This window comes from Epinephelus lanceolatus, chromosome 22, assembly GCF_041903045.1.
Source record: "Epinephelus lanceolatus isolate andai-2023 chromosome 22, ASM4190304v1, whole genome shotgun sequence".
NCBI classification, from domain to species: domain Eukaryota; kingdom Metazoa; phylum Chordata; class Actinopteri; order Perciformes; family Serranidae; genus Epinephelus; species Epinephelus lanceolatus.
The window spans coordinates 15,651,912-15,778,307 of record NC_135755.1 but is presented as its reverse complement, the minus strand read 5'-3'; the positions used below and the strand labels follow the sequence as shown (position 1 = coordinate 15,778,307).

General features: G+C 41.8%; 5 protein-coding genes across 12 annotated transcripts in view; 2 read left to right on the top strand and 3 right to left on the bottom strand.

Annotated features, from left to right (window-relative positions):
• Positions 1 to 8,894: 8,894 nt before the first annotated feature.
• klc2 (kinesin light chain 2) lies at positions 8,895 to 27,192 on the top strand. Of its 2 annotated transcripts, none has more exons than XM_033651951.2 (14): positions 8,895 to 9,067; positions 12,525 to 12,770; positions 12,908 to 13,241; positions 15,234 to 15,450; positions 15,538 to 15,727; positions 15,844 to 16,017; positions 16,200 to 16,299; positions 17,758 to 17,807; positions 18,038 to 18,105; positions 19,852 to 19,960; positions 20,278 to 20,430; positions 20,734 to 20,858; positions 23,484 to 23,541; positions 23,715 to 27,192. In XM_033651951.2, the coding sequence occupies exons 2-14, from the start codon at positions 12,543 to 12,545 to the stop codon at positions 23,796 to 23,798; spliced, it is 1,890 nt and encodes a 629-aa protein (XP_033507842.1). In that variant the 5' UTR covers positions 8,895 to 9,067; positions 12,525 to 12,542; the 3' UTR covers positions 23,799 to 27,192. The 2 variants fall into 2 exon arrangements, with proteins under 2 accessions (XP_033507842.1, XP_033507841.1); XM_033651950.2 differs by lacking the exon at positions 8,895 to 9,067 and adding an exon at positions 9,483 to 9,621.
• Positions 27,193 to 27,278: 86 nt separating this feature from the next.
• prkd4 (protein kinase D4) lies at positions 27,279 to 47,903 on the top strand. Its single transcript, XM_033651947.2, has 19 exons — positions 27,279 to 27,521; positions 28,152 to 28,318; positions 32,084 to 32,222; positions 33,301 to 33,432; positions 33,569 to 33,723; positions 33,900 to 34,095; positions 36,589 to 36,672; positions 38,421 to 38,580; positions 38,904 to 39,027; positions 41,541 to 41,618; positions 42,239 to 42,452; positions 42,798 to 42,823; positions 42,935 to 43,007; positions 43,109 to 43,215; positions 43,312 to 43,473; positions 43,939 to 44,037; positions 44,113 to 44,380; positions 44,905 to 44,990; positions 46,324 to 47,903. Exons 2-19 carry the CDS (start codon positions 28,163 to 28,165, stop codon positions 46,486 to 46,488), a joined length of 2,424 nt encoding a protein of 807 aa, XP_033507838.1. The 5' UTR covers positions 27,279 to 27,521; positions 28,152 to 28,162; the 3' UTR covers positions 46,489 to 47,903.
• On the bottom strand, positions 47,504 to 100,244 carry actn3b (actinin alpha 3b). The gene is made up of 21 exons (XM_033609323.2): positions 99,872 to 100,244; positions 71,586 to 71,700; positions 69,357 to 69,476; positions 68,301 to 68,387; positions 65,526 to 65,613; positions 65,190 to 65,268; positions 64,280 to 64,361; positions 63,654 to 63,739; positions 63,316 to 63,408; positions 60,509 to 60,739; positions 59,837 to 59,984; positions 58,100 to 58,250; positions 55,628 to 55,736; positions 55,289 to 55,429; positions 53,027 to 53,209; positions 52,112 to 52,246; positions 51,755 to 51,934; positions 51,505 to 51,651; positions 51,151 to 51,216; positions 50,850 to 51,008; positions 47,504 to 48,858 (listed from the first exon to the last, which is right to left on the bottom strand). The coding sequence occupies exons 1-21, from the start codon at positions 100,004 to 100,006 to the stop codon at positions 48,700 to 48,702; spliced, it is 2,694 nt and encodes an 897-aa protein (XP_033465214.1). The 5' UTR covers positions 100,007 to 100,244; the 3' UTR covers positions 47,504 to 48,699.
• Positions 100,245 to 102,121: 1,877 nt separating this feature from the next.
• Positions 102,122 to 116,977, bottom strand: rbm14b (RNA binding motif protein 14b). Of its 7 annotated transcripts, XR_013488627.1 has the most exons (6): positions 116,726 to 116,971; positions 112,923 to 113,275; positions 111,499 to 112,561; positions 107,060 to 111,335; positions 106,502 to 106,627; positions 102,122 to 105,793 (listed from the first exon to the last, which is right to left on the bottom strand). XR_013488627.1 is itself a non-coding variant. In XM_033610402.2 (4 exons), the coding sequence occupies exons 2-4, from the start codon at positions 113,269 to 113,271 to the stop codon at positions 111,014 to 111,016; spliced, it is 1,713 nt and encodes a 570-aa protein (XP_033466293.1). In that variant the 5' UTR covers positions 113,272 to 113,275; positions 116,726 to 116,977; the 3' UTR covers positions 102,122 to 111,013. The 7 variants fall into 7 exon arrangements, 4 of the variants coding, with proteins under 4 accessions (XP_033466293.1, XP_033466291.1, XP_033466292.1 ...); XR_013488626.1 differs by having other exon boundaries at positions 106,502 to 111,335; XR_004500722.2 differs by having other exon boundaries at positions 102,122 to 106,627.
• A 4,878-nt stretch (positions 116,978 to 121,855) lies between these two features.
• The window catches only part of ccs (copper chaperone for superoxide dismutase), a 14,340-nt gene continuing 9,799 nt past the window's right edge, over positions 121,856 to 126,396 (bottom strand). Inside the window, exons 5-8 of the mRNA XM_033651763.2 lie at positions 126,131 to 126,191; positions 125,683 to 125,760; positions 125,434 to 125,537; positions 121,856 to 123,274 (exon numbers count right to left, since the gene is read on the bottom strand). Of these exons, the coding sequence (XP_033507654.1) occupies positions 123,115 to 123,274; positions 125,434 to 125,537; positions 125,683 to 125,760; positions 126,131 to 126,191 (403 nt within the window). The 3' untranslated portion in view covers positions 121,856 to 123,114. The remainder of the gene's footprint in view (positions 123,275 to 125,433; positions 125,538 to 125,682; positions 125,761 to 126,130; positions 126,192 to 126,396) is intronic.

Genomic DNA, 126,396 nt, shown 5'->3' with positions numbered 1-126,396 from the left:
ACTTCAGAAGACACATCTGGGTGTTTGCAGAGTACAGCTGGTAAAAAAAAATCGATTAACCCAAGCAAACATGCAACAACAAACAAATGCATATTTAAACGGTCCTAAACTCGGCAGCGTTGATGGGAATATAATGAATAAAAACTGCTTTTCAATACACCACAGAAATGGGAGTTAAAGTCCTGCAATAAAGCACAATGTTGTTTGCCAGTTGTCCCCTAGATAATTTTTTTCTTTATTGGCAACAGATTGGCAGCTTTCTCTTCAGTGAAAACAGCAGACCTGTTGAAAAAACAATTTTTTTTAAGCATTTTCCTTTTCTTATCAGACTCCTTAAAGGGACAGCTCACCCTAAAATCATAAAGACATATTTTTCTTCTTACCTGTAGTGATATTTATCAGTCTAGATTGTTTTGGTGTGAGCTGCAGAGTGTTGGAGATATCAGCCGTAGAGATGTCTGCCTTCTCTCCAGTATAATGGAACTAGATGGCACTCAGCTTGTGGTGCTCAAAGCGCCAAAAAATACATGTAAAAAACTCAACAGCAATGTCTCTTTCCAGAAATCATGACCTGGTTACTCAAGATAATCCACAGACCTTGTCGTGAGCAGTTTCATGTAGGAACTATTTTCTTTCTACCAAACTACACCTGTTAACCGCATTACAATGCAGGAATGAAGCATGTACTACTGACTCACCTAGCATTATTGAGCTCAGCCCAGGAGGACGACACTGATGTCTGTCACAAGCACGAGCCTCTCATCCATGAGTAGATGCACACTTCCTTCTGCGCTGTGATACATAAGTAAGCAGTAAGTAAAAGTGTGAGGAGGGGAAGGTGAGAGCAAGAATGTGCGGCTGGCAAGAAATGAGTCCTGAAATATGTTAAATTGATGTTTTTGACAACACTACATTGCTCTTAAGATTGTATTTTTGGCACTTTGAGCACCGCAAGCTGAGTGCCATCTAGTTCCATTACATTCAAGAGAGGGCAGAAATCTCTACGGCTGATATCTCCAACACTTAGCAACTCACACCAAAACAATCTGGACTGATGAATTGCACTGCAGGTAACAGGAAAAATATGTATTTATGATTTTGGGGCGAACTGTCCCTTTAATAACCACCATTTTATCAGGAAATAACAGATGTATTTGGGTTGATGTTGAGTTATTTTGGCACAGGTCTGCTTAAAGCTTTCTCTAGGCTGTCGTGAGGTGATTAGTGAGTGTACAGTAACTGGTAACAAGTGTGCGTGTATGTGGTGAATTTAATGTAACGTGGTCAGAAACTTTGAGAAAAAAAAATCACTAAATTAGGAGGAATACTTTTTCTACCGTGTGACAGAGGGCATGCAGTTGGTGTGTGTGTGTGTGTGTGTGTGTGTGTGTGTTGGCACTATGTGTTGATGGTGTGGTCATTATCGATATCATTGGGTAACAGATTAGGGCTGCAAAAGCTGCCGTGGTCGGCCTGGTTACTTTGTGGCCTGGCACAAGGCGAATGCGGATTTTTCCACCAATATCAAAACACTTTGAAGAAAAAACCAAAACAGAATCACTTAATTGAATTCAATTTTCTTGACATAATTTGATTGAAATTCAAATCAAATCGTGATTCCTCTGAAAGCAGTTTTTTAAAGCCTTGTGTCACCTACATTGTAACACTCTCCATCTCCAGTAAAGTATTAGGTTTTTTAAAAAGTGTTAATGCCAATGTCTTGATTTAAATGCTGTTTCTGGTTGAAATCACATTTTCCCGTTTTGATGTTACAGTGTTACAGTCATGATATCAGCAGCACGTCTCAAACTCGGCTCATTTTTCTGTCCGACAGCACCTGTTACATGAAGGTTTCACTCTGAAGGGTTTGCTTGTTTGTTCACTCACTGTTTGGCTAACAGCTCGTCAGTCACCACCCAACAGACGCTCAGTTTGTTTGGTGTTGATTGATAATTCGTATTGCCAAATATTTGAATGTATTGAATTTAGTTTACATGTGCAGTTTTAAGGCACACGCAGATGTTGCTGTAGTATAATCACTTCAGTGTTATTTGGCTTTAACTAGACTGAAGAAATGGTCCAGTGAGGTCATTTCTAAGCCAGTCTGGATACTTCCCTTCAACTTTTTTGTGCAAACAACCTATAAAAAGCAAACAGCCAGTGGGCTCGTGAAAGCACCCCTCTTGAAACCTGTACTTTTTCTTCACTCGTGTTGCTGACAACCAGTAAGGGCTTTACAGACAGACTGACTGACTGATAGCCTCCACACGGGGGCTGAGTTTAATTATTCCCGATTATCAGTGAATGATTATCAGGTAGTTTGACATCATTTCATTCCAAAATTAATAACATTTGAATCCTGGCACTTGCTCTTAAAAAGTCTTTTTGGCGCATAAGCAAACATAATTTGCTCTTAGAAAAACAACACTCATCTTGGTACCACTTTAAAATAACCTTTATGTAGAGAGGATTTATATGTTGGCACTAATGACTTCATTAAAGTTAATGAATAATTAAAGAATGCATGAAAGTTCAGGATTGAGCTGCTATGCACTAATTGTGTTGCCAATTTTAGTGAAGTATCCCTTTGGTTAGTTTGCAATGTATCAATATAAAACAATATGGCTTTTAAAGGTACACTTATGACTATTTTATAGTAACAATGGGATAAATTACTACATGTAATGTGAAGGGTGCAGTTCATACTGACAAACCCCCGAAAATTAGCATCCACCTCAATTTCCTATCCAGTCTATGGAGCGTTTAAGTGTCTTTTAGCTCATTGTTTTGATGTAATGGTGCGTTAATTGAACACAAGGTGAATTTTCTTGTTTCTAAGTCGCAGGAATACAGCTGCTGGACTGTTTTTTGGGAGTATTTTGCAACTGGCACCCTTAACAATTGTACTAATGGTTGTTCTAACTAACTGTGAAAGGTAGCTAACGACTAACTTAGTTTGCAATTTTTCGGAATACAGCTGCTGGACCTTTTTTTGTGTTTGTTTTTTTGAGTATTTCGTAACTGGCAAATATTCACCCTCAACAGCTGTGCTAATGGTTGTGCTAGCTTACTGGGAAGGGCAGCTAATGACTAACTTAGTCAGCAATTTTCACGTCTCTAACTCGTGGGAATACAGCTGCTGGACTGTTTTGTTTTTAGTTTTTTTGGAGTATTTCGCAACTGCCGCCCTTAACAACTATGCTAACAGTTTTGCTAGCTAACTGGGAAAGGCAGCTAACAGGTAACTTAGTTTGCGTAAAATACAACTGATAGTTGGAATCAAGTAATGTGAACATGGTGAACATATAAGCTCCGTTCTTCAAACCAGCGTGAACCAACACAGCAAAACTCTATTTTTCATACTGTCACCGCTTCACTTCCGCTGTTTACATTCCACAATGAAAGACCAACTTTAACGACGCAGCTTTTTGCAAAGAAGTGACTCTACAAAATACCTCACACAAGTCACAAATTTACAGAACTTATTGTGTAGTCCTGTGACTCTCCTTTTTTGCTCTGTCTCTGTACTGTACTGATGTTGGTTGTAGAGCTCTGGGTGCCCACCGTAGATTTATAACACTAACTACATACCAGGCCAAGATGGTGCCTATTGATTTCAATGTAATGGCTCGCCTGGTGCATATGCCAAAAAAGAAATTCTAATTTCGGGTTTACTTCCCTGGTATGTGGCCTACTGAATATGTTTCTCCCACTTGCCCCGCCTACAAGTCCCAGCTCTGCTCGTAGACTTTGTGACGACGTCACAGATTTTTAAATTGTTTTTCTCAGCTAGAAGACAGTTTAACAAATATAAAACCACCACGGTTTAAAAATTAGAGTCATAATTGAACGTGTTTGCAGCGTCAACAGTTTTACAGACATCTCTTTATAATGGTGGCCTTTGGGGACAAAGCTTTTTGGGCTGCAGGGGATTTTATCACTGTAATACCGCGAGTGGCCACTGGGAAAAATTGGGAGCAAGGCTGAGCAGCTCTCCTGGGGGCTTGGTGCCCACAGACAGCATTATTTGACCTCTATTTCTGATTCTCGGTGAGGTCAGGAGCATCTCAACCAGATCTCAACGCTAATAGGCTTCAAATTCAGATATTTCAACTTGTGCTATTACACAAATAGCACGGATTTTGCATCTTTGCGTCATTCACGTCACCCAGCGAAAAATTGCATCTCTTCAAGTTCAAGTCTTTGCATTGACTTTGTATGTTATGGCGCCATGTGAAATGCTCACTTCACGTTTGGATGAACACACGATAAATGCCAACAATTTTTACTGTTATGGTTCACTCTCTCGGGTCTCACCAGCCTCTTTTCTAGCCAGATTATATGTCAGGAAAAGTCTCCAAAACCCGACTATACACCACCTGTCCAGCAACAAACAGCAGACAGATGCAATTAGCAGCTAGCAACACAGTGGAGCATTTAGCAGCTTAAGGGCCTGATATTTCCCTCAGGAGTCGGTGGAGACTCAAACTGAGCCAACATGAGGGTTCATATTGGGCTTACAGTCATCAGGTGGTCAGAAACATGACTCCAAATGATTGATAATGTCTTTCTGGGTCTGCTGGATGTGTAAATATGCAACGGTTTGCTCACTAACAATGATATCAATGTTGTGTTCAAATCTTGTTTCTTCTGCCCCCAAGTGGACAAATAAATTCAAATAAATTTGCTTTATGTTTAAATGTTTGCAGGTAATTATAGAAGGTTTTTTAAGATCTGTCATACAGAATATACTGTAGATAAACCAAAGGGAAGCTTCACTAAAATACTGAAATCCAAAATTCAATTCACTTTACGCATTGTAATAACTTCCTTCTGATCTGTTTTAACCTTTAATAAAGTCATTAGTGACAACTTAAGACGTTTTTTTAATTGTTCTTTACCATGAAAGGGTGCCACCTTTTTAAATTTGAAACTCGGATTTCAAAAAGGAAAATTTTTCCAAAATTTATATAATTTTTTTTTTCTACTTAAACTGTAAACACGGAGCGTCAGTAAACTTGTATCTGCTGTTAGAGATGACCTTGCCTAACTCAGAATGCTCTCTGCCTTGTAGTGTTGTTGCCTAAATATTATTGCAACAATGTGAATCTAAACTTTCCTATATTGTATGTAGTCCTAGTTTATTGATGCCTCTTTCACTCGCAGCCTCCACAGGGAAGATCAAGGTCAGGTCAGCTGACTCTCCGGCTCCCTGGTCACCGATTGAACCGAACTTGGAAATATTACACTGAAAGCTAGGCATTAAAAACTAAATCACTGCCAAAACTAAAATGTGAAGAAATAGTGATTATATTCAAATAGTTTGGTGGGTTTTTTGGGTTGCCGATTACTGAGAACACATTAACAACAATCTTTATTCTGAAGTCATCATTTCAATGTTTGGAAGAACTTCTTTTAATCATAGCCACATTCTGCAGCTTCATGTTTCATCAGCCATCTTTCATCATCCTTCTTTCATCAGCCATCTTTCCCATCGTCCTTACAGTTTACACGTTTTCCTAAAGTCTGTTTAAAAACGCTGGTTGTTCTGTACCTAAGTCTTGAACTTGTTCCTGTGTGTTTTTACCCGTACCTCTGTACCTGTGTTGACCTGTGTGTTTTTGTGACGGTGTTAACAATGGTTCCTCTGTCCTTGACTAGTCGTGGTTAGAGATTAGGAGCTGTTTGGTCCATCAATAATCTCTGTCAGTGATCAGCAGTGTCTTCTCTCTCCACCGTCCTCAGATATACCTCTGATGATGAGAGAGTCTTCTTTACCAGGCTTCCACAAGCTTAGCTTTCTAAATGATATTGTCCCCCATTCCCCAACAGCTTGTAAATTTTGCCGTCTGTCCTCATGGGAACGGGATTTGCCTATGAAGCAGTAGATTTCTGCCTGATGAGGATGTGCTCAGAGCAGAGCGTCCTAAGCTTGTGGACTTGTGGAGAGTATTTTTGCACATGCCATTGTTTCTTCAGCAGCAGTCTTCAGCTTTTTTGCCTTTTGCCTATAACAATAATAAACTATAATGCTTGTACATATCAGATAGTACTTGTTATATTGTATTCTAGTTCTGTTTTTTTTTTCTTTTCTTAATTTGACATGTTTTGTAGTACTGCTTTTTCATGATTACGTTTGTCAATCAAACAGATGTGGGATGAAAAGTGGAAGTGTTCATTGTTTCATTTGTTTTTTAAAATAAAAATATTCCTGATTTGTAACTCAGTCTTTTGTTGTTGTTTTTTAAATACAGTATACTGTACTAGGATTGGGTGGTATCAAAGTATTAAGGTAAACTTTAAATAAAAAAAAAAAAAAAAAAAAAAGGTATTCCAGAAATACAGATGGTCTTCTTAATAATAAACTGACACAGAGATGCTGTGTTGAGGTGATGTAGTGCACAGCATTCACCAGCAGAGGTCAGTCTCTGCTCATGAGACAGGCAACTCAGCTGAGATAGATGGCAACTGCAAGTGGTGGGGATAACGTTACAGGACTAGTAAAGAAGAATAATGGCTCTGCTCCTGTTTGTGAGTATTGCCATGAATAACTTCATCTTGAGATGACTTCTTTTAACTAAAGCGGTTGTTTTGTTTCATGACATCATCTCTCTTCTATAGGCCATAAGTATTTATACCAGGCAAGACTTGTCTAAGTAGGCTAATTGCACAATAGAAATGCAGCATTCTAGGCCAGACAATGATATACATGCTACAGTGACATCTATCACCAGCAGCCTAGCTTTTTAAAATTTGTTTATTTATATATTTATTTCGACAAATACCGTCATATACTGTTATCATAATAACAATAATAATAATAATAATAATAATAAATTTTATTTATAGGTGCCTTTCAGGACACTCAAGGTCACCGTACAAAAGACAATAATAAAACAATCAATAAAACATGATGGTCAAAAAATGCAATACATAACACAATACATAAGACAGCAGTAAAGTGCAATAGTGAGGTCATTCCAGTCCAGATTAAAGGGAGTATGTCTGAAAAGGTGAGTTTTGAGGCGGGATTTGAAGGAGGTGACAGAGTCCGAGTGTTTTATGTCCTGCGGTAGAGAGTTCCAGAGGCAGGGGGCCGACCGGCTGAAGGCTCTCAACCCCATGGTGGATAAGCGAGCAGGTGGGAGGGTGAGTTGAATGGAGGAGGAGGACCTGAGAGTACGGCTGGTTATGTTAATGTGAAGGTGGACAGGTAGAGCTGGGTGTCATCTGCGTAGCAATGAAATTGAATGTTATATTTGTGGAAAATACTGCCAAGAGGGAGGAGGTAGGTGATAAACAGGAGAGGTCCGAGCACAGAGCCTTGGGGTACACCGGAGGAGAGGGGGACTGGTTGGGATGTAAATGTTTTCAGTTATGATATGATATGATTGTGTTATGTTATGATATGTTATTAAGGTCTTAAAAAGTAAATACCACCCAAGCCTATACTGTATATTTTGTATGTGCATGTGTTTGTATTGTTAAATAACTTTTTTATGCTTACTAAAAATGGTGGTAAGATTGCGATATATAACATGAATTTTAACAGCTGGTGTTTCCAAATTCAGAATAAAACAGTCTCAGTCATGGAATAAATGGGGCTGCATTGAGAACAAGGGTGTTTTCGAGGAGGGCCCTTGAAAAGTTTGGTTCTGTTTTCACATTCCAGTTTTTGTGTAATCAGTGCCGTAACTAAATTAAAATTGGCTCAGTAAAGTGGTTGAAAGATTGAGCTTTGTATAGAAAAAAAAAAAATGAAAAAAAATGCAGTGATCTAGCTAAAACTGTGTTAATCATATAGTTTTTTTAAAAAAAAGATATTTTTGGGGGCATTTTTAGCCTTTATTTGATAGGACAGACAAGTGTGAACGGGGGAGAGAGAGAGGGAGTGACATGCAGCAAAAGGCCACAGGCTGGAGTCAAACCCAGGCCGCTGCGGCAACAGCCTTGTACATGGGGCACCTGCTCTACCACTAAGCTACCGACGCCCCAATCATATAGTATATTTTGAAAGCCCAGCCGAGGTCTGAGGGCCACAATTGGCCCCCGAGCTGGACTTTGGACATGACTGGCTTATGCTGCCGGAGCACCAACGTACACTGTCATGTCTTTCCCTAAGAAAGGGAAATTGGGGCTCGAAAAGCAGAAATAAAAGGAAAGATAGCAAAAAATAAATAAATGAATAAAATCAAAAGGTGCTTCAGAGGGACATGGATCAGTGAGGGCAGGGGCCCAAAGACGGCTCATGCACATGGCCCAGAATTTTGGTGCTACGCCCCTGAATGTAAATTACAAATGACAGAGCAAATATAAACCGGCAAACCTGCAATTAAACTTCACAGACAACCAATATTACACTATATAGTGACACATAGGGATCCTTATTGAGAATTTGATTAACAAAAGTGCTTTTTGTTTCAAATAAATTACTAAAATAAAAACACTGTATTTCAGGAGGTGAGGTAGGGAGTGACGGTGTAAATAAATAGTGCACATGATGCTTGTGAAGCAGGTCAGTGGTACACAGCGGGCCTCTCATTACCCTGATGCCCTCTTTGGTCTCTTTGGATGGGGCCTCTGCTGACATCAGAACGCAAAGAGTGTTGGTAAGGCAAGATCATTCACTTCCAACTACATCCTGTTATGTTAAAAGAAACTGTTTAATATCACATTTTCTTGTCTACCTTTTCACTCGGAGTCAGTCAGTGATGACATCCAACTTCAAAGCCAAACTAACCTGCTGTCATTTTTAATAGCATGTATGAGAAAATCTGGAGGACGTTTGTGAATCAGAGGCTGACTGGTAGCGACACTTCTGCTGTACGCATGCGCAGGATCATTTCCCGCCCCGCTTGGAAAGTGGCCAAAGTGAATCATCTTGACATTTTACTTCATCTTTGGTTGTTGGATTCTGGGAGAACAGCCATTTTTCGCGTCCCAGCTGTTACATCTTCGAGAACATCACCTTTTTTTTGCTAAATAAAACTTTTTAAGGGGATGAACAGTCAGTAGCGGCACGTTTAAGAGCTTTCTTGCCGTCCTCCATCGTCAAGTGACAATCTGGGTAAGTTAAGGTGAAACAGGAGGTAACGTTAACCGTTAACCGTTAACCGTTGGGAGCTTCGCCGGGGCGGCTGTTAGCTAACTTACCGACTGTGTTTGTAATCGTATTAAACTACAGTGAGATGTGTGTGAGCTATTTCGGTGTGCCTTGTGCTGCCAGGTTAACGTGAGAAGCTTGAAATTAACAAAACAGGTGTGTGTAGCTAGTTCATAGCGCCTGGCTTCCTTCAAAGTAAGCTAGCGTAAACTTAACGGTTAGCGTTAGCGCTAATTACAAACAAACGTTAGCATCCGTTGCTGTACTAAATGACGCATTTAAAATAAAAGTACAGCGCTTTCATTCAGTAGTGTAATTCCCTCATTCATTATAAGCTGCATTATCGTGTTTGAGAGCCCAAATTGCGTAGCTAAAATGAGGTTTTTATTTTGAAAAACACGTCCGGAAGTAGTTTGATTTACATTACTAGGCTTGACAGTGGACCGTCTGGAGCATCACAACATTGTCCTGCTGCTTTGTTCGAGGGACAGAAAGCATCGCACTTGTCTTCGATGAAGGTAAATATACGGATACATGATATTTTAATGAGCATGAAGTCACAGTTATGTAGTTTAAATAGATGTATTATGAATAGGCTGTCAAATAAAACGCTACATCCTCGGAGGTCCGTGAATGTGTCATCTGCAGGCACCACTCGCCGGTGCTTTACCTATGAAACAGCACTTTTTAATTTCTTCTATTTAACATTCTTATCTGTGTATATGACAAGTTGTGTAAATATTGTATGGTCCTTTACAACAATATGCATCAGTGTGTGTTGTGTAACATCTTGGTGCTCGGGCCTGCACTGTTTACAAACAGCTTTCATGTCGTAACCAGACATTTTAACGCATTTTCAGTGAAGAGCAATTGTTTTACCTAACATCTGTAACAGCTTTGTCTTATTTGAACACTGCTCTCCATTGTCGGTCACCTTGGTTGATATGCAGCCAAGCCAAACACTGCCGCCCCTCCCGGCCACAGGCCTCGACCATCCACCGGCTTAGTTATTTATCTGTGGCTTAAAATAGCCATATTAAAGATGCGAGGATAAATGGTGATATTAATTACCAAGATGCTACTTTTACATGTTTCGCAGCTTCCCTCTCTGCATTGGCACACGGTGTATTTGAAAGGAAATGTGAATATTGGTGCATTGCAGTCAGTGTGTGAGGCGGATGGGAGGGGGGGGAGGAGGATGGAGTTGGGTGAGGGAGAGAGCGAGACAGGCGGAGAGAGGAAGAGGAGGGAGGGAGGGAGGGAGCAGGAGAGGAGAACAGGTGCACCTCCATCAAAGCAGGAGAGGAGAGAAAGTCACGATGTTGCACAATTGGCTCCTCTGTCCTTTATGCTGCTGCTGCAACGGTTTCATTTACAGCTGGTCAATATGTAGACCCGCAGGCCGCATGCTCAGGATAGGAGATTTACTGTGCCAGATCTCTCTGCCTGGATCTGTCCACAACTAGGAGATGTGTTTTTATTTTGGTTTTCCATGTATAAAGATACAGCTTGAATGTAGTCTTCTCCCAAAGGCTACATGAGGAGTACATTCTGAATTTATCTGCATGTCATAGCTTAGGAAAGGAACAATGAATGCCTCTGTTTCTGTTCATGACTCATGATGACCAATAACATGACTAATAATTTCTTTTTAGGGACCATGTCACCCACTGCTTAGAAGAAATAGCCTAGGATTAATCATCATTTTTGAATAACTGATTAAGTAATGTAAGCAGAAATTACAAACATTTGCTCGATCCACCTTCACAGATGCGAGGATTGACTCCTTTTCTCAGTTTTTTGTAATAGTAAATTAAAAATCTTTGGGTTTTGGACAATAAAAGGTACGATTAATTGATATAGAATATAATCATTAGTTGCGGCACTGATCACACGATCATTATTAAAGAGAAAGTGTGTAAGATTTAGGTGGACTTAGTGGCATCTAGCAGTGAGGATTGCAGATTGCAAGCAGCTGAACTTCTCTTGGTTAGAGTTTCTTCAGTGTTCATTATTCAGGAGGTTTTTAGTGTGAGCCAAATTATTCGCAGAGGTCTCTTCGTCTCCAAAAACCAAACAGACCAGGTGAAAACACAGAATAGAGCAGTTTCACATTATAAATCAGTGTTTCTCTATCACTTTTTGGCATGTCGGTCACAGTCTTTTAATCTAGCACCTCCTAATGTGTGCTCATTCTCTGATAACTTAAGATTTGGGCGTTCGGGAGGTTTTTACCGGGAGCTGAATTATCCATAGAGGTCTCCTCCTGTCCAAAACAGACAGACCCAGTGATTGAATCAGCTAAAAATACTGAAGAAAGCAGTTTCATGTTAAGCATTGGTGTTTTTCCGACGCTCTTGCGGAGGGGCTTCTAACTAGGCTCGTTCTAAGGTATCAAAAACAAAACATACATATTGTGTTATATTCACTCTCTGCCAGCATATCCCACTAAATCCTACACACTGGACCTTTTAAGATAGCGAGTGGACGATAGGAGTATACAGGAGTATTTATTCAGCTTTGTCTAGGGATGTAGGCCAGTGTTGTATTAATGTCATGAGCCTGAACACTGGAGCAGCATTTATTGTTCAGCATAAACATGAAACATCAACATTTTTCACAAGCATCCTTTGTATTTGGTTATTAAAGTAAGATGTGTTGAGTAGGACATTAATCAGGTAAACAAACTACATAATGGTGTCAGTTTTTCTATATTATATCAATATTGGTTTATATGTCAGCTGATAAGGAACTTGAAGTTTCAGTACAGACAGGCCAAAGATATGTTTAAACTGTCTGAGATAACATTGTCCATGCAGATCTAACAGTCAGGGTCTGGTTCATATCCTGCTACGTTGTTAGATTTTGTCATTATCACCTCACCCTGAATCAGTCTCTTTAGTGGAACAGCAGCTCTGTGGAGTGACGTCTCATTTTAATTTGCTTTACTGGTCAGTGGCAGCTGCTGAGTCACTTTCAAGCTCAGAGGAATCCTCTTGTAGTAATCTGTGGGTTTTAACTATACATACACTACTCACACACACATTATCGCTTTCCACCCAAGGGGCACATTATGCAACTATGAAATGGGAAACTATTATTTCGCTGATGACCTCTTTGAAATTGAGTACGACAGTGAAAGGGGCATCTGGGGGAAAGTATTAGCAGCATTAACTTTCTTTGTACCTTATCTGGTCTGTTCTGTCTTTTTGTCTCATCCACCTCCACATGACCTCAGTGACCAACACATAAAGGATGTGGTTGTGTTGAGCACCTTGTGGGTAAATTGTGAGTGTGTCAGGCACAACAGCACATGAAAAAGACAAAGCACACTCAGCAAAAACACGCCCTATCCCCCTGATAAATAAAACAGTTCCACTCTTGTCATGCTTGTGGTCTATTTCTGTCCCTTTCCCCACAGTGTGTATGAAACCAGGCAATGTCCACCATGGTGTATCCACGTGAAGAAGCCCTGGAGAGACTGAGCCAGGATGAGATTGTGCTCAACACTAAGGCTGTCATGCAGGGCCTGGAGACACTGCGCGGCGAACACGCCCAGCTCCTCAACTCGCTGCTGGATTGCGCCCAGCCGCCTGCTGCCCAGGAGAAATCTGGGCTGCTCCGCAAGAGTCTGGAGGCCATCGAGCTGGGCCTGGGAGAGGCACAGGTAAGATAATGAATCCTCTTTTTTGATTTACGGGGTGCATTTAAGGTAGCAAAGACGCCAGCGGCAATGTAGTTTGAAGAAATTGCCATGTCTTCACAATTTCAGCTGCTAAAAGTTTTATTTTCCCTTTCCCCCAGGTGATCATCGCCCTGTCGAGCCACCTGAGCGCTGTGGAGTCGGAGAAGCAGAAGCTGCGCGCCCAGGTGCGCCGGCTCTGCCAGGAGAACCAGTGGCTGCGGGACGAGCTGGCGGGAACGCAGCACAAGCTGCAGCGCAGCGAGCAGAGCGTCGCCCAGCTGGAGGAGGAGAAGAAGCACCTGGAGTTCATGAATCAGATCAAGAAGTTCGACGATGACGCCTCGCCCTCGGAGGAGAAGAGCCAGAGCGCTGCTGGTGGCGGTGGGGGTGGAGGAGACACTTCAAAGGACAGTCTGGATGACTTGTTCCCCAATGATGATGACCAGGGACCAGGTATGACATCAGCAATGGTTATTAGACTTCAGCTGTTCTTTGGTAGATGAAAGGAAGATGCTAACTTATTTTATAGCAGGGCTGCAAGTAACAGTTATTGTCATTATCAGCTAATCAGCAGAGCCCGAAATGACCTTTTCCATGCAAGGATTTACATCCCAGTCTAAAGGACCAGGTGCCTGATACTGGAGGAGAGTTACTGGTTGTGGTAGACCACAGGAAGAAGAGACTATTGGTTGCATTCTGGGTAGTCAGAGCCATTTTGCATGGCTGATATTTTCCCCACTAGTAACAACCAACGTTGAGTCAAGTCAGACGTGTCGTAGCACACAGTGGTTTGTAAAAGTATAAGACATTAATGCACATTAAGATGAAAGATGAGAGGGCATGTATTTATTCTGTGTGGGTCCTTGGATATTTGGTAGATATTATAGTGCATACAACACAAGTACAGTTCTTTTGTACATATTCCGGTATTTTTGTCTTGCTGCGATTGAAGGGTGTAAGAAGTTGTTTCCTTGGGCTTTAAATAGATATCCATAGAAGACTAGTTTCCCTGAAGAAGGTAGATATCACTTTTACATGAATCTTTAGGTGCTTTGGATATTTAAAAAAGTCACACACTAGGTTAAAGTGAGATCATCATGCTGTTTTGTATTGTAGAAGGGTGTTAATATTAAGCCGAATCATTCACTCCTGCTTCCACACAGTTATCTGCAGGGTAAGTGGGGCTGCAGAGGCCTGAATGCACAGCTAGAGAATCAATGCAGTTTGTGTTTAATGTGAGGAGTGTCAATAGGAAAACACCCAGAGCTTAATACAGTCATGCCTTTCAGTATCGGAAATGTTCAGACCTCAGCTGCCCCTGAAGCCTGAATTTAAAGAGTAATTTAAACTGAGGCACGAGTTGTTCTCAAGCAACTCCTTGTATAAATGGCAAACACAGTTTAACCCTTCAGCAGTGATGTTGTTTAAATGGGATATCAAACCGATCTGAAGCAGGAGCTGTGGTTTAGTTAATGCCATAGAAATAGAAATTTATTCATTCATTCTCTATGCTTCATTCACTGTCTAAACAAAGCTCAAGTCTTAGGCTGGATACATTTATAGATTCATGACAACAAAGTGAAAAACTGCAGATGGAGAAGATCAGTTATGTTGTGCATTAAAATGTATAGCTTACTCAGCGTTCCTCCCCATTAGGCAGACAGTAAGTGCTCCAGTCTCTTGGTCTCTTCAATTATTGATAACTGAATACTGATAAATGCTTCTGAAGTTTTGTTTCTCAGCTGGTTTGCTGTTAAAATGTACTGCACATTGAGCCGTAACATGTTGAAGCATCTGTTCTGATGATCGTTTTAGGTTTAGTTTAGATTCAGCCTCAACCATTTTCTGCTAGTTTTGCTTCATTTGATCATTTTTGTATGGAGCAGCTATTTACTTTTATTATGATGAGATTATGTTATCTTTTTGATGTAAAAGTTGTAGCAGAGGAAAAAGGAAAAAGAGCAGAATAGTCCTTTAAAACCCTGCAGAGAGAGGAAACTGAGGAGGTCAATCAGAGACACCTGTGAGCAGCGGAGGAGGGGAAAAACTAACAAAGGAAGCATGGAGGCAAACAGAAAATAGCAGCAAGAGTAGTACCAAAAAATAGACTTCATCCATGTTGTTGACTTTAACACTTTGAAATTAAAGTAGTAAAATACAGAAGAAGAAATAGAGTGGCACCTGGATTTCCCTGGGCAACCATGTGCTGCTGGATAAGTGGTGATCCCTAGAGCAGGTTTGACTCAATGTTTTTAATCCTCCACTTGTCCTGCTTGGATCTGGCACTCAGCTTTATTGAGTCCTCATTTTCAACAGCTCTCCGAGCTTCTTGTATAAATGTAATAAAACAAATACTGCACTCTCATGACAGACATTGTGGGATAGTTTTGGAACACAGCGGTAAAAGCTAGAAGACATTTTGATATCCTCCCCTCTGTTCTACAGCCCAGCCCAGTGGAGAGGTAGCGGCCCAGCAGGGAGGCTACGAGATCCCAGCTCGTCTCAGGACGCTCCACAACCTGGTCATCCAGTACGCCTCGCAGGGGAGGTACGAGGTAGCCGTGCCGCTGTGCAAACAAGCCCTGGAGGACCTGGAGAAGACGTCTGGACACGACCACCCTGATGTAGCCACCATGCTCAACATCCTGGCTCTAGTGTACAGGTGAGGAATGGAAATGAGGTTGTTCAGTAAAGATTTATATACAGTTTTTCAGACTTTAAACTGCTGTCATTCTGTTTTGTCCTCCAGGGATCAGAACAAGTACAAAGAGGCAGCCCACCTCCTGAATGACGCCCTGGCCATCAGAGAGAAGACGCTGGGGAAGGATCATCCAGCTGTGGCCGCAACCCTCAACAACCTGGCTGTTCTGTACGGCAAGAGAGGAAAGTACAAGGAGGCTGAACCTCTCTGCAAGAGAGCGCTGGAGATCAGAGAGAAGGTAAAAACCCACAAATGTTTTCTGTACACATTTAAACAGTTTTGTTTATGTTTGTTTTTAACCACCAAGTCTCCTATTAATAATAAAAGACTGTGTGCTCATAACTTTGTCTTCAGGTGTTGGGGAAATACCACCCAGATGTAGCCAAGCAGCTGAACAACTTGGCCCTGCTGTGTCAGAACCAGGGCAAGTACGATGAGGTGGAGTACTACTACAGACGAGCCCTGGAGATCTACGAGTCCAAACTGGGAGCTGATGACCCCAATGTGGCCAAGACCAAAAATAACCTGGTAAGGACACCATTAAGATAGTACACATAGTCAAACATTTATCAAACAGTACTGAAAATGCTCTGTGTCTTCTGCTCTTCTGTATTTTAATCTTATCCCGTGATGACATATTATTCCTAATTTTACAAGCATTACTAATCTAGAAACATTAATAAAAGATTGTTGGTATTGCTTGTCTTCAGGCTACGTGCTACCTGAAGCAGGGGAAGTTCAAAGATGCTGAGGCTCTGTACAAAGAGATCCTGACCAGGGCACACGAGAAGGAGTTTGGATCTGTCAACAGTGAGTAGAGTCAACTTTTAAACTGCAGAGTCACACTGATGTCGACATTATGACAGTCATTTTACAGGGTAGCTCCTTCATGTTTATTTATTTATGTTTAGGATTTTATATCATCAAAGTGTGTATGTTTTAGTGTCAACAGCTGATGTAGGTTTCTGCATAGCGACATAACCACATTTTGGCATATCTAGACTGATAAAATAAGATCCAAAACACATTTGGTGGTTGATTCAAATGCAATTCCAATTGGATTTCAACAGATGGGTCTCAGTCTGGACACTCTGGACACTCAGATCAGATTTTAACATGGCTTTGAACACAATAGAGTGCTTAAGAGGACATGAGGAACAACAGTCTGTGGACAGATGCTGAAATATATTCGATGGCAAAGTGATGGACCACCATTTCTAATGCTGCCACATTGAAAAGTGGTGTCACCAGCATTGCGACGTAGTAACTGACGCCTACGTCGTTACCACAGCAACCCATGCAGATAGGCTGATGATGTCTGGGCACACAAATCTGATCTGATTGTGCACAGTCTGTCTCTAAGATCTGATTTTAGAAACAAATCTAAGAAGTCTGCAGTGGAGCCTTTGTGACTGAGCCGAACAGTCAGTTAAGGCAGCGATAGACCAACAACTTCCGTGTTCAGCGAGGTAAAATTACTGTTCTTGTCAGTGAGGTCTGACTTTAAAGAAAGCAATGTAACAGCTCCAGCTCCCTGGAGAAAAACGCAGATGGAGCCGACCTCCAAGTATCTGGCACTGGTTGACGTGGACAAGGCTTGGACAAGAAAGCGCACTTTCATGTTAGAATTCTGTTGCAGACTTGTGTATATTTAGTGCAGGAAGTGAAGGAAAGAACATTTAAGTCATCAAAACTATTATTATTTCCAGCTCTGTCAGAATATTTGTGCTTAACTGTCCATCTGAGAATCCTTAATCTTTCCTTTCCGGTGAAATTTGGCGTGAACAGTGACTGTTTTTACATAATATCCAGCACTCGACCCATTTTTCTGTTCTTCTGACTGCTGCTTTTTTGGGATTCAGGATTCGGTCACACCCTGATCCCTCCTGTCGCTCCCAGTACTCTCAGCAGGTCAGAGGATTATTTCGTGCCATCGAAGCATGCGGTGCGGAGCGGCTTAATGTCGATGTTTCCCTCCCGCTGCGGCTAAGCCTATCAAACCCTTATGTGCTCACATGCCCAGCACGAGAGAGGGCCTCAGCAGGAATTTGGCGTTGCACGGGTTTGATGAAAGGCTGTGTGTTTTTATTTTCAGACAGAGAGGCTTTACTCTAGGGTCAGTCCAGGGATCCTTTTATTTTCTTAGAGATTCATTTGTTTATTCTTTTCTTGGTTTGTTTGGTTTCTGCCACTTATTTATAGTGCTGTTGTCCACTCATGGTATTGTTTGTGTATGTCAAATATGATTTCTTTGTCCTCATTTTGCAGATGACAACAAGCCAATCTGGATGCACGCAGAGGAGAGAGAGGAGAGCAAGGTCAGTGATTTAGGTTGGCCTTTTTTCCATTGATGTTACTGGCTGGCAGGCAGCTTATTATGGAAATGGACTGGGCAGTAAGATGAGAATGATGGAGGATAGTGGACTATACAAATGACAACAGGGACATTTTAATAGCCTCTTTAATAGGGCAATGTTTCATACTTGGCTCTTCCTGCTCCCCCTCTGTCTCCTCTCTCTGCATCTCTCTCTATCGCTGTTTTCCTTAGGGTAAGCGCAAGGACTCTGGCCCGTATGTAGAGTATGGAAGCTGGTATAAAGCCTGCAAGGTGGACAGGTGAGTCAGACATGTGAATTCACCGACACATGCAGGAATCATTGCCTGATATCGGACAGAAGTGACTGTTAACATGCAGAAAATATCCTGTTTTTTGCCCATATTTCAAAAGAGAATATTCCCACTGAGCTGTTTACATCGCTAATGAAAATGAATATTCCACCAACTTTCCCATTTACATGCAGCTGTGCATGCTCAGATTAATGTCCCCTAACAAGTCATTTATCACGTCATAATGAGTGAACAGCTGGAGTTGCTTGTGCCAGGATTTTTTCAAAGTTTCCCACAAGTGGCGGACTTGTTTGACTGTGTGAGCACACCCTCCCTCTTTAATTCCTTTATTCCTTATGAGAAGACGTTGCTTTAGAACAGCCTCGAACAGTGTCTATGTTGTCTGTGGTGCTTGCCATTGTTGTTATTACACCCCACTGCTTCGATTTGACAACAGCTTGACAACGGTCATAGTCCCACCTGTTGCGCTGAATAGATCCACCCTGGATCGTTTTTTATTTAAATCAAGAAACTGTTGTTTCATGTCACGATTCCAGACAAATCAGTCAACTCGTGGAGTGGGCTGATTTGAAGGTGTGGTCCCAGGCAATAGAAATCTGGAAGCAAATGACATATTTCATAATAAAACAGAAAATTGCCACAGTTTTTGCAAATAAAATCACAATATTTTGACCATTTATGTGCTGCAAAATAATCTCAAAATTTGTGGACTCTACTCAGCAGGTAAAGGGTCAGTTTACACTTTAAACACTCGGCAGTAGGGCTCTGATCAGAAACGTTGCTGATGTCTTTTATTATATATTTTTAAATTCTGAATCAGTTTAAGGATGCCAGTATAAGACAGATCTCCCATTTCTCAGTTTGTCCCAGGACACAAATTAAACCATGTGACAGTAAAAGTCACTGTAACAGATTTAAGTGGGTCATTAGGGAGAGAGTTCATCGTTTGTTCTCACCTCCGTTCAGTTTGTCTTTGAAAAATGCACACTGGCCAATATCTAATTCTAATAAAGGGAACAGGCTCTGATGCTCAGGCAAACAGATGTATTAGTTTAACCTTGGCTAAACTATATATTGCAGTCATGGTGTATTACCGCTGCAGTTTCCGACCGTGTTACGGCTCAATTCATCTTTGTTTCATTGAAGGTGAAGGGAACAAAATTTACTTAGTTAAAAAATACTTAAAGGTCCCACGTTTCAGTCAGATGTATGTTTTTTTTTCTTCATTACAAAGCAGGTATAGATGCTTTATATATACTGTGAAAGTATCAGAGCTCCTAATCCACAGAAAAATGCACAAAGTCCATATTCAGAAACTGTGCCTTTTGAACGAGACGTCACGACTTGTGTGAAGTTGTGATGTCACAGCATTAAACATGGACTTACGCTGTTGCCTAGCAGTGCAGATCCAGCGAAACGGTCTATAAAGATAGAAGGTGCCGCTGCAGTCATTCCCCTGGCTGTAGTGACAGTGCAGAGACGATGACCCGGAAACTCTGACCAATCAGAGCAGAGTGGGCTTTTTTGGGAGGACGGCTTAAAGAGACAGGCGCTAAAATGGAGCAATTCAGACAGAGGGTTAATACAAGAATATTCAGACGGACAGCAAGACGAAAAATGTGTTTTTTTTGAATATTAAAGCACGTAAACATGTTCCAGTAGAAACCCAAAATACAAGTATGAACCTGAAAATTAGTGAGCATGAGACCTGTGGTTTTTTTTTTTTTTTTGCAGCCCCACAGTGAACACAACCCTGAAAAGCCTGGGAGCTTTGTACCGTCGCCAGGGCAAACTGGAGGCAGCAGAAACACTGGAGGAGTGCGCCAGCAAGTCACGTAAACAGGTGCTGCACAAACTCACAGAGCGGTTGAAATACCGCCGTTAGATTAGACGCCTGGGCCCTTTTTTTCAACGGCTTGTTCAGTTAAGAGGCCTGATTAGTTCAACAGGCATTCCAGCTGTGATTTATTAGCCCATAAACTATGATTTAAAGATCAGTCATGAAGCTATTGTGTGTTAAGTGTAGTAAAGAGTGTAGACGTGCTGTGTGAGCTATTGGGAAGAAGCTGTGATTTTCTTTTTAATCCCTGTGGTCGCTTCTGTCTGATCTTTGTTTTTGTCTGTGTGTTTGTGTGTCCTCTGTCTCTCTCTCTCTCTCAGGGTATTGATGCCATTAACCAGAGTAAGGTGGTGGAGCTGCTGAAGGACGGGGGAGCTGGAGGTGGCGACAGACGACACAGCAGGGAAGGAATCAACGGGCCAGGGGGACAGCGAGGGGAGAGCGAGGGCGACGACTCCGCTGAGTGGAACGGGGTCAGTCTGTGCATGCCAATTCATTTCACTTGTTCCTCAACACTAATGGAAGTATTAATAAGTTCATTGTGTACAGTACACGGTGCAAGGTCATCACAGCTTTGCACACAAGGCAGTTAAAATCATATCAGTGATTTAATTATATGAAGAATTTAAAAAGTAAAGTTCAGGTGTCCTTTAGTGAGGTGAGGCACCTGAGCCCAGAGCTGTGATTAAACATGAGAAGGAGCCTTTGTAGTCTCTCCTTAATATTTAATATCTCCAGTTAATGCTGACTTGGCTTTGTGTTTGATCTTCTCTCAGGATGGTAATGGGTCTCTGCGTCGCAGTGGCTCCTTCGGGAAACTTCGTGACGCACTGAGAAGGAGCAGTGAGATGCTGGTGAAGAAGCTGCAGGGGAGCGGACCACAGGAGCCACGCAACCCAGGGTAAGAGTACTGTGTGTGTGTTACTGAGTGTGTGTGTGTGAATGTGTTTCGTCAATCTGGAGGTGAGTGTAGGGCTGAAATTTATGATTTTTTTTTTTTTTAATTAAACAACCAACAGTTCACATCACAAATACATTTAATTAACAATGAGCTTAAAGGGTCATTCATGACCACGAGAGCAGAATTTGGTGGAATATTTTTATCACAAAGGTTGACCATTTTGGACCCTCTCCATCTGCTAATGAAGCGTAGTGGACGTGTCTGAAAGATCTGGAAAACCGACCTTGTTGCTCTTTTAATAACGTTTTTGTTTCACTAAATTTACTGTCAATTTACAACAGAATGCAACAAATCCTCACGTTTGAGAGGCTGTAGCCTGTAAATCTTTGGCATTTGTGGCTGATAAATGACTATTATTAAAATTGTTGCCGATACATTTTTTGTTGTTTAGTTTGTTTATCAATTTACTACGTTTTTCGGCAGTAGTTGTGTCTTTTGTTGGAGATCAAAGATGTAGACTTTGGCCATTTTAGGCTTCCCCACTCTGCCCTTTACATCCTTAAAGTCCCAGTAGGTTTTCAATTTGCGCATAAAAAACCTGAGTGAAAACCTAAAAGATGTGGAAAACTCTTGGTGTAATAATAAAAGATATATGAGACTAAGTGCAGTGGAAACAGATTCAGGTAATCCATGACGACGTACTGTCACTTCATAGGCCACTGCAACATGCTTTTCTGTGCACACAGGGCTGTTACCAGAACTCTTCCAAGACAGCATTACTGTAGTATTAGATGTTCAAAAGTCTATTTCCATTGTCCAGCATGCTCTGTTTGAGGTTTGACTCGCTCTCTTAACGTCATTTTGTAGCACCCTCTTCCACAGTGACACCTGAAGAATTAGCACCAGCCGCTGCTTATCTCGATGAACCAACTCTCACTATTTGCATAACAGTAGTGAATGAGAGAGTGCAAAAATTTGTACTGCATTTGGACAGAAGCCCAACTAGGAAAATGTAAATAAAACTTTCTGTAATGTGACATAACTGAATATTAGATTGTGGTATGATTACTGGGGCTGCAACTAACAATTATTTTCATTGTCGACTAATCTGTCGATTATTTCTCCGATTAGTGGACTAATCATTTTATCGAAAAGTGTTAAAATGTTGAAAACTGTCGGTCTGTCTTTCCCAAATCCCACAATGATGTCATCTAATTAGGGATGCACCGAATATTCGGTAACCGAATATATTCGGCCGAATATTGCAAAAAAACACACATTCGGTATTCGGTGGAATAAGTTAAAAGCAAGGCCGAATAATAGCGGCGTTTTGATAACGCAATCAAACGGCGTGCCGTGACGGGTGGAATAAAATGTCGGTAGTGTGGCGATCCGTCCGTCACGGCACTCGCATTTGCGACTAAAATAGTTTTGAGCGAGCAAAATAGGCTTAAATCATACAGCACGCTGTGCAAGCAGCCTACAGATTTCAACCAGCAGCAGAAACGAAAGGCGAATCCCACCAATTGTAGGTTGAAAGGGGGTCACAGACACAGACAGTAACGTTAATGTATTCCTGTCAAATACGGCGGCCATCGGCTTACCAGGCGACGGAGAAGTCGGCTCCAATAATATCCTCTTCTTGGCGTCATGACTGCCCAGAAGTACCTGAACAGCTGAGCCAGCCGAACACAGGTATGTGACGTGTCAGAGGAGAAACGAGCCTTTCACATTTCTCTCTTTCTGGCAGTAACGGCCCACAGACCTCACCGCACTTTAGGGACTGTTCATTACTTATGAAGGGACTGTCAGGGGAGGAGGGTGGCTTATTTTATTTATTTATTTTATTTTGATCCCCCCTATGTTAACCAGTTATTGATGCTGTTTTTGAAGTATGAATAAGTCAGTAAGTAATTTATTCCATTGAAATATCATTGATGTAGCCTATAATAGAAAAGTGATTTATCTTTTCATAAATGACAAAAGGCACATCTGCCTCATTTTCGCTGTGGTATCATGATACTACTCAGAACCATGGTATTTTCATTGGTATCGCACAGTGGGTCCCAATTTTGGTACCGTGACAACACTAATCTGGAGGGGGCTCATCTGCAAAAACTAATGAAAAACTAAACAATGATATTCGGTATTCAGCCAAGCGTTTAATATTATTCGGCTTCGACTTCGGCCACAAATTTTCATTTTGGTGCATCCCTACATCTAATGTCTTCTTTCGTACTCACGCCAAAGTGTTTTAGCTCACCGTCATGGGAGAGTGTGTAAAGCTGCCAATATTTGAGCATAAGAAGCTGCAATAAGAGTATTTTGGGCACTTTTATAGTACTTTTCTACGAAAAATGACTCAAACCCATTAGTCGACTACTAAAATAGTCACTGATTATTTTAATAGTCGATTAGTCATCGATTAGTCGACTAATCGTTGCAGCCCTAATGGTTACAACAGGAAATTTTAAATCACATCGTTAAGATATGATTGGACCAATCTTCAAAAACACTGGTTGTTTTTACCTGAAAACAAAGACAAATCATGGAAATATAATAATTATGTTGTTGATGAGTTTTTAATGGTTAAGGCTCACTGTTTGACTGTACTGTTTTGCTCAGAATGAAGAGAGCAAGCTCCCTCAACTTCCTGAACAAGAGCGCTGAGGAGACCACACAGGTACGACCAAAAAATGTTGTAGAAACTTTTGCAGATGAAATAACTACATGGGAATATCTGTTTTGGGATAATGCAGTGAATTATTATTGCTGACCCAGTAAAAACACATAGACGTTCTTCGACCACAATATATTGTCCATTAGGAGTTTTAATACTGACTGGTCTGTTTTCAGGACGCCAACTCTGGACTCTCAGACTGCAGGGGACTAAGCGCCAGCAACGTGGACCTATCCAGACGCAGCTCCCTGATTGGCTAGACAGAGCCATGGGGTGGGACTCAGGAGTCACAGAGCGGCCCGGCGAGGAGAGGCTGTTTGCAGCTTGGTTTGATCAAACAAACACACTAAAAGCTCAAAGCGAGATCAAACACTTGCACCTGCAGCATATTTTTTAAAGAACACTGAAAAAGAAAAAAAGCATTATCACACTAAACGTCAGGTCGCTGCTGCTGCTTCGCTGTACAAACCGCCGCCATCGATCACTAAAGAGAATATTTAGATACACATTAATCAGCATGCTGCTTACTAGAACGTGGAATGTCTGCACCTGAACGCCTCGTGTTTGTGACTCATAGCACCGTAGCAAAGCATCGTATCCGAGACCTTGTCTTCGATCTCCATGTGCAGACACTCAACCTTAGGTAGGCTAAATGTACTCCGGTTTCAGTTCAGAGACAAGCATTGCACTCTGTATATTTCACCAGTAGCATGAACTATTTGCTGATGCTAACCGCCCATCGAATGCATATCACAGATGGTAAAAAATGGTACGATCCACTTAGATTTTAACAGGGAACACTGACGAGAATACAAGCAATCTTTGGGGATTTTCAAAAAACACATTAGCACTAACCATTTAAACCTCACTTTTGCCTTCTTGTTTTTTTTATGTATATACAGTTTTAAATTATTTCATTCTTTGTATATAGTGCACTTTGGTTTCTGTTATTTTTCTTTGTTGTTTACACTATTGGGTTACAGAGGGTCTCAGCTGAGAAAATAGTTATCGGAGGGGGAAAGACTGGAAAAGAAAGAGGGAGTGAAAGAAGGAAGGAAGAGAGAAATGGGCGCTTGGCTCATGATGTCAATGAAGGTCAAAAATGCTGATAAATTTAGTACCTCAGTCTCTGAAATCTGCTGACGTTTCAGTCTAAACTGTTGGAATGCACTTTGAGCGTGACAGTCCTGTACATGGTAGCTTCCACTGAGGCTTCTACTGGTCAGGCTTAAAATTATTTTTTCCGGTGCCACAACAATCAGTCTTGTGAGCAACCGAAATGAAAAGTTATCAGAAAGTTTATTCGAAAGTAAATTTAAAAATGAACCTCAATCAATTCCTCAAAAGTCCCAGTGAAACGTCAACTTAAGCTTCTGTACTGTGACAACAGAATATTAAAGCGGCACACAGTTACAAGAAAGATTTAAATCAAATTCTTTGCACCTGATTGGACCGCTAATCAATCTCCCTTGACTTGTTTGTGTTTTTATGAACCATGTGGTCATGGTGACGTAAACGCCACTCTTGCGACTGAAATTTCAGCGTATCTGCCGGCTCTCATAGCTGTCAAACGGTGGTCAGACTCCGCCTACTTGGCATACCACAGGTGCACACAGGCATGGTAATTGTGCAGACCACTGTTTTCGCAACACGCCTCCTCCCCCACCATTAGATCATGAGGCGGATGAGGTAGGGATGAATAAATTTGACCTCCAAAATATAGTTTTGGAAATTAAAACAAAAGTTTTGCCCACCGTTTTGTTCTGTCAGCTACTATAAACTCGTGTGATTGGATGAATTTTTGTGACGTGAACACCCCTGAGTACAGGATGAGTCATCAAATGTTCGGTTTTAACTGGTTTTACAAAAACAGAAAAGACAGGGATTTCATTTAAAATACTTGTTTTTTTGACATGTGTTTATCATATAACAACACAGGGACACAGGATTTAAAAATGTAATTTTCATTTCACTGGGTCTTTAAACCCTCCTAAATACTACCTACTGTATGTGGCACGACAGGAAGTTTAATTAAACACTATAATCTTTGCTTTCAGGTACTTTTACCTCAGTCTGCCACGAAAAACTTTGGATTTCCAGACTTACAGCCATAAGTCTGAGTGATAATGAAATAAAACGCTGTGAAAGAGATATTTAAATATAATTTGTTTACAATCATTAAAGCAGGATATTCAAGGCATAAACAACCCTCATTTAAGTATCTGCGTTTAAAGCTGGTGAAGTACATCAACTGAAATGTTTACTTTGGGATTCCTCTTGTGAATTATTTTGTGTTTCCCTCTTTCTGTTGCTGAATAATATGTATCATTTTGTACGAAACAATCCTCAGTGACGGGACGGACTTCATCAGTCGTAATCAAACACTCTCAGAAATCTGACTGTTGGCCATCAGTCCTCAGTGAACTTTGTTGCGTTTTCCTGTTTTGGACCTGAGCTTTTATGTTGGAGGTACTGAAAAGTGATTATTTGAATGTTCGATTTTTACGTTGATTGTGGGGTCTGGTGGCATTTACACTGGATTTTTGTGTTGTGCTGTTTTCCACTAAAACAAGACCAATACCAAGAGAACTGTCCTCAGAATGTACACGTCGATATCAGTCTCGGCAAGTTGTGCTCCTCATCAGATTGTCAAGGAGTTGCTTTTTTTGGCTTTATCTGCAAGTTTTTCTCCACCTTGCTCTTAAATTTTCTAGCACAAAAAGCCAAAAAAGGTCAAATCTTGACAATTTGAGTTTGATTTCAAAAACAGGAAGATGCAGGTTTGTTGCGAAGGCATTTTGTCCACGGCGGTGCATGCACACCGTCGCCATATGCCTCAATAACCTGACGTCGCCCTTCTTGAAATCCCCTTCGATGAAGTCACACTGCCGAGTCTAAAAAAAAACGTGCTAACTATTCTATCAGCTTCTGATTGTGCTGAATGTGTGAGGTGGTGCAAGTTTAAGATGAAGAAATACACGCACGAAGGCAAAGAAGGACTGAAGTAAGTGTAAACGCAGGATGGAGTCAGTGTTGGGAAGATGTCACAGGTGGAAAAGTGCTTTAAGTGTCGTTCGCAGCAAATAATGTACAGAATAATCCTTTATATGTATGTTTACTGTATGTTCACATAAACGATGGGTATTCCTTTAATCGCACACACTCTCAACACCATGTAGCTGTGTACAGACGTTAATGCAACACTGATTTGTAGTTTAAGGTGTCCTGACTGTGAGTTCGTCTACACATCATACTGTAATATCAATACAAGCAATCCTTTACTGTATTAATCACTTAGTCACCTCTGGGTTGGTCCAGTGTCTTCTGACTCTGTATTAATCCTAACCTCCGTAAACATGAACATGAATGTTGCTTAATAAAACAGCTGAGAGAAATAAAACCTGTAAATGTTTGTTCTGAATCTCTGTTGCAGGAAGATTTTGATTCACAGCGTCAAAGATGAATCAGATGTCCAAATATTTATGGAGCCACGGGTGGTGAATGTTGTGGGAACGAGGGTCATATATATATGTGTGTGGGAACTCTTAACTCCAGCTCCTGTACTGCTGATGATTTGATGGATCTTATTGTGAAGGGGCCAACCTCATGTGTATTTTATCAAAGGTTCAATAAATACAAACTCCACTTTTCAAACTGATTCTGTGTCTCGTACATTTTCATCCCCGAAACTGCCAAGATGACTTGGACCATTTCAAAGCGTGTGTGTGTGTGTGTGTGTGTGTGTGTGTGAGTTTTCACAACGTTGGGGCTCCGTACGCCGCACCATCTCAGCTCTCGCAGAGGTTAGTCTCTCTCTGTAACTTCCTGTAACTTCGACAGCCGAGCCCCACAGGAGGAAACCAGACCCACCAGAGTGCGTGTTGAGAATGTGCAGCACAATGAAAGATCAGCTGTCGCATCATTGAGATAAAATCCTGCGACTGAGGTGAAAGATCGGAACTTGAATGAACCGGGACTAGAAAGTAAGGTTGCTCACATTCAGATTGGTGATCTTTCATTTTTAATACTGGTTTTTATTTGGTTTGCTGTTGTGTCTTGTGTGTTTTATTCAGATTGATCTGTTGTAGTGTCTTGAATGTTTAATTTTATTGCTTATTAATGGTGAGCACTGCGGCAGTCAGTGGGACTATTAATGTTTAATATTCAGGTTATTGTTAGAGTATAAAAAGGGGTATGTATGTAAGTATAAGTAAATATAATACTTTTGTTAATCAGTGTTTAACAATAGTTTTCAGAGACAAAAGGTATTAGCTATCTAAAATGTGTCACTGATGTTGATTCTGTTTATAAAAATAGATACAGCAGCTGGTAGACAGCTGTTTTAGACAATGAACGTGACACTAAAACAAAGTTTAATCTAGAATTTTGACTCCTGAAAGTTCATCTTTAAAGCAAATCTCTAATAAAATGTGTAGTAGCCTATAATGTGCTTAATTTTGAGACATCAGGAGTTGTTTCGGAAAAGAATATCAACTTAATATTCACTAAACCTCAGCTGCTTTTGTCTATTTTTATCCAAAACCCTCAAAATAAAATCTGTCACCTTCCTTTGTTCCTGTAATAATCCACAAACTAATCCCCTCCCTCCACAGGATCTTTCTCCATGTTCGCAGCAACTCCCTCCAGCCCCACCAGTCACACAGTGCCGGCTCTGGTCCAGTTCCAGCTCGGCCTGTTCAGGGAGGTGGTTCGAGTCCCCGCCAGCAACCTGAGCTATCACCATGCCAAGAGGCTGGCTGCTGAGATCATAGAGCGCAAGGTAATCCAAACCTCACCCTGGTGGCCTCATTTCATGCTGCTCACCTGAAGCATGAGGTTGAGGGTATTACCCAGCAGATCAGGACGGTTCATAAGCAGAGGGGCCTTAAAGGGGCATTTCACTGAATTTACTCATGACGTTTAGTCGTCTTAGGGAGCACTACTCAACCTGTGTGAACAGATGTGTAGTGGCCTAATCTAGGTGTGGGACTTTCTTTTTTTTAAAGATTATTTTTTTGGGGCTTTTTGCCTTTAATGGACAGGACAGATTGAAATGGGGTGAGAGAGAGAGAGTGGGGGTTGACATGCAGCAAAGGGTTGCAAGCCGGAGTTGAACCTGCGACCGCTGCAGCGAGGCATCGCCTCTGTACATGGGGCGCCGGCACTATCCACTACGCTACTGACGCCCCAGGTCTGGGACTTTCTGAGAATTTTTCACAGAAAGTTTACATAGTGTTGAAAAGTCGCTCATATTAAAATGACTATCAGAAATGATGATTAATTATTAATTATATTAAATAATATAATTTGAAATCACCTCATTGGGCACCACCTACCGAAAAAGGAAAATGGCAGCCAATCATGGAGAATTTGAGTTTTGTTTCAGAAAGGGAACCTTTTTTATGGCTGAATTTCTTTGCCAGCACCGAGATAGAGGGCAGAGTAGTTTCTGGACCGAGTAGTTAAATAACATGTACTTTTGATTGTTACTGCATCATCATTGTAATGGTGTCTTGTAAACCATGAAGGTTGGGTCAGCCAATCATGGGAATTGTAGGATCCTGCGTTTTTGGGGCCTGATTCACACTAGAGACTGAAAGTCAGGATATTTCAGCTTAGGCTTTCCATGTAGGCACATGGAAGGGCAGGGAGGTTTGCCTCTCTGCCTCAGGCTTTCCTCATTTGCACATGGAGGGGCAGACAATTGTTCTCTCTCTGCCTTAGGCTTTCCATGTTGGCGTGTGAAAGGGCAGACAGGTGTGCTCTCTCTGCCTTTTGGCTTTTCACGCAGGCGTGTGGAAGGGCAGACAGGTGTGCTCTCTCTGCCTTTTGGCTTTCCCGCAGGTGTGTGGAAGGGTAGACAGGTGTGCTCTCTCTGCCTTTTGGCTTTTCATCCAGGCGTGTGGAAGAGGCTCTCTGTGTAGGCCCAAGGAAAGGCAGAGAGGCCCCAGAACAGAGTCATACCCCCAAATATAATGCATATGGAAATAAATGCAAATAAAGTTTTGTTTGACTGAAGTGTTCCTGACTGAAATGAACAAAATTCTTAATGACTTGGAGTAAAGTGGGTCCATGTTTAACAGCAGCAAAACTATATAAAAACTCTCACACAACTTGTGCAGTATAATCCAAGTCTCGTTCTTCCAGTCGTACGCTTGTATGCTCAGTCCTCCCCAAATATGTCCATTTCAGAGTTCAAACCCACTTGCTTGCCCAGGTGCGCTACTCAGTTGTGCATGAGACTCTTTGTACTGAGGTATTTAAAAATTTTAAAGCAACACTGTACTGGTTAAAACTCAAATGCTGTTTTACTTAGGAACAGAATGTGGTTGGTTCAGATCCCACACCTGCAGGTCAAATCTTGCTTTGAGAAATGATTGAGTTGTTCTTGGACACTCAGTTTGTAGCAGGCGCTGAGCTGAATGCTTACATGCACGTCTGTTAGCAAAAGTCTGCTCTAACCCTTAACACAGTCCCACTTGGAAAATGTTCAGTTGATGTTTTGAGCCCTTCAGAACAGACAGGAAGTGGACTTTGAAAGGTCATCTTATGTATGAAGGAGGATTGTGTAGGTTACTATGTAAAGTGTGGTGTCTGGGTTGACTGATGCAGAGTCTGAAGGATGTTGTGTATGGTTTTAGCTTACGTGTATCCCGTTTACTTACACATCTGATTCAACCGACGTTTTATACTGTTGAAGCAGGTGAGCTTTTATAACCTCCTCTGGAACAGTTTAGTATTTTATTTTTAGTGTATGACACAACCAGGCTCAGGATTTGGTCGGTTATTAATGAAATGTGTGTATACAACATATTCAAACCCTCCATTTGACACCCTCCTATTTCTAAACCTCATGTTCTATTCGTAAAAACTTGCGGAAGCGAGTGAGGTGACAAAGAAGCAGATCGTACTGTGAGAGTAAAATTGAACTGATGCATTGTTGCACCGTCGTTGAGGTTAAATATAGACATTCATGAATTGCAGGTGTGTTGGCCTCGGTGTCAGCTGGTCTGGTCTTCACACTGCCTCAGCTACAGAGACTTTGTGGTCGACAAGAGCACAGCAAACTTTCCGACCACAGCCTCCCCTCCTCCTGCCTCACACACACAGTCTGCCTCGCTCACACTAGCGCTCCTTTCAACTTTGATCTTTTCTCGAGTTTCCAGGCAGCAGGTCAGCGGGGTCTGAAGAATGTGTGTGTGTTTTACTTGTGCATTTTGGTGTACACAAACCTGACGGCATGAGCGTGTCACATACCTGATATATGTCTCTCCACTGGGAGAAAACCCCTGTATCTCCAGTTCTGGCCTTTAGCTTTTTTTAAGGGTCTTTAGTTCATGTTAAAACATAAAAAACACCAAAAATGACCACGTCACAGGAGGAGTGGACAAATACCACTACATAGGAATTGTTCGATTAATGTACATTCTGAGCTGTAGCTTGCTTTGCTTTGCCAGATTGCATTTTATTTCTCTTCTTTTTCCTCGTTTTATTGTGTAGTATTAAAATTACAGTAAAAAAGTAGATAACACTTGTGACTGTAGTCATGCTGTAAGGATCTAGAAATTATGAAATCACAGACATCCATTCAGAAAAACACAGATCCAGCTAATTATGTTGCTGTTTGAGTTGAGTACTGATTCTCTTTCTCCTTCAGTCACTGCTAAACCTAACTCATGACAAAAATTGAAGCGGTACATACATTTCCAAGCCGTGCTGCATGTTGCGGCGCGGTTTTGTATCATCTTTGATCTCCTATCTACCGAGCACATACGGCTGATTTCTTTTTACAGCGCAACTAGGTCATGTATTGTGATGGTAAAAAGATTGTTTACAGAGTTGACCTTTGCAGAAGTCTCTTTCTGTTTTCGTCCCTGTAAATGTTGAACCCCTCTCGGGGCTGTGCTGAATCTATCGCTTTCTAACTGAGCACTTAAACACTCCATACTCAGCAAGTACAAATTGACACCTTTGTGTTTTAGTCCTCAGACATAGACATTTGAAGCACCAGGTTTCCAAAATTTTTGCAGCCAGGATTCAAAACGACAATCACATAATTTTTGTTTTGATTCCCAAGATTTGGCTGAGTATTTTTCTGACTGTTTATTTAACAAAGCTGGCCTGGAAATGTTAACTTTAGAAAACTGTTACTCAGTATTATGTAAGTGTTTTTATTTGTGTTTGAGATGTGAAATTTGGTTAAAAATGTGGATGAAAGAGCTATCAGGGTTGGAAGTTGGCAGCAGCAACTGGCCAAATGCTGCTAAAGTATGCAGATGACTGCTTGATTTACTTCACTCACCTGCCAAAAAAACAATGCTAATCTGTTGAGCGTCTCATAGATTTTGGAATCCACCAGCTACAGTGGCAGATGGACAACAAAGTTAATTTACAATCCTGATAGCTATTTTCTTTTTTCACATATTTGTGGATTAGTCTCACCCCAGTAAAAGCATTCTCGCAGCACTTAAAAAGGCAGTAAATATATCTAGTTTCTTGGACGAGGACTCAACCTGTGGCTCTGTGTGTGTATGTGTGTGTTCAGGCTCCAGACTGCACCGTGGTGGGTGCAGGGGAGAAGATTCTGCTGTTCAGACATCAGTTCGCCACAGAGCAGCTGCTGCACCGCCTGACAGACGACGACGAGCTGCGGGATGGAGACCTCATCGAGGTCATCATAGCAGGTCAGTCAACAGCTATGAGTGTGGGGGAATCTTTATCAGGCTAATTATCTCAACTCTAAAAGGCATCGTTTTGTACCAGCAGCTCTCAGCACTATTTAGGAGGAATACAAGTCTCATTTTGGAGGGAAACTCATCATGAACACTTGAAGAAGACCGTGTCATGTCTCTGATTACATAAATATTTGTTTTCAGTATTTTTTGAATTGCTTTGCTCCCTCGCTGCACCTTGTTGAGCATTTCACACTGCTCAGATACACACAGGCTGTCAGGTTATCTGCAAGGTACAGAGTCAGTATTTTATCTACGCCAGCAAGCATCACAAAACCACTAAATCCTTCCATGAAGCTTTTATCTGACAGGTTACCCTCCTTACGCAAGATTCTCACTGAGTTCTTGGCCATGGAATATAAATATACTGCACAACAGAATCCCATAAAGACCACAGGAAAAGCAACAAGCTTTATTTGAAATCAAGGCACTTTAACCTTATAGCTCAAGTACATTTCACATCTTGCACTGCCATTTTGTAAAAATGAAATAGCAGGGAATAGGTTGTTCACTGTAGATTAGTATCTGCGCATATTTTGACACGATGTGAATGTGTCACCTAAATACTGACATTAATATGTTTGATTTTTCTCAGATTTTTCAAGTGGAGAAAATGAAAGAAAATGAGGCAGGGCTGAGCAAATGCTGCCTCAGTTGGTTCATTTTTCGCCACCTACAAAAGAGCCCACTTAAAAACTTCAGTTCAGCGTTCAAGTGTACGCGATATTAGGAATAATTTCACATTCTTTACAGCAGGGAACTGAAGCTGTTATCTCAAAGCCGCCAGACTCCACTGACAAACAGTAATTTTACTTAGCAGAACAGAGAGTTGCTGGTCTGCTGCTGCCTTGATAAGTTGTTGTATAATGTTAAGTGGTGAAAACATTTGAAATACAGTGTTCACCTGTTGCACGCACTGGTATCAAATACTGTCAGAAATATTCAGGGAAGGATTTCGTCCTAGCTATAACACATGATATTTCTCAGTAGCACTGACTGTATACAATGTCTTTATTTGAATCTGACTCAGGATCAGCGTCGGTGACTGAGATGAGGATCCGTCCCCACACCCTGGTGGTGCAGTCATACCGGACTCCCACCTTCTGCCACCACTGCGGAGAAATGCTTTGGGGCCTCGTTCGACAGGGATTAAAGTGTGACGGTAAAGCCGCTCAGTAGTGTCATCATCCAGCTGTTAAATGTGTTTGAAGTGTGAGATAATGTTTTGTTTGCCAGCATCCTATGTGACATTTGCAGTGTCGTGGATGTGACTCTAGTTTGTCTCTTTCTATCTTCAGGGTGTGGATTAGACTTTCATAAACGTTGTGCTTTCCTGTTGCCCAATAACTGCAGTCGAGCGCGGCGTCAGGTCAGCACCAGCCTCTCGTTGTTTCCTCCTCGACGACCACGTACACACTCTCTGTCCAATCAGGCAGGAGGCAGTCTGGAAGAGGTAAGGACGTAACCGCAATATTTCAGTCAACTGCTCAATAAAAAGACCTCTAGGTTATATTCTCGTCTGCACTGAGTGACTGGAAACAGTTTTTTAAGGGCTTACCATCCAACAAATGAACCTCTGATCACATATTTACACATGACTGATGACTCTCACTGTCTTTCCCTCACCAGATCAGCATGTCCAAGCCCTCCTCCAGGCCTCCGTCCTGGACTGAGCCCCCGGTCTGGCTGGCAGTTGGGTACGGCGACACCAGCACGGCTCAGGTCCCTCACACCTTCCATATCCACAGCTACACCAAACCCACCGTCTGCCAGTACTGCCACCGGCTGCTCAAAGGGCTCTTCAGACAGGGGCTGCAGTGCTCAGGTGAGACAGCTGGAGGGTTTAATTCTGCTCTGGTTCGATGGTGTTTGAGTTTCAACAACTAAAACAGAAATGTATGCTCTAATGCTTCAGGCTTCACATTATTGTTACCATTTTTTTTACACTACGACTAAAAAGGCCTCTTAGATGAGCGGCAAAAGGTCTTTAAATCTAAGTTTCATTTCAGTGGGTCATTCATTTAGTCGTGCCCTGCATGAATGAGAACAAGTTTCATAGACATTCTTTGGAGTAGGATTAGACACTACATCAAGTAGGTTGTATGTCCAGAATTGATGAAGCCTGTTGTAGTTACACCACAGCATCGATGTTCCTGCTCAGCAAATGTGAACAGATTATTTAAAAGAATAGTTGAATACTATGGGGATTACACTGTGATACCTCTCTGTGTGTCTGTATGCTAATATGCAGCTAGCACCAGCAGCTGGTTAGCTTAGCTTATTATAAAGACTGGAAGGAGGGGAAAGTGTTAGCTTGGCTCTATCCAAAATCGAAACAATCCACCTACCAGCGAGTGTTTAACTTTAACACAATACCTTGAAAAATATCTATATTTGATACTACATGGAAAAAATGACATTCAGGGCATTACTTTTCCATTTTTTATTAAAAGATAAATGTAACATTGCTATAATATGACGACGCCAACTTCTCTCTTCTTGGTTAGGACTGAAGTAAACGTTAACAATAATTAACCTTTTTTACTTGAATGAAAACAATGTTCTTCTTGCGGCACATTTTTAAGCCTCTTGAGATTGTCACACATTCAAATTGCAATAAAGCCCAAGGCTGTGATGTGTGTGTCAACTCGCTGTCAAGGAGAAGAGAGAGTGACAAAGTAGAATCAATAGTATCAATACTGAGGAAAACGAGCAGGAACTGTTTCAAATATTCAGTCGTTTTCTATCATTCTATCACATCCCGACCTGACAAGACGGCCTGATTGTCACTCCTCCCGAACATGGGAAGTAGTGATCCATAGCAGGACAGGGACAGCAGCTCACATTCCCATTGACACAGTGGTGGGGTCTTCCACTGTGTTGGAATTGGCATAAAGAATAAGAATCTATGTATCAATCAACTGATATTTTTGGCAGCACCTAATGACACAATATGTCTCATGTTTTTGAAATCCCACTGTGAAAACAACAAGTTGTAGTTGGACTGTTTCTTGGCTCGTTGCAGGAACATCCTCTCATCTCATTCTTGCCCAAAAAAAAGCAAAAAAAAAAAAAGCAAATAAGCGCATTTCCCAAAATGACAGACTATTTATTTTTAACTCTCACATTTCGATATCGACCTCAAAATCTAATATTGGTCTGACATTTATTGCATTATTATATCACACTTTGATGAAAAATAGAGCTAAATTAGCAACAACCCACGAAGAAGCGGTTTCCTGGGTAAACAAATGAACTGCTGCATCAGCAACACAAAGAATATTTTTATTTATCGACAAAAATGAATAAATCTTAAGGTCCTCTTCTAGCTTTTTCTGGAGCTTTCAACCACATCACGGTCTTCTTCAGTGGATGGAGTTTGTTACAGAGATTACCTTTAATTTAAATCACAATCGAGCATTTAAAAAAAGCTAAGAAAGAGGATGGACCTTGTCATTAACTTTTTTCTGTCAAACTATTTTCACACCAAGAAATAACTTTCACCCAAAAATATTCTTCACCTCGAAACCTTCCTTAAAAGAAATAGATGAGTTATTAGATGTTTATTCTTAGTGGAGCCTCCCCTGGTTAAAGGTATACTATGCAAGATTGTCAGTTTCTGTTTTTAAACACGCTTGATTTACTCTTGTTTGGCGTTTCATCTCGCTATATTTGCGTTTTTCGGTGCTGTGTCTCTTATAAATGTCCTAATAGAAAATAAGAAAGCACAGGCAGAGGGCAGAGTCTTGGCAGCTAAATACAGCGACACGCCCTTCTTGTAGGTCACAAGTAATATTTGAGAGGGATTACTTTTACATGAGTCGTATTTTTTTTTTAAATTTTAAATCCTGCATGGAGTATCTTTAAGGTTAAATAAATTTAAAAATCTTCTTCAGCTTTTTAATTTCTTTCGTTTTTGTAGCCTTCTTTTCTTTTTTGCAGCGATGACTCACGTAATATATTAAAGCATGTTCCTCCGCTGTGGCCATTTTTAGATGCTCTGTTCCAGCAGCACCTCAGCTCTGATGAGCCGTTTGAGGATTAGAGGTTCAGAAATATAAACCGGGTCCAAAAAGACCAGTGTGTGTTTGTTGTGTAAGCAGGAGCTTGTGTATCCCACACACTTGTTTAAAAAGATTGAACTGTGTCTGTGCTAATTTCCTCTAAATGTCTGGGTTCGTCTCAGAGCTCAGTCTGACGTAAAAACTAAATTTGAATCACACTTTATTAACACTATTATTTTGTATTTTTCTCATGCACTTATCCTCCTTTCTCTCAGTTTTTAACCTGCCACCTCTCCTCTCTGATCATTTTTCAGACTGCAGGTTTAACTGCCACCGGCGCTGTGAGCTGCTGGTCCCCAGAGACTGTCCAGGAGAGAGGAAAGGCATCAACGGTGAAGGTGAGCACTCAGTCCCTGCAGGTCTGCTTTCTATTTCATACTCTGAGCTTTTAACTCCTCTTAGATGATGGCTCCTTTGAAAAGGCCCCTGCTCTGATGTTCTCATAACCCTGCGATGACTCAAAGCTGATTCACCCTCCATCTCAAGATGAATTTTGATAGATTCGGGACTCGTTTTAGATTCCCAGAAACATCATGTTGGTCCCAGCAGTGATGATGATTCAGGGTTGGATTTAACATGACAAACATTATACCTGCTAAACATCAGCATGATGCCATTGTGAGCATGTTAGTCACTCGTATGACTGTAAACTAACAAAACATGTTCACAAAATAAGATCACAAAACGCAATCTACAGCACCTCCCACCAGGAGACCACAGACATATGCATGCACTTCACACAGTAACCCAGTGTTTCCCATACATTGATTTATTTACTCTTATTTCATTGTAGAGTTGCATGCAGCTCTTTCACTCAGCCTCTCATTGTCCCGCTCTGTTCATCACAACACAAATGAGACAGAAATGAGCGAGCTAGCCACCCCACGGGCTCTCCGCCTCACTCCCCGCGTCTGTGGACTGCTTCACCGTGAGGAGAGCAGGCAGCAGCTCTATAGAGTGAGTTATGGTCTGTTGCTATGGTGGCTTGAATTCTGCCAGTGCAAACCCCACTGCCCACTCTCCTCCCGGTGAGGTGGTCTGTAGCAGAGGGGGATTAAGGCGGATGTCACACTGTTAATTAAGGCTCTCGCTAACGTTCGCTACATAAATATTAACTTTAAGCTGCAGCCGTGAGCCTTTGGCTTCAGTTAGCAGAAAGCTAACTATTAGCAACATTTTGTCTCCATCTCTGAAATGCTTTGCTGATATTGATATATGTTTTACATTGTTTATGGTCCGACTCTCTTTTAGACTTGCTGTTTGATACGTCCGTCTTCCTTTTTTGGGTTGCTCTGTAGTGTAGGCAGTTGTTGCCAACACTTGGATAGCAACTTTCTCTGCAGAATTATCCGCCATTAAATCAGGGTTTACCCGAAAGGACATGCACATGCATCTGCATTTGTAGAACAGCCAATAGGAATGTACTCTCTTTAAAATGACCTGTGATTGGCCAAAGTCTCCTGTTGTTATGACTTAGATTTTCTAAAGCCTGAAACCAGAGCCATGGGGAGGTGCAGAAGTCTAGTTTTCTTTCAGTCCACCTGAATTACAATATGCTCAAAGTCTGTTATGGAATTTTTTTGCCCAATGACGGCAAAATTAAACTGCCTACCCCAGTTTTAAGTGATGGTATTTGTTGTTGTCATTTAAATTATAATTCTTTTATCGTATTTTTTGGATTTTATCTACTTTGGTTTCTACTGGACAAAAAACCCCTAATCAATTATTAAATTAGATTCAAATTGAATGAATGAATAAATTAAATTTAATTTACCATTTATTTTATTTTGATTTTTAATTTATTTTGATTCAATTTAATTTAATTTAATTTAATAGATTAATCAGTAGTTTTTAAGTGATTTATTTTGGTTGTTTAAATTTCTTGTATGTGTAGATTTGCTCTCTCTTTTTTTTTTTTTTTTTTTTTGTTAATTCAGGTTTTGGATTGTTGGTCAAACACCTCACTTGGGCATTTTTCCCTCTTTTTTGTCCTTTAGAAAATTAAACAGCTCACTTAAACGTTACGTGGGGATATAATCATTACTCGCAGCCCTCATGTCTTTTGCCCATGATGTCACTTTCCCAGAATCCCCAGCAGTGGGTCACGGCAGCCCAGCAGACCCAGACCATAATGATTCAGACTGCACCAGCACAACAACACTAGAGATCTCAGATGATGAGATGTCCACTGATGGAGACCAGACGGCCGAGACAAAGGAAGAAGCGCCACAGAGAGAGCCGATGAGGTCAGAGGGCTGTTAATTATTCCGATGATGTCATCCCATCTCTAAGGTGACTCTGTTGGCACAAGACAATGTCCTGATGATGTCAGCCGTTTGAATTTTACTCCTACACACTAAACTAAAACACTCATCTGTTCTTTATCATCACTGAATTCATCTGCATCACAAACTTTGAGCTTTGCGCCGCACTGCCACCTAGAGGCATTTAGAAGACACTGCAGGACAAAACGGTTCTATCAGTTCAGAGAAAAGTGACTTTAGTTTGGTCCCTAAATCAGCCTGTTTCTCTTCTGTCTCATGTCTTCCATCCTCCATCTGTCCTTCAGTCCGTGTTTCAGCAGCTACATCCCTCTGATGAGGCTCGTCCAGTCGGTGCATCACTCCAAGAGGAGGGCAGGTGGAGTCCTGAGAGAGGGATGGCTGCTGCATCACACCAACACTGACACACTGGTGAGACACACAAACACAGACTACACTTACTTAACATTTGTGCTGTCGACTTTTTCTCTGGCTTTTAATTTGGTTATCATCCGTGTCGTGGGTAAGATATCAGAGGTGTAACACTTGCCCATGTCGTGCTGTGAGACCTTCTGTGTTTGTTATTTAATTTCATATGTCATGTGATAACCATATTCCTATGTAAAGCCTGCCTCTGCACCAGACCACATATACAGTACAGGCCAAAAGTTTGGACACACCTTCTCATTCAATGCGTTTTCTTTATTTTCATGACTATTTACATTGTAGATTCTCACTGAAGGCATCAAAACTATGAATGAACACATGTGGAGTTATGTACTTAACAAAAAAAGGTGAAATAACTGAAAACATGTTTTATATTCTAGTTTCTTCAAAATAGCCACCCTTTGCTCTGATTACTGCTTTGCACACTCTTGGCATTCTCTCGATGAGCTTCAAGAGGTAGTCACCTGAAATGGTTTCCACTTCACAGGTGTGCCTTATCAGGGTTAATTAGTGGAATTTCTTGCTTTATCAACGGGGTTGGGACCATCAGTTGTGTTGTGCAGAAGTCAGGTTAATACACAGCCGACAGCCCTATTGGACAACTGTTAAAATTCATATTATGGCAAGAACCAATCAGCTAACTAAAGAAAAACGAGTGGCCATCATTACTTTAAGAAATGAAGGTCAGTCAGTCCGGAAAATTGCAAAAACTTTAAATGTGTCCCCAAGTGGAGTCGCAAAAACCATCAAGCCCTACAACGAAACTGGCACACATGAGGACCGACCCAGGAAAGGAAGACCAAGAGTCACCTCTGCTTCTGAGGATAAGTTCATCCGAGTCACCAGCCTCAGAAATGGCAAGTTAACAGCAGCTCAGATCAGAGACCAGATGAATGCCACACAGAGTTCTAGCAGCAGACCCATCTCTAGAACAACTGTTAAGAGGAGACTGCGCCAATCAGGCCTTCATTGGTCTGATGAGCCCAAATTTGAGATCTTTGGTTCCAACCGCCGTGTCTTTGTGAGACGCAGAAAAGGTGAACGGATGGATTCCACATGCCTGGTTCCCACTGTGAAGCATGGAGGAGGAGGTGTGATGGTGTGGGGGTGTTTTGCTGGTGACACTGTTGGGAATTTATTCAAAATTGAAGGCACACTGAACCAGCATGGCTACCACAGCATCCTGCAGCGACATGCCATCCCATCCGGTTTGCGTTTAGTTGGACGATCATTTATTTTTCAACAGGACAATGACCCCAAACACACCTCCAGGCTGTGTAAGGGCTATTTGACCAAGAAGGAGAGTGATGGAGTGCTGCGGCAGATGACCTGGCCTCCACAGTCACCGGACCTGAACCCAATCCAGATGGTTTGGGGTGAGCTGGACCGCAGAGTGAAGGCAAAGGGGCCAACAAGTGCTAAACACCTCTGGGAACTCCTTCAAGACTGTTGGAAAACCATTTCAGGTGACTACCTCTTGAAGCTCATGGAGAGAATGCCAAGAGTGTGCAAAGCAGTAATCAGAGCAAAGGGGGGCTATTTTGAAGAAACTAGAATATAAAACATGTTTTCAGTTATTTCACCTTTTTTTGTTAAGTACATAACTCCACATGTGTTCATTCATAGTTTTGATGCCTTCAGTGAGAATCTACAATGTAAATAGTCATGAAAATAAAGAAAATGCATTGAATGAGAAGGTGTGTCCAAACTTTTGGCCTGTACTGTATATATATATATATATATATATATACTGCTTACCTTCATACCTACCTGCACTGTGTGAATAAGAAAACAATGATTTGTCTCAACCCTTTAAAACCTGGAGTGGCATCACTTTTCTTGTGCTGCTTTCAGACGCCTTTTGCAGGTAATTAAACCTTTGAACCCTGAGCTACTGGGTGCAATTTCTGTCAAAACATGGGAAAAAAAGCAATGAGCAACTTGCAAAAAATAATGAATTGAGAAAATTATCATTATTAAAAAATTATGAATAAAAATTACTTTTAAAAAATAGGGAAAAAGAAAAAAGCTAGGAAAAACTGTGTTGTTGTTGTTGTTGTTACACTTATAATTGTGTTACGGAATTATTACAATTTTGAGGCACTCTTTCCAGGTCATTTTTTGTTTTTCTTTGTTTTTAACTTTTTTCTTTTTTTTTTTTTAAATCTCTTTTTTAAAATTTTCCTTCTTTTTTAGTAAATTTTCTTGTTTTTCTTTTTACTAATTTCTTCACTCTTTTTTTTTTTAATAACTATTCTACGAATTTCATTGCCATCTTCCCACGTCTTTAAAAGAAATAAAGGCAGCTTTGCTCAGGTTTCAAAGGGTTAAATTTGGTAAAAATATATCTTGAAAAGGTCTTAAAATGCATTAAATATATGTGTCTGATACCTGTAGACATCTTATTAATGTGTCTTTGGGATGAACTTGTTCAGAGCCATTAGCACCCTACGTACATACCGCAGTTTATGAATTATTTGTGTCGTTTGTTTTCCCAGAGGAAGCGTCATTACTGGATCCTGGACTGGAGGAGCATCACTCTGTACCAGAATGAGAGCAGCACCAAGTACTACAAGGTAGAGTTTATGACCAAACACTAATTTTCAACTGCAGCCCTTTGGCAAGATAATTTGAAACCAATAAAAGGATCAAATTCACAGGGGACAAAGACAGCATAAAGACAGCTTAACTTCAGCAATTAGAAACTGTCCAGGTAGAACAGAAGCCATGCAAAGCAACAAACAGCATGTTAGCACCAGCGCACAGATTAGCATCACATTCAGACATGCAGAGCAGCAATAGAAAGTAAACATACATACATAAAACACAACAGTCATTATGTGTGGTCATGTACACTAACACACAGGTCATGTGACAGAGAGTTAACCATGCTGTTAATAACATAGATGTTTCATAAATACCTCTGCAGAGTTGGCTGCCTAGCAACAGGAAAGGACATAGAGCAAGTTAGCAGCAGGTTAGCCAGAAATAACAACAGCAGTCTTACTGTGAGCAGCATACTGGAGGAATTATGTTTCAGTAGATATTGAATCTGATATGATTTTAAAAAGGGCAAGAAAAAAAATATTATGTTTATTTTTTATTTGTTTATAAACTAACATGTTTACAGAGACCACATGTGAACATTAAGGATGACAGAAAAAAATGACATCACTATTTAACGTCCGTCCTGCAGGAGATCACTCTGTCTGAGGTGCTGCAGGTCCGAGGCCCCGCCCAGCTCACCGTGCCCTTGTTGCCAGGCAACAGCGCCCACACCTTGGAGGTAGTGACTGCCTCGCTGGTGTACTGCGTGGTGGCCGGAGAGGACGGGCCGGCCTGGGAGAGCGCCATCCATCAGGCTCTGATGCCGGTGCAGAGCAGCGCGGGACACGGCGATGAGAACCAGGGTGAGTCGGAAACAACAAACCCTCTGACGTTATTAGATATTAATGAGACAACAAAGCTTTTTAGGTTTTATGTAAGCGAGTGTGACGAGCTGTTTTTGTTCCATTAATAACTTGTTACACAAACTTAACGTGGGCGTCGCAACATGAAGAATCCTGATGAATTTAGATTTGTTTTTAATAACATAATGAGTGAGAATTATCAGCGTTATGAAACTAAAATGCTTATTAATATGAAGTCTGAGTCACACAACCTCCGAACATGAATCAGAGAATATTTCTGAACATTTTGTCGGACAATAAGTGTTCATTAAAACGATTGTTTGTGTGTGAACGTTGTGATTACAGAGGGAGATTCATGCAGAGACAGCGTGGTGAGCATCAACCTGTCTACCTCTGAATTTATATTTAATACTTCATACATCAGTGTGTTGTACAGTGTTAAAGTGTGTGTGTGTGTGTGTGTGTGTGTGTGTGTGTGTCAGGACATCAGCTCGGTGTATCAGATCTTCACAGACGAGGTGCTGGGCTCAGGACAGTTTGGAGTGGTGTACAGAGGTGAGCTGCTTTTAACCACGTTGTTAGATTATCTTGTGAGTTTAAATGAGTATAAAATGAAGACAAAGAGTTGATAGAAGTGACTTGTTGTCATTCCTCAGGTACTCACAGGAAGTCAGGTCGGCCAGTCGCCATCAAAGTCATCGACAAGACGCGCTTTCCCACCAAACAGGAGAGACAGCTGAGGAATGAGGTGGCCATCCTGCAGGTACTGATACAAGTTTCAGCTCTGTCTTCACTGTGAGAATATCTTCTGTAGCTGCTAATGTGTGTGTGTGTGTGTGTGTGTGTGTGTGCTGTCCAGAATCTGTCCCACCTCGGCGTGGTTCTGTTGGAGGGCATGTTCGAGACAGTGGAGCACGTGTTTGTCGTCATGGAGAAGCTCCATGGAGACATGCTGGAGATGATTCTGTCCAGCGAGAGAGGCCGACTCCCTGAACGCAACACCCGCTTCCTGGTCATGCAGGTCGGACCACTTTCACATCGTTAAACTGATGCTAGATTTATGTTCTCTTTCAGAACAGCAGTTCACAACCTCGAGGCCACAAAAGGTCATGAGGTGGTTACGATGAAAAGAGCATGAAAGAAATACGTCTAGTGATGTTTTTTCCTGACTTCTGTATTCAAATTAAACCACCTGAGAGGGGATATCACTCTTGAGTGGAGCTGATCTTCTGCTCAGTGACAGAAGAGCTTTGGAAATACAGTGTTATAATAAGCTCGAGCACAGTAACACCAAAAACAAATAAAAAGCCTACACTAGTAGACAACAAGTCGTTTTACTCCAGACCGTCGTCCGTCCCTCAGCGTAAAACTGGGAATGTGTTTGTGACCTCCTGCAGAGATAAAGCATAAACATTATGTATATTAAACGATGACTCACAGTCTCATGTTTTTTCCCTGTGTGTGTGTGTGTGTGTGTGTGCTGCAGATCCTGGAGGCTCTGCGCTATCTGCACTTCAAACACATCGCTCACTGTGACCTGAAACCTGAGAACGTCCTGCTGGCCTCTGCCGACCCCTTCCCTCAGGTGGGTGGGTGTTATATACGACGTGTTTCAGGACATGATGTCTTAACGTGACCTTAAACCCTCTCTGTGTCAAAGGTGAAGCTGTGCGACTTCGGCTTCGCCCGCATCATCGGCGAGAAGTCTTTCCGCCGCTCTGTCGTGGGCACGCCGGCCTACCTGGCGCCCGAGGTGATCAGCAGCAGTGGCTACAACCGCTCCTTGGACATGTGGTCCGTGGGCGTCATCATGTACGTGAGCCTGAGTGGCACGTTCCCCTTCAATGAGGACGAGGACATCAAGCAGCAGATCACCAACGCCGCCTTCATGTACCCCCGACAACCGTGGGCCTCCATCTCCCTGGAGGGTAGAGAAGAGTTATTTTTTCTTTTTATGAGAACGTTTCCTGTCGATGCTTTTGAGGACGCGGACATGAGAGTCAACTTACAACTTAGTTACTGCGAGAAATAAGTTAGGTTTGATTTTCTGACAGCAGAGCTCATGAACTCGAAGCTTATTTGTCAGAGTTCAGATGTCAGAGTGTCCTTGAATGCATCACCAAGACAGCTAAAGATGTGACCTGCTGGAAACTGTTACTGTGATACAGAAATACAAAATATAAATCAAATAAATGACTAAACGTTCACTGTTCGTACCTCATGTAAGCTCTCTCTGCTTTCCACATTTTAACATTTGACATTTTTTAACCCCTGAACATTTATTTTGATTTAATTTCCCCTCTAAGTGTCTTTAAAGTCACCAAAAAATCCTTTTATTCCAGCATTACTCAAACAGTGGACCTGTATTTTCTCCTGTTGTCCACTGGGTGGCACCAGTGGACAACTTTTAAGACCGTTTGAGTGAATCCTGTCTGTCTCTTTTCCTCTGCAGCCATGAGTCTCATCAATAACCTGCTGCAGGTGTCGGTCAGACGCAGGTTCAGCGTGGGCAAAACTCTGGGACACCCCTGGCTGCAGGTGAGACATGAATAAATATTACACTTGTTCATAGTCTGATGTGCACAGTTTTCCATCCCACAGATGTTCAGTTATAATTGGAATATTGTGTCTGTAAAGTACTGGAAGTCAGTACTTAAATAAAAGTACAATTACCATAAAACTAACCAGTAGTTAATTTTAGTGAGCTAACTTTCACCTACACTACGTGCACCTTACTTCAGTGTGTCTGCGGAGGCTGGGAGAGCAGTGTGTTTTTCAGGAGGCACAGTGAGCACCACATCCTGTAACTGTTAGATCTTTTAGGTTTTGGTGTATAAAGTGTAGCCAGGGATTGTTGCTTGAAGCTGCCTCTTGTCCTGGGTTTCACCATGGCAGCAGTATCAAAAGAAGCAGCTTGGCGTCTCCTCCTGCGCTCCTTCCCTCTACACTCTGTCCTCACATTTAGAGCAGACTAAATGTAACGACGGTATAAAAGGCAAATGTAGTGAAGTAATAAGTAGATTACTGGCTCAAAAATATACACGTGTACACGATACAGACAAAAGTCTAGACTATACTGTGTGAAGCTTCTTAGATTTTAGGTCATTTTCACTGAATGTAACATGTTTCCATACTATGGTTGCATATAAGGCTGAATCCAGATGTCCGCACAGATGTGACGGAGTGCTGAGGGCTCCAAATCCACAATTCATCTAGTCCACAAGGGGCCTCAAGCGGACTTCCTTCACCAATTTAATAACCCACAATTCATTGCAATAAGGACGTGATGTTGTGGGTTTTTCAACTGCCAAAAAACAAATAAACGTATGAATGTGTAAAATAGTTATTGATAGTTAGGTCTGTTAAAATGTGAATGAAATAATATTCAGCCACATCATGATACAGAGATATGTTTAAGTCCAGGCTGTAGATGAGTTTTCGGCACTGTTAATCAACTTATATGACATACATGTGAATATGACGGCAGCAATAGTTGAACGTTTCCACGGCAACGAATAAAACAGTATCGAGGGCTGTCCATACCTTATGTTGGGAGGACATTGCAATTATTCATCTGTTCACTCAACTGGACATCAGTCATCGCTGGTTATATTTTAACCACAGTTAATACTAATGCAGCTTTGTTGTCCTTGAAAATACTTCATCTGCTGTCACTTTTAAGGCAGTAAATGATTTGTTGTTAGAGTTTAACTTGCAGGTTTTGTTATAGAATCAATATTTTGACATGTTAGTTCAGATTCACCTTGATGAAAAAGAAAATGTGGGAACCAGCTGATTCGGTTTAATCAAACTGAAGCTACATTTCCATCATGTCCCCTCCCTGACCCTGTTCCTCCTCTTCCTCCTGCAGGACTTCCAGCTGTGGTGTGACCTCAGAGAGTTCGAGCAGAGGATGGGCTGCAGGTATCTGACGGACCAAGGGGACGAGGAGCGCTGGATACGCTATGCTCAGGAGAGGGGCCTGGACTTCCCGACCCACCTCTGCTGGGACCCTGACAACAACCCCCAAATGTGACCTCGCTGTGGAGGTTAAAGGTCAGTCAGTTTCATAATCCATACAAAAATCTTGAATCTGTTATAGTTTCTGTGAGGACTAAGGTGTTTTGTAGTGGGGAGAAAAACTAAAAGAATCAGCAGTAAACACAAATAACAAGCTCATTAATCCATAGCAATCATAGCGTAGCATCGGCCGGCTCAGACCAGGGTCCAACATCAACACAGTTGTGCTCCATTGACTGTAATGTAATCGTTTCAGATGTCCTTCATTTTCAGGCTGGTTTTGTGGATTTGGAGCTAAATGTTGTGCCTGGGGCACGTCGTGTATTAATGACACTCGTTACCTGGAGAGGTCGGAAGAAGATATACGTTTCTTCCCTGTTCCAAAAGCAAAATCAGACCCTGAAAAGTGTAGGGTTAGCTAGCTAGCTACTGAAGATATAGCCTACTGAATGTATACACATGCTGCTTTTGCTTTGTAATGATTATAACAGTGAAACAAAGACCGACCCTGCTGTACAGGAACCAGTGAAGGGAAGCAGGGAAACTTTGCTCATATTCAACCAGCTGTGTGTCATCGCTGGACGGACACCGTTCATCTGCACATACTGCGATGCCACACAGCTGGTTCAATATCAGCAAAGTTTCCCTTTATATTCATTGTCTTGTGTGTCGATCAGCAGTGATGTGGTGGTTCACTTTTACACTGTGATCTTTAGCTTCTAACTATCTTTGTCTTTTAACCTGTTGTTGCTGCTGAGTCAGTTTGACATCCTGGATATATCCTTCAAACACACACTGTAGACCCCTCTACTCTGATAGCTTGTCGGACCATCACAAAGGGGCGGGGCTTAGCAATTTGAGGTTTATCTACTGAAGTCCTCGTCTCTTAATAATCCCTGCCCACAGCTGTTGAAGCTTTGATTAACCAAATATTTCTCACTGAAGCTTCAATGTCCAAAATCTGGTATTTGGAACAGCCCTTAATGTTTGTCTCGTATCAGTGTAGCAAGAAAAGAACAACACAACTGCTGTTTAGTAATATAATTTTCCTTTTTTATTCCAAGTTGAGTTTTTTTTTTTTTTAAATTTAACTGTGAGAGTGAGTTTTGTGTCATCGATGATGATGGACAGAATGAGTTGAGGAGCAGAATGGAGCACAGGTGAAATCAAAATCATGCACACGTAGGCATTGACTCACACTGATAATCATGGCCGACCTGTCAGTGGGACCAAAACCCTATTTGCTTCGTCACTGCCATAGGCCTGCTGTGGTCCCACATACAGTATTGTTCTTGTTAGCTTGTCCTCTCCTGATGCCCTGACGTCACCCCTCTGTCATGTAAAGAAAAATCACCTTCATATCTTTAGATGTGATTTTAAATTTGGAGAGACGTGTGGGATCGGTCTTTCTGTCTTCATTCTTAAGTCCCCATCCAGCCATGGCGCTCCCTTTCTTTATCTGTATTTACCCACAGTGCTTTGCTCTCTGTCTGCATCTTAATATCCAGTGCTTTAAAGTGTAGGCGCTCCCGTTCACCCTCTGTCAGTTCCTGAGCTTAAGGCTTTAAGATGTTTGTGTTGCTAACATTCAGGCTTCACAGTGCTGTGGTTTTTATTGTCAGACTGGCTTTGTAACGTATCGTAGCACCTGACCTGCTTCTCTCCTCTGCTGACCGACATGTTTCTGTGGTTAAGGAGAGTCAGAGACTCAAAGACAGCATTTCTAAACTTCAACATAGCATGCATCTGCACAAATACACAACCAACCAAGCCAACTGACCAACCAGCTTTTTTTTTTTTTTTTATCACGTTCTTTAATTACCCTTCTACAAAAAAATATGTCATCTGAGAGAGTGGGAGAGCAGGAGGCTTTGCTCAATAACTTTCTAACCAACTCTCCCTCATTACCTCCCTGTGTTAAGTCTCCTTAAGGCAGGTATGTTATATGTATGCTGCTTACATAAGTTCAGTGCAATACCCAGCACGTTCCTGGTTTTTCAAAGCACTCTGATGAGGGACAAACACAGCCTCTAAGGTTTGAGCAAAGCCTTCTACTCTCCCCCTCTCTGGGCAGTGGGTTTGGGCATGAAGGGAGGGAGGGAGGGTTGGGGAGAAGGGGAAATGATCAGGGCAGTGGAAGGGGTTTAAATTGCTCTCTCCACATAGGAGAAATAGTAGGAGCTGGGAAGAAGGGATAGGAGGAGGTGAAGAGAAGACGCGACTGTGTTTATAAGTCGCTCTCTCCGTAGAGGGCGCTGGAGAAGGAGATGTAGTCCAGGGCGCCGGAGGGGCAGTCAGCTCCAATGTACCTGGTCATGCGGCTGATACAGTACTCGGCCTGCTCAGGCGGCAGCTCTCTGCGCAGCTCCTCCACTGTGATGTAGTTCTGGAGGAGAGAAGGAGGCGGGTGTGATTTATACAGGCAAAGATAAAGTGCTGAAGGTTTAACTGTTGACTGACAAATGTTTCATTCTCTGGCATTATTATCCAAGATTACTATTGGTGATACAGTGTTATAACAGGGTTATTACCAATGTTAAAGGGATAGTTACAATCTTTACAAGTGGGGTTGTTTTAGGTACTGAAGCACAGTCAGTGTATTGTCTACAGTAGATTGCGGTTGGTACGCCCCCAGTAGTGACCAACAGGGAAGCTACACAATGTACTGCTTTGGACGGGGGCAGCAACAAAACCTATTTCAACAAACTAAAAATTCTGTATTCTTCTCAATGTAGTCTGGCTTTGAAGAGAGTGCTGTAATGGCTTCCCTGATGGAAATCGCTGCCCGACGGCACAGTAAAGCAGTTAAAATATTCTCCATGTAGTGTACACTTAAACTAAGTGTGTCAGTGCTCCTTCTGCTTCTCCAAGCAGGAGGCGTGCCAGCCGCCTTCTACTGTAGGTGATACACTGACTATGGGTTAGTACCTTAAACAACCCCACTTCAAAATCTCTGAACTATCCCTTTAAGAGATGGTAGTTTCAGTAAATTTTGCTTTTGATAGCTCGACATTAACCGTAACTAATCTGGTGCTATGTTGACTCAGTGAGCTTTAGCGCCACATTTCAAAGTGCTGTATATTTATGTAAATGTCTTTACTTATTATATTTTCTGTTGATTTGCTGATGGACAGATGGCTAGCGTTAACGTGGACACATAATGCCCACTGCCCCTTCGCTCTCATCTGGTTAGCTAACGCTAGCCGTGGGAGCTAGCCTGCGGTGCCGCTTGTTCCCGATTACCATTGGTAACACTGTCCCAGTGGCAGGATGATATTACTGTGGAAACATGGTGGTGACCCTCTGGTTTCCCCCCAGGTTGCCCTGGTGAGTAAGCAGCTTCATTGTGAGCCACAAAACCCCTTTTTGCATTGTTATGTTAGCACCACAAGCCGTGGAAGCAGAGCTAACATTGTTAACCATGCTAAAGGGATGTTTCATTGGGGAGACCAGAGGGAGGGCACAATGTTTCCACAGCAACATTTTTGGTGTGGGATGGTGTTACTAGCGGTAATCGCCAACTAAGTGGCGCTGCTAGCTAGCTCCCACCTGACTAGTACGCAGTGCAGAGCTGGCTAACCAGTGAAGAACGCAGGGCGGGCACTAGGTTTCCAAATGTTCAAGTGGCTGGCCAGATGTCTGTCACCCACCAGACCTGGGTGGTGTGCAATGCAGCAAAATTAAGCGCAGACCGATAATGCTTAACCGGTCAAAAATATTCTCAACAATTAATCATTATTGTCTCTTCAAAACACCTCACTCTCTGGGTATTGCTAAGATCTGGGAACACTGACATTCAGGAAACCAGGCACCTGTACCACAAAGTGAGATCAATGAGTTAGCAAGCTATGTTTAACCTTAATTCAGGTTTTACAGAATTACAAAGCTGGCTCACTTTTAACTGGTGGAAATCACCATGGCAACCTAAGCTGCACAGCTAATTTGCTGTTCCAGGCTTTCCATTTACACACTGGTTTAAAAACATAACTTTTAATAAACTGGTGCAGTTTGCACAATTAGAATCCAGAATTTAGTGAGGTAAAGATTATTTTATTCACTGTTTGATGTCTTCTACACCTCAGAAGACTATTAGAAACTAAACAAATTATTTGTTTCCATTGCCAAGACATCAGGTGACTGCAGGACTTTGCTGTAGTGATGTCAGTGTTCCCAGATATTAGCAGTTGGGTGGGTACGATATTAACAGACAGTAATGATGACCAAAACTATATAAGTAAGAGTAGTTGTAATGAACCTTTGAGCATTATCAGATTTGACCTCTAAACTTGATCATGTTTACCTCTCGTACTGTCTCATTCAAAACTGTAACTACTGTGTTGGTGTAAAGCTAACAGGACGCTGTGTGTGTCTGCTTACCTTGTCTGAAGCCAGGATCTTGAAGGAGGCCATGACCTGTTCTGCAGTGTCAGTCTCGGCGGTCTCGCGGGTCATGAAGTCGATGAAGGCCTGGAAGGTCACCACGCCTGTGTTGTTGGGGTCCACCAGAGTCATGATGCGAGCAAACTCCACCTCACCCTGTCACAGAGACGAGGATCGTATCAGTTAGTAGCGAAACACCAGATAAAAATGAAACCTATGTACTGTCAGATTTCAATTTGTTTTAAACTTCCTGAACAAAATGAAACTAAGGAGAAGCCACGAGTCGTGTTGTACTAACCAGATCGTAACCCATGGAGATGAGGCAGGCACGGAAGTCGTCTGGATCCATCATGCCGTTTCTCTTCTGCAAAGGACAAACACATTTGTATTTTTTATCACTGGAACAGCTCGTAAAAATGCCCATTTTTAATTTCTTACTTAATATTGAGCATTAATGCTACATTTTAGGACAAAAAAAATTCACAATTATCTGTCAAACTGATTTTTAAGTTCAAAAATAAAGATATAAGCTCTACATTGTGGTTTGTGTTGTTTATTATGGATTTCTCTGTTTGTCATGACTGAATAATCCCAATATAATCCAACATCCACATTGTGGGAGATTCCTTTTCAAGGTCAGTGAACGCCTCACCCTGTCGAAGTGGTTGAAGGAGGCCCTGAACTCATTGAGCTGCTCCTGGCTGATGCCCTTGGCGTCGCGGGTCAGGATCTGGTTCTCCACCTCATTGATGGTTCTGGCGATGGTGGTGAGCAGCTGCTCCCAGCCCACGCGCACATGCTGCAGCCATGGAGGAACAGAGGCAGAGAAAATACGATTGGAGCAGAGAAACAAGAGGTGGAGGGTGGAGGGTCGGCTGAACGCCAAAGCTGCAGCAGAGTACCTCCATGGTGTAGTTGGTGTGCTTGTTGTCGAAGATGAGGGACTCCTGGCTGAGCTGGTGGTCTCCCTCCAGCTTGTCGATGTTGGATTTGTAGTTGATGATGTTCTGTTCGTACTGCTTCAGGCTGTTCATCTGTTCCTCCAGGGAGCCGGCGATGTCCACAGACACATGGCTGATCTCCTGCAGGCGCACAGAGGAGGAGAAACATCTGAAGGGCAAGTCCTTAAAGACAGTCTGTTTTTATATCTGTACAGTCAATCCCAGACAACTACAGAGAATCTTTTACACCTTACACAAGTTAAAGTGCAGTTTCCTTTTCTACCTCTGACACCCTGCTGTATCACAGTAACACCGTACCTCCATCTTGGTTTGAATCCAGGGTCCAATGATGTTGGCCTGGGCGGCAAACTGGCGCCTCAGCCTCTCGTTGGCCTGCTGTCTGGCCACCTCCTCCTGGAGCATTTGGTCTCTGAGGGGAACGAGGTGCTTCACCTGCAGGTGGATACATTAACACCAACCACTGTGAAACCAAGGTACCAAAATCCATTTACAACTTTAGGTAAAACCTGAAAGGTCAAAATAAATCAAATCCTATATGACTGGACCATGTGGGAATTTAATTTGAAAGGACAGACACAGGAAGTGGCCATGCTCAGTACCTGCGGTTATTCCACAGGCTAGTTAATAACATGTCGGGCAGGAAATCCAAAGTGTGGGATCATTTTGAGAAGGTGAAGGACGAACCCAAGGTGATATGTAAACTCACCTTCACTGGTCGACTACAAACATGACGTATCATCTGAAACATGGAAGTAGCTACATGCCCATTAGCCCACAGCGTCATTAACAGGCGGCTCGCTCAGTGTGTGACATGCACTTGTAGATAAAATATAGGCCTATATTAATGAAGCGTTAACAGTGCGGCTTGTTTATGAATCCCACAGGAACAGAATCTATTTTTTCAGCACAGATGGTTAGATGTGTGTCACTCTGCTCTGACAGATTGTGTTCTGCAGTATTCAGTGACACTCAAACTTAAATGTGCTGCACTATTTATGACCTGTCGCTGTGTATGCGCTGACTTATTATTAGCCAGATGACCAAATGCAGCTGTGTGAAGGTTTTCATTTCCTGTTTACATTATGTCAACTAACGCTAAACAGAAATTAAGCAGATTCAGGAGGTGATCCTGCTTAATTGTTTTGTTATTTCCCATGCTCCTTTGCTATGAGTCCCACGTGGTGATTGTTGGGTGTGTTTGATGTGACTCACAGTGTCCCACTTAGTGCTGATGTCCTGGGGGCTGAGGTTGGTGTAAGGGTTGATTCCAGACAGCTTGATGCCGTAGGTCTGGGCGATCTTTAGGATCTCGTTGTGGATGCCCATGGTGGCCATGCGCTCCTTGTCGGCCTCGGGCAGAGTGGCCTTGAACTGGTCGTGAGCGGTGATCAGACTCTAGAGACAGATTAGATCAGTGTTACACTTGACTGGTGAGTGAAGGTGCTGAGAATGTCTCTCATTTACAGACGTTATTCTGGGTGACCCAAAACTCGCTCAAAAGTTTTTTTGTATGTTTTTTGTTAGATTTGAACAAACAGTAAAGTCTGCCAAAACAGGTGCATTCATGTGCTGCTGACTGAACTGCCAAGTCAGAAGTTGGCTCATGAATGCTCTCAAATGTCACATGCCAGAACTTCCCACCTCCATCCTGAGGGGGTCCGACACAGCAGGAGAGATACTGACATGTATTCCTGCTCTTTTCTCTTTAATACTGACTCCTAGAGTCCCTGTCAGTGCAGACATTTGGGTTTTTACATCTATATTTTTTGCTTTTCTGGTCACAATTCAGGTTTATTTTGGTGAATTATCGTTAAGAGAAAAATGGCATACCTTTCAATGGATTTAATGATGCATATGAGTGGACTCTACAAATAGAAGGACTGCATGTGGAGCTCTTAAAGCAAAACAGTCGAGCATAACAAACGAGTGATTTTACAGCTTAACTATAAAAAGGTAAATGACTGCAAATAATCCTCTGTGTTTTGAAGTAGAGATACGTATATTGAGACAACACTGAAATTAGGGATGTCCTGATCCAATCTCAAAGATCAATATCGGAGCCACTGGCATTTTTAACTTATCAGTATCGGCTATATTCATCTATATAGGGCCAGGTGTGTTTACTCATGAAGTTTTCATGCACAGTGCGCAACAAGTGCAGCCGGTATTAACTCTGCAGCTTCCATCTCTTCTCCACTTTGCTGTGCTCCCATGTTAGCCTGAGTGTCAGACTGAAGCTGCCAGAACCTTCAGTCTGACATGGCTTCCATTGAAGGCGATTTACAAGGGGGAGGGAATTTGATTTTTCCCTAACCAATCAGTAGAGATCAACGACTCACCCAGAATCTGACGTCATTAGTATCCATGCCTCGGGGGTGCCGAAAACAAGCAAGCATTGCCTGTTTAAAATGTCTCCGTCGTCGTGCACGCCCAGCTGCATCGCCGTTAAATCCAGTTTAGCAGCTTCCTTAATTTGGTCCTCCATTAACGCAAGTATAGTGGCGAAATACCTCGATAGCATCGTTAATGTGGTCTGTAGGATCTGTAGACGTTGCTATCCTTATCAGTTACCCACTGGCGTACAGCTTGACATCAGCGTGGCGCTGATTGGCTAATCGCTAGACCCCCAGCTTTCATTGGTCCGTCCATCGTTTGGACGAGATAAATCGCAAATTCATTGAAGTATGCCAGACCAGAGATGCAAGCCTACTCAGTTGAGTGGGCGGGGTCTATGGTCTGGAACCAGGCTACTCCCATGTATGGGCGTTATGGAACCGAGCCTGACCAGCAGCAAAACACCACACGCCATAAAGGACAGCAAAATTAAATAAATTATGTAATTTACCAAAGTTTAAGCATCTTTTGTGCGTTTCACCGCAGGCGTAAGAGAGACAGACAGCGGTCTGTCACACTCACCATGTTACTGCAAGTACACCAAATGCCCCAAAAGCAAAGACTCAATAAGAGTAGGCTGATGTAGTAATGTAACCTATGCAAAAGATGCAAAGATGATGAAAATAAACACTCAACTGAATACAGACCATTCAGGTAACAGAGGCTGCACCGAAGCAACAAACACTGGAGAATACTCTCTTAAAAGAAGAGAGGAAATCCCTCCAGACAGCGACAAAGCCAGAAAGATTAAAGGGACGGTTTGTTATTTTATATGCTGTTGTTTTGTAAAAAGAAAAAGTAAGAAACATTAAGGAACAGCTTAGATGCATGTTTTTTTTGTCTTGATGCACTGCAGCTATTCAGTCGTACATATACACTGGATTGAGTATAATAACTTTAAAGTACTTGACGTGGGCACTGTGCAGCTGTTTCATTGAGGAAAATAGAGGTATTGCATCAGGACTCAGCAGATACTCAGTATGAACTGACTTGTATCGGGGGCGAAAACACTTGATCAGGACATCCCTGGCTGAAAATATATAGTGTCTTCGTGCATATATGATGCTGGCTGTGCTGTACCTGAATCTCCTCAATGCTGTGGACAATGAACATGTCCTGCAGGTCCTCCATGGCTCCATCCATCCAGTTGTTGAAGGGCGCTGCCCTCTTGGCAAACTCCAGGTACAGCTGGTCAATAGTCTCCCACAGTTTCTCCACACGCTGCAGACACACAGTCAAGACTTGTGTTACAAGAACCATAATGTGGACAGAGGCACTGCTTGTTATGAAAATTAAATGAGATGATTAACTTACTTAAAAACAAATTTTGGAATTTGTAGAACCCATTTACTACTGTCACCTTAATTACCTCGCTGCCATAATGTTGTGTTTGTATTGTGAGTGTTTCACAGGGTGTACCTCCAGTGCGTCCCTCCTCTTCTGGGTGAGGGTGCCCAGGTTGTCCCACTGGTCACAGATGCCCTGGCAGCGGGCGTTGACTGAGGCAGCATCATGGTAGTCCAGCTCACTGGAGGAGACGACACAAGAGTCAAACCACAGCTGCATTAAACCTCTGTACTCATAAAAATGTGTGTCATACAGACTGGCAAATGTATATTATGGCTTCATTGTGCAATTTATATTTATCTTTTATTACATGTATATTATGGCTTTTTAATGACATTTTTCTGATTGTTTAACCACATACTACGACTATGAGTTTTTTATTACATACTAAGCTGTGGCTTCATGTGGAGATGTATGTATGTATGTATATATAAAAGGTTGGCTTGACATCACTGGCAGCTAGAAGACATCTACACACCAGGATACCGAACATCCTCAGTTGTGTACCAAAATCATCGACATGGAACCAGATCACAGGAGAGACTGGTTTTAAAAGTCCGTCACACTAACACTGAGCTGGGGAAGACTGGTTTATGGTATTATGCACCTCATTACTGGAATCAACTGCAGAGCAGTTTGAACTTAGAAACACTCATTATTATTTTACTACAAACTATGACTGAACATTTTACAATATTTACATACTATACTCTGGTTTTTTATCAAATTTCACAATTCTTTACATACTATGACTTCCTTTTTTTTCTTTTTTAACAATTATTTACATACTAAACTATGGATTTTTATAATATTTTTAATTATTTACATACTATACTATGGATTTTTATATTTTTTCAAAAATATTTACATACTATACTATGGATTTTTATATTTTTTCAAAAATATTGACATACTATAATATGGATTTTTATAATTTTTCAAAAATATTTACATACTAAACTATGGATTTTTATAATATTTTTAATTATTTACATACTATACTATGGATTTTTATAATTTTTCAAAAATATTTACATACTATACTATGGATTTTTATCTTTTAAAAAAATATTTACATACTATACTATGGATTTTTATAATTTTTTAAATTATTTACATACCATACTATGGATTTTATCTTTTAAAAAATATTTACATACTGTACTATGGATTTTTTTTTAAATAATTTTCTAAAAAAGTATTTACATACTATACAATGGATTTTTATCTTTTTTTATTATTCACATAGTATACTATGGATTTTTATCCTTTTTTTGTAATTAAATTATTTACATACTATACTATGGATTCATTAATTTTTAATTACAATTACATTTTTTTTTAAATTCATATGATTTTTTTTATTACATACTTTTTGGCACATTTTTATGATTTGTCAATCAATCAATCAATTTTATTTATAAAGCCCAATATCACAAATCACAATTTGCCACACAGGGCTTTACAGCATACGACATCCCTCTGTCCTGTGTTGGGAGAGAATAATTATGAGCACATCACATAGGTGTAAGTCTTTCAAACGAGCATACATTAAGGAGACACCTGCTCACAAACTTTTGACCGTACAAAAATCCAAGTAGGATCAAAATGATGTCTTTACTAAACCTCTGTAGCATGGAGTAAGTGTGCAGGCGTTAATTCTCCTAAGAAAATATCACACCATCAATAAACGGTAAACTCAGCACATTTATTCTTTAAACTTTTATCTGCAGTGAGACTACTTTTAAATATGTAAAAATGGGGACAGGTAATTGAAAATATCAAAGCTCGGGAAACTGACCTTCTGTGTGGCATTTTGTAAAGATGCAAAACACCTGCCACCTTTTAAAGGCCCTCTGACAAACTATTACATTCCCCAAAGTTCAACTCACATGCTCCCCCAAATATTAGGAGTGCTTAATGCCATTTCATGAGTTATCCCATCCTGCTCTGAGGGGTCATCTGAGAACATTTTGCTTTTGAGTGTATATCTGCGTTAAAAGTAATGAATGAGAAGTTATGTGTGGCATGCATACATATTCAGCATTATGGTGTACATAGCATCAAAGAGGTGGTATCAGAACTATCTGTGGAAAAGGCCCAGAGGAGTGGTGAGGAATAACGAAACAGTGAGATCAGAGGTTTCTGCTCTTTCATGACTCATCCTTTCATCTTTTTATCCCTCTCATTAACATGCTCTCCACTCATTCCCACTTTTGTTCTTGGCTGTATTCACATCCTCGTCTCCTCTCAACATATCTCTCCGATCGCGACAATTAAGAGTCCCGGAACACTTCAGTCGCTCATTCTCTCCTCTCCTATCCCTGCTACAGTCTCCATATAAGCCCTCAATCTAATCATCTCAATTCTCATTCCTCACTCCCTCCTGTTTCTCCTCCTCCTCACAGTTTCTCCCCATTGTGTCCTTAAAAGCCCCCCAAGACACACACACACCTCTGTTAAACTGCTATGATACTAAATTAAAGCACCCAAAACATGAACAAGAATTGTATGTCTCTGTGTGTCTCTGTCCAAGCTTCTTACTTCAGCTCCTGGGCGATGGCAGCGATCTGCTCCACTCTGTCCTGATGAGCGGCAAGGTCGCTCTCGAATGCCTCGTGCTTCCTCATCAGGGCTCTGATCTCCATCAGAGATGCCGACTCGTAGTCCTTCTGGGACAGCAGGTCCTCCTTACCTGAAACACACAGATGTTTAACGTGTGTTTTATTACCTCAGCTTCACAGACCAAAACTACAAGCTCTTATATTTATACAGAGAAAAAATATGGTGATACGTTAACATGTGTAAATGATGCACCTGTCCTGCTGTTGCATATAAGTCTCATTAAAGTTCATTCTCTGATCTGTTTTCTTCACTCTACTGCACTCAGCCATTTCCTTTGACTCACTGTAGCATTTTGTTATTCACATGTATGCCTACAGATAGTTTTATCACACTTTTATCTCATGACAAACTATACTGACTTTTTATGCTGTTTTGAACGACATGCTATACTATGACATTTTGATGCAATTTTGAACGACATGCTATACTATGACTTTTTTATGCAATTTTGAACGACATACTATACTATGACATTTTATGGTATTTTGAACGACATGCTATACTATGACTTTTTTATGCTATTTTGAGCCACATACTACACTACAACCCTTGTATGCTATTTTGAATGTTATACTATATACTATGATGTTTTTAAGTTATTTTGTATGACCTGCTACATTACGTTTTTATGCTTTTTTGAACCACATACTTAATCATGGAGGTTTTTATGTTATTTTAAAAGGACTTGCTATACTATCAAGTTTTTATCCTATTTTGAACAACATTATATTCCCTGCTATTCTGAAGGACATGCTATGACTTTTTTTGTGCAATTTTGAACATATTTTACTATGACTTTTTTGTGAAATTTTGAACGTCTTTGACATACAATGATGACATATTTTAATAATTTTTTTTGGACATGCTACACTGATGTTTTTATCTGAAGTCTGGAGTCATATTTTGATGACAAAAATCATTTTTGTCATTATATATTTTACCATAATTTTGTTTTTTTGGACTTACTATGCTTTGGCTTTTTAACACATACTTTGTGTGACCAACAACTGTATGAGTTTAAAAAAAATTATGACACGCAAGGCAATGACTTTTACATTTTTCTTTTGGACAAACTATGTTATGGCTTTGTAATACAGTACATTTTTTATGACATATAGTACTGTGATTTTATAAAGATTTTTTTCTGTAATGTATTATTTTAATGATTTTTTTTTAATGATTTTTATAACATACTATACAATGACTTCCTTTTACAATTTTTTTGGGCATACTACATTATGACTTTTTTTAAACTTTTTTTATTTCATACTATACTAGGACATTTTTATATACTTTTTAATGACATACTACACTGTGACTTTTTAATGACTTTTTCTGACAAGTTTTTATGATACATAGACATTTTGAAGGCCATCATTTTTCACTACATACCTTGACTTTTGTGATTTTTATTACATACTATACTAGGACTTAACTGATTTTTTTCATGACATACAATACTATGACTTTTTTGCTTAGTATTTCTGCAGTTGGTTGTTTGAGGTTCACAATACAGAATGATATGAATATTGACAGTAGAGAGCTGTTTTTACATCATTCTGCTGAAGGCAGAAAGTTTCACCTTAAATCTAAGAACACATGTGCGTCCCGGTACCCTGAAAATCATGTTTTATCACACCTTTCTGTTGGCCCTACCTGCAGTCCACGACTCATGCATATTGCACTTCTGCTTGAACTTCTCAGCCAAGTGATCAAGTCTCTCCAGGCGGCGGATCTCAGTCAGCAGCCACTCCTCATAACCCTTCTCCACCCCTTCCAGACCCTTCCAGGCATTGGCAATATCCTGGAGGAGAGAGAGGCTTTATCATCTCTGAATGCTGAGAACAAGGACTTCTCAATGTTCTTTTGACACTTGTTTGAGTGAACTGAGTGTTCAGAATGTGAATAAAAACTGTGTGCCTTGAGAACACTTTAATATCTATGTAAATTTCTGAGAAATTAGAATTAGTGCTCCATTGTTTGCAGATGAACTGCAGCCGCTTTGCAATTCAGCCGACTTGAACATGAGCTATCCAACACAACTCAGCATGTTCTATGCTCTCTGCTTCCCTTTCTTTTTTGTGCATTCTTTCCACCTATTTCTATATTTCTTTATTTCAAATTGCTGTTGTTGGGTGAGGACTTTGTAGCTGAGAGAACAGTCTTATTTTCGTTGGATCACAAAGCGGGGGTCGAAGGATTCTACGAGCTTTAGGAGATGGAAAACAACAAAGGAAGAAGTAATCCTCTAACTGATCTCAAAGCCTGAGAATTTACGACACTGTGCAGCAACAATAATACACTAAGCTAAAAATCTGTCCAGCTCACCGACACCATCTTTCCCTCGGACGGCATGAAGGCGGGCCTGTTGCTAAGCCTCAGCTTGGTCTGCAGAGTGTTGAAGTTGATCTCCAGCTGGCATTTCTCCTGCACGCGGGGTGGCTTGTGGATGCGGCGGTAGTCACGGAAATCCTCCAGCTTCTGCTGCATGGCGCGCATGGTCTGCTCCGCCACGCGGTTCTCCAGCCAGGGGATGGTGCGGCGAATCCACTCCAGCAGCTACAGAGAGACGGGAAAAATCAATTATTCTTGTCTGTAGTATTTCGTTTTATGTCCTGTATATATATTTTTCCTACAATCTGCTGTCCTACCACTGTATCACTTTGTTGTATACTAGGAAGAGTACTTCAAGGCTCCGTCAAGGCTGTCGTTGGTACAAAATATTTGGATATATCGCATATGGATTTGGGTGACTTCATGTCTCAGGTGGTTTTTCCTTTGGATTTTAGATTTGTAAAATGTCAGCTATTCCCCACGTCTATCTGTTTCTTACTACTTCTCTACAAGCAAAATTACAGAGACACTGTTGTCAGTTTTTTTTCCTATCATGGAGCGCATTTACATGCACACTAATAAACCGATCATTATCTGATTTCTGGAGTTACCTGATTATTCAAGTGGTCATGTAAACAGCATAATCCCATAGGCTTTATCAGATAAAAGCCATTATCTGATTATGAGAAATCAGATAAACACACCTAGCTTTTTCCCCAATAGTCAGATTATTCGGTGCATGTATACCCTTTAATCTGGTTTCTTTCGGGTTTTGCTATTTTATACTCCCACTCCACTACATTTTAGAGGGAAATATTGTACTTTCTACTCCACTACGTTAATCTGACAGCTTTTGTTTCCTTTCAGATAAAGATTTTACATAAAATAATATATTTTTATATTCTCAGTGTTTAAATTGTCACTTTTATTTTATCTTACTTATATGTTATGCACTTTGTGTGACAAGTTTATATACAATACACTTGTGTATTGCTCTTTGCAGTACTTTTACTCCGAATCTACCCAAAGTATGTAAAATTGGCTCCACATTGATAAACTACACATTAGAATGCTCTCACATGTATTTGTTAATGATAAAAACAAACAGTACAGTAAGAATATAAGCTGTCAGCATGATGAGTGCTTTATTCTGCAAATATATGACTTGGTATTATTTTCAAGGATATGAGTACCTACTGTAACAGGAAGTTTGAGTTTTATGTCATGTACTTGAGGAGAAATCCAACTGAAGGACTGAATCATGTAAACCAGGTTTTTCTGATTTCCAGACTATTGAAGTGCATGTAAACATGTCAAATCGGATTATTACCATTACCTGATTATTCACAGTTATCTGATTATTGTGCGCATGTAACCATGCTCATGGTTGAAGTCTCTTCATCCCTTGTAACTTCACTGTTTTAGTTATTTGTAGATCAAAAAACAGCTTTAGAAATACAAACACTTTGAAGCTTAAAGATGTAAAACTGCTTTGATGCCCACTTGTCATTATTCTTTAAATGTTATTGACTGAAAAATTAAACTAATTAAAACGATTCTCATTAAAATAATCAATAATGACCGTAATTAGTAGCTGCCATACTTTTTTTAACAGCTGAACACCCTCCTGGATCTAATCAATAGCTTTGTATTCCTGACAGGATTTATGCAGGATTTCAGGATACAGCACTTTAAATTGCCTTGTTGTTGAAATGTTGTCACAAACTTTAAGGGTAACTTTGCTATTTTTCAGCCTGGCCCCCACTTTGCTATGATTTGTGTCTAAATTAACAGTGGGAACATCGGGGACAAAACAAACCACAATGTTACCACTCAGGGTATGTTCGCACAGTCACTTCAAGTCCACTTAAAGTGCTCGTTTTTGCAACTGTCAGGCGCAAATTGTTATTCTATGCACCTGACATCATGGAATGGATCCCTACAGAGACAGACCTTTTTGTTAAAGAGTAAGATCCTTCTTGTTTAATGAGAAACAGCCCTTAAATTGTCATCTTCAAACCCACCAAACTCCATTTAAATAAACAGTAATTTTAGCACATATAGAGTCAGTATATTTTCACATCTAATTGGTAGAATTAAGGGTTTATCTAACCAAACCAGAGATGGTGATTGCTGAAACTTGACTTTTAATGAAGTGTGTTTTACAATGATAAAATTACTGTTTATTTAAATGGAGTCTGGTGGGTTTGGCAGTAGCAATTTCGGGCTGTTTCTGGTTAAACAAAAAGGATCTTACTCTTTCACAAGAAAGTCTTACTCTGTAGGAATCCTTTTCATTATGTTGTTAGACACCTATATAACAATATGAGCCTGTCAGTGGCAAAAACAAACACTTCAACTAAATTGAAGCGAGCACAAGTGACGATAATTGCTGCACTGCAGACTGTTTTGTTCCCGTTTTCAACAACTGATGTTCCCATTAGTCACTTAGACACAACAACGTGGGAGAATAGGGTCCAGGTTAATAAAATACAGAAGCTACCCTTTAAGAATTAATGGCAAATCAAACTGATTATAACAGGTTATATATGCTGATAATATGTGCACACCTGAGTGCATTCATCTTTATTGTGATTTCTGGATACTGTTCTGTTATTGTTCATAAGTTTCTGTAACTGTAACATTTCAAACTATTGATTTGCCTGCGGTGATTCTGGAGTTGTGTCATGTTAAGGAGAAAAACACTGAGTTTACACTGCTGGAACATTAAAGTGTTGCTGCAGAGGAGGATGTGCAGGACAGACTGAGAGTGGGAGTATTTGGTTGCAGTGGTTTCTCACCTCACTGGCCAGCTTCTCGTACTCCTCCATCAGTTTCTCATTCTCCTGGTTGACGGCCAGCACCTTGCAGATACGGTTGGCAGCGGTCTCAGCCTGAGGGAGGGAGCGGGAGTAACAATTAATATACGTTTACAACAAATCATAACAACCAAGATTAGTAAATCTCTCACATTTATTCATTAGGAGAGCTGCTATATCAGGTTGATGGTGTTTCATACATCATTATATAAAAAGTGAGAACATTTCGGCTGTCATACACAAAGCGACAAGATCCAAACAGCCTTATATAAGATATTAAACTATAAACACAACAACGTAAAAATAAAATATAATCTGACCTGTTCAGCGCCAGCGAAGGCGTGGTAGAAGCAGGACACGTAGGTCATGATGGCCTTCTCGTCAGGTTTGGGTGTGTTCACAATATCTTAGGGTGGAGAAAACATGGCTATTAAAATATTACAAAAAGCTTCTGGACATTTATTTCTTGTGAAGAAGAAGCACACATGAAGTCAGACTATTATTTTGCCTGATACTGCGTCACCTAAATATTTTGTAAAGCAGCTTTAAAACTAAACATTTTTATAATATCTATGTTTTTTCAATTAAAAATGCAATGCTGCTCATTTGAATATAAAATGACACACACAATGATTTACATAAACTAAAGACCATTATGTTTTACTGTTGTGTGTATGAGTCATTTCAGCCATTCTGTCTACAAAAAAAAAAAACATTTCTGAGGTCAGAACCATCGGTGCTTCAATAGATGCTTTTAAAGTAATTTATGCATTATCTTTTTTAATGCTGATGTTTGAATTTCAAGTAAAAAGGACCTCTTGTCCTTGAACAATCTGCCATTATGTGCTGTACTTGTCTGCAGTGGAGGTTATCGGTGTGTGTCAGCACTAAAACACACAACGTCCTGCAGAGGTTAGTCATTCTGGTTGTTGTTTCACCGACTCACCTTCAGCGTCAAGCATCTTGGGGATGTCCAGGAACTTCTCAGCCACCTCGAAAGCAGTGTTCAGGTTACCAATGGGGTCGTCCTACACACAGATACAACTACTGTCAGACATGCACATTATTGGCCTGCACTGCACTACCAATTATAATAGAATCAAGAATCATAATAACAGCCGGTATCATGGTCCACATTGAGAAGACGGTAACAGAAACAGGATTCACACACTGTATTAAAGCCATTTTACAAAGCAATGTTTAATTCTCAGACAGGTTTTGGCAGGCAAGCCAGTGTGTTGTTTCCTTCTTGTGTTGTTTGAAGCACTTGTCCAAACATTTTTGGAGGGAGGATGTGTACACGTTGCTTTCTGACCACAGTGAGGAGGAACACGGCTCCAGAGGAAACATTAACTACTTTTTCTTCTATTTTCGTAGCCCGTTAAACTGAAATACTGACATTTTCAGGACAAAATATCAGACAGCTATAATCCAAGTGCACCAGTACTGACTTTTAAAATCTTTAACTGGTCCAACAATACACTGAATTATGACTTATTTGTGCTTCAAATATGAACTACTGGTTTACATATGAGGTTGGGAATCTGGACATGTAGGATACCAAATCTTTTGTGTCCAACTACAACACAATTGATATTGCAACACTCTGTTCACTATGTTCTAGACTACATATCTTGCAGACACACTGCATTTCAAATGACACTCTGTAAAAATGCTCTGTACTATGAGCAAAAAAACGGAGTACTGAAATAAAGCATAAAAGATCTATGAGCAGATTCAATTACATTGATTCTGAGGCCGAGTATCAAACAGCTTCACTTGTTACAAAAGGAGAAGATAAAGCAAACTAGATGAGGGAGAAAAGATAAAAAAGGAAGGAAGGAAGGACAGGGCACCTTTCTCAGTTTGGAGTAGTCAATGAGGTCAGGTCTGTGTCTGTGGATGAGGGCGCACAGAGCCAGGCCATCCTTCCAACTGAGCCACGAGAAGAGCAGGAGGGCCACATGAATGACAAGTGAGAAAGAGTAAAGGTGGATTTATGAGATAAAGGAGGATGGAAAGGGAAAGAGAGAGAGCAGGAGAAAGCAAAAAGGAAGGTAATAAAACAGGATGAGGAGGAAGGTGTTACATAGGAACAACAGATTTGGAAAAGAAAGGCAAAACATTAAAGGAAAAACAAAAGGATGTTTGCAGTTCCCTGTTAATGCCACAATTCGGTGTTAGAGACCCACCTGATGTGGAAGTTCTGCACATTGACGTTCCTGTAGGGGGCAGTCTTCCTCTGGCACCACAGCAGCAGACCCTCCTTAGCAGAGGTCTCTGGAAAACAAAGGGAGGGAGATGCACAGATGAAAAACACATGTATATGCAACTTATTCAGGTATTATTATACAAGAAAGGAGGGTGTGTTCAGAGAGATAGACTGAATGGTGAAAAGTGAAAAAAAAATTAAGACACCAGAATAAAGATGGATCAAGATCTGGTATCAGATTTTTGTCTGTAGCTGAAAGATTTGTAAACAAAGTTTACTTTTAAAGTCAGGCTAGCGCAGATATTGTTTCTTGCACTTGTGCAGAGAGGAGGCGTAATGAGAGTTTCGGAGGAGGTTGATGGCCAGAGAAGTCAAGCATATATGACAGCAGCAGCAGATATTGAGGAGCAGGAGCAATAAAAGAGGAGCTAAAGAAGATGACTTGAAGGTGAGGGTCAGGTGCGAGGAGGGACGGGGTGACCAAGGTCTGAGTCTTTATAAACAAGAATTTATTGTGCGCTGACCTGCCTGACAACATGAAGGCTGGTTAGGGTGACATGAGGTGCAGATGAAGTTCAGGGAAATTTGTTAGATGGACTGATTTGTAGAATCTGATTTACTGCACACGAGTATGCAACAAACCACACAGTGCAGTAAATATACAGCAGGAAAATCTGAGAGGATGCAGAGCATGTGGGCCTGAGACTCACATGGGACTGATGTGTGAAACTCACTAAGTAAATAAGCAAAGTGTGTGTAGTTTTATCGGTTCTTGTGATGTTGATGTTGCTTAACTGTAATGTCCTTTCAAGACAAAGGTAACTGGTAAATGGACTTGTATAGCACCTTTCTAGTCATCTGACCACATTCATTCATTCACACGCACATTCACACACTGGTGGCCATACAAGGTGCCACCTCATACTCAGTTTTTAACACATTCACACACCGATGGACCAGCCTTCGGGAGCAATTTGGGGTTCAGCATCTTGCTGAAGGATATTTCGACATACGGACTGGAGGAGCCAGGGATAGAACCGCCGATCTTCCGATTAGTGGACCTCTGAGCCACAGCCGCCCGTTGTATTCAGTGAGTGTTTTGTAGGGCTGTCCCAAATGCTGTGAAGCCTCTACTGTTGCAATGGTAATCAACATCCGAACGCAAAAATAATAGCCCATGAAATTAGACAAAGTAATCCAACATTAGTCAACATTAACATAGGCTACAGTTGATGTATGTTGTTATTAGTTTATGGGCATACCTATGAGCAAATTCATTTTTATGGGGTATGGCTATAATCTACTTGAGGCATATTTTGTGGCTGTTTTTGCTTCAATAAAAAGGGAAATTCTTGAAGTTTTGTCCTCATCTCTATTCAGACTCATAATTACAATAATAGCAAAGTTTGGGAACAATGGCCACAAGTTTTGAAGCTTCAAAGCACCAAAAATGGTTCTCAGGACAGCCCTAGTGTTTCATAAAATCATCAGATCATTTCGTTCCGCTGTAGTGTGTGAGATTGTGATTGTTACGACAAAGGAATGTAAACATGGGTCTGTATGTTGTGCTCATACGACAGACATGGTGATTGTAGCTTCAATAGTTTTGGTCAAAAATCTCCTTACGTTATAATTAAAAATACACGGCAGCGGCAGGAAGGCTATAATATTTTTATGAATAAAAGCATGAATTCTACCTGTTTTTTCTTAAATTTGTACTTTAAACGAGCTGAACTATATAAGTCACCATCACCCACTCTAACCGACTGCTGCAAGGCAGTTTAACATTTATTTGTTACATGCAGTGATACATGTGTGTCATGAGTTGGCGTGGTGGTTGGTACGCTTATGTGTCTGTAAGTGTCGGATCAGAAGGGATAGGGTTAGCATGTGTGTAGGAAGTAGAAATGTGTCATCATCAACACAGAGTCAGCTATTTTGGAAAGATAAGGGCAAAGCCTGATTTACGTTTCGACGTGCAGCACTTTTGTAGAGTGTCATTTAACAGTAATGATGTGTTGTAATAAAGTGTTGCGCAAAACTTCCTTTGGAGAATTTTGTTATGTCGCGGACATCGTCATATTTTGTCCCGTAGTGTGATTGGTAGTGTTACTGTCGTCACCATGGATAAAGTAGTTTTAAATCATCATGAATCTCCAACCTGCATTCAAAGTCATTCAAAAGGACAGAGGCCAGCCAAACTGCCTTCACCAGGCTGACTGACAACACATATTTACTGGATCAGAACAGCTGAGATGTCATGTTTTCAATTTGTTGTAGAGCCTTCATATTGAGCTTTAATGAAAGCTCTCCCTGTGCTGAGTTGAGTTACAGACAGTAAAACTACAAGAAAGTACGCAGAGGTCATCTCAGAGGTCAAAAAGATCCCCACATTTTTACAAGGGGCATGGGGCTAAATTTGTTTTACAACCTTAGATGACAAATCCTCTTAGAAATGAACCTCCGCTCTCCACAAGCTACAACCAGCTGCTGGTTAGCTTAGCTTAGCATAAAGACTAGAAACAGGAGGAAACAGTTAGCCTGGCTCTTTGTTCGAAAGCTCACTAATTAACACATTATATCTCATTTGTTTTAATCGTACAAAAACCAAAGTGTGAAAAAGGCAAGTTGCTGTTATTGCTTTAACCACTAAACACCCTGTCTACAAAAAAACATCCTGAAGTTGTTAAATTACTATTTCTATTACAAAAGTCAAAGTTAGTGTATGTAAAAAACCACACACACACACACACACCTTCCACAGAGATGTCCTGGATGGCGAAACGCAGGATGATGGTCCAGATCATACCAAGGGTCATCTTCACATTACCGTCAACAATTTCTGTAAAAAAAAAAACCAACAACACAAACAATTAATAGAAGACGACAAAATATAAAAGACCAAAAGCCGGCCTGTCAGTCGTGACTCCCTACAAGGTTTGAAGTTCTGTCTGCTATTGAATTAACTTTAATTGAACGCCTTTTGAGGCTTTTGCTGTTGAAACAAATTGAATTTCATGCCGCCTGAAGGCTCAAAAGGAATCTCGACTGCAATTAAGAGTGAAGAAAATTTAAGTAAAATAAAGTTACACGAAAATCCACCAACTGCTTTTGAAGTGCTGTGATGTGAGTGTTGCACGAGCGAACCTCTCAGCTTGTTTTTGTGAACTCTCAAGTCTGATGTTACACTGACTGAACCCAGCAGGGTGAAAACTGTTCAGAGTCATGCAGATTTAGAGGACTAACAGACAGTGAAATATTATTTAAATGTCAGTGCGGAAACTATTTGAATTATACACCAGTTCGGTTAATACTGTTGTTGCTTTTCATCTCTTCATTCATGATGCAGTATCTCTCTACTATCGTTAGTACAGTTAATTTACAGCGATTTTGCTGCAGTTCTCCTTCATCATATTCAATGACAAACATTTTAAATAATAACATACCTCAACAGTTTTTTATTATTTGAATTATGTATCTAATGTGCTGTGATCTGATCCAGGATAACCTCAAATACCTTAGAGTACATCAAATTATTTTAGACTAAATTAAATCACTTGTGTATTGCAGCTAATACCTCGTGTTTGTTCTCAGTTGGGTGATCTGTATTTTACTTTCCTGCCTCACTGCCTCATCTCATCTAAATTCTCATGACGCTGTGAACTTCAGCAGCCATCTGGTGATCAAAAATAGGTCTAAGAAATGCAAATACTGTGTGACCTTGGTATATTAATTAAAAGAGACAAAAGCAGGTAATGGAGGGAGGAAACTAATAAAAAGGGGACGTTGTTAGTCGGAGCAGGACTCTTACCTTCAGCACCGATAGACACCAGCTTGACGCCCTTGCTGCAGATGAAGTCCAGAGCTTTATTCACGTTGGCGATCTTGTGGAAACGCATCTTGCCTTTGTCGGGTTTGGGCAGCCTCTCACCTGAAAAAAATAATTTACTACAGTCAAAACAAAATTCAGTTGGTCAATCAACAGGCAGCTTCTCTGGCTCCAGTTTCTCAGGTGTGAGGGTTTGTTCAAAACTGAATCTCTTTGGTTCTTAACAAAACATGTGAAAATGTCATCTTAAGATCTGAAAAAAAAGATATTTTCTTAGAATTTCTGACATTTTTAGACCAAACAATAATCAATAAACCAAGAAAATAATTTGCTGATTAATTAATAATAAAAACAACCATTAGTTAAAGCCTTTGTGATTACATTTCATCAGGGTTTATCCTTCAGTACATCTAAAGTGTAATATATAAGCTCAGGTAAAGCTGGGCAACATATCGATATCATATCTATACTGTGATATGAGACTATATCGTCTTAGATGTTGGATATCCTAAGTGTTGTAATTGCTTGGTTTCAAAGGCTACATTATAGTAAAGTGATGTAATCTTTTAACTTAACCAGACAGCTCTGTTATTTGTTTTACCCACTTAATAATATCCACATTACTGATTATTTATCTAAAATCTCAGTGTTAATATTTTGTCAAAGCACCAGTAATCAACCTTAAAATATTGGCGCAACATCAATATGGAGGTATATATTTGATTTTCACTATACTGCCCAGTCCTGAGCTCAGGTTCCTAGAAAAACAGCTTTTCATAAACCAACCCGAGAGGAGTGTTGGTACTCGATACCTATGAGCTATGGACCAAAATAACCCAGTACCAAGTAGTATCAAAACTCCTCCAGTTTAACAACATCTGCATTCAATCCCTTTTGTTCCAAGATCTAGAAAAAAATCCTTATTTGTATGGTTTTGCTTGCAGCCAGGGGTTTTTCAATTTATTGCAACATGTGACTGGCCCACAACTGCTGCAGCTACAACCCATACAGTCTGTGGTGTGGCCCGGAGCATTTGATGGAGTTAGCAGTTAAGCGTGCAGAGATGCCACGAAAACCTTTGAAAATATGGCTGTACTACTACTACTACTACTACTACTACTACTACTACAGTGGTGTCTGATAAAAATAACCGCATACAATTTAGAAGCATTATTTTCGGAAAACTTAGAATGAAGATTTTTATGCCACTGAATGCTTCTATTCACATGAGTATAGAATTAAGAAATAAAGGCATCAAATAAGTACTCTACTGGCATTGGTATAAAGTTAAGAGTACTGGTCCTACCTGTGTCATAATTTTTTAAACAATACCCAACCCTATAACCCAGACAATATTTCTGCTGTTTGGCTTTCATTCCTACAGATGTTACAATAGTCTATTGGTGTAGTCATTTTTACTAAATTTTTACTTCAAAATAGGTGTTTTTTTTTAATAACTGAATTGAAATTGACTTTTATTTATTTAATCGTCTGTGTTGGGTAGAGGCTTTAGGCTGTTCCTGTCTCTCTGAAGTTACGCTTATGGGTACAACGTTACCATAACTGAGAAGAATTGTGGCTAAAATGATGATGGATAAGATGACAAGTTGTAAAAAACAATTTCCACTCTCATAATGTCTTCAGCTTTAGAGTGATCATGATATGCACCAGTTGGGGTTGTGCAGTATGACAGTATATACCATGCGGCAGTAGAAATGATGCCAATGGTAGATATGTGGCAATACTGGTTGCTCCTCAGGATCTATACTGTGCTGGATATGTAGCAAATCAAAGCTAGATTCTTGCATGATTCTTACATGATCACAAAAATCTAGCTCCCTCGCAAGGTCACGTGATTTGGCCAGACATGGAGGGGGAGAGTGAATCCGTAAGAACACTTGAAATTACTGTTCTCAGGAAGGTTAAAGCTTGCATTTGATTTTAGTTTTACAGTTTTGAGTCTTTCGTTTTTGACTCAAGTGTTGTCACATGTGAGGAAGTTGTTTTTTGCTTGTTTGTTTGTTTGCATAGAAGTCCCAAATAAAAGAAGAAAATTATCAAACCCGATCTCAAGAGTTTCCAAACAGCATTACATCATAGATAAATACAGTATATCATCCACAATGACTCAGTAAGTAAACAGTAAATGTGTGTGTGTGTGTGTGTGTGTGTGTGTGTGTGTGTGTGTGAGAGTGTGTTGATGAGATCCACCTGAAATGACCTCCAGCAGCAGCATGAGTTTGAGGCCATTTCTGAAATCCTCTTCAATGTTCTCAATCTGTGTCCCGGCCTTCCTCAAGTGGGAGTTACACCAAGCTGTGAAGGTCTGAGAGAGAGAAGATAGAGAGGGTTGCACTGTCAACCATCTGACTGTGTGACGAATACATTCACAGACACTGACAGCTTGCAACACAACTATACCTGCACACACATACGTATATACACACACAGCTTGATGTTTCCCTCTTGAGAGCAGGGTCAAAACTGCTTAGCAAGGCCCGAACTGTCCTCTTCAATTTGTGACCTTGTTATGGCTGTGGCTGCTGACGGGGAGGGAGCGCGCACACACACAGACTGAGACATTTATGTCAGTTTGACTGTTGACTCAACAGCCCTGAACAAGTTGTAACTGACTTTTGGTTTATGCTGTTATTCAGTTTGTTTGTCTGTTTTGGGAAGTCATCCTGTGGCAATCACTGGAAGAATGCAAAAATACTATATCATTATAAATACAAAAAGTACCCCCCTTTTTCTTGAGGATAACATCAACAGGTAGTCACCTTTATCATCAGTTACTTGAAAAATTGATTAGTTAATTGTCAAAAAATCAATGAATTTGATAGCAAAGTAAAAAGAGAAATGTAAAGGAGCTATATACGGTATTCAAAGTCTGGGCCGAGATTGCCTGCACACAGCTCTCATCTCTGGCATCACAGGGAAACATGGAGGTGACTAAGCTAAAATGATGGATGCTACGCTAACGGTGCTAACAGCTGCAACAATGCTACCATGGCAAGAGTTGACAATGTTAACCTGGGGGGAAACCAAAGGGCATTACAGTTCCACAAAGACATAGTCCCGCAACATGGGACAGGACAGCTTTTATCAGCGTTAACTGCTGTGTTAGCACAGTGCAAGTCATTGCAACATGTGGCTCACATGCACTAACATGGACGCACAGCAGGAACATCTATGAGAACAAATAACAGAGAAGCTCGGTTTACAACAAACACAGAGGAAGTGTGACTTCATTCTCTGCTCAGGGCGCCATTACTCCACTAGTAGTAGTGTTTGTTGTTTCATAAATGTTGTTCAAAATCTCACATGTAGAACCATTAAAGAAATTACTACACAAGAACAATATTACATAAAAAACAAATCTGTAGGTGATGGGACAAGATTTTGGTATCAGAAATTTTCTGGTTTCTGTCTGTAGTCTGTTTGTCGTCCAAGTAATATTGACCAATCACATTTAACAGCAGGAAACAGTACGTGTGGAGAAGCGTAATGCATTGGCCAAAATCTACTAATGAGGAGCCAGCTTTATATTATCTTTCCCTCGAATTTTTCTGCAGGTATTGGGTTACAGAGATTAGCTGAAATGAGCAGCGCACAGAAGAGGAAGTCTTGGCGTGGATTTCCACTGGCGTCATACTGATGGCCAATGGGTTTTGACACTGACAGAAAATAGACAATTTTAATCAAAATGTCTGCAGCCATTAGCTGTGTTTAATTCAGCATCAAGAATATATTTTATGTGGTTAGAGCAGGAACACCAGTAAAACTGTCTGCATTTATCTGATAAATTGAGTGATTCTTAGAATATATGTTGTCTGCAGCTGCTTTATACTGTATGAGAAGCATCTCCTTCAGTTTATTAAATCCAACATGTATGTTAATAAATATGCAGCCTCCCATTTGAGAGAGCAGAGCGCAGCGCCATTACACACAGTGGACAGCTGTGTGTAATGGCGCTGACATCAGACTGGTTGATTACAACTCAGTACTTGTTACTGGGGTTTAATAACCCTGTACATCAGGATCTCCTCTCCACCTTCCTTTCTGCATTTGTTCAGTTCAATTTCAGTTTCAGTTCAATTCATTTCTATTGCCATCACATAAATTAACTGTCCTGCAGACAAACAACAGATCCTGACGCTGCCCATACTGGAGTTTGTCATTCAAGTGTAGTGCAATGACTCTATTAGTGTGATGGCCCTAAGCCAGGAAGTCACCTGCCATAAAGTCCTACATTTGGTCGTGTGTCGTGTCGAGCATTTTGCAAGAGTATGTGCTGCATCTTTTAAAAGCCAGATCTCTCATTTTAGAAACCAAACTGTTCATTAGGTGATGCCGCCATGCGTAATGGGCAGAATGCAGACGGTGATGTAAATGGCTCTCAGCCGCTGAGTGCTTGCTTTTGGTCTGTCTGGAAAATTGCCTAATGGCGTCGGTCGTGCACGTCGGGGACAATTCAATTGGTTCCATCAGGCCATTCAATCAATCTCTGAATGGTATTTTGAGAGGCTTTCATGGCGTTTAGCTTCCAATGTGAATATAGGATGTGTGTGTTCGCATTCAAGAGTGCGAGTGTGTGCTAGGGCTCCTACTGTAGAGCCAAAACTTTGCCAGGGTTTGGAGGATGTGTGGGTGTAGAAGCAGAATAAGTACATGAGCTGAATAACTAACTACAGATGATAGTGTGGGCGAAGTGAGGAGAGAGAGACTATGCAGAGACAGAAAGAGAGACAGGGAGAGAGAGATGTATAAATTAGCAGTGAAACACGGTTTGCACTCAGTAGGAGAGAGCATACATTTTCCATTTCAGCAGAGAGCATTTAACACTCTAGAAATCAAAATGTATATGTCCTTGTACAGTATGTGGGTGGACGGTTACATCTGTGTGTGCATCCGTGTCTATCGCCTGCACTCGAGCGTGACTGTAGATCTACATGGGTGGACAGAGATGCAAAGCACCAGAGACAGACAGAGAGGAGACGGTGACAGGGAGGGAGAGAAGGAAAAGGTGTTTCTGACAGAGAGAAACCTCACTGGTGACTGAATGAGAGACAGTAGGGAAAAAAAGTGAAGGGAAAACTGCACTACACAGCTCCACACACCTGAGCTGTGTATTGGCAGGAATGTGGCGATACGATAAGTATCATGATACTGGGGTCATGATTCAATATATGGCAATATGTTGCGATACTGTAGGCAAGGTAATAAATTACAACTTTTAAAAATAAACCTTATTATAGGAGCTAGAGGTGTGCTCTTAAAGACTCTGCTGATCAGGGAGGGGGCATTTTAAGCAACTTCCATATTCGACTTGCACTGAATCACTGTGGAGTGCTCAAGTGCTTGCAAAAACAAATCTGACGTAAGAATAGACATGTAAAGTTGCCAACAATGTGATTCAAACCATACATTCAAAGCTGACTTAATAAAAATCAGCAAACTTTCTGATGCTGCCGTTGCACAGGTAAGACAGAGTGCTCAATTACTATCTCTGGAGTCTGGAGCCACTCTCCTCCCAGTCAGTTTAACACCCAGTTAGCACAAGCTAACACAACAGCAGTGGCTAACATCCGACACCAAGCTGTTAATGGTCCGAACAAACTCACACTCACACCAAAAAGGCTCAACTCTTTTGTTAAACCCTTTAATAAGCAATAGGCAATGTTACCTGTGTGATGCTAACAGTTAGCCCTGTCACTGTGTCTGTGTGCGGGTGGACTCTCACCAACTGTACCACCACGCAGAGCTCACAATCTTGCAGCAGTAACACTGAGGGAAGCGATATACTACATGCAGCTGTACGCTAAAGTAAGATTTTACCCATTTTAATTGTTAAAAATATATCTAAAAGTCACGTTCACATGTGGGAGGCTGGGTGGTAATTACTCTATACGTTAAATGAATACTGACGTACAAATCGTGTACTCGAGTACTCAAGTCCATCCCTATAAGCCATATGTTGTTACCCTGGAGTGGAAGAGTCAAATGGCTAATGACAGATTACAACACTGCTAACTAGCGGTACGGGGTTTAAACGCAAAACAAAATAAACTACTGCCACGAATCTTTGCATGTTAACAAAACTGATAGGTGAGCATTGATACAGTATCACAAAACATAATATTGTGATACTTAAGTGTATTAATATTTTCTTACAAACAATTAGTCGAGAAACAGAAAATGATTAGACCGAAAACATTATCTTCCATCTTATGCAGAAGTAAACTGGAGGTCTTTGGATTCTGGACTTTTAGTCGGACAACACAAGAGAATTTACCGTAAGCTCTACTTTACAGTTTGTACACTGGTGTGCATTATAAAATCTGCATGGTATACGGGAACACAAAAACAGAAATTAATCTGTTAAATATATACATCCATATTTCTCACTTGGTCATCCACCAAAAAGTTTGAGAACCACTGTATTAATGCAACCAAAATATTATAATAATCTAATGATGTATTACATATACAATTTATAAAGCTGCTAATAAACACTTTTGAATGCAGGGCTTGTAATACAGTATTTTTATATGGTAGTATAGGTACTTTTACTTAGTAGGATTGGAATACTTTCTTTTACTACTAGCAGCAGCTGATGGAAACATGCCAACTTAGATTTTGTTTCACAAACGTCACTCAAAGTTTGCACAACATTTGGACAGAGAAATACACTGTCCCGCCTGAGAAACATTATTCAATTCAAACTGAATTTCAGCATTTAAAAGCCAAAGAGAGACACTTGTCGGAAGAGACAGAGCGAGGCAGCGAAGTGGAGAAGCGAGAGGAGTGACAGGAATGCCCAGGCCCTGGTGTAATTTGATGTAAGGGTCTGGAGAGGAGAAGAGGCCGCCTGTCCAACCAGCCGGGGTCCCAGCAGGTGCTTGTCTCCTTTGCCATGCATGACCAAATTTAGACAGGCTCCTAATCCAGCACACACAGGCCACAAGGTCGAGCCAGAGAGGAGACGAGAAGGTGGAGGAAGGAGGTAGGGAGCCGAAGGAGCAGTGGGGAGGAGGGTGGGGGCTAAATTAGGTAGAAGAGAGGGAGGAGAAAAGGCTGAAAAGTGAAGGGGGGTAGAGGCTATATCGGGTTGCTATGGGACACCACGGGACAGCTGAGAAGGCAGGATTCCTGAGGTGAACTGTAAGCGTCCAAGACGGAGCGAGAGAGGAGAAGGAGGAAAAGAAGGGGAGGAAGGAATGGATTGAAGAATATGATGAAGTACAAAATAATAACTCCAGAAAGTGTGGGTAAGATGAGAGGGGTGAGGTCTCGCCGACATCAAAGGAGAGCTGTTAGAAACTAAACTGGTGGTAATTGAAATCGAGGATTCACTTAATCTAACAAAGCTGGAGATACAAACATAATCCAGAATTCATTAAATCCAATATGCTTAACGCCGCTCTGCGGGATAAAAAAAAAAAACAATTATCGTCCATACCTTGGAAAGCTATTATTTCTTGTCCTCTGCATGTAATACTCTATTATCTCATCCCTTGGGTTTGTTTTAATGCCTGTGGTGGTCTACAGAGTCCACCAGCATGAGGTCACCCTCCATCCCGGCATCACTCCCCCTCCCTCCTCTCCTCTCCTCTCCTCTCCTCTCCTCTCCTCTGTCTGTCCACACCTGTCGGTCTGGCCCAGCTCAGCTCGGCCAGGGCCTTTTTACAGGTCCTTCTTGTAAAATGAGGTCACGGTGGCCAAGCGGAATGCCTGTCATAACTACGCCCCCCCCAAGGGGAATCAGGGCTGCTGACCCTCAATACAGCTGACACGCACATGTTCACACACACACAAACACACACACACACACACAACCCTCTTCCCATCTGATCACACTCGGAGCTCTTAATAATGTCGGCTAGCTCTTCTGTCCATCAAAGAGCTGATGCAACCACGACACTGCCTGGAGTTACTGCTGCCGGCCTCAGAGGGGAAGCCATGAGCAAGATACATGTTCTGAACAGACCTGTTCAATATCTGCACCTCATATTTCATCTCAGCAAAGCCTTGATGTAGTCTGGTTAGAGTAGAAACTAATAATACCTTAAAGGTGGGAGGAAGCAATATTCTGCGCTGGGGATTTTCTTCCTGAGGGCAAATGTTGCCGTGTGATCTGATTTTAAGAAACTTTTAGCTGTTTTTCACTTTTAGAATAAAAGTAAAAGAACAAATTGCATAAATTAATTTCTTGTACTTCTGGGGAAAATTCCAAGAAATGTGATAGCTTAAAAGGATAATTATCTTAGGGCATTTTCATATGATTGAAGAGTACGACTGTCACGTGTCTCCACTCTCCCACCGCTCAGCTTTCACATAAGTAATATTGTTCTGTACCTGAAAACACTTGTGTCATCTTCAGTGACATGTTTGTTGTGCCACAGTGTGAAAAAGAGCACCAAAAATGGACCAGCATTCTGCCAGAGCTGCGACTGCAGATTGAAGGCAGCATCGAAGCCAGATTTGGGTATGTCTATGGCTTGCTGTGCAGCTGTCTGATATACAGGCATCAGTATTAAATTGAGAATGTCAGTACGTTTACATGCAGCTTGAGAAAATCGAATTCTTGGCTTAGTCAGACTGAAACCGGACTTTTAAATGCATGTACACAGCTTACCGACTGAAATTGGACTATCCGTAGCTCAACTAACACACCTAGATAATCCGATTGAAAATGGAACTATTGCTGCATGTACCCACTCAGTCCGTCTGGAGTCGGAGTCGGCGTTCTGCGCATGCACCACTTTTTCTTTCGCAGGCTTTCACCCGGACGAAGAAGGAGATGACGTAACAGCAGTGCAGTAACTCCCGGAAAAACAAACAAGCACCATGGCGACCGAGAAGTAGAAGACGCACTTCTGGGCGGACGAGGTCCCTGATGTGTAAGACCCCTTGACATTGATTAATAAGTAATGATGGCAAAGCACAAGTTCACAATTTATATATATAAAAAAAATCAGTGATTGGGCAAATTTGACAGAGCAAGTAAAATAAAATAATGGGAAAGATTTTATCGGTAAATCGAGGTGTAATTACTAAAAATTAAGCTTTTCTATTTTACTCAGTTGTTGTTTTGGAATCACAATTATTTACATTAATTATCTGGGAAAATACAAGAGAAAAAGAACTGTTAGATGAACGAGTAGCCATAAAACATAAACTATGATCACTACTAGACACATTTATAGTATTTCTTTCTGAATATGAATTTGTCTTATTTGGTGTCAGCTCTCTAAATAAGATTATTTTGTGTAGACACAGTTTAAATTAAAAAAAAAAACTTTCATTATGAAGCGAAGACTAGAAGGCTCCTGGGATTACACTGTGTGTACCTGTGACATAACTCTCACCACAGTGTGCACACACATTATGGCCCCCTGCAGTTGACCATCCTGTCTCGCTGCTATGTTACAGGTTATGTGCCCCCCGCCCTCTGTGGTGCCGGTCCAACACATTACACACACACTCTGTCAACACACACACTTCAGCTGTGGCTGACCTGATGATTAGCCCGAGTGGCTGTTACACTCCCGCTATGTCAAGGTGCTCTTTACACGTACAGAGCTCAGTTTCTCTAAGACCATCCTTTGAAGCAGATATAAAGCACTGGACTTTACATTTCTGCTAATTAGGTGGATAATTACATAAACCTGTGAGACGGTCTTAATTTACAACTAACCCTCTTTGCAGTTTTCCCTCACTGGCGTCCAGTCTATCGCCATGGAGGAGTGTGGAGATTTAATTACATAAGTAGCTGATTTCCCTAATTAGCACCTTCAAATCAGAGACGGACGGTCTAATTAGGAAAATATGCTGGTGTAGTGTTTGTCTGGAATGAAACCTTGCATACTGATCAGGCTTACAGGGAACACTGCCTGCATGTATCCATTGGGTCTCTCTATAGCTTTGTGCTCAAGATGTGGTGCATTTTCTACCTTTAACACACGGCTACTGCAGTGAACTGTAGTGTGCTGCTGTTGTGGAAAATGATGCAAGGGAGAATCAGAAAGCAATCAAGCTTTTAAGAGGGCTCGTTCTGAAGCACGAGGCACAAATGCACTTTTAAAAAATCTATTGTCATTCGTTTTACCCGAGTTCAGCATCTTAGAGGATCATCTTGTGAGCTCATGATGGACTAAGACAGGACACTTTTATTGCAGCTTTGAACATTACGCCCATAACCACCTTCTTTCAAGTCCAGTTAGTCTAAATAAAAGTCCTGACGTGGTGCTTAAGATGCACCGTTTTATTCTCTTCAAATTGTTTTTTCCTTTTGTCCCTTTTTGTTTGAGCCTATACACTTTTTTTTAAGCAAATAATTTTATTCATTTTAATATTTATAAGTAACAACAACACACATATATCTACATATAATAAAAAATCTGCTCCTCATTTATATTGTATCGCTATAAACGAGCTGTATCACAGTACTAAAAAAGGTTTATGTCAACATACAGCTGGTATATATTCGGTATATGTGCCTTATCTCAATATAACACAGATATTTACGTCTCACTGCTGGTGTAAAAATAGTCTGCCTGCAAGGCTGACATGATTGACTCCATTCACACCTGTCTACTACAGCCACCTTTGTCACACACCTGTTCAGAAGTCATGTCCCAGACTCTCACACACAAACACATCCATGCATGCCACATAAACAAATCACAGCCCACTCGCATGCACTGACAGTGCACACCACAATAATAGCAGCACATAAAAACACTGTGCTCTTTTGTTTATAAGGTCACTGTGCTTGTGATGCACGAGGACACACGCCATTTAAAAGTCCAGTATGTAGAAAGGGGGATGTATTGGCAGAAATAGTATATAATAAGTATGTTTTCTTTGGTGTATAATCACCTGAAAACAGGAATCTTTGTGTTTTAATAACCTTAGAATGAGACGTTTATATCTACATAGGGAGCAGGTCCTTGTCCATGGAGTCCACCATGTTGCACGGCCATGTTTCTACAGTAGCCCAGAACTGACAAATCAAAGACTGGCTCTAGATACGGCCATTTGCATTTTTGTTTCAGCCACTGTAGTTAGCAGCCCCTCTGCAACGAGCCAGAGAGCATTAGAAAAACACTGATTTTAAATATGAAGCTGTTTTATTCAGTGTTTCTACCAGAAAAATCACCGGGTTTGTTGTTTTTGAGAGGAAGAGACCTCCACAGATAATTCGGCTCTTGGTAAAATCCTCCTGAACAATCTAGACTGAAGATCCTAACCAGGAGTTCACACTTGGCACATGAAAGAAGTTTCAACTGGTCACCGACAGATGCCACTAAATCCTACGCACTGCCCCTTTAACTTGGACCAATAAGACACACTAACACAGAAAAATTATTTTAAAGAGAGATCTGAAACTTTAGATTCGGTCTCCTACTTACCACAGATCATAAATGTGTAGCTGGGATCTCAAATAGTACAAATATACGCACATATGAAACTATAAGCCTACTTTCAACACACACTATACACACGAATGTCCAAAACCTAAAGAGTCACAACTTTAAGCCAAAACCTGAGGCCACACTGGTAATAACAGTTCTTCAGTTCTGGACCAAGGCCACTTCAGTCCACCTGTGTGTCTGACAGTAATAAGTGTGTGCACAGAGAAGGAAATGTGCACCCTTCCCCCACAACGAAAAAGAAACTGCGGCTCCTAAAGTCAACAAACCACAGGTCGGTCAGGAGTTATTAAAAACACAGACACAGAGCACAAAGGGCACCAGCTCCCCTGTACCAATATGCCTGCTCATCTCTGATATTGGATTTTTCCCAATTCATCAAGTCTTTAATAGAAGCTGACACTCTTTTACAGCTTTAATGTTTCATAATGTTATTAGGTCTCAACTTGTCACTTCAAAAAGTGCCACAAATAAAAGTTATTGGAACATACTGTAGGTATCTCTACATGTAATGTAAGGCTCAAGACAATCCTCTACGGTCACCGGAAGACAGACTTCAAGTGTGATTTTTCGTTTCAAAATTCATTAAAATGCTGCAAAGTCTCCCACTCCTTAAGTGTCATTTACATCGTTGGCTGACTTCCCAGGTACTGTCAATGGCCACTCAAAGTCTCAGTAAGACTCTATGAACGGAACAAAGCCACCAGACAGTGTAAGAAATGTAACCAACTCTGCTGATCTGTCAGCACATAACAGAGTGGAGGAAAAGAGCATAATTTGCTCATCTGTCAAGGCTGATGGAGTGAAACTGCTCCACTGCTGAGCTGCTCACATCAGTAAAAACTCAAACATATAAAAAATATATACCTAACATCGATCCATCTCAGGCTTTCACTCAAAAAGGGTGTCAATGATACCTAAACGTAGATGCCGGTAACGATTCGCATTAGAAAGGAAACACCTTCCAAAAACTGCTGACATTTTTACAGATTTGCAAAACTGTGACAGCACTTATGTAAGTCCTCAGCCATCACACTTGTGACAGATTTGAACGCTGTAAAACCACATCAGCTCTAAGTGGACAAACACCAGTGGACTCCCATCAACACTTGTCATCTCAGTGCTAGAGTGACGAAAAAAAAACTGCAGGAAAGTTTGCTGTGTGTCTGACTTATTTGCATGATTACAGTCTCAACTTGTCATGAGGACGGATGTTCGCAACGCAAATCGGCAGTGAAGGACAATGTGAAAACACAGTGTGGTGCTGAATGTAATGCCGTTAGCCAGAAAGAGCTGCAGTGATTAGTCGATTAACTGATTGGTTAAACAAACTATTCATTGTTTCAGTCATTTCTCAAGCAAAAATGTCAAACATTTGCTGGTTCTAGCTTCTTAAATGTGAGAATTTCGTGGTTTCCCTTGTTATTTATGATCGTAAATGAAGACGCTTTAGGTTTTGGACAGTTGGTTGGACAAAAAAAACAATCTGAAGGCATTATTTTGGGCTCTGGGTAACTCTGATGAACATTTTCCACAATTTTGTAGACTTAATCATGAAAATATCTGCCAGATTAATCGATAATGAAAATAATCATTAGTTGCAGCCCTATGGACCATAACTGGCTGTTTTCTATGCACCTCAACAGTACAAAAGTAATGGCACATTTGAAATAAAAATATGTGTACATATTTTAAATACACAACTTGGCCTGGGTACATTTAAAGTCTTGAAAATCAGAGGTCATTCTGTAAAACAATTTTTCTACTTTACGAAAAAAGAAAACTACTAAATATCAAATGTCTGGAAACAAAAAATAGTCTGAAACTGGCAACATAAAAATTTTAAAATCAGAAACCATCTGACCAGACATTCGACGGCAGCTTTCAGTGCATGTATCACTCACATATCATGTTTGTTTATCTGACTGACTTCATGTCTGACATCACTTCATTGCGTCAGGGCTCTCTTGTAAACAACAATCACCCTGAATTCCTCCACCCAGTTTCAACAGCCGATGAAGTGACAGGACCATCGTGAAAGGGGAGAGGAGTTACAACACACAACAGGTGCAGGAGACATTTAGGAGCCCCCAGCCACCCACACTCTCTCTCCCCTTACTCCTCTTCTTTCCCTTGTGGCCTTTAAATACCCCCACCCTTCAAACGGACCCGGAGCCCTGAACTTGGGTGCCACAGGAGGATTTGAGACAATGACACAAGAGCCAAGAGTTGACCCCACCTCTAACAGGCCAACCTAAACTCTCCTGCCCCATTGACTTACCTCTAATCCCTTGTTACATCTCAACAACTATTAGGAATTGCTGCATGTAACTTGTGACAACTTCCTCTTACTGTATTCTCTAGAAATAGATTTGGTGATGTCACATCTGTTGGTGCAGATAATTTTACTGCTCATCTTCATTTTCAAATGAATAAACAGGCTAAATCTGTGGTCGTATACACCCAAATTGCTGATACATTATCTTGAGATTGTTAACAGAAGTACATTGTGGTTTTCTATATAAAGTTATGAGTCAACTAAGGTCAGTGGGTTCCAAACACTTAATCTTGTGTGAGATGATTACCAAAATGGGAAAGGCAATGTTTTCTCTAAAATTAGTGTTTTTTAAATAGGAAGAATACTGGATATGGTTACCTTTGTACTCCTAAAAATTATTTAGATTAAACACGTAATCGAAGAAGGGAATATCATTTTTTTGTTACGAGTACTTGTAACTTATACACACATTGCATACATACTAATCGGGCTTTCCCATTTACCGTTTTAGGGCTTAAAGTAATAATCAATCAGATTCATATGCGCAACTCAACCCCCCGAACCCAGCCAGACTACCGCATATTTGTATGTGGGACCGTATGTGGGACCGATTATACGTCCGCCCCCTCGCTAGTCGGCACCAGAAATATTAGTCGCTTAAACCTATTAGTATTTTATTCATTTATTATTCATGCAGCCGCCTGCCACTAATGGGGGCTACAGAGCAATCAGACAGCAGTCCCCCTCCCCGCGGTAATGCTCGAGTAGACTGGAGTTTTAAAATAGCATGGCGGGAAATAGGGCTGCGCGGTATATGCGGTAGACGGTAGAAATGATATAAATTTGGCCCACGGTAGAGATTTGCGCTCTACCGTCCTATTGTCGATGACGTCATCGCACCTGCCTCAGTGTGAAAATGGCTGCGAGCACAGAGACAGCGGAGCAAGAGGAGCTGGTTCACGTCCGTGATTTAGCGTAGCACGTGCAACATGTGTTGCTGGAGAACTTGTGAGTGAGTGAGTTAATGTCTTACGAACAGCCCCGGACTTCTCAGACTCTTTTAGCGACTTACCGCTCAGAGGGAACTCATTCAGTGGCTCCTCTGGCAGCAGCACAGCGTCTCTCCCTCTCCTCTCTCGCCGTGCGCACACGGGAGTTGGTTTTCGGCAAGAGTGTTTGTCATAAACCTTTGGTAATGTAAACCTATGTGACGCTAGGGGCTCCACAAAAAACTCCATATGTGAATGTGTGATAGTTGTGGTATCATAGCAGCCTGTCACAGGTTACAGCGTGATGATTAGAGGAGAAATGGCAGAGCATAAAGGATATTTAGGATTTTGCTAAAAGAAGGAAATTACCTTTTGATATAGATCCCAGGGGACATTTTGCACCATAGAGTACTGGGTTTTAATTTTGAGTTTTGAGATCTGCATTCTGCACATTAAATGCTCTAAAAAAATTCATTATATCTTTGCTTTTGTTGTTGTTTTTTAATCAATTTAGCTTTGCTAAGGGACTACAAAACCCATTCAGAAACACTTCTATTATAACTTTTACACTTAAATTTATACCGCAATATATACCGTTACCGTGAAGGGATTTGATTTATACCGTGATATGAATTTTAGGTCATACCGCCCAGCCCTAGCGGGAAATTGGAGAGATGTCCTCTCGCAAAACCAGCGTGATATGGCAGAACTTTGATCTAGACTATGAATTCAGCGGCATTTTATTTATTTCAGATGTTATTTTAGTGGTTAACTTTTGACTGAGTTGCCGTCATGTTCACATTCATACCGCACGCCGCCAAGTGTCTTATACTAAAGCGGCATTTAAAATCTGACATGGTTGTTGAAGATGATTAAAGGCTTCAAAGGGCTCTTAATGCACACAATGTTTTTTGGGACAATGTTTCAAATACTTAATAAATTATGCTCAATCTTGACTGTTTTCTGAGTGTTTTCCCTTTTTTAGACTAGTCGGCTAGTCTTAATTAAACTTTTCATTTAGTCGACAGGGAAATTAGTCGCCAGAAACATCTCTAGGTGTGACAGAGAGGGGGAAGCGAAGCAGAACTTCTGCACGCAATATTTCTATAAGTTATTAATAACCCGGAACGCTGTTGGGGATTGATTGTGGTGGATGAAAGTGTAGAAAGATTTTGGTGCAAGAACTTGAGAAACATGATACACATGGTGACACCCAGGAACCACATGCAGAGGTCATCAGCTTAAATACAAAAACAACCCTGCACAAGCAAAGCAAAGCATCAAACTTAACTGACTGAGCCACATGAATGTTTCTATTTGGGTCAACACAGGGCATTTTTCCTCTTATATAGGAAGGGGGAACCTTAGTGAAGGTGGAAGTAATAAATAAGGAAATCATCACTTCTCCACACTGAATATCAACAGTCAGGTCGTTTAGATAATATAAAAAGAAACTTTCTCATTTCTAAATCTCAGTGAATATTCTTTGAACATCAGTTTCAAGTTACATTTCCAGCAGGTTAAACTGTAAGCAAATAAATCCCCAACATCAATTTATCAGCCCTCCTCTTCCACCTCTTCTCTATGAAGGATTAACAGGCTAATATCCCAGAGACTGCGCTGACAACAGGGCCATTGCCGGCCTCAAATGCAAGGCCCGAGTCCAAACCCATGGATTTATGTCAGTGTTTAGAGGATAAAAGGCCTAGGACACCTCTTCTAGTCAAAGCATGTATGCGTGTGTGTGTGTGTGTGTGTGTGTGTGTGTGTGTGTGTGTGCATCAACCCTGTGCCAGATGCCAGTGAGATATACTGTGGGCACAGGGGATTTCAGCTGGTTAGGGAACAGGTGGAGCAGGTGGTGAAACACAACAGTCCTCCACCCACAAACAGTGAGAACAATGCTAATGTTTTTAAAGATTTAAAGATGAGTTTTGTACAAACAGAATGCAGTATTAGGCTCTATTCTGAAACGTATACACACAAAGCCGTGCTGTGTTTACACATCCAATATCCCTGTGCTTAAGTCACCCACAGCATTTTAATGGGAACAACTCTACGAAACATCCGATTTTGATTCATGGCACACAAGCAAGTTAGACAAACACAGGAAGGAGTGTCACTGTGCTCTAGGAAATAAGGTTATGACAAAAACAAAATGACTGGTGCCACATGGATACACAGGTACTGTGCCTGACAATCCTGCACCACATTATCTACAACCCAGGTACTGCATTTATTTTCTGTCCGCAGCTGTACAACTCACGGGAACGGATGGCTAACCTGGTTCAGTCAATCACTTGTTTTGACACAACCATCTGTCTGCGTCGTCATATTAATTGCTTCTGCTCGGTGCGAGGAAACATTGTGTCCTGCTCTGCCCCATTATGCCGCCTCACATCGTGTCCCGCACTGTTCCAGGTTGCTGTGCTACAAGATTGAAGATGCCAGGCAGAAATGCAAGCCAAAAAATGAACAATGTGTGCTCCTCCAGCACTGTCTCCATGTGTGTGTCTGTGCCCATGTGCAGGTGTTCGCTTGTCAGAATTGCCAGAAATGCTGACAGCAATCAAAGAGCAGGAACACTGTGGCATAGCTTTCAAATTTTTCAATTTAACGATGCTAAGAAGTGAGGGCTTCGGCAATTATGCAGAGAAAACAGTTACCCATTTTTCTGGTATGACAATGGATGAAGTGACATTTTGTTTCCTTTATGTGATGCAATTTCAGTTCACCAAGATGTTGTGGACCCCAATTTAGGGGCTGATGATTTAAAATTGTTTGGTAGTGTGAAGTTCACAGGAATATTATGTGTTCACAGTGAAACTACGCCACCTGGCTGGAGTACGTAAGATACAGTCAGTCAGCGAGACAGAAAAAACTGCGTGTGTAATCCTTGGTTAATAAGTCGATGTTTGTCTGTTGCATATCTACACAACAGAAAAGTTACATAGGTGAAAAGGTTATTATTAAGACAAGCGGATGAATATGGCTCAGCTAAGTAGGGTTTGGCAACTGGACACACACACAGCAGCTATCGGGGCGATATAGCACTCAACGATAAAGCTGAGCTAGGTAAGCTAACAAAGACTAGCATGGATGGTAGTCAGCACAACACAGCAAACATGGCAGTAAACAGTGCTTCCCTAGAACTTTCTGATACCTAAACAGAGCCCAGCTTTGTCAGACCTTGCCGGACTAAAAGGGATGCAAAGGATTGAAAATTATTACCGGAGATGCTAGGCTAAAAGTGTTATCTTTGCACGTAGCAGGACAACAAGTGCATGATGCTTACAACACAATAGCAGCATACGATATTAAATATGTAGACAGAAAGCAGAAGTTATTTGGATACTTAGAACTGTCCCGAGAAAAAACATCCAGAACCAAAAAAGAGAAAATCTGGAAAGTTATAACAGCACACAAAGGATATTAGTGAAGAACTGTGAGTTTGCAAATGTTGAGGGAGGGATTACAATGCAAACCAAATAAAGCTGTGCATCATCCAAGCTACACAGAAAGTGCTGAGGGAGCCTGAACTAAGATGAGCTTCTTGACCCAGGAAGAACACTTGAACTGTCTGAAATGCAAATGACTGGCATAGGAAGAATCACAACAGCTACAGTCAACACATCGGATTGCAACACTGTGGAGAAGCATCCAAACAACAGCAGATGGTCAGAGAAGTGACGGCCTGACGTCTGCTGCGGGAACTGTGGAGGTAAATATTCTCATGATGGCGAAATGTCCTGCTGGAAGCAAACATTGCACAGCCTGTGGTAAACTAAACCATTTTGCAAGACTATGCAGTTCCAAATCCAAAGACATTAACACAAAATGACAGCATGGAGCCCAGAACAGCAAGTTGCATTACAGACACTGAACAAGAGTCTAACCAGTGACACCATGATGTCATAGTTCTACCCACGTACAGAGATATAAGTCATTGTGAATGCTAGCCCTGTTGGAATCAAAATGATGAAAATGGGGTGAAGTACATACTAGTTGGTCTCTCAGCAATGTGGAAAGGAGACAGAAAATGAAGCGTGAATTGTGTGGGGCTGTAAGCATTTTCACCTGTACATTGTCTGGGCCTGTACTTGACCAAAGGAGATCTTATTTCACCGAAATTCGACCTACTCTTCAACCAATCAACTGGTCAATGGGGGGGGGGGGGGGGGGGGGGGGGGATCTGCACATTATGTCTAGAATAACTAAATCTGCCACAGTGCATTAAGTGCACTCTACTGAGCCGTGACAAGGTGCAAAGCGTCTATTCTGTGCCAAGCATCACATGTTTGAGGTTTGTTTTCTGGTCCATGAGAGGTGAAGTTCAACTTCAGGTACAACACTGCGCTGAGCACCTTCAGTTTTTACCTAGCTTGCCAATCCCAGGGGCGGGACAAAAACCACTTGATCAGCCGTCACATTCTACGACAACAATGGAAGATAAACTAACACTGCTGGCCACATAGACCAGTGGGCAATCCTCTCTCCCTACATGCTTCAGCCCTCCCTTCATACGGAGTAAGGGCCACAGCAACGACTCTACATTGTGCCGACATTTTTATATATATTGCATATCATAGCAACCAGACTCAATCAAAGCATCTCAGCTGATGCGCTCTCAAGTGCTCCCAGCTAGGCCATTTTGAGAAGCGCCTAGCATTTCATTGCTTGGGTGGACACAGAGCCTTATGAATTGTGCGACCAATGAGAATCTGGTCGGACAAGACCTACTGACCAAGCGACCTGAAGGTGTCAACCCTACAATGCTCTTCCCCTAACTCTATTTATGATCACGACACACTAGAAATCAAAACCACCTGCCAGGACTGAGAGATAGGCACTGAGGCTTCAGCCCGACAACTTCAAGGTGGAATACAGAAAGGGAGCGGACATCCCAGCGGACCAGCCTTGGCATAGTGTTCGTACAAACTTCTAAGGACCACCTCAGTACTGACTGGTCATGATGAATGCACCCTTGCCAGTTGTCAAGAGTGTTAAGTCAATGTCAGCTAACAGTGATTCCAATCATGGACAAAGTCTTGTCTTGTGACAACGGATAATAGTCCCACTCAACAGCAACCAGTTCTCCCAGTTCGCACACTATCTAGGATACCATCAAACCATTTTGGCTTCAAGCCAATGCTTCGACTGAAAGATTCATGTGCACTGTTGGAAGCCCTTTGTGTGACCAAAACACAAGGAATTCCCTGAAAACAGCAACTGAACATCTTCCTGGAGAGTACCGATTCACACCTCATCTGCCAAACTGTTGTTTCAACGCAAGGTGAACACAAAATTTCCCTCACTGACTCAGACCACAAGTAACACTTCAGACTGTGAAGAGAGAGGAAGGAACAGTAAAGATAAAGCCCAGATGAAAGCTCATAAACACTCTCATCCTCATACTACACAACACATTTTCACTATAGGCAACACTGTGTGTTATCATATGGCTGCACAATTACAAACAGAATGATATTTAAATAACAGAGTGCTGCTTTCACTTCCATGTTGTGCTACATTCCTGCTAATATACAAATCTTGGCATCAAAATAAGACCTAAAATAAAGTTCTCCTTCACCTGAATTCAGTGCTTCTCCTCGAAGCAAAATTTAAATATTTTGAGAGGCGTTTTTGAGAGATGGATGGATGCGTATCCACCGCTGTATTCTTTTTACAGCGGTCATGATAACGTGATGTGCGGTATCTTTTACAGTGGTCACAGCAGTGTGATTTGCTGTACAGCATTTTATTTGTGGATGTCCGAGTCGACAAGAACGGGAATTTTGGGAGGTAATTCTTCTTGGCCTTCATGCATTCATCATACTGCAGATTGTGGTGTCTTTTTCGAGTGGTTTAACAAGTCTCATGCTCTCTTTACATATGATTCATTCTCTCCTAAATCCAAAATATTTCCAAAAAACAGATGAAGGTTAATAAAGGATGATTTTTGTATTGCCTGTCTGCAGTCGGAACATTAAGCAAAGTTTTTCACAGGCTGTCACTGCAGGATGCACGACGTGCACTAAATGGCATGACAGCTCTTCTTGGGCTTAGGAAGCGCTTGATTTAATATGCAGCAGAGTTTTCTATGAGCGCAGCATGCATTTTAAACGTCAATACAGTCTATCATGTTTATTTAATTGTGAAAAGACCAAATCATGATTGTGATTAATATTTGATTAATTGTGCTGCCCTACTTCATCGTCAGCCCGGGCACAACAAGCTCACCACACGGAATAACAGAAGGCCATACACTGTAATCAAAATCAAAGGCTCCATGGTTACAGCAATCAGAAATGAGCACATAAGTAGCTGCATGTCCATCAATAGGTTTGGAGCAAATAAACTAGGCTTGGCAAAGTCAGAAGTTGGCAGTATAGGCTATGCTTTACATTTTGAAACATTTATGATCCAAGTTTTTATGCAAGCTTACTGGTACACCATGAAGTAATGCCAACAAGACTTAAGAGTCTACAGACATGCTAATGGCTCTGTAAGGCTGAGCTACATGCTAACAGCAGCATGCTAACATGCTCACAATGACAATGTTAACCTGCTGATGTTTAGCAGGTGAAATATTTACTGTGTTCAACACTTTAACATAGCATGTAGGCATGCTGATATTTGCTAGTTAGCAATAAACACTAAGTACAGTTAAGGATAATGAGAATGCCATTAGTTTTGCAGGTATTTGGTCATAAACTAAAGTACTTAAGAAGTTTCAATTTTGACCTGATGGTGGTGCAAGATGAAAAGTCAAAGGTTATTAAAGTTATTACAATTTAACCTGAGGTGGGCAAGACTGTCTGTACCGGATTTCATGACAATGCATCCAACAGTTGTTGAGACATGTCACCATGTCACTCAAAACCATAAATAGCAAACTCATGGTGGCACCAGAGGATAAGTCAGGTTATCACCGGATTTATCCTCTGGGCCTGTACCAAATTTCATAGCAATCCCTTCAAAAGTTGCTGAGATTTTTCAGTCAAGACCAAAATGGTGGATCGACCAAAAGGCCAACAATCCAATCCCTAAAGCCACTCTGCTAGTATGGACAAAAATATGCCATCTTCAAGAAATAAAAACATGTATTGATGACAAAAAACATGAACATATTATTTTTGTAATTTCTAGTAAACTGTTATGTCATGGAAAACTAACCAACAAGGTCAAAAGGAATCTGTCATGCCACTGTGACTTTCAATTTTCAGTGAGGTCGTATGTAATAACCCTGATTTTCTGCTTGCGCTGCACACACACAATCACACACAAAGCATTCTTATCTTTCATTGTTCACTCTAATACTGCCATCACCCTCTTTCTTGTTACACAAGTCAACGGATGAATTGACTGACTGCGTGATCGATGGCGGAGAATAAAGTTGAGTGTACAGGTTCACGGTTGACGGCAGCAGCATGCCGAGTCATTTAATGAGCTCTGGACTGCAGAGACTGACATGAGAGACATAAATTGGTGTAAGTGGTTGCGGAGGATTTATGACAGTGCGGCTGGCCTGAGGAGGAGGAGGAGGAGGAGGGGTCGGGGGGTAGCAGGGGGAGGAGGAGGAGGGCTGTGTCTAATTTCAGAGGGCAAGTTCTTTCTCTGAAATAAGAGGCAAATCTGTCCAGGCTGATCTAGGGTCAGCTAATTCCATCTTAACAGGAACCTTGATCGTGAGGATCTACTGTATGTGTGAAACTGATGTAAGGCTTTCTATAGTAACATGAAACCCAACTACATTTCCCAGCATTCATTCAGCCAAAAGAGCAAGTGAGCGCCGACCTTGGGATTCTACTTCTGCCTCTATTAGAAAACCACAAAAGGTTATTTAATGCTGACCTTACTACTCCAATTTAATGTTGCTATTTGTCCGTTGTGAAGCTGAAGTGACTCCAGATTGACCACATGACTGCTGCTGTACTGTACGCCTCATCATTCAGGAAGTCCTCATTTAGCTGCTGGCAAAAAGCTGTTAACACCTACAGCACGTCTGAGGCGACAGCTAATAAACATCTTCCCCTCTGCATGAAACAGCTCAAACTGTAACAATGGTGATATCGACTGTGCACAACCCAAAGAGGACTGTTATGTTCAAATGCTCCTTTTAATATGGAGTTAAGTGGGATAAAGCCAGAGATTGTGGCATCCTGCTTGATATTTCAAATGGAGCAGCTTTTTCAGCCATTATAAAGTACATAATGATATCTTCATGACCTCAGTCCTATTATAAGAGACCCATCATCTCAGCAGACGTCCAACTGATGACTGTAACTTCTGCTACCACCTGCCTATAAATATCTCTTGCATGCAGCCAGCATTCAGACCCAACATTATGAGCTTTTTTTTCTTCATAAAGACAGGTTCAGTTTGTCTCATTACTCCAGGAAACCCAGGTTTATGCTGCATTTATGTCGTAAATGCAGCATTTGAGTCTGGCACCATTGAGACCTGAGTTGACATTTTGTAGGTGTTCAGCTGTGTATCCTCTGTTTGTCATTCGTCACTGAGGTCACCGAGTTGGCAGCTTGTGGCTTCCTCATAAACAAGTCTCCATTTTCCACAGCAGCACCGAGCCTAAAGCATTACTAAAACTGGGATGGGTACAGCATTGTATATTTTTTGACAACACAGACGGCTTTATTTTTTAGTTTTACAGTTTGTCTGCGCAAACACAAAACTGCAACGGAAGTAACGCCGTTGTCAACCATGCAGTCTTCTCTAACTAATCTAACCTTTTATTCTATTTACAGACCCACAGGACTGCCCTGATCAGATCAAGATGGCTGCTCTCACAGCCCATCAATCGTCATTTCTACTTTCGCCCGCTGGATTCTGACACCGCAGTTGTATCGTGTGTCTGCTTTTGCCATTACAGCACTCCGCAAAAACTTGTCTGTCTTCAAACTGTGTCCCAATCCTCATAAGAACTCACCCACGAAAGTCAACGGTAACACACTTTCAAGCTCATAAAATACAGTGTATGAAGACTATGCTTCTCAAACACACACATACATTCACACACACACACACACTCCTCAGCCCTTCCTGCGGCCTCCCGAGGCTCCTGTGCCTGCACTAAAGCAGTTTATAGAAGCCTCCCTACATGGACACGGCTTCTGGAATAGCAACTGCTATTTGATCTGACTGCAAGTTCTCTCACCTCTCCACTTACGTTTAACCCTCGTACACCTTCTCCCCACATGTATCTGCAACACAGATACTGCACTAATTAACGCCATTATTTTGACACAATTCACCTGGAATAAACTTAAGAGGACCGTGTTGTTTTACCGACGTCAAATTCATGCTAAACACTGTTGTTAGACTTTATGAAAGTGATCCATAAAAAGCAGGAGGAGGCAATAAGGACTCCATCCCTGCTCTTTGTCTTTGAGTTTAAGTTCCCTTGTCAAATGAAAACCAATTTTTCCCAATATTGTTTGCTCATTTTTTGCATCCCAGAGCTCCCTGTAAGTCCTGCCTTTTTGTCTGTTTGTTTACAAATGTTAAATCAAATATTGAAATCAGGTAAATCACTTATTGTTTCTTTGTGGTTTCATTTTAGCCTCTCAAAGAAGTGTGCGCTCAACCGGTCTGGTGAGTGAAAATATGCTGAGAGGTCCAGAGATCAGCTCAACAGGTTCCTGCGCTGGGATCACATGACCCTGACAGAGTGAATCATGGAGAGAATCTAAGAAGACGCCCCCCACCCCTCCATTAAAATTGCATCTTGGGATCACTGTAGCCAGGGCAGTGAGCACAGAAATCAGTGGAGCAGGTCTAATCGCGGTGAATTACAAATCAGTTCTCCAGTTTCTTCACTAATGGTACAAATTAAGTCTGAGAGGAGGGATAGATGTCTCTGACATGTCCCCCGCGCCCTTTAAAAACTCCTCTTTCATCAACTTGCATTAGAATTATGTGATTTAATCCTCTAAAAAGTGATCTGAGATCTTGATGAATACATCCTATCTCAGATAAGAGAGCCGCTTATATGCTACATTATTATGCAACAGCATGTCCCACTGTGAAGGGAACACATGGCAAATTCAGGTAACATGATTCTGCAGATAGATCCATGTGTAACTCAGGCACATTTTAAAAAACACACCACAGTGTTTGGTTAAGGACATCAGGGCAAGGACCTCCACATTGCGAGAGAAAAGTTTCAATGTAGAGCTACAGAAATACGAATAACACTATTAGGCCTAAGTGCCAAAATGTCTCGCACTACAAAAGATGTGAAATCTCTACCTTGGACATTTACATATAGCCATCATCCTGTAATAAAAGACATGTTCACAAAGCTACCCTCGTTACAAATCACTCCGCGTGTACTCTCTGATAGAGAGCCAGAGTTTTAGTATTGTCTCACGAAACACCAGGTAGTAGGTGGGGATCAATGACCCCGTCTGGCTGCTGCACTACTGACTGAGTTGTTAAAGTGCAAAATGAGATTAGACAAGAATAGATTCGATTACGCAGCACCCTAAGATCTCTCCTCACCCACACAGAGGGACATTACATTAGGTGGAGTGGATAAATATCCCATTACTGAATGTAACTTTATAACACTTGAATCTGACGGCGATCAGTCTTTTGGCCACTTCATTCATTTTGCACCCTGCGGAATAGAACAGAGTAGAATTAAATAGCACTGATCTTTTCCTACAGATCAGGATGCATGAGGATTACTGTTACTGTACAGATTACTGCTGTTGGCATGATTATTCAATTTACATTATGCTTATTCTTCTTATATTTAAAGAATTTTATTTAATTAAACTCTAGAAATCATAAAATGATGGGATGAACTTTTCACCATGTGATTTTTGACATATTCACTAAATATCACCACATGTCAGTGTCAACACCGCTCATTACAACGTGGTTAAGTGCAAACCTGACTACGTATGACAATGGACAAAAACACTGGGTGACTATTTTTACACTTCCTTAGACAAACGTCTATTTGCACATACATGAAGACCATATTTTTCCTGTGTGTTTGTATTCACCACAAGGCTAATGAGTCAGCTGAGCCCGGTTGATAACCCTATGTAATGGGTATTTATAGGCTATTGCTAGCATAAGCTTCGCTAGGTAGCCAGCCAGTCATTCACTTAGTTAGCAGCTGAACGCTTTGACTATGTGAAACAGAGGATCAGAGGTGAACTTAAGAGATTTTGCTTTTACTTTAATACATTATACATGAAGAAAAAAGTCGCCGAACATCTATCAGCTACGGGCAAGAATCTGGCGATACGACATATATATCACAAATCGATATGCAAATCAAATCGACTGCAAGCAAGGCAATTTATAACGATTTTTTAAAATCTAATTTTAGGAGCTAGAGGTGCGCCCTTTATGACTCTGCCTTTTTCATAGGTCTCTGTTCTTTGTGGTTATGCCAGCAATATGTTGTCACATGGAGGAGGAGGAGTCAAATGGCTGCAGATGGATTACAACACTGCTACCTAGTGAGAGGGGGTTTAAACCAGGGCCGTCCAGAGAGATGGCTGGGCCCCTGAATGGGCCCTTTACTCAAAATACATGCCCTCTCTTCTAGTAATCTTCTAGTAATCAGTTAATTTCTCACGTCATGTGGTCAAAAACATTTTTAGGAAAGGGGGTTTTCATTGTGAAACATACATTTTTTTAAAGCAAGAATAAATATAACGTTTATTTTTGTAGTTTTAACAAATAATGGTGTGACGACCCTCTCTGCCCTGCCTGCCTTGTTGTGTTCTCCCTTGCAGGCAGCAGTGGGCGTGGCTGAGGGTAATGAGGGTGGTTATCGTTGCTTAAATTTAAGATGAACATGTTCTTTGCTGGCCTCCATGGGCCCCTCCGAGCAGCTGGGCCCCAGGAAACTTTGCCCTCCCCCCCCCCCCCATGGGTGGCCCTGTTAAAATACAACACAAAACGAACCACTGCCACGAATCTTTGCTTGTCTATTATCAATTAAAAATCGATAGTGTTTTTGAGAAAACATTGTACTCTAGTGTATTGATATCTCCTCAAACCCCTAATCAATTAGTATTCCTTTCTCTAACTATTAGCCATGTATTGAGAATCACACATGGTCTTGCAAGTGCAGTGAGAACTAATCTTTAAACAGCTATTGATCACCCTTAAAAAAAGTCACAACTTTTTGTAGATGTGCTCTAGTAAGATCTCTCCAAGCCACTGGCAGAGCATCTGAGTAAGTCAGACAATAAGTTTTGGGAGTTCATGGAAAAATCTACTTCTGGCCTGCTCGCTGGCTTAAACTGACAGCCCAGCCCTTCTTATTTCTAGGATTACAGCTGGTTTGAGGAAAGAATATCGCTTAGTTGGACAAGATGCGGCCCAATGTGAAACACTCTGTCCTTTCGTATCTCATTCCATCTGACACCGTTAGCTAGATGCAATATCTAACACGATTTTTGCCAGCTCCTATTAAATAAAATTCCAGGTCCAAACCGAGCCATGAATCATTTCGCCAGCAATCTGCAAGAGCTGCTTCATGATAAATATAAACCAATGTGTCAGGATGTACAATTCAGACACGCACACAAGGTCTCCACACACACACACACACACACACACACAAGCGCACACTATTTCTAATGTCCGGTATCAGATTCGGCATCACTGTGTGTTGACAAACACTTTACTACTGCGTCAAGTGGTGAGCAGCTTTTTCCACTGAAATTTCAAGGATAGACGGGAGAACAGGTGGCGCTAAGATTTCCTTTCATATGCATTACACTGCAAAATGATGCACTGGCTATATTTATGGGCTGATATCACCTCCTTAAGCTTGATTTTACATGCCGAGAAGAGCAATGGAGTACGATGACCTACTCCCTCGGGAGGTTGAGAGGTGACGACTAAAAAAGAGGGGCTCGCTTGGCCGTGCGAGGTTTTTCAAGGCCTATTATATCGTCTTACATTCAAAAGATTGACAGGTGCATAAGGCGAAAAAAAGAGCGACTCTTCTCATGCATGAAAGACAGCAAAAATAAGACAAATTAAATAAGAAAGACAATTTTCAAAGAGACATTTTTAAAAAATTGCAACAAGAGGAAGTGTTTGACCTGGCTGGAGGAAAGACGGAAAGAAAGATAGAGATGAAGACAGGGGAGGGAGGGAAGTTGGAGCCGAGCAAGTTGAAAAGTATTTTTAGGAAGATGTTTATTTGTAGGTCTGTGAAACCAACCCGGGGTGTATATCTACCAGCCTTGCCATCTCTCTCCCTCTCTCTGTTACCATCTGTTGAGGTCTCTCAGCCTGTCACAGCGCTCTGGCTCTATAGGTGGGGGACACTTTGCACTGGCAGAGTTACTCTGCAGATTCACTGCAACAAAAAATGCTGTTGTTGAGCTGCTCTATGCTTTAATGCTTCACAATGGTGCAGATTAGGTGTTATTAGATTAGGTTAGATGTAATGAGATTGGATTAGATTAGGTTAGATGAGAGCAGATTATCCCTTTGGGGAAATTGTCTTGTGGCGCCAGGAGCACAAAAATAGAATACAGCAAAGAAAATAGCACATAAATTAGTATATATGCATGAATATATTTACACACTTTTAAACTCTGAATATCAGTCTGTTTTTTTTTTTTTACTTATAACATTTGACCAATTGACACCTTTTTGAAAAGAAGGATGTAAATTTTAATAAATTATAGCAACATTTTGGGAGTTTAGAAAGTCAAACAGCTTCTTTACTTTACTTCTTTGCGTCTTTACTTACTCATAGGCTGTACAAAATATATATCAACATCTGCATCATCTGTCTAGTACCCAACATTAAAGAAACAACATTGGTGCAGTCATATAAAAGCATGTATACTGAAGTACAGTCTCGAAAACACTTTTTCGAAAGACTCTTTTACAATAAAGATTTTTAACTTGGTTTCCAAGTGACTCTTATCCAGCCAACAAAGATGCTAACGAAACAGGAAGTTACTGTTTATACAGGTAAAATATAATTACTTAAAACTTAATTTATATTTTTGTATACTGAGGGAAGAACCAGAGTGACATAAGTGACATTTGACCAACTTTAAAGAGCAGCCTAAACAAAAAATGACCATACTTTGTCTTGACTTTGTTTCTTGGTTTTAATTTTTAATAATGAAACTTCAAAAAAATGGGGATGACAATATGCTTATTAAGAATTTATACCATATAATCAGTGTGTTCAGTGTTCAGTCTTTGAATGGGTTTATTATTCACAAATACCCTTTTGGCAGTTGAAATTACTCAGCAGGAGCTTTCATTTTATATATTTGCGATAAATTTCCATCCAAAATGTCCCTTTCATTCCTCTGGTTCTCACATTTGCAAATTCTTGATTCAAATTTACTATACTGTCTAAATTTCTATATTTTAATATATTTATTGCAAAAGTTGAGATGCCCTCTGTGTTTGGCTGACAATTGCAACCTTTATTTATATTTTGCTACAGCCTAAATACTTGTTCCAGCTATAAAGAAGAGCCTTTAAAACGTTTTTAATTAATTAAAGTGCTGTCAAATGATCTGTTCATTTTGTATTCATCTTTCCCCTGTGACCCGGATGTAATGTCGGATGTAATGTCAGCTAGCTAACGGCCAATGTAAGGGCCTATAACATTAAAGTGGTGTAGAAGAAGTGACGAGTTCTGGCAAAATATTTTCTGTACTACTTACCAAAATGTTTGATGCTCAGAAAAAACTAAAAGTTACTGGTACTTGAAAACTACAATAAATTATCCACCGGAGGGCTATTTTCAGCTTGAGCTCCGAGGACCCTCTGGGAGTGGTCATCCAAAATGGCGCCCGCTGCGAACTAAGCTAACAAACTGGGGATAATATCTTTCCACTTAACTAAATCATGGCGGTGACATGACAGTATGTGTGTCAGGTGAACATTTACACAGATAATAAGACGGTATTAACCTTTGCTGGTGTTGTTTCTGTCCCTGTTTTGCAGCGGCGGACGTCACCTGTGTCAGTTGACTTTTAGCTCAGATGGCTAATTAAACGCACCTGTCACGCTCGTCCTCCACGAGGTAAGGCCAGCTGGTCGCCTAGGCAACGGCTACGGTGGCTGACAGTTTCCGGCTAAAAAAAAGTTTATTTTTACGATTTTTTTATTTTTATTTTTCTATTTTTTTGTTGTATTCACAAACTAATTAACACATTAAATAAAGTATTGCTAAGCGAAAAAAAATGCAGATATTTTGTGCACATAATTTACATATATAAATCACACATAATGTATTTATTTCGGCCTAAAATAGCTGTAAAACTGACATAACTCAAAATTACATACGTTTCTTTCTCCCTTGTGTTTGTTTTAAACTTGCCAGGTTCACTTTAATGTTTTTAAAACCCTGATAAACTCATGTACATTTTATAAGTTATGATTCATATTTAGGCGAAAGACTGGGGAGGGTGGTATTATATTTAGACAGTCTTCGCAAGGCAATCGGGGGTAACTGAAAGACAACACTGAGAAAGTTCCACGGCCTAAAATATCTGCCCACACAGCTTCCAGCAGGACTGAAGTGCCAGGTGCGAGGACAGCTCAGGCACAGATGCCCAGTTTCATGTTGGGCTGTTTTAGACTTCACACAGTTTAAGAGGGGGAGGCCAGTGACTCTGGAAACATGCCATTTGTCATGTTAAAATGCATTAAAGTCACTCATTAATACTGTGAGGGCATGGGTCAATCCGTGCGTAATTACGTACGGCGGCATAAGCGCAAGCTTCTGCTCAGAGCCTCCACATCCACACCTACCTTTCTCTGCTGCTTCTCCCAGGCAGGGTCCAGCAGCAGGTCCCTGTCCCAGTCCTCCTCTTGGGTCATGTACGCCTCTTCATGGTGGATCGTGTAGGAGTTGCTGTATTGAATTTGGGTTTCGACAGCTGTCATCGTGCCGCCTTTGTCAGGACTTCACGTCCCCCTCAGCTTATAGTAAGGAAAAAAAAGTAATCAGCAATAGACGCCGCCGTGAGGGCAAGAACCACCTTGAGACGAGGGGTCTCGCTTTAGGGGGGAGAGATAGTTAGGGGCTGCAGAGACCAGACTCCACTGGTGCGAGGTGCCTGTGCGGAGGTGGTGCTCCCACTACCAGAAAACCCTGCTGGCCCGGTGCTCCTTTCCTGGTCAAAAGTGGCACACGTGACCGCACCCCAATAAGTATGGGAACCGACAGCTTGGGTATCAGGTTCTGACCCTAAAAAGGCGTAAAAGGCGGGGTAGTCTCTCTCAGGCAGAGTTAACACGCATGTTAGTGGCGAGGAGGGATGTCAATTACGCCCCTTGCGCCAGAGAGGTTTTTATGGCCTGTGCAATGCACCTGTTGCTGTTAGTGATCCTCAGTGGCAAACCCAGGCCTCTGTAGTTTCAGCCTACCTCTCCTAGAAGACAGGATCTGAAAACTAAAACTCAAATTCTACCCTTAAAAATGAGCTTGAAACATTTTCAAGAGGTCCCCCTACACCCTCTGAATATAACCCCCTAGCACTTGCTTAAAGGGTTATTTTAGTACTTTCAAACCTGTCCCCTAATTTCCCATGTTTTTGTGTCTGGGGGACTAATGGACACAACAGGTTTCACAATTTACTTCTACTAAAAGCGCTATGCCACTGACAGGCTCAGATTGTTACTACAGGTGTCTGACAACTTATGGAAAGGATCCCTACAGAGATAGACCTTTTTGTCAAAGAGTAAGATCCTTTTTGTTTAACCAGAAGCGGACCCAAAACCACCACTGCCAAACTCCATTTAAATAATCAGTAATTTAAGAACGCATAGAGTCAGCATATTTGCACATCTAACTGGATAAATTTAGGGTTTATTTCAACCAAAACAGAGCTGGTAATAATTGGAACAGTGGAAAGACCAACAAAGATGGATTTTGTGAGTTTGGTTCTGCTTCTTTTGACTTTGAATGAAGTGTGTTTGATGATGATAAAATTACTGTTTATTTTGATGGAGTCTGGTGGGTTTGATGATAGCGATTTCAGGGCTATTTCTGATTAGACAAAAGGATTTTACTCTTTAACAAAAAGGTCTATATCTGCAGGGATCCTTTTCATAATGTTGTCAGACATATATGATAACAATCTGAGCCTGTCAGTCATGGGTGCAGATCTGATGACAAGTTTGGGGGGGACACAATCAGTTGTGATTTTTTTTTAATTGCACGCATGCAAATCATGCCCACAGAGCGCTTGAGATTGCCAGCATATTTCACGATTTCATAGAGGCTCATCACCATCACCAAGTCATTCAAAAAGCACTACAAAGAGAATCATATGCTTACCTTTACTGTTTATTTCTCTTAAACAGCCAGTAGTACATGGAACCAGCCATCACCCTCCTTTTCACTGCTTCGCTGTTAGTTAATGCTACTTCTAGTTTCAGGGTCTCAGGCATGTTATGTCCACTCACGTTCTCATCTCTCGCCTCTCACGGATTCCCATTTCTCCTCATCATCTTCCCTTTCTCCCAGTATATAGGACTACTGTATACATTTGTTCAATTTCAATCATTTAAGCTATTTAGAATTGGGGGGGACAATTTGTGTTTTTCAGAATTTGGGGGGGACATGTCCCCCCCGTCCCCCCCGGGATCTGCACCCATGCTGTCAGTGGCAAAAACAAGCACTCATAGCAAACGTACATAGACCATGCTCGGTTGCCCACAGGGATTACATTGCAGCCTGTTTCACCGCTGCAGCCAGCAGCAGTCTTGTCCAGTACTGGACCGATTTCAACAATTTTTGTTCTGTTTGTCACTTAGACACAAAAATAGGAAAATAGGGTCCAGGTTGAAAAATACAGAAGGTCCCCTTTAAGTGCTGCAAAGACTGACTATAACTCACTATCTTATTCCACAGGCTGCAGGTAAATACATTCATTTATTCTGTTTATTTTCTATCATAAACTATAGCACAATGTATTCAGTCTATCAAGAAATATTCATGACATTCTGTGTTGTCTTAAAACATAAAAATGATCAGAATAAAAGACATTCAGGCACTTTTATGAGAAAAAAAAATGAATTTATTCATCAATTGCATGCAGACTGAAAAATGCCTCAGTACATTTTAAGAAATACAGATCAAAAGGTATATATTCATATATGCATACACAACCTTACAATATAATTTGTTTTTATATAAGGATTTGTCTTTCACAGTAAACATGTCGACGCAAAGATTTCATCTAACATTCATCAGCTAAAATCCCCCCCCCCTTCATCCCATTCGACTTTGTGCTGGAACAGATTCCTTGACATTAACAGATCAGATTACTAACCTCTCGAGGTGACACGCTATTCCGTCACCCCTGATGTGTCTTTGGAAATTAGAATAATGTATATTATAATTAACCAGGCATTTAAATGTAACTACACTCAGCTTGGTCCATTAACCTACTTGAAGACGCTTAGCTACTGTGTGACTATTTGTGGTTACCATTAGGTTCATTACTGTGCTACTGAGCTGAGGGAATTGGATGGGGTGATCACTGTAAACATAATATGCGAGTTTTGAAAATGACATGGACCACGGAAAAATACTGACTCGGCCTCTGGTGGCTTTTAAACATACATGGACAGGGGGTGGACAAAACAACATGAACACCTGACAGTGTAATGCAAGACAATACGCTGCAGCATCAAGAGCTGCAAATTCTGATACAAATTCTCAACAGAAATTAAACATAGTGAGCTTCTTCATGAATGCAGGGATGCTGTATTGAAGTGCATTAAATTCTGCAGGTGTTTAAGTTGTGTCAGTCCCCTGTAGATGAGGTAATGGCTGAGGTATGACTCTTCTGCCAGCGTATTTAGCAGCAGTAGAGTCACATACCTGTAATTCACATCTGTGCTAGAAGAGTTAAAATAGTCAAGGTCACATTGGCTAAATTTACTAAATCTCAACTTGCAAACTCAAAAGGCAATATGGTTTATGGGGTTGTGCTCAGACCAGAGTGGAGTGTGTTCCAGGTGCACACACTTGCACATCTCAGCTGCAGGAGGACAGATGTAACCTGTGGGATCCCGTCAGAACAACACAATACAGAGAGGTGTGCACAATAAAGAGCATCTATAGTTCTTCAGCTGCCCAAACTGCAGGAGGCAGGCGGGAGAGTGGGTGAGGAAGTGGAAGTAGGGGAGGAGGCTGCAGCGAGCTGTGGCTGTCAGTACAGTGTGACTGTGAATTCAGAGCAGGGGGGTTTAAAGAGATGCGTGGCTGCATTCACCCAAGCACGGGAAGCCCAGACTCGCAAGCACCCGAAGAAGCCTGAAGTGAGGAGCTGGAGAGTAGGGAGGGTGGGCTGGCTGGAGGGGAGAACAAAACTGGAGAACCACGGGCCCTGATCATGGAGGCCAGAAAGAGGGCCGGCCATTTATCTACTCATTCTAAAGGGCCGTCCACACCAAGAACGATAACTATAACAATATATAAATATATTGTTTTAAATACCATTCCAACTCAAGTGGATGATGGAGTCCACCCCACACCTATGACAACAATGACAGTGGTGAATGACATTGTTGGGATTACTTCCAGAACAATTTGTTGAATGACAGAAACACTGACAGCATTTAATAATCCACCTTAAGTTATTGCTGACACATCTGAAGCGCACAGCACGTGCTTGGCGCCACCATTTACAGAATGTTAAAGTCCATCCATGTGGATGCTCATATTGTTATCCTTACATGCATACATGCCCATACACATCAAACTAACATAAAGTGGCAAAGGCTGTTGCCTCTCATTGCCCATCTCTTGGCCAAAAAATTGCACATGAACAATGGCTAAACATGTAAGATTCTTTTGACCTCATACCCTCTTCAATTGTTTACTTTCCTCACCTCCGTTTCTCTTCTTGTGCACTGACTTTAACTGCCAATCAGATAGATTTCACTAACAACCTGGCTCCGTCAGTTTCGATGCCAATTCCACATGCTGAATTGGATGAAAAACAGCCCACAAGGGCCGACAAGTGCCAACAGCATGGGACACACTACAAAAACTCGGGTGGCAGATGTTCACAGACGACCTGACATTGACTGACTATCAGCTTGGTATGTCAGGGCCCTTACAGTTACCGTTATCCTGATTGCTCTTGGTGTGGACGACCCTTAACAATATTGTTCGCCACTGTCATTGTCGTTATAGTTGTGCTCATGGATGGGCTCACAAACAAGCCTACCAGGCACAAACCCAGGGGCCCAAGGTGTCAGGGACCCCCTTGGCCTCCACCTGCAAAATGTCACCCAAATTAACACATATGTAAATAAAGACAAGTCTCTTCCCAACCACGAAAAGACGACACAAAAAAGACCACAAAGAGATACAAAGGAACTGCAAGGAGACACAGAGTAACTACAAAAAGGGGCGAAACAACTACAGAGATACATGAAACGACCAAATAGACACAAGAGTCCCTCAAAGACGCACGTAGCGACGACAAAGAGACACAGAACCACAAAAAGATGCATAACGAAAGGAGACACAAAACAACAAGGAATTAAAGAGGGACAAAAAGTCTGGTGTCTTGCTCCTATGTAGGAAAAGAGGTGGGACCTTTTGCATATCTGTGCCCAGGGGTCCACTGTCTTAATATCCGCCCATGCTGGTGGTGTGGACTCCGTCATCCACTTGAGTTAGAACAATTTCCAAAACTATATATTTACAGTTATAGTTCTTGGTGTGGACAGCCATTAATTCTAATAAAAACTGGCTTGGAGTTGGACTGTTTTTCCTGACTAGAATGGAAATATTGTCTATTTTCTTGGGCACATACAATGTCTGTAAATGCACAATTAGTTTTGGTGGAATTCTACACTTTAGCAAACAAAGATGAAGGGTATCCAAGAAATGGACACCTCAGAGTAAAGGCTGCATTATAAGGATACACTACGGACAATATAAGATGCCCAGTGTAAACAAGGACCTTTTCAGAATACGATTCTGGTCATTATATCTATCATAGCAATCAACTACCGGGCCCTCCAAGATCAGGAAGGTGAGGTTAGGGAGCAGCTTTGGACAGAGGATCCCTCCACTACCAACTCACCTTACACTCAACTCATCTATCCATCCCTCTCTTCCTCCTTTCGCCCCTTCCCTTTGTTTGTTAGGCAGACAGAAGGTAACACCCTCTTTGTCTTTGACTCCATCCTGCAGCTGTCAGAGCAAATGCCGATCAACTGGTTTGACACACCGAAAGCCCGTGAGTGTGGGATCGTGTGTGAGGGTTAATGCTCTCTATCTCAGCATATGGACAATCTTAACAGGTAAGAACACATACAAGACAGTCAGAGCTCATATCCAGCCAGTCCAGCTGATCCCAGTATTAGAGGAACAGAGCTGCCGTACCAGAAAAGTCCTATAGGAACCCTGAGATTGAGAATCTACAGGTCAGACTGGCCTCATACCTAGACCTATCTTATAGGACGTTTCTGATTGGCACACAGGCTGCGAGGGACCCAAAGGCGAGAAAATTGTTTAGGTTACTTAAGATGTAATGGAGCTAGGTTCTTTTGGGGATCCCTTACACAGCCATGTGGCGCAAACCCAGCATTCAACAGTTTTAGCAAAGCGTCTTGTCCAACATTGAAGTCTCTCTGTGTCATGTTACTGAGTCCGGCGGGCGGGCCACCACACATACACTGTCCATTGGCACGCCCAGGCCTCTATGGTAACAAAGGAGGGTGGGGATGTTGGGTCAGGTGGGTGGTTCTGGGAAGTTGAGTCCGAGCCAGAGCCACGAACCCAGATCCAAGGTGGCGACGGCGGTGGCGGCGGAAAAAAGCGCTGTGTGTGTGTGAACGGCGGAGAGGAGAGGCGCATAGGGACAGTAGGGTGGAGGGTGAGAAGGAGGAGGGGAAGGGTAGGGTAAAAGGAGGGAGGGAGAAGGGGTGAGGGCGGCGAATACGGCGGTGGAGAGGAGTTGACTAGCGGGCAGGGAAGGGGTAAGGGTTTGTCCGCATGTGCCAAGCCTCACCAATCTATAAGACACCACCCAAAAAGTTCTTCAGACATCCATGCTCCCATTCTGTTTAACACATACACTCTATCACACTTCCGTTTAATCACTAACTCAGACACCAGCGGGACAGAGAGGGCAGTCGCATTGTGTGCTGATGTGAGACAGGACTGTCTTGTGGAAGGGATCCTAGCCCCACCCCAACCCCACCCGCCACCCGCCACCCCCCACCGATGGCACTGCCATTGCAGCAGAGGAGGAGTTACGGAGCGGGGAAAGGGGAGGGGAAGTGGTGATGGCGGAGGAGAGGAAGGGGAGGAGTGTTTGGTCAAGGCACAGTCAAAGGAGGGGGCGGCAGGTGAGGGAGAGGAGAGGTCAGTGCTTTTGTTTTTTGTTGTTGTCGTTTTTCATTTACCTTGGTGGTGAGGAGAGAGAGAACAAGTTCCCACTGCGGTGGCGTCGCGCTAAAAGTCGTCCCCATGGCTCACGCCACCACGCTCACGCACGGCTGCACGCTGGCCGTTCCAGGTGGCACGGTGACCTAATTCAGTTGAGATAGTTAGTTCAGAGCTGGACTGTCGGGGGCCTTTTTTTTTTTTTTTTTTTTTTTTTTTTGCGGCAGAGTTACAGATTATCACACATGCAGGTTCTGAGAGTAGAGTGGACACAGAGACACACGGAGGGGGGAGAATTTGGTGCAGCAGGGGAGAGACCAGACCAGACGCACACCCATCAACCCCAGAAACAGGACTGCTCCACAGATCAAAATGCACCCAGGCCATTCTATCTGTGTGCCTCTCCCCAGCTCTCAACATGATGCCATAATGTGCGTACAATCAATTAAAAAGGGCCGTGTCTTGATAGAATTAAATACTGAAGTGTATTTGGTCAAGTGCAAACCCCCTCATACAAATTTTGGCTTGCACCCAGTTTGAGAGGCTGGAGAGAGAAAGGAGCACCAACCCGCACTTACCCTGACCAAAGAGAGCAAAGCTGGGCCAGCATCTACACCTGTGTCCCCCTGGGTCCCCAGTCAAATGGGTCTGGTGGTCATTTTACACAGGAGAAACAGATAGTGGAGAAGAACAACATAAACAAGAAGGGGAAATGTCCAAACCCTTTGCTTTCTTTTTAACCACAGTAGTCAGCCAAACATTCTTTATTATAATAATGATTATAGTTTACATATTCTCAATAAAAAGCATGCTGATTTTTAATTCTTTTTTTTTTCTCTTTTCCTAAAAAAAAAAAAAAAAGGCAAAATTAAAATACTTCTCTAAAAAATACGGTCTCAAACATGGCAAACAAGACATTTCGCAAACCACATAATTCTACAAAGGATGCAACTGGTATGTGTTCGTATATACAACACAGAGAGATTACACTGTGAGATGCAAAAGTCACTTAACCACTAAAAACCACAGGGGGAGAGGGGAAGAGGGAAACAGCGAGGCAGTAAGGTGATTTCAGAGGGTATGTCTGTGTGTGCATCAGACCGCTGTCAAATAGTAGTTGCAAAAAAATTCCCAAGTGATTGTTTGAAAGGTTCTGTACGTAACTTCTTACATGTATTAATCGTTTTTCAATTCCAATGGCTGACTGGATTTTAAGTTGAAAACAGACCTTCCCCGACTTTCTAGGTTGCCTTTAACAGCATGTGGACTGACTTCTATGTAAGGGACCTTAGCCAAAGTTTCCAGGAAAATCTAGAGGATGTGATGAACGTTAACCAAGAAATGCCTGTCTGGCAGAAAGCCCTTTGGGTAAACTTCTCCCAACAGCGTGCTGCATCTCTCTATAGCTTCGCTACAGCACTACAATAAGCAGCAGTAGCTAACGTATGCTTGGAAATGGCGTCCGCTTACGTCAACAAACGACGGGGACCCACCACAACACAGTCTACACATGCTGTGTTTCTATATGTTTTTCAGGGGCAGCCTGTAGACGGACCTTCGCTCACCGCTTAGGTTTGTGCCGGCTGAATTCGAGTTGTCACAACCGCTGACTGGAGGTCCGTGTCTGGAGCTGCCGTCCACGTTCCTCTGAGTGAAATAATCTCAGAGTGGTGGGCAGTGAAGCGAAGAGACAGGGGGTTGTGCTAGCTAATTTTTGTCTTATTTGTAGTCTGATAAACAATTCAAACAAATTAAGTGCCCGCCGGTGATGAAAAAATCCCAGAGAACACACTGACATATTAAATGACACTGTAGTCTTAGCTGGCTAATGTTCGCTAACTTTAGTTTGCTTTCTAACGGGGATGAATTGCTAGCTAGCAAATGCAACAAAATATTGTACTGAGTGGACAACGTCAGCCAATTCATCCAGATTCCCGGGGTGGGTTTGCAAATTACTTTATCAGCCACAAGTAAAGACAGATCCATGCAGAGTAGCTAAGTTACACCTAGCTGGGTTGCCAATCGGCTAACCGTAACAAGTGACCGTTGATAAACCGAGATGGCCCACTAGCAGCAGTACTGAGCCTGTTCATTCCAATGGGATAAGTGAACGTGAGTACAGATAATGACCGTTTCCTTCGCCCAGTAATCACTGAAGTAAATACTGAACCCATTTTTCACAAGCCTAAACCCTTCTTAACGTCCTGACACTAAAATAGTGCTTTTCAGACAGACATATCAGGAGAAAATGCGCCAGACATGCCTCTGTTTTAGTGGCATACTCTTGCGAGATCAGGCAACAACTGACAGGTTCGAACCCTTGGTTGATATCAGACATTAAGCTAGCAGATAAAAACGACGAGTGGCAAAATTAGGGAAAGAGAGAGATGGTCCACATGGGGGACTGGAAGTGTGTAACATCTCGTACTATTGGCACAGCCAGTAGTGTGTTATCTTTTGTTAGAGTATCTTTGGCTTAACATAAGCTAAGGTTAGCTGGCTAGCTGTTAAGCTACGCTGCCTGGATCTGCCAATGGTTGCTTTTGCAGTGTCAGCTGATGAAGTATTTTGCAAACGGCTAACAAGCTAGTTAGTATTATGGAGCCAATGGTCCAAATGAAATAGGGGAACATACAGATCGTAACACTACTTTAAGATGCCAGTCAATCATGGTCGAACTTTTGTGGCCGATGCAGGTGCTCGCTCGCGGCTATGGAGGACTGCAGTTCACTTCAAGCCTCAGATTGAGGTTACACTAAAAACAAGAATTTTTGAGAGTTACATACAGAACCTTAAAGTGACTGTAGAACCGAATGGGTGGAGTTTGCCACTCGGGACAAGCTTGTGAATGTCAAGGTACCTGTCCTTACAAGTTTTGTTATCCCGCTGCAGCGAACCCCACCTATACCGGATCCAACAACCGGATCAAAACAGACACCAAAATTTCTTTGCAATTACAATCTGAAGCAGGTCTGGTATTTGGAGAAAAAAAAGTAGGACAGTCGGGGCAACTGGAAGACACTTCCCCATCTCTCACTTCATTGGTGCTATCACTGTCGTTCCTGCTTTAAACCAGCGGCTAATTATGAACCTGTGAGGCTCAGTTTGTGGCTTTTTAAAAACCCTACGATAAGAAACTAATCTAATACAGGAGTGCAAGTCCACGAGAAAGCTTCACCGCTCGTAGCCTTCTGGATACAAAGCTCCGAAGGGCTCCTGTCACCCCCCCACCCCCCTTGAAATGATTAAAAAGCACTTAAAATGGGAGATCCCTCCACTTAATGCACTTCACTCAAAGCTTATAGGCACATTATTGAGCTTGTCACATTTCATGTTTCCTAATAGGATGCAGTGTAAAGATCCTTTGTAAACAGCTCATTCAGTAGTCACACATGGGTTTATTTTTTATCCATTTACAACTCATTACACCCCAGGCTGACTCGTATCACATGTAAATACACTAAAACAAACAAAACACATACACTATTTTTAAAAAAGGCCTCTGGATATGTAGGAGGACTTCATACAGAGTATCTACAAAAGTCATTGTCACCGAAATCTGGCTCCTCCCTTCCTCAACTGCTGACCCTGTGCCTTTACGAGGAGCAGGAACTAAACTGCTGACTGGGTGAAAAGTGTGGAATAGAATAGACTCTACGCTGAAATTTACTGTCAGAGGTAGGCAGCTGTAGTTAGAGAGAGAATGAGAGGTGAGGCAGTGTCTTCCAGTGTTGAAGTTAGAGTACAGGTGGGGGAAAAGGGGTCAAGGAGAGATCCAAACATACATTACAGTACGTATTATGTGTGCTTTACGTTTTTTTTGTTTGTTTGTTTTCTGCAAAGCGCAGTCTAAGCTGCTGCGTTTGTGTGCTGCAAGGTCAGGAGCCCGCACATATCTCTCTCTTTCACACTTACTACATCCATTCAAGACAAACACCCCTCCCCCCACAAAAACCTTGGTTCTGTTGGACACAATGCAGTGCAGCCTGTACACAATATGTGATTATCTGACTTCCCATCTGGTTACATTACAAACTCTCCAACATAAGGCAAAAAAGGTTTCAAATTAGCTGCCCTAACTGATCATCTAGGCCTAAGGAGGATGGCTGATAAAAACCAATGTCTTTTATCGTAGGTTTGGCCGTAGAAAATCATAACTGGGTTGCGGAAATAAAGGCATATGAAACGACCGACTGGGTCGGTCTAATACTGGCACAAGTGTGAGACTGGCACGATAAAAAAGTAAAACTGAGTAGCACAAAGAATGCCCACATGACAGATGAGAGCCTCCCTTTCATGGCTGCACTGTGTGTGTGTGTGTGCAAACAGGACCAAGGTTATGCTGACCAAGTCCCTCGTAAAGCAGGTTAATAAACCAAATAGGCCCCCCCCCCCAGTTTCAAACCCCACCCACCAAACACACATTCACATACACACACATACAGCTGCTGTAAGGTGGTCAAGTTTGGGGTGGAAGAGGAGATGGGGTTCAGGGCAAAGAGGGAGGGGTGGGGGCAGAGAGTTGTGTGCGACTATCGGAAGGGGGGCTCAGGCGTGTGAAGGGAGAGTTCGGGGCGGCGGAGGATGGCCTCCTTGCGCGTGGGCGGCGGCAACGGCGGCTCATACACCCTTGGTGCAGCCATGGCGGCTGCCACTGCCGCAGCGGTGGGGACCACTGGCCTGAGGGCATCCAGCGCAGCGACTGACTGGGCGGACATCGCGGAGACTGTAGGGACTGCTGACACGGCTGGCACTCCTGGCATGCCAGGGATGGCTGTCACTGCGCTCGGTGGTGGGTAGGCATACTGGAACTGGGGGTACTGCTGCAGCTGCTGGTAGTACTCCGCATAGTACCTGAGAAAAGGGAGGAAGGAGGGGTGGTAGGAAGAGGAGGGTTTAAGTAGGGAGCGGGACGGGATGGGCGACACAGTGGGAGGAACAAGAGAGCGATAAAACAAGAAATGTTTCCATGGTGCTGCACAGCTGATGGTAAAAAGGTTTAAAGATCATGTCCTACCTGGCCATGGGGTCCTCTGCAGCCTCCACTGCCTCTTCTGCCGCTCGGCCAGCTGGTGTAGGGAGCAGGGGTCGGCGCGGCTTGGCTCTCTGGTACATGAACGGCTTCATCACTGGGTCTGGTAGCAGAGGTACTGACCTCCGAAGGGGACTCCGGTCCCTCTCAGACTTTACCACAGCTGCTGCTGCAGCTGCAGCCACCGTCTGCTGGTCAGCCACAACCTGCTGGCCCTGGGCAAAGTAATGTGCCTGTCTGGCTGCCTCAAAGATGGCTGTGGTAGGGTCCGCTGCTCCCATGGCGCTTATATGAGCATACGCTGGTGTGGCAGCACCATAAATTGCTGGAGATACAGTGTAGGCGGGGTTGACCGCAGCCGCTGCTGTTGGCATTTCTAACCCATGAGCAGCAGTCAGGTAGACATGGGAGTTGGCCACAGTTGGGGTGTAAACTTGAGGTGAGTATGCAGCTGCGGCGGCAGCCGCAGCAGCAGCCGCAGGAGTTGCAGCCATCTGGCCGTAGATGTTGGGGGTCATTGAGCTGTACATTTGGGTGGCGCCTGATGTGAGAGCTGCCTGATTGGCCACCGTTCCATAAAGCTGGCTGGCAACATTGGCACCATACACCTGGCTGGCAAGGGCACCATAGACTGCTGGATTCACTGGGTTTCCATCAGTGCGTGTGCCCGTGGTGATCCCAGTGAGAGCTGCATACGTGGGATCAAAGGTGGAGGTGTTGTAGACTGAATTGTGCACACTTTGTTGGACCTGTAGCGGCAGGCCGGCGGCTGCAGCTGCAGCAGCAGCAAGGACTGCTGCCTGACTCTGGTACTGTTCCAGAGAAGGCTTCCCGACAGGACATTCTCCAGCATAGTGACCCTGCTTTCCACAGTTAACACAGGGGATTTTTCCTGTAGGTGCCTGCTTGCTGGGCTGGACTTTGGACAGCTCTACAGACAGGGGACGGCCCTTAAACGAGGTACCATGCAGGGCCTCGATGGCCTGGAGCGCGTCTTCCTTGTTTTCCATGTGGACAAAGGCATAGCCTGCGGAAGAGGAATGCCTGGCTGTCATTGAGCGCAGGGACAACAGTTAGGATCACAGTGGCATTGCCACGGCCACTTATTACTTCTACGAAAAGTGTGCCAAAAGAATCAAACTTGTCCATCTTTACAACAAGAATGTGGGAGTTTCTTGTTTTGCAAATGTTTCTTGTTTTGCAAATGTGCAGGTGTATCATAACTTATCACATAGTCAGATTAATTTATGCAAAAGAACTCAAATTCCCTCAGCAACTCAACATTTGGACTGTTAGATACTTTCTTTACCTGCTTGAAACCATGACTTCTCATACACTAGCTCCACAACTTTACTAACAACATGCACAAGATTTAAAACAATTCAAATATTACTAGAGCTTTTACTCACCTTTGACTTTATCGCACTCAAGAACTTTTCCAAATGTTTGAAACAGCTGCTGTAGATCCTCGGTGGTGCACATCCCACTCAGATTACCCACAAACACCTTGGTGGAGTGCAACGGCCTTCCCCTCGACTCCTCCACCACCAAATTCCGTCCACGAAACTCCCGTCCATTGAGCTCCCGGATGGCACGCTCGGCAGCACCCTCGCCCTGCAGGTGTACGAAGGCGAACTGTCGCAGCACGCTGCAGCTGACCACCTGGCCGTAGGGTTCGAAGATGGCTGACAGCTCCTCCTGGGTGGTGTCCAACGCCAGGTTGCCCACAAAGAGCTTCACTGTATGGCTCTTGTCCATGGCGCTGCAGAGGAACAGAGGAGTGATGTACTTGAGTGTGGTTAGAGATAAGAGAGGGGATTAACTGCACAGCACAACAATCAGCTGCCACAGATGTAACAACTACTGACGAGTGAGAACAAAGCCACACCTTTGACTCTATGGTAGTCTGATGAGGACAGGGAAGTACTGGAGAGCAATTATCTAAATACAGGGTGGACTGCAGCACACAGGGACATAGCTGACATCTGTGAGGAAGTGCTGCTGACTTTGAATTTGAATTAAAAAAAAAACAAGACTTACAAGCTTCATTTCTCCAATAAGAAACTCCTGTATATTGTCCAGAAATAAGGCAAATAAAAGATTAACAATGTAGAGATTAAGCACACAGTGTAATCAACCAATGCTGCAGTAGCACTCTTGATAAAGAACCTGAGTGAGCAGCCAGATTAACATGCAAATATCACAAACTAAAAACCACAGACCTCACATTTGCCTGTGAGCTGGCCATTCAGATCAGATAAACTCAGACTGTGTCAAACAGAGCAGGAGAACGTGTGTCCATGAATAAGAGCTAAATCTTTTCAGTATATATGCGACGGAGCGAAGGCAGTTTGAAGGAGGACTTCATTAAAGAGCTCACCTTCACTTGAGAGGAGGCTGTAATTACCCTTATAGCTATGACTCACACTCTGACACAGGAGACAGCCAGAGGAAAGGAGCAATTTCACACCAATACCTTCGGATAAGGACACTGCGCGTCAATGCACATGGCATTTATATTGATGATCATGATACAGAAAGGCCCCTCTGTGTTGGAAAAGCTGCCTGAGAGGGACAGTTCACCCCAGAAATACATATTCTTCCTCTTACCTGTAAAGCTATTTATCAGTCTAGATTGAGTATTAAAGATATCATCCGCAGAAATGTCTGCCTTCTCTCCAATATAATGGAACTAGATGGCACTCAGCTTGTGGTGCTCACAGTGCCGAAAAAATACATTTAAAATCTCAACAGCAATGTCTCTTTCCAGAAATCATGACCTGGTTACTCAAAATAATCCACAGACCTTGTTGTGAGCAGTTTCATGTAGGAACTATTTTCTTTCTACCAAATTACAAAGTCCAAGGAACCTCAGGAACGTCAACCTCAAAATCCAAGATGGCTGCTCCTTGCATCAACCCTCATGAAAGCTGTAGTATTATACCCTTTATTAACGTTGTCATATTTGTGTCTCATCAAAACAGTCGTACACACATTACTGTCCAACGTCTATCCATGGACATGATGCTAGGGTGTCTGTGCGCGCAAAGTACAGCATAATGAATTGTTATCAACTGGTACTGCTAACACCATCTTGGTTTTCGGACTTGTTATACAGAAACGCAGTCAACCCAGGTGTGAGATCATTAAATTATTCCTAGCTCCGAACTCCAACTTCCAAGGTATATGGTACACAGCATAGCTAGCTCAGTGGTGCTAGGTGAGCTAGCAGTAGATGCACGCTTCCTTCTGTGTGGTGCTATGGTTGGTGGGTGGTAGAGAGAAAGTAGTTCCTACATGAAACTGCTCACAACAAGGTCTGTGGATTATTTTAAGTTACTTGAGTCATGAGTGATGAATTTACTTAAGCCAAGTGCCATATAGTTTCATTAGGACCCTGACACGCCAAGCCAATAGTCAGCCATCTACCAATTTCAGGGTGTAGGTCAAAGTCTACGCCAAAGTTTTTGCAGTGTGCACCGCACTGTTGGTACTAGTCCGACCTTATCTGCTTTTTTTGGGCCAATTCAGCATGTTGAATCGGCATCAGAGATGGCAAAGCCCTTTGGTGAATTGACAGTTCAGCTCAGTGCACGAAAAGAGACACTGAAGTGAGGAAAGTAAACAAATGGATTAAGTCAGGTCAAGGGTGCCTGAGATTGAAACACTCTTGTTCTATGAGGTTAGATTACTTTTCTAGCCACTGAGCTCTTCTGCAGAATCAGGTCAAGATTGTTTGTGTTAATTGTTCACTAGCACACGGTAGATGTCATTTGTTCTTTCAGCATCAGGTTGTGTTGTTAATGTGCTAACTAGCTAACTAGTGACTAAAGGTGCTTTCACACCTACCCTGTTTGGTTCGGTTCAATCAAACTCAAGTTATTTGCCCCCTAAGTGTGGTTCGTTTGGGCAGGTGTGAACACAGCAATCGCACTCGGGTGACAAAATTAGTCCCTGATTCGGACCAAAGCGAGCAAATTCTAGGTTTGAAAGCTCCCTTAAATTCGTCTTCTGGTTTCCCTTTTTTGAATGACGAATACAAACTATGTCTGCTGGTACAAAGTGTTTTTTCCGTTCACGCAGGCGCAGAGCATATGTGCGAGGCGGCAGTCGGCTCTCGTCTTTGCGGTGTGATAAAAGACACTGACGACGTGAGGCAACGCAATAATCGGCATTTGTCACCACTAGTTCTTTGACGTCTGTTGGTGCGGTGTGTCTTGGCCTTTATATTCAAGAAACCTATATCTCCAATACTCAGCAGCTCACACCAAAACAATCTACACTGATTAACAGCACTACAGGTAAGGACAAAATGTATTTTTGATTGATTTTTGAACTTTCCCTTTAACTTTGCTCATTTACCTCCTAACTCCCTTCTGTATCTACAAGTCTACTAAGCGTGGAGTGTTGCCACAGGTTGGACGGCACCTTTTCCTCCTCCTGAACAACCTTTACAGCTGGCTGTAAATCAAAGGGCAAACTGGAACATGACACCAGAGAATGACACTTCTATTTTTTGGTTTAGGCTCCAGTCAGCTGCTCCTGACTGAACTGCACCTCCTGTGCTGCTGCTGATAGGGAAAATAAGTGATCAGCTTCAGTGTTTTTACACCACATATGAGTGTACCCCTGTGTTGCATATGGCTGCTGCATGAACACTGGGTTCATGTGAGGCATAACAAGGGGGAAGCTGGTTTTCTGATGACGCAGCACGGCGCTGAGTCAACACATTTCCACAGCTCGGGTGATTTTAAAAGCGCAGAAAAAGACGGAAAAGACACGAGTTAAGTTGTTCGCACAGCTTTAAACGTCTGTGTGAAGACGAAAACGAGAAAGGCGAGACAGGATGCTTGTTGGTTTGGCTCCGGTGTCCAAAGCAAACAAACCCAAACGCGCAAAACACGCGTGAGGAAAACATTAAAACACTTTTACTGTGAAATGCGCAACAATGTTAAACACACACTACAGCTGGCTCTAACAGGAGATCAATACAGTGTAACAACAGGCACATTTCCCCCGCACAGGAATGAATACAGTGTAACACCGAGTGTTTCCCGTGCAACAACACGGTGTAATAGTCTTTGTGGCTAAAACACACCCGTTAAAAACACATGAGCTTTAAGACGAATTGGATTTATTTACCTCCCATGCGGCTCAGATGAGAATAATACTGCAGAAAAAGACGATTAAATGAAAGGATCTACCATCTTACCTAGGCGGTGCTGTATTTCAAAATGGTAGCGCCTGCTTCCGTTTGCATGTCGGGCATTCTGCTGGAGAGGCTGCAGAGGGGGAGGGCTGCTGCTGCTGCTGCTGCTGCTGGGGCTGCTGCAGCACCAGGAGGATGCTGAATCCTCACTAAAATGACTCTCACACACACAATACACAAAGCCAAGTACAAGCATGTTTCATTTGTCAGAGCCACTGAGAAGAATAAAGGCTGTCTCAAAGCCACAGTGGTTCTGCTCCTGAGGGACTGGGAACACAAGTGTGAGGGTGTGAGAGTTGAATTAAAGAGCTCATTATGGGCCATGAAAGAAATATGACATGTTTGCTGAACCACAGAGGACAGATCAAGTGTAAAACTATCTGCAGAAAATCAGCAGCATCAAAAAACAAGTGTATTCACTGATTTATATCACTGTATGTTAAGTTTTGTATCAATGATCAGACATAAAAATAGTCTATTTAAAGGTCCAGTGTGTGGGATATAGAGGGATGTATTGGCAGAAATGGAAATATATTATAACAACTATGTCTTTGCATGTTTGCATTTTCTCTCCATGTCAGCGTGGGTTTTCTCCAGGTACTCCAGCTTCCTCCCACAGTCCAAAGACATGCAGGTTAATTGGTGACTCTAAATTGTCTGTAGGTGTGAATGTGAGTGTGAATGGTTGTCTGTCTCTATGTGTCAGCCCTGTGATAGTCTGGTGACCTGTCCAGGGTGTACCCTGCCTCTCGCCCAATGTCAGCTGGGATAGGCTCCAGCCCCCCCCCCCCATGACCTCCGATAGGATAAGCAGCTACGGAAAATTAATGTATCAATAAATGTCTTTGTAAGTGTATGATCACCTCAAAATGAGATTCATTATGTTTTCATTACCTTAGAATGAGCTGTTTATATCTGCATAGTAAGGGTGGGAATCACCAGAGTATCTATGATACGATATTATCACGATAATTAACTCACGATACAATATTATTGTAAATATGTTGCAATAGGCTGAGTATTGCTACAAAATATATTGCAATTTATTACCTTTTTTTATCTGTAAATTATGTCCCCAAAGGAAAACTCTGTCAACGTCTGTTTTATCTAGTAAGATAAAGTTTTCGGTCTGTTCATGTCACTTCAGCCATTTTTTTTTTGCAGCAGCAAAATGTATCTAGCGGACTGAAAAAGCAACTGATATTATTGTAGTAGACCAACTAAAGTTAGATATATATTTATAATATAAATAATTTATATAATAAAAAAAATTAATACTTGGCACTGTGTGACGATACGATAATGCCACACAAAAATATCGCGATACTATGCTGTAACGATCTTTTCAACCACCCCTATTGATAGGGAGCAAGTTTCTCGTTTACAAATATCGCAACGTTGACCCGCCATGTTTCTTTCTTTTTTTTTTTTTTTAAAGATTATTTTTCTGGGCTTTTTGCCTTTAATTGACAGGACAGTGTGTGAAATGGGGAGACAGACAGAGAACGGGGACTGACTGTAGGGTCGCAGGCCGGACTCGAACCCGCGAGCACTACAGCGAGGCAATGCCTCTGTACATGGGGCGCCGGTACCATCCACCACGCCACCGACGCCCCAACCCGCCATGTTTCTACAGTAGCCCAGAAATGACAAACCGAACACTGGCTCTAGATAGGGCCATATGCGTGTTCACAACAGCCACCGTAGTTAGCTGCACCTCCGCAACGGGCTGAGCACTGTCAGAAAAACACAGGATTTTAACATGAAACTGCTTTATTCAGTGTTTTTACTGGTTTAAACCACCAGATCCATTTGTTTTGGAAAGGAAGAGACCTCTGTGGATAATTCGGCTCCCGAAAAAAACCTCCTGAATGTCTGGATGTTAATTTATCAGAGAAATAAGGTGAGCACATAATACAAAGTGCTGGGCTAGCGGCCTGTCTCCAACATGCCAAACAGCATTGAAGAAACACTGATTTGTAACGTGAAACTGCTTTATTAAGTGTTTTTACCAGTTTAAATCATCAGGTACCTTTGTTTTGGAGAGGAAGAGACCTCTGTAGATAATTCAGCTCCTGATAAAAACCTCCTGGATGTCTGGATGTTAAGTTATCAGAGAAATAAGATGAGCACACGTTAGCAGATGCTAGGCTAGCGGCTCGTCTCTTACATGCTAAACAGTGTCAGAGAAACATGGATTTATAACATGAAACTACTTCATTCAGTGTTTTTACTGGCTTAAATCACCAGGTCTGATTGTTTTGGAGAGGAGGAGGCCTAATTCTGCTAACGGTAAAAACATCTGGAGAGTCTGGATCAAAAAAACAGGTGAGCACACATTAGCAGCACCATCTGCAGCGTGCCAAACAGCATCAGAGAAACACTGAAGCATAACAGGAAACTGCTTAATCCTGTGTTTTTACCTGTTTTAATCACCAGGTCCGTTTGTTTTGGAGACGAACAGACCTCTGCAGATAATTCAGCTCCTGGTAAAAACTTTATTAACAATTAACACTGAGGGAATCGTAACCAGGAGACGTTTCAGCTGGTAGTTATCTGAAGTACTCACTGCTAGATGCCACTAAATCCTCCTATAAATCCTCCTAAATCTTAGAAGGGACAAGACAGTACTTCCAGTAAACAAGGATATTTTTACTATTTCCTAACATTTTATAAATTATTAATACAAAGAAAAGAATCCACACATCAGGCGATAACATAAACAAACATTGGCTGAAGTTCAACATTCACATTTTGTTCACAGCCCTCAGACACAAATGGAAAAACGACTCCGGCTGAACTTTTAGGGGAAAATTCAATAAGCTTATTCGGGCATCCCCAGGACAAGACAGATGCTCAATTTGCAAAATCAATACAAACCTTGCTACATGATCTCATATGGCCAACATGGTGCACACACTGTCCCAATACTGATGTCATCATCAAGAGGGAAAATATGTGTCAACAGACATAAATGAGTGTCAGCAGTTGGAAAATGTGTACATTATTATATAACACTTGAATCATCACGAGAGGACATCAGAGGATCTGAAGCAGAAAATTGGCAGTTTTCTGTACGGCTCTAAAGTTGGCTGTGACAGCGATGAAGGAACTGTACACTTGAGCGCCATGTTGGGGAAACAGCTGAGCACACAGTCCTTCAAGGACCCCCCCCCCCCCCCCCCCCCCAAACTTTAAACCCCCCCCCTCTGCCTTTCACTCTGGATGGAATTCGACTCCCTCCTCCAAGCTCTTACGGATGTCTCTTACCCAGGTCACTCACACCACCTCATGGTCTTAAAATGAACACACTAAGGTAGGCACTGGTGTGGTGGTAGTTGATGAGGTGGGTGTATGACTAGGTAGATGGGTAGGTTACCAAGGAGGAAGTGGGTATACTCTTATATATTTCAATGGCGCACCATCAGTTCATGTTCACTAAAGCCCAGTTCAGACCAAAGATTTGCGACGGGACGAGTTGAAACAGGCAACTACTTGCTATGTGCCGTTCTGAAATGCTCAATCGGTTCACATCAATGCAACTAGATGAGATGGTGTATCATCTCTATGCAACAACTCTGTACTTCCGTTCTGATTTGCAGCTTTTCAGGCTTATTTTGTGGCTAAATATATTTTGTAGCTTCCTAAAATATGAATGAGGATAGTGATAGTGAGATACTGGCTACAGCTGCATTTGTAGTAGTGATGAAAGAGCGAAAAACATAAATAAAACGAGCATTAGATGGACTGTATTCATAGTAAATACGCCAAAAAAATATAAATAATCAGCGCCAATTAATCAGTCAGTGATAATGTGTGTGGGCGGGTCATAAGCAAGCACCATGAGGACGGAAACAGAGGGCTCGGCGTGGACAGAGCACCTGCCTCAGCAAGCAAACATGCTGTCTGTGGTCATTTCGACTTGACCATCAGGCTTCAATACAAGCTGACTGGCCGTAGAAACAGGCGACGTGCCATACATTCTAATACCAGCTACTGGCGATTTGACCAGCTGAGTTGCAGATGACATCATCAGCTGGCTTGAGTCGAGCTCAGACGGCCAGTTCACACCGCTGCAGCTTTTCTCTGCAATATTCTAAAACAGTTTCATCTCGTCGCGAATCTTTGGTCTGAAATGGGCTTAAAAGTGTTTGTTTTTGCCACTGACAGGATCAGATTATTATAGGTGTTTTAACAACATTACAGAACAGATCCCTACAGAGATACACCTTTTACTACAAAGAGAGAATACGTTTTTAAAAGGCAATGCAGTGCTTGTATCTAATCAGGAAATTTCACTTACAGAATATGAGAAACAACATCTTAGAGACTTAAAGTGAAATTTTGGTTTATTTCAACCTGTCTCCTATCATCCTAAATTTGTTTCAAGTGACTTGTGACATAAAAATAATAGTTAGCATGTTAGCCGTTAGCCTAGATACAGCTGGGGTGCATAGTAGCGTCAGACCTGTTAAAACGTAAGTGAATGGGCATACCTTCAAGTGCAAAGTTAGTCCACTAAACAAGCTTTTTTTCCACAAAGACCGCCTCATATCGTTAGGATAAATGTTAGAGAACATATAGAAAACGACATGTAAACATGTTGTCTTACCTTAACCGTGTGCTGCCATGTTTGTTTACCATCTAGCTCTGCTTTCCAAAGCGTGGCCGAAATCTCGTGAGAACAAGCAGCGATCTCATACCGCCACATTTTGTTTTCACAATTAGGAAATGCACACTTACGAACCAATTTACTTTGCCAAACTGATCTCCGACTTGTTGCCTGTAAACTCCGGTAATGCCCTCCACCTGGAGTAGTATCCAGCTGGGCTTTATCTAGAGCTGCTTGTTCTCGCGAGATTTCAGGCACGGTATGATGCTTTGGAAAGCAGAGCTACATGGTAAACAAACATAGCACCACACCGGTAAGGTAAGACAACACATTTACATGTCGTTTTCTATATGTTCTCTGACATTTATCCTAACGATATGAGGCGGTCTTTGTGGAAAAAAAGCTTGTTTAGTGGACTAACTTTGCACTTGAAGGTATGCCCGTTCACTTACGTTTTAACAGGTCTGACGCTACTATACGCTGTATCTAGGCTAACGGCTAACATGCTAACTATTATTTTTATGTCACTAGTCACTTGAAACAAATTTAGGACGACAAGAGGCAGGTTGAAATAAACCAAAATTTCCCTTTATCTTTTAACGTGTACTTGGTATGGGCACCTTGGGGCTACGAACAGAGATGTATAAAATACAGGTGAAACAAAAAGCTCTACAAATTGTGGCCCATCCTGTTCATCTCCTATGTAAAGAATGCATAGAAATGCCCTTGGGAAGAGGCTATAGAGCCGCTGCAGAGACCTGCAAAAGTCTTTCACACCAAATTCAATGACTTTGCTAAATTTGTAACCACCATTCGCACTGGAACCATGTTTGTTACTGCTGTCTGTACTATGCATGTTGTGGTATTCATTGTATGTACTGTGATCTTACTGTGATGTAAAGCCAAAGGCAAATCCCCATGTTTGTGGACTATAAAGATTAGAAATATTGTAATTATTATTTTTTGTCAAAAGTAAGATTCTTTGTGTTTAACCAGAAACAGCCCAAAATCACTATCGTTATTTAAATGGAGTCTGGTGGGTCTGGTGATAGTGATTTTGGGGCTGTTTCTGGTTAAGCCATGTATCAGCCATGTATCAGCCATGTATCCCTTATTTTTAGCTATCAATTTTTCAATGAGACGTAATCTGTCTAGTTGGTTGACTGCAGCTGGTGGGCTTTTAGACAGTAAATATACTTTAATATAAGCATCACACCATTTTGTAATCCTATTTGTGTGATGATTTTCCTCAAAAACTCAAAAATGTAAATATATATTTTCATCATTTACCCCCATTATTACTATAACTGATTTCTGAAAGCTTGCATAATTAACTTGGACACTTTAATACCGAACTGAAGCGCATTTATCTCAGTCAGTGCATCAATTTAGACTGTGATGAGACAGTTGTGTCAGAGGCGGCTGGTTAAACAAACATATAACAGTATTAACGGACATCTAGCTAATCAAAGGTGACTTTCACAAAGTCCCAGGCGGTTTTAATCTGCTTTAGTGCTTTTAAAATCCTCAGAGGACAGCAACCGCAGCTGCAAGAGGGTTTGATTTTATCACAGAGAGAAAAAACAAGAAGAAGAAAATAAGGCCATTTTTCTTTGGTCGTCTGTCCAGCTGTCTGGAAACATACTCCTCAGTGCTCTGTCTACCTCGCTTCAGCTCTGACCTTCTGTCAACAAAAGTGCTCTGCGTTTCTCGTAAATGTGCCCCTTTTGTTCAAACTGTCCAACACAGGTTACGCAGGTTACAGATTTGGCTGGCAGTGTCAGAGGTGCGCTGCCGGTGTCTCTGTGCTGGCCTTGCTCCGACCTTTCCCCGCTATCGGCCTGTCTCTCTCCTCCCACAGCGTGACCCCATCACAGGCACAGATTTGTTTGGGGTTCTGGAAAAGACCTGCTGATCGGGCGATGATCCCACAAGCCAGTCTGTAGAGGATAAGACAAGAGACAGTGTTTGAAACAAATGAGAAAATCAGCTTCTTGTAACTGTTTTTGTGTCTAAAGTCCTGTTTCCACCAAACACTTTAGGTATGGCACCTTTGGACCCTAAAGTAACCCTTCAGACATGGTACCTAGACCCTAGTGTTTCCACCGAAACAGTACCCTTAAATGTGGGCGGGATTGTTGTCACTCACTGCTCCGTCTAGCACTCAGCGTGTTACCTCCTTTATCAGTCTGCAGCTTGTTTATCGTCCACAGAACGAGGTTGCACGCCAACATTTTTAGAACAAAATAGAACAGGCTGCAGTGAGAGTCTCTCTCCATGGGATATTTAAAAATAGCAGGTTAGTGCATTTAGTCCTTCTCAGGCAAGCTCAGGGGTTTAGTGTTGTTGGAGCCCACAGGAACGATGCTCCACAATGGGTTTTTTTTTCTCAGAGTGAGGATTATAATATGTTCACATAACCTGGCCGAAATTAATATATGTAAATGCTTGAAGATCCACTCATTACTAAAAGTGTATGTCATATAAAAACTAAAGTGATGGTAAAAGTTGTCACAGAGAGGCCATGTTTACACGAAAACGATTCACTGAAAACAGAATCGTTTTTCATTTTCATTTTGAAAAAAGTTCCGCGTTTAGACGAAGTTTTGATAACAATTGCCGTGCACACAGATCCGCAAAAATGAACAAAAACGCTGCAGTATACATGCCAGGCCAGTAGTTGGCGGTGTGATGTTTGTCTGGAAGGACAACAAGGTGGAGTTGCTTCAGTAAATCTACACTATGAAGGGGAAGCGTTGATAAATTCAATAGGGTGAGCAGCACAAACAGAGCTTGGGAGTCCGCCATTGTTGTTGTGATGGTAGACTTTCTCGCGCATGCCTTGTGACTGGAACCATAATGTGCATGTGCGAAAAGTCTCCGTTTTCAGAGGAGCTGCATATTGCAAGTTTACATGACAACGGAAACGGTGCTGTTTCCAAAAAATTGCACTGTGGAACCCGTTTTCAAAACGTTGCGTTTTCAAGCACCCAAAACGCTGGTGTCGTGTAAACGATCGGCCAAAACGCAACTAAAGTTTACCGTTTTCAGTTGAAATCGTTGTCGTATAAACGGGACCTGAAATTTAAGGGGTGTTGATGGATTCATGTCATCAACTCATGCATTGAGTGACATTACAAGTTAACATTCCACCTTTAAAGTCGTCTGCAGTCGGCCCAGTGAATGAAGTTATTTTTTCTCAGACTCCGGCTGCTGCGAGAGGCGGCAAAACATGCTTTAATTTTATAGTTGCAGTTTACTAATAAAACTCTCCACAGTATGAACAGTGGTTACATGAGCCTCAAAACCAGCCACAACTCAGCCCTGAGCAGAGCGACCGTCCAACAGACCAATCAACAGACTGCAGTGTTCACAGCTCCACCTTTTAGTAACAGATCTGTGTGCTAGGTACCCCAACAGAGGGGGGACCAAAATGGTTCCATTGGTACCATCCACAACTATTCACAGTGGAAACACCATCAGTGATTTATATTGCAGCAAAATGTATCTAGTGGACTGAAAAAGCAATTGATGTCATTATTGCAGTAGGCTGCCAAAAGTTTAATTTGTATTTCTAATATAATTTATATAGTAAAAAAATCCATACTTGGCATCTGTGTGATGATGTGATATTGCCACACAAAAAGATTCTGATACTATGCTTTATCGAATTTTCCCCCACCCTTCATGAGATCAACAGTTTTTGAAGTTGGCCCAGTACTGAGCTGGAGCGCTGCACCCATCACCCACGAAAAAGGCTGCAATGTAAACACTCAGGGCATGTTCAAGTTAACATTTATTTAAGCAGCACTACTGAGAGGAGAGAGAGGCAATGCAGTAACAGAATCTTGATCCATATTTTATCAGCGCTGCCTAGTTTGACAGTTTGACTGCAGTATACAGGCAGTGACTGACATGACTGACATCCTCGGCTCTGACTGGTTGTTGCTGATGGCGCCTCGGTATTAGAAGCAGTAGGAAGAGGAGCAGGGACATGATTTCTTTCACAGACTATCTGTGTCATGTACTTCTTTCAGATATAGAAACAAATATGACAGTATAAGCTACCAACTGCAGCTTTTAATCACTGCTGACCCACCTCTCCCCACAGTTCCCAGTCAGTTTGGAGAGAGGGTGACTGCCTCGACCCAGGTCGTCTTCGCCTGCATCCACCACCAGCGATCGGCCAATCACATCCCATACCTGCAGCGTGGGCAACACATCGATGAAGAAGAAATTAAAAGTTGGCTTTATTTTGGGAATCAGATGCTGATATATGAAATCTTTGCTTCTTAAAACTACTCACCTGCCTTACTACTAGTGCTAAACATGTGTGTATGTGTGTTACCTTTAGCTGACCGTCCTCTTGTCGAAAAGACGCTCTGCCATCTGGTCCAGCCATGATATTCCCCAGATCACCTACATGCTGTACGACAAACACACAGTGAATAAATAACGCTGAGCCACACAGCGTGAAAGTCAGGATACACCACCTTAGACTTACAGCTCTGTCACACACACTTTATTGAAAATGTAGCACCTGAAGCAGAACTGCTCAAAATGGCTCCTGCGGGACACATTTGGCAATCTGAGAGAAGTGTCAGATCTTACATTTGGCTTGAGTTGAAATTTTTATTAAATCTCAGGAGGGATTTTGTCAGAATTCATTATTTACTGACGCCATTTACATCTAAACGGTCTGGCACGGATGATCTACAGCACAGAGCAGCCTCCAAAAAATCTAAAAGTGAACGATTATACGGGAAGTTATTTTTGAGGAACAGATATGACCGTACCCTTTCAGAGTCTCCTGGACCACCGTGTTGTCTTCCAAAGGGGTTATAGTGCTCTCCACAGCTGGAAGAAGAAGAAGAGGAAATTAAATCTAATTAAACATCAATGAAAAAAGTTAGTTTATATTGCAATTTCGTATGACAGCAATATACGTTTAACTACGGATGCCACTGCTGTTCACTGTCCGCCATGAACAAAGCCAAGACACTAAAACCCTGGATGGATTTTAAAGATCAGGGTTTCCCACACTTTTTAACCGACGAATTGT

What these genes read in the sequence shown, in the direction of transcription:
- klc2 (XM_033651951.2), top strand. Translation starts at nt 12,543, where the DNA reads ATGTCCACCATGGTGTATCCACGTGAAGAAGCCCTGGAGAGACTGAGC. An exon ending in TGGGCCTGGGAGAGGCACAG is followed by an intron (nt 12,771 to 12,907) that starts GTAAGATAATGA and finishes CCTTTCCCCCAG; the next exon opens with GTGATCATCGCCCTGTCGAG. An exon ending in CAGGAGCCACGCAACCCAGG is followed by an intron (nt 20,859 to 23,483) that starts GTAAGAGTACTG and finishes TGTTTTGCTCAG; the next exon opens with AATGAAGAGAGCAAGCTCCC.
- prkd4 (XM_033651947.2), top strand. Translation starts at nt 28,163, where the DNA reads ATGTTCGCAGCAACTCCCTCCAGCCCCACCAGTCACACAGTGCCGGCT. An exon ending in ACAGGGATTAAAGTGTGACG is followed by an intron (nt 33,433 to 33,568) that starts GTAAAGCCGCTC and finishes TTCTATCTTCAG; the next exon opens with GGTGTGGATTAGACTTTCAT. An exon ending in ACACCAACACTGACACACTG is followed by an intron (nt 39,028 to 41,540) that starts GTGAGACACACA and finishes TTGTTTTCCCAG; the next exon opens with AGGAAGCGTCATTACTGGAT.
- actn3b (XM_033609323.2), bottom strand. Translation starts at nt 100,006, where the DNA reads ATGACAGCTGTCGAAACCCAAATTCAATACAGCAACTCCTACACGATC. An exon ending in ACTACTCCAAACTGAGAAAG is followed by an intron (nt 64,362 to 65,189) that starts GTGCCCTGTCCT and finishes ATCTGTGTGTAG; the next exon opens with GACGACCCCATTGGTAACCT. An exon ending in GCCATCGCCCAGGAGCTGAA is followed by an intron (nt 55,737 to 58,099) that starts GTAAGAAGCTTG and finishes CGTCTCCTCCAG; the next exon opens with TGAGCTGGACTACCATGATG.
- rbm14b (XM_033610400.2), bottom strand. Translation starts at nt 113,271, where the DNA reads ATGGACAAGAGCCATACAGTGAAGCTCTTTGTGGGCAACCTGGCGTTG. An exon ending in TGAGTGCGATAAAGTCAAAG is followed by an intron (nt 112,562 to 112,922) that starts GTGAGTAAAAGC and finishes GCTCAATGACAG; the next exon opens with CCAGGCATTCCTCTTCCGCA. An exon ending in GCAGAGGACCCCATGGCCAG is followed by an intron (nt 111,336 to 111,498) that starts GTAGGACATGAT and finishes CCCTTTTCTCAG; the next exon opens with GTACTATGCGGAGTACTACC.